Genomic DNA, 125332 nt, shown 5'->3' with positions numbered 1-125332 from the left:
TGAATATTCTAAATTTAGATCATTTATTTAAAAAAGATCAGACATTCTGTTTTCTTGATTTCAGGAAGTGAGAGATTAAAATTATTTTACATTATCTAAATGTTATATCTAACTGTCATTGCATTAATTGACAGCTAAAAATTGCATACAGATGAATCATCAAAACCACTAGCAAAAAAAGGCATAACATATACTAACGTAAAGTATAATTCAGCTTGTCTTTGAAACTATCATTTGTTAAATTGACATTTAGTGATAGTGAATGTTATGTTGTATTTAGATCAGAAAATAGCATTCACGCAGGATCATAAATGACCAGTTAATCTGCACATGTCTGCTTTCTACCAAGAATTATATTTAAAGACCTTGAGAAGGAATTCTGGTTTTGCCTTAGTGAAGCAAACTATACAGAAATATTCAAATAATAAACAAACCAAAACTTGCAAAATGATCACTCAGTGACTTAACTATTTTGTCTGCTTCTGTTACCTCCCTACTATCAGCACTAGTTAAAGTTAGCCTGCTGTGGTTATTCTTCCTTTTTTACTTGCCACATAATGAAATTTGTGATTGGGATTTCCTTTTGCCTTCCTTTCTGGTCATCTTTCTAGCTTGTGCTCTGTACTGTCCATGAATTTGCTTGCTGATTATCTATCTTTTTCTATTCCCTCCACAACTTTTTTTTTTTTTGTAGCTCATACTTGATGATGCTACTTATCCATCTAACTCTTACCTCATTTATCTTCCTGACTCTGTATATGTTATATCTTCTGATACTGCTTCCTTCAAATATCCCTTGACTATCTCCCATGCACCACTAATCAACCTTCTTCCCCTTTAATTCAGATGATTCTTATGCCATGGCACTACTACAAGAGGAGTCCTCAGATTGCTATAATCACCTGTAATGAAACATATATCCCTTTTAAACTGAAAATTCCATGTTTGCAATTTCATGGGTTAAGACTGAATGAAATTGGTCTGTAATTTGCTGCATCTGTTTTAGAGCCCCCCCCCCCTTATACAATGAAACTATAATTACTCTTCCCATTCAAAGGCAATGTGGCTATCTTGGTTATTGACAAGCTCTCCAGTGCCATCATCATAGCCAGCACTGTTGAACTTGATTTCCTTCCTCAGTTACATATGGTCTCAGGTAATTATTTTTTAGCAGCATCTCACTGATAATTCTTCCCAGGTTTTCATCATCAGCAAATATTTGCATTTTTGGAATAATTAACAAGGAAGTTAAACAGTAAACATCAAGTTTTTGATTACACTGCTATCTAATCCTATATGTTACATTGCATATAATGAAAAGTTGCTATATCATTTTTATTCTAGGCGTTTATTAGAACTTTTCAGCCCCCTTCCTATTTGTCAGATGCCTTTGCAGAATCAAAAAAATAATAATAATAAATAATAAAAATATTCTTTATCAGCTTCTGACATTAATGCCAAATGTTAATTTACTAAAACAAGTAACTTCTGTCACTTTGTGACCCAATAATGACTTATGCTTTCATTCATCCAGTCCTAGTTCTAACCAACTTATCCAAAACTTTAATTACTACTCTCAAAATGGCAGCTGGTCTATAATATGATGTTTTACTTATATGCTCTCTTTTGTGTCATTGCACTATTTTTGCCTTTCATTCTTTTCAGCAACAATATATGATGAACTTACTATACACATAAATTACATAAAGAAAACTAAAGCATTTAATATAAACCACTTATGTTTTATGATGAGTATCTCATCACATCATCAAAGTGAACACAGAAAAAGAACGGACAGTTATATGAAGCATGACATTTACATGGAGTTTCTACTAGCCAGGATCCTGAGGACAACACAAATTCTTCACTCAAGTCCTTTCAGATTTGAGTGCCTCTTCAAAGAATGTTATGAAGCTCTTCACATTCAATTACTACTTTAATTACTAAATTGCAATCATGGTCTAAAAATTTCAAAATTCTGGGAAATGGTGATTTGGAACTCTTGCTAATATCAACATTATTCGTAATATCTGTATGCAATTCTTATTCAAACAGTTTTGTTAATATATTTATATACATACTCTTATATGCAGATAGAGATATATACTACAGTAATCTACCATTTATCTGACCTTCAAAACAATTCAATTATCAGACCCTTCAGTTATCCGAACTTGCCATTTTGATAATTGAAGAGTCAGATAAACAGTAGATTACTATATATAACATGTATTCATAGATTGATTTATTCATTTTATTTGTGAATATTTTTATATTCACTTTATATGAATAATCTGTTAACTGTATATTTTCTCATATGCTATTTTTATGCAAATGTTATTTAATTTTTATTTTATTTCTAATTTAATAAGTTTTTCTTTTAAAATTTATCTTAACATATGCTTTTACATCTCTGTAATGCAACGAGCCTTGTGCTCTGTTGCCCATTGACTATGTTTGTTTATAACTGTATAATGACTACATATACAATTTTTCATGAGTTCCTAATGGTATCATATGACTGACTAGAGAGTGGCAGAAAGAAAGTGCTCTGCAGCGTTTGTTGTCATTTCTTTTTAGCTCCATGTAACTGTCCCTTCTTTTTGTGTTTGCTCCATTGTGATGAAATACTGATTACAAAACATGTCATTTATATTATTATATTTTATTGTAACACAGTCTACAAAATTTAATTTATAAAATAACAGTATATGTCTAATTCATATGAAATTCAGAAAGACCTAATTGTGTGTGGCCATCATCCTGCTTAAGCCAGTAATTATACTGAGGAAAATATTTCCTCTTTCAGCAATAGTATATGAGTTCAACAACTCTGCATCTTTCAGATTGCTTAAAATGCATGGTTTTATTAAAATAGGACAGTAAGTTAAATAATCTGGCTTAATTATTTCACCTAATTATATAAGTTAATGAATTGAAAGTATCTCACACTCAATGCAGTATATAAACTTGTAATTTTTTTTCTTGAAAATTGGAAAATACATACTAAAATATGATTACTTGTAATAGCTTATGTTCTGTATTTTGTATGCTCTGCTTATTATATTCAGTAATGAACTGCTTGAGAAGTAGATTCTTTGGGATGTAATTAACGTGTAGTTTTTCAGAATGCCAATACTGTTGTTATCTGGTAAAGGGAAATTTGGGTGTTGCATATAAAAATAATAATCACTTAATTGTATATTACTGTAAATACAGTATGTTGTTAATACAGTAATACCTTGCAGTATGCTATTTTGCAATATAATTATTTTGGTTTTATGCTCACTGTGCATTGATTTTGCTTCAACACATGCTTGTTTTGGTTACATGCTGTTACAAACATGACACCACAAGAACTCATGACAAGAAATTTTAAAATTTGGATGTCATTAAAATGCAATAATAATTATTTAATTAAAGCTGCATATTGTTTCACATATATAATTTTAAATATTAAATGTTTGTTTAGAATATTAATGGAAATTATTTTTAACAGTTTTCCTTAAGATTTACTAAGACCTTATTTTACTGATAGGCAACATACCTATTTTCCCTTGAGAACTTATCATTACATCTTTGTTTCAATCCTCCACAATCTCTTTTTTCCTGTAGGGCAACATAAAACCTTTCTTAACAGCCTTCTTTCTGCCATTCTTTCAACATTTCTTTCTCTCCTCTGTTCTGCTCTTTTAACATTTAGGATATATAAAGCCATTATATAAAGCATTTAGGATATATAGTTGCCAGCCTGGCTGGCCAAGTGGTTAGCATATCCGCTCTCCAGCCAATAGGCTCCAGGCTCGAATCCTGCCATGGGCATGGATGTTTGTGATTGTCTGTGGAAATATTAGTGCTGGTGGTCCGCAGTAGATGGTGTTGGTGTAGTTGTGGTCAGCTGGCAGATTGAGTAGTGGAGACAGAGTTGTAGAGCAGGTGCCCTCCCTCGATGAGTCTTTCGATTCCCTGGAGGTGCCAAATAATAATGATAAATTTATCTCTTTTCTGATATCTTCATTTTTGAAATGTATTCTTTTCCTGCACTTGAGGAATTTTATTTCATGTCATCATCAAGGTCTTTTTTCTCTTGTGCTTCTGATCCAAAAACTAATCTATGGTCATAACTTTATAGCATTCTGTTTGTAATCCTTTTCTGGCTTTACTTTTAAAATTCTTCTTATTGGCTTCATATATGCTAAAATTTGACACCAGCGCATTAAATGTAATGTTGTTCCCTAAATAGTGGTACTTATTTACGTATACAGTTATTAAGAACTATAGTACTCAGATTTAGCTCAGAATTTTCTAATAAAAGCCATTACTTTAGTTTTAGGAATTAAAATTTTTATATTAGTGTTTAGAATTTCTGTATTAATTTCTGTAAAAATAGAAATTCTATGAATAAGGTGAATGTCAGTATTAATTACTTTTTTTTATGATTGATGTCACGTATACATATATATGAAATGGATATATCTGCAGTCCATTTATCCCTGTGAGTAATAGTTATTTCCATAGAATAGTCAAAGCCAAATCCTAAAATGATTTGTGTTACTTGGTTAGTACTTTGAAACCTGCTCAGTTTGATAATTTGCCAAAATAATGCCTTTACATAGTTGATGATTCAGCATGTTCCTAAATTAAATTTCTGCATTTTTCTATAGTTTGTTTTAAAATAAGTACATTATCAATACAAGAGCAGCCACTGAAAGCACTTTGTTTTTTACCTAAATGTTAAATATTTTAGTTTTCTTTTAGTATACTATAAATTTTATACGTGCTGTTGAAAAGGCTTATTCCTTATAATTTCCAGTCACTTAGAGAATTATATCTTTTCGATATTTTTTTCATAAATTTAGAAATCTTTAATCTAATAGATTGTCTCCAAATAAATTCTTGACTTATTCTATCAAAACTTCTAGTCTTCCTTTTGAATTTTTAAGTTTTCAGCATTTTGGAGTTCTTCCATATTACGGACAACTCCAAGGAGTCCTTAGACTCATCGAGGCACTAAACATCATGTCAAGAACTATTCAGCATTCACACAGTACTTATCATACTTTGCTTTGAACTGATTCACAGTCATGGCACCCACATCAGACTCTGGCAGCTTATTCCCCTCATTCACCACTCTCCAAGCAAGAAACCTAGTTCTAACACCCTTTCTAACTAATACACTCTTGCTCAGTTTTCATGGATGGCCCCTAGTTCTCCCATCAACAGACTTGTTCTGAAAAATTTCCTCTGAATTAATTCTGTAAAAACTCCTCAGTAATTTGAATGTCTCAATCATACACCTCTTTTTCACCTATCAACCAATTTCTGCATCCCACAGATCTTCAACCTGTTCTTGAAAGGTTCATTCCATAGACCAGCTATCATCTTGGTCACTTGCCTCTGGATCCTCTCTACCTCCTCCCCCATCAAGAAGAAATCCTGGCACCCAGATCTGGACACAATAGTCAAGATGGGATCTTATCTAGGCTCGATAAAGAGGAACAATAACATGCTTGTCTCTGCTCGTCAAAGTATTCTTCAGTAACCAAGTGATCTGATGAGCTGATTTAGCCACTTTTGCTATATGCCCCTTAAACTTCAACTCCCTATCCACCAACACTTCCAAATCTCTGGCTTCGTCAATTTCCTGAAGTACAGTTCCACCAATGTGGTATACTGTTGCTAATCTTTTCACCCCAAAATGCATAACCTTACACTTTGCCACATTAAACTGACATCCAGTAGAGTCCAGTCTGCCAATCTATCCAAATCATCCTGCAAAATTTTGACATGTGTATTCAACTATTGCTCCACCCAACTTTGCATCATCGGCAAATAAACAAATGAACACTGCTTCTCAGATCCTTTCATATATCATTAATGAACAAATTAAATAGCAATGGTCCAAGAACAGAACCCTGCATCACACCACTAGTCACAGGCCTTCTTTTGGACTCTACTCCTGAGTAAACTACTTTCTGATGTGAGATGTGCTGCTATATACTAATATTCACTTCTAAACTGATTGTTATAGAAACTTCTGGTGTATAAGGATTTATAGTGTTCTATTATTATTCAGGCCTCCAAGGAGTCAAAAGACTCATCGAGGGAGGTCCTTCCTAAGACATAAAGTCTGTCAAGACTCATCGAGGGGAGGTCCCCCCCCTGAGAAACACAAAGTCTATCATACCACTCTTTAAACTCACTGACCGTTCTCGCTCCCACCACTCCATCAGGCAATGCATTCCACGGCTCAACCACCCTCCACACAAAGAAACTACTCCTTACCCTCTTGTTCACAGTTTCCTTTTGTAACTTCCAGGGATGGCCTCTTGTCATCACTCCTTCCTGCTGTTCAACCAAGCGAAAGAACTCCTCAGTGTCAACCCTGTAACCACCTCTCAACAGTTTAAAAGTCTCAATCATATCACCTCTCCTTCTTCTATCCACCAAACTCTGCAGTCTACATTCTCTCAGCCGATCCTCATAACTATCCTTGTACAGTCCTGAAACCATCTTTGTCATCCATCTTTGTATCCTTTCCACAGTTTATTTATCCCCTTCAAATCCTGGGGACCAAATCTGAGAACAATAGTCCAAGTGTGGTCTGATCAGAGACTTATACAACGGAATGATAACCCTCTTATCTCTGCAGGTCAGTGTCCTTCTCATAATAGCAGCAATCCTCTGTGTTACCTTCACCACCTTTGCAATATGTCCCCTAAACTTCAGGTTTCTATCAATCATCAACCCCAGATCTCTTGTCTCCCCTACTTCCTCCAGTATAACTCCTCCCATAGAGTATGCAGCATCCCATCGATGTTTCCCAAACCTCAAGACCTTACATTTTGCTGCATTACTGACACCCCCATTCATTTGCCCATCTATCTAGCTTATTCAAATCCTCTTGCAGGGCTACCACATCTGCACTATTACTAATAATCCTTCTCAGCTTCGCATCATCTGCAAACAACTGAATATCCCCCTGCAATCCACTGGCTATGTCATTGATATAAAGGTTAAACAATATAGGTCCTAGTACTGAGCCCTGTGGGATCCCACTTGTAATCCTCTGCCTCCTGGAAACTGCTCCACCATACACAACTCTCTGATACCTATCAGACAGCCAATCCTGAATCCAGTTGACCAATCTGACATCCAGACCCATGTGCTGCAACTTAAATATCAGCTTATCATGTGGCACCCTGTCAAATGCCTTCGGCAAGTCTAAGAAAATTGCAGTATATGCCGTTTATTTATGACATTTAACTTTGCATTATCTTTTTCATTTTACATACTTCTTCTCGAATGTTTTCTGGTATAAATAATTTAAGTATGCCATTCTCGTTTGAAGCATAGGAGCAGAGTCAATTTTTATTTGGTAAGGATACCATCCACAATGTTCAAACCTCCAGCCCTGATGATTAGAGTTCTCTTCATCTGGTACCTTTCCTTTAACTTCTCCATCTTTGGGAAGACCCTTTTAGTAGCTGTTTTACTCCTAGTTTAGCTTAGTGTATTATTGTTGCATGCACACCTCCTTACCACAGCACTGTTTCCAGAGACATCTTAAGGAAAGTATAACTGGCTGCTTATGTACTGGTTACTAGACAAGTTGATTTGATTTAATGGAAGACAACACTGCCAAGATTAAGATAAACTATGTTTAATTACATCCAGGTTATATGGACATCATCTGGGGGTTCGAACAACACTTATCTAAAATAGAACATACTGTAGATTGTGATGTTAATACTTACGGTTTCAAAGTGTTAACAAAGCATGACCACTTTCCTTCAGACACTAATCAGATACCAATTATTTCCTTGACATTTAAAAGATATAATATATTAATGCCACAATGTGTAGATTGCTCATTTTAAAGAATATTCTTGTTTCTATCCTTGAAGATGTCTATATAACTCAGACAAAATATTAGATGTAATTTAATATAGTTTTTATAGCTGATTTATTAAATATCTAATATTTAATAAATCAGCCTTTGATAAAACACTGATTGTAAGTATAGAGTTCCTGTAACTGTGTTCAAACATTGACTATCATTATTAATCTGCACATTTAGAATACACACGTTTGCCTGGATTTTGATACTCTTTAGAAATCTTTTTATAAATACCATTTTCGTGGGAAAACTCATGTTGCAATATACTATTCAAGAGCTAGAATTTGAAAGGCAAAGTTAGTCAGCAGAGTTTTTCTTCTAATTAAGACCTTTCCTCTATTAAACAGATGAAATAATTTGGATTATATACAACATAACTGACTGACACAGTAATCTGATAATTCATGACCTCAGCAAAATAGCCCAGTTCATTTTGAAGTTAAAAGAATGCAGCTTGAGTATGTGGTGAGGTATTACTGTATATTTTTATAGTTTATCTTCTTGCAGGTATTCAGTTTTACTGATTATATTAAGATATTTTTTTCTTCCTAGTAGTGAACCTCATGCAAATTTGAAAAGAATTGCATATATATATTCCAAGACTTTATGATAATAAAATATATCCCATGTTAGAATATTTTTGAAGGATAATTGTAGTAAAATGAAAAGCCAGTAGAAGTGTCTATGTATATATGTTCATTTTAAAGTACTTTCCAAGAAAAATTTTGCTATAGATATTACTGTATTCAGAACTAAAATTATAAGGAATATCCAGAGATAATCCTAAGGTATAAGTTAGGCTCCACAGAGAATAAAAGCACATTAGAATTGTAAAATGGCACTACACTTTGCACTTGTACAGTCATGTAATTCAAAGAGATGCTAGTCAGAGGTGAAAATAAAAGTTAGTTATACAGATTTGAATGTGTTGTTTAATTATTGTGCTTATCTGAGAGGAGGAAAAAAGTGTTTCATAAGATTACTTTTAATTAAGCATTATAGAACTTGCCTTAAAAGATACACTAAAATATTGATAAGAACCTCAGCATTGTTTTCACATGATCATATCTTTCATACATTATTATAGTTATCATACCCAGTTATTTATAGCAGCTTATGAACCATTTTTGTTTTAATATAATTATCTCATGGTGCATAGATAGTAGAATTATGTGTAGATGAAGGATAGATGGTGGATTGTGTGGAGTGGAGTGTCCTCCCACAGTTAGTCCTTGAAAGTGTCACAACAATAAATAAAATTTCACTAGATTTCAAACCAGCATCTTCAAAGCAATATAGTGTAATTTAACAGCTATACATGCAAGGCATTATAACCAAATAAATAACGAAATTTCAAAATTATAACTGAAACTAAGAACTATAGTCACAGCAAGCATTCCTCTGGGGCTTGGTTGGTTTCTGTGCCTAGTGCATAAACTTATGCACTAGGCACAGCAACCAACTAATAATGCATAAATTTGTAACTGTGCAGCAATTAAGGAGATAATTCTTTGTACTTTGTTCCTCTGGTATAATTTAAATTAGAGGATGGCTAATGGACAGATATCAAAGAGTTATTTAATGAGTTGATTCCAGAAAAAGAAAGTGACTAGTGGTGTACCATAGGGCTCAGGACTTAGTTCTTTATTGTTTCATTTGTATATCAATGATATAGAAAATGATTTCACAAGAAATTATTATTTTTTTTATTATTATTATTATCCAGGCCTCCATGGAATCAAAAACTCATCATGGGAAGTCCTTCCTAAGAAACACAAAAGTCTATCAAGACTCATCGAGGGGAGGTCCCCCCCCCCTAAGAAACACAAAGTCTATCATACCACTCCTTAAACTCATTGATTGTTCTCGCTCTCACCACTCCATCAGGCAATGCATTCCATGTTTCAACCACCCTCCATGCAAAGAAACCACTCCTCATCCTCTTGCTCACGGTTTTTCGTAACTTTCCTTTCGTAACTTCCAAGGATGGCCTCTTGTCATCTCTCCTTTCTGCTGTTCAACCAAGTGAAAGAACTCCCCAGTGTCAACCCTGTAACCACCTTTCAACAGTTCTCAATCATATTACCTCCTTCTATCCATCAAACTCTGCAGTCCACATTCCTTCAGCCGATCCTCATAACTAACATTGTACAGTCCTGAAACCATCTTTGTTATCCACCTTTGTACCCTTTCCACAGTTAATTTATCCCCTTCAAATCCTGGAAACCAAATCTGAGAACAATAGTCTTAAATGTGGCCTGATCAGAGTCTTATACAACGGAATGATAACCCTTTTATCTCTGCAGGTCAGTGTCATTATTGCAGCAATCCTGTGTTACCTTCACCACCTTTGCAATATGTCCCCTAAACTTCAGGTTTCTATCTGGGGAGGCAGGTAGGGAGATGATGCATGGGGAATGTGGGAAATGGGCTGGGGGAGTGACTGGTGTGGTGGGGAAGGCAGGACTAGAATGTGAGGGGAGATTTGGCATTACCAGCAAACAAATATTCAGTTGTTTGCTGATGATGCCAAACTGGGAGGAGCAATGTAAATGAAGGTGATGCAGAGATCCTGCAGGAAGACTTAAACTGACCACCAGTATGGGCAAAGGTAAATGGCTGCCGGCTTAATGGCACATGGGAGGAAGGAATTGGATTTTATGCGGTTATTAAGGGATAACTATCTGCGACAGCATGTAATGGAAAATACTAGGAGAGTGCTTGACCTAGTAATTGCATCTGAGAATTTGGCTGTAACGAATATGACCACATTGCCACCAATTGGCGAGAGTGAACATAGGGTCTTGACTTGGGAGGTGGCTAAAGGTGTGGAATTTACAATTAAGACAGGGTACATGTGGAATTATCAAGCTGGTAAGTATGACAAGCTTAGGAGTTTGATTGGTTCAGTGCCATGGCATGTAAAACTGCAAGGGCTGGATGTTGATAGTGCATGGGAGGCGGTTAGGAAGTGTTTAAATGAGGCAATGGCTGACTGTACACCCAGAGTCCGAATAATAAATCAAGTAAGGGTTAAATGGATGAATAACACCATTAAGCTTGAGCTGCAAAAAAAAAGAAACAACTGTGGAGAGAATTTAAGGAGAAAGGTGACCGGCAGGCACATGAACGGTATAAAGCGCAGGCCAGAAGGGTAACGAGTGTGGTAAGAAAAGCAAAAACGGATTATGAAAGAACATTAGCCATGCAGGCTAAAGAGAATCCCAAACAGTTTTTTTCTATATTTTGCAAGTTAAAGAAAAAACGTATATGGCAGAATAATTTTAAAGAATGCCGATGGTAGGTAGGTAACCGAATCAGTTGATATAGTTGAATTACTGAGCAAGCACTTTGCAAGAATATATCATCCAGGTGGTGACATTGCAGGAACGAATGAACCAATCACTTATACGGGAATTGTGGTGAATGAAGTGGAGGCGAGTAGTCTATTACAAAACCTTAATGTCAATACATCTGTGGGATTGGATGGTATACCAGCTCATGTCGTACGTGAAGCGGCTAAAGAATTGTCAATGCCCTTGACCATTTTGTTTAATTTTGAGTCTCTGGTCTGGGTTAGTCCCAAGGGGGTGGAAAGAAGGGAAAATAGTTCCACTGCATAAAGGAGGTTCCAAGACTGTTGTAAATTACTGACCGATTAGCATATCAGGAATCGTTGTCAAGTCTTGGAGAAATTAGGCGAGAAAAATACAGGATTGGATAGATGAAAATGGGATACTGTATAGGGGACAACATGGTTTTGTGAAGGGTAGATCATGCCTCATTAACTTGCTCACGTTTTATAACACAGTGATGACTGAACTGGATAAGGGTAATGGGTTTACAGTGATTCTACTGGACCTTGCCAAGGTCTTTGACAGGATACCACATGGAATTCTAATCAGTAAACTGCAGCATATGGGGATGGATATAGGGTTGGTGAAATGGATAGGAGGGTGGTTGATGGAGAGATATCAGAGAGTGGTTTATTCAGGCGTAGAGTCCAAAAGACATCTTGTGACTAGTGGTGTGCCATAAGGCTCTGTTCTTGGGCCACTACTTTTCAATTTGCTCATTATCGATATAGGAAAGGATCTGAGAGGAAGTGTTCACTTGTTTGCTGATAATGCAAAGTTGGGTAGAGCAATAGTGAGTGCACAGGATGCCAAAATTTTGCAAGATGATTTGGATAGTTTGGAGGACTGGGCTAAGAAAAATGGATGTCGATTTAATGTAGCAAAGTGTAAGGTTATGCATTTTGGGTGAAACAATTAGCAGCAGTATATCACGTTGGTGGAACCGTACTCCAGGAGATTGATGAGGCCAGTTATTTGGGAGTGTTGGTGGATAGGGAGTTGAAGTTTAGGGGGCACATCGCAAAAGTGGCTAAATCAGCTCATCAAATCACTTGGCTGCTGAAAAATACTTTAACAAGCAGAGACAAACAAGTTATTGTTTCTCTGTATCGAGCCTTGACAAACAAGTTATTGTTTCTCTGTATCGAGCCTTGACAAACAAGTTATTGTTTCTCTGTATCGAGCCATCTAGACTACTGTGCCCAGATATGGCGCCAGAGTTTCTTCTTGAATGGGGAGGAGGTGGAGAGGATCCAGAGACAAGTGACCCAGATGATAGCAGGTCTATGGAATGAACCCTATGAGAATAGGTTGAAGATTTGTGGGTTGCAAAAATTGGTTGATAGGCAGAAAAGGGGTGATATCATTGAGACATTCAAATTACTGAAGTGTTTCTATAAGATTAATTCAGAAGATATTTTTGAGAATAGGACTGGTGGTGGGAGGACTAGAGGCCAAACATGGAAGCTGGGCAAGAATGTGGTTAGCAAGGGTGTTAGAGCTAGGTTTTTTTACTTGGAGAGTGGTGAATGAGTGGAATAAGCTGCCAGAGTCTGTTGTGGGTACTATGACTGTGAATAAGTTCAACGCGAGGGTATGATAGATACTGTGCGAATGTCGAATAGTTGTTCTTGACATGATGTTAGGGCCTCCCTCGATGAGTCTGTCTACTCCTTGGAGTTGCCCGAAATAATAATAATAACCAACACCTAAATCTATCATTATGTATATGAATTATCATGGTGCTCCAAAGATGCTGGTTTAAAACCCAACAAAATGCTAAGTATGCTGACAAATGTCTGTTTTTTTTTCTTATGTCATAATTATATTTAAAAACAATCTAAACATTTTTATACAATGATCTTATCTAGTATCGCCTGATTTCCAAAACTTATTCTTCAAAACATCTTGCCTCATTAGTAAAGTAGGGTGAAAAATATTATTGTATGGGTACTCCCATGGAGTATGAAGAGCTGTCATGAAAGGTCCAATTTAGCCAAGAACATCTATTGTACTTCTTGAACCCATTAAAAGATACAGTACCCACAACTGACTCTAGCAACCCATTCCATTCATTTACCACGCTCCACACAAAAAAAATCTAATCCTCACACCCTTACTAACTAGACTCAGTCAACTTCCAGAGATGACCTCTTAGTTCTGTTCCTCCCTCTTCTCTAGCCAAGTGCTGAAATATTTCATCTGCATCAATCTTATAAAACCTATTAAGTAACTTAAATGTTTCTCTCATATCCCTTCTTTTTCACCTATCAACCAACTTTTTCAACCCACAAACCTTAAAACTATCCTCATAGGAATGTTCCACAGACCACTCACCATCTTGGTCACTTGTCTCTGGATCCTCTCCACTACATCCTCATGAAACCCAGGTGACCAGACCTGAGCACAGTAATCCATATGTGGATGTATTAAAGCCTTATACAGAGGAATGATAGCTTACCTAATCTTTGCTTGTTAGTGTGTTCTTCAATAACCAAGTAATCCTGTAAGCCATCCTGGCTACTTTAGCAATATGCTTGCTAAACTTCGACTCTTGGACTACTAACACCTCCAAATCCCTGGCTTCATCACTTTTCTGGAGTAATATTCCCTCAATATGGTACACAGTTTATAATCTGTTTATCCCCAAATGTATAACTTGACATTTCTCCACATGAAATTGCACCTATTATCTTTTGCCCATACTCTTAATCTATTTAAATCATCCTGCAAGCTCTCCACATCACTATGATTAGCTATCCACCCATCAGTGACTTTTAACAGGCACTTAAACACCCACAGCCTTCCAAGTATCCTTGGACTTCCCAACCGTAATACCAGGATAAGGCAGTTACCCCTATGCCTCTATGTGTCCTATGTCTGTAGATGTGCATGTTCATCACAGGGCTGGTTTGCCTGTTCTGAGGGACAAAAAACCAGAGTTTCTGGGTGAAAAAACTCCTACCTCTGTATGAGACCGTCTAACTCACCTTTCGTCAAAAGAGACCAGAAAGGTTCCTCATGTCACTGATGGGAATCGAACCCAGGTCTTTCCGACCAAAGGGCTTTGTTTATACTGACTGAGCTACAGAGGCTCTATGATTAACTATCACCATACTAAATTTTGCATAATCAGCAAACGAGTCAGTATTTCCCTTCAAATTATAACCAGAGGCACGCCTGTGTGCAAAACTTTAGTTGCTGCTCCTATTCCACCTCCCCCCTCTAATAAAAAAATCACTTTAAAAAAACGTTTTTTTAAGTATTTCCTCCTCTTTGGCACCTTTACTATCCTTGTGCCTGTGCGCATCGCACACATTGCACATATGGTCAGAATGCCCCTGATTATAACCTATATCATTTATCCAAAAAATGAAACAGTAGTGATCGAAACACAGAGCCTTATAGCACTCCACTAATCAAGTGATTTTACCTGGATTTTGCTCCTGTACCACTTTTTTTGGTATCTGTCCATCAGCCACCCTTATATCATATCACCAGTTTCATAACCATCCTATCGGTTCTAATTTGTATAACACAATTCCATGTGGTATTCTGTCAAACACCTTTGTAAAATCCAGCAGTATCATCATGTAGCCATTCTCTTTTACCAAATTAACTGCCATTCTGTTATAAAAAAAAAGGTAATTTTTAAAAGGTAAAAAAGATATGATCTTAGTAATTTACTAAGGTATGACCAACCCCCCCCCCCCTTCACAAAGTCATGATGCCCCTCATAGCATATCATATCATATTCTTATCCACCCATTCCTGAATTCTCTCTCTTTGACTAACTTTTCTATCATTTTACAATCACCTTTGAAATGCTGAGTGGTCTGTAATTTGCTACTTTAGTCTTTGAGCCTCCTTTATGCAAAGGAATTATTTTTCCCTCCTTCCACTACCTCAGGATTTTGCGATAGCTGAGACTTAAATTGAACAACCTAGTCAGACACACTGCCAGCTCCCTTGCACATGCTTGCAAAATGCCAGCCACTATTCCATCTAATCCTGCGGCCATGTTTGCATTCAGATTCTACAGTATCCTAAGTATCTCCAATTCATCAATCTCTGTTCTCACATCAGTATCCTCACTTGGATGATATACCCTTGCAAAGTGGTCACTGTGTGACTCAACTATTTTGTCTGCTCTTTCACCTCACTACCATCAGTACTCACTAACATTATCCTTCCATAGTTATTCTTCCTCTTACTTGCTGAACAGAAGAACTCAAGGATTTCCTTTGCTTTTCTAGGCTAATTTCTTCTCATAATCAGATTTTGCCTTCCTTACCATGCTGTGGTCACCTTTCTTGCCTGACACTTGTACTTCTCATGACTTTGTTGGTCACATTTCTCCTTATATACCCTCCACAACATTTTCTCTTTTTTTGAAGCTCATGCTTAATGATACTACTCATCCATTTAACTATGTATACAGTCTGATATTGCTTCCTTTAGATACTCCTTGACTATCTCCCCATGCACTGTAAATATTCTTCCCTTGCAGATTTTTATGTCATAGCACTTCTTGCTGCCTCTTACACTTGTCATAATCATCTGCCTTGCACTTTTGCATATATCCTTTCTTGACATAACATTCCACATATTTTGCAACTTCCCAAGTCAAGACTGCATGATCACTCTCTCCAGTTGGAGACGATGTGGCCAACTTGGTTGTGGATAGCTCTTCTGATCCTATGACCAGATCCAACACTCATACCCAAGTTCCCTCCATCATATGCTGCCTCAAGTAATTCTCTCTCAGTAAGTCTATAAATTCTATTTCCTTCCTGCAGTATGATCTTTCCTCCTGGTCTAGTTGAAGATCTCATAATAATTACTCAACCTAACCTGCACTTACTGTACTAATTTGTTGATGCATGTCTTCAACATGATTCTTGGATTCCCTTGGCCTATAACAGCGACCAGCTCTATATTTTGTCTGTTGGTTTCAATCTCACCTATGTGGTACTTTTTTTTTTTTTTGGCTGTAATTCATCTACTATCAGCAGATGATAGTAGATGAACCTGAAAAATACTAAAGTCCTCACTTTTTAATTCTTGTAACTACATCATTGCTGTTAGCCAAGTCTCATCAATTCCTATAACTTTTAGCGAAGTTGCACTAATCAATGCCAAAAATCCCTCTTATTCCTAATTAATAATGTAATATCATGTACTGCAGCTGTAATAGTATGAGCTAATATACACATGATTTATGACTCATTATTTTGATTCATCGTTTGACTGTAGCTAATGGTCTATTTCCCTGATGATGTCCACGTAACATTGGATTAAATATTTTGGAGTTTTTTTAGTAAATTCTGTATAATTTAATACCTCTTATTCCTGATACTTGTAGCATTAGCATATAGAAACCATAGCATCCCCTTAGGTCCCGACTACTTTTACATCCTGAATTGACTATCCCATTCAATATCATTGCTTGAGAGACTAGATTCTTCATAGTTTCATCATTCTCACATTCATTTATCTAATGGGTGTCTGCACACAAACTCACCTGCATCCACTCTAATTGCTTTAGTTTACCTTACTTGTACACTCTTGGTGAATAATGCTCTCCCTAGACACCTAACTCTGAATCCATTTAATTGCAGTCCATTAGCATTATATAAATCCTTCCCATCCATCAAATTCAGACCATAGGTTCACAAACTCTAGGTAAATTCTTCAGCACAATTAGCATATTGATTCAGTTGTTATCAGTGCCATCCTCCCCACTTTGCCTCGATTATAGCATGACAGGAAACTTGCAATCTTCAGCCTCTCACTCGTGTTTTCACTTCCAGTAATTTCTTTGTCCTCCCTCACACAATACTTTTCACCTCTCAGGTAATTAGTGCCCGCCAAAACAATCAGGTCTTTTACTTTACCTTTTGGCATCCTGAAAGCATCACTAATATATTAATTTTTACACCAGGGAAACAAGATATTGTCATCCTTTCATTAAGTACTCCTCTGAACCTAGAATCTCCATACAAACTTTTCTCCTAACTTTCTTTCTTGTTTATTCATACAATCTTGTTTTTTACCTCAGACACCTCTTGCTCTTTTAATTCCTCATTATGGCATTATAATTATAAGAAATCCTATGGCATGCACTGACTAATTGTGATACAGCCACACCACTATGTTTACAATTCATCCTCAAATGCTTCTGGCATGCCATTTAGTAGTATTCTCTGTTTATTAGTTTTCTCCATTCATAGTATCTTCTTCCTACATTTATTTGCCAACAATGAAAGGCTCAAATTGTTAGTACCAAGTGCTTCTTCTTTTAACCCTTTTATGGACACTTCTGGCTATAGGTTTCTCCCAATTCTCTCCATCTGTTTCTATCCTGAGCTTGTTTGTGCCAAAGAGTTCCAATTGTTTTTATATCATCTGACCATCTTCTCTCAGGTCTTCCAGCTGATGTTTTACATTCATACGGCTGCCACTCCAGTAAAACATCTGTCCATCTATTGTCCTTGAGTCTTGCGATGTGTCCCGCCATTTCTATTTCTTTTGAAGTGTTTTCTCCAATATCTAAAATTTTTTTTCAAGTGCTTAGTGCTGCTTATCAAGTCAAAACTTCTTTTTTAGGAACATATGCACAAATAGATAAATGAAGCTGACACATTCTTCTGAGATTCTCTTTACAACTTTCATCAATTAGTAATCTTCTCATCTTGCTATCATGACATGAAAATAAAAAAACTCTCAAAACTAAGGAATTATAAATCTGAGCAAATGCCTAACCAAAATAAAGATAAGTAGATTAACATTTTTTAGGAGACATGTAAAGTGATCTCTTGTTGCAAGAATATCATCAGAGAGCGTATAAAAAGGAACTGTAAAACACTCAAAAAGGATATGTGTTTACTTCTTGAGTCTCTCAGTCACAGTTTATGAGAAAAATAACATTATTAGCATTAAAGAGAAAAAAAAATGGACAGTTAAGTTAATCAGAGATATACATAATTAAAAAATTTGGCAAGTAACAGTGATTACTTACTTCCCAGAACTTGGATATGGGGATGCAATCATTGCATTGAAATTTGATGGTGATGTAAAGTTTCACGTGTACAGGAAAATAAAACATCAACAGCATGGAACGTGAAGTGAGATTTATCAGATTCCAAGTGTTGCATGTAATCTTGGCGTACTTGGATTCTGATCCCAGCAGAATGATCAGTTTATCCAAAATGAGATAGCTGGAAAGAACGAGATGCTCTATAAACACTAGATAAGGATAGAGGATGTAATTTTTGTTTGTTGCCTTGTCAGGTGTCCTCTTCCTCTAGGAGATCAACTACCATGTGTCTCCACCATCTCCTATTCTGTGCCTCTTTGCTGCATTCCTCGTATGCATGAATTAAATTGTGATATATTCTTTTAAGGTATAAGAATATCTTATTGTAGTCTGGTTGAGGAATGATATTTACTCAATGGAGGCTTGGACATATCAATAAGCAGTCATTGTGATTTATTTTCTTTAATTCTTCCAGCCAGAGGGATTCAGTAGAGCAAATAGAGTGAACTTGGTGCATAAGAGTTTTGATAACACCTGTCTTCTGTGATGGGTGTATTGGCCTGTAAACTGAATATTGACTGCTGTGTATTCAAAAGATTATTTGATAAATATTTCGCGGTCTCGGGTGGTCGAATTCAGATACTAAATGCACTTCTTGGTTCTTTCCTTAAGTGCGATTTTAGTTTGGCGCAAATTGCGGCTGGAGCAGCTATGAGGTAAGGTGACTATTCGGCCCTAAATTTTATCCACTATTTTATTTATTTATTTATTTCGACTTCTAGATGATATTTGCCATCACAAGCATTAAGTGCTTCTAATGGCAAATATAAAACTGGCTTTTGTGAATTCTATAGATACAAATAAGTGTATCATTTAAAAAAGTGTTTTTCTGAAGTTCCCTCCCTTATGCTTTCAATGTATTTTTCTATTTTATGTCTTCTGGTCGGTTGGCAAAATGCATCACATGCTTATCTTTAACTGATTCTCATTCAGCAACGCTGTTGGGAAAAAAGTTATAAAGACAGCGTTCTGGAAATCTTAGAAGAGGGGAAAATACAATACATGACACTTTCCTAGAGTTTTAGGACTTTTCAGTTCATACGAAGGTGGTTTTTCCTTCTGCAACTCAGTTTTTCGAACTTCAGAAATAACATCAGACAGAAAGCACGCCATTAACAGATATAATTCACGTGCTTGAGTCGCTTTCTGAGAAACTACGCCGTCTCTTCTCCTTCCCTTCCTTCCCAGAGACAAATGCCATACACAATAAATCGAACCCCTCTGTCAGACTTTGAATCCCTTTTCTTGATCTCCTAAGTGGTGGCAGAGTAGCAGACAATTCCTGATTTCTTCATTTCAGATTTTATTTCGTTGCTGTGGGATGTTTGTTAGTTTATGAACTGTACATGAAGAATGTCGGAAGCTTCCTGTATGCTAATCACCGTACACGTCACGTGTCTCTTGACACCAGTTCGCTCAGATCAAGCATAACCATCCAGAAGTTATCGTGCACGGATTTCACACCTTTCCAGGTATGTCTTAGTTTTTTAATGAATGCGTGAAAACTCTGTTGTTCCTTTCAGTTATATGAAGATAACATACAAATCCGACAGAATTCCTGTATGATATGAACAGGATTTACCTGCAGATAGCCAGCCTGGTTGGCCGAGTGGTTATAGCGTATCCGATCTCCAGCAAAAGGCTGCGGGCATGGATGTTTCTGATTGTCTTCGGAAATACTACTGTGGTGGTCGGCGGTAGATAGCGCTGGTGTAGTTGTAGTCGGTTGGTGGATTGAGTGGCAGAGACAGAGTTGTAGAGCAGGCAACCCCCCCCCCCCCCCCTCGATGAGTCTTTGGACTCCCTGGAGGTGTCTAATAATAATAATAATAATAAACCTAACTAGAATAAAACGTTAGCCCCAAAGTCCTAAGTAAAATACACATTAATAAATAAAATTTAAGGAATTTGCGTCCGCACTGTCTTTCTCATTACAAATTATCATTACAACGTTGTGTAACATAAAATGTCACGTGTCATTACTAGGAGATTCTATGAGAAAAAGATTATAAGACTAATTCCATAGTACGTCAATGATGTATGCACTTTGGTACTAAACGGTGAGTAATCTTCTGGAAAAAAATGTAAGTGTAGTCTGCGTGAAACGCGATGTTAAAAGGGATTATAATATTTTAATTTGATGATGGGTGTCCTCTTTATAGAAAGATGAACGTTAATTTCAATCTTATATCGGTTTCCCGTTGCTCGCCCTCTCCCCACCAACAGCAAAGAAAATTTACAATCGGACGTTTCTAATTGGCCACATGTTATATCTGATAAGTACGACATATTACAATGTCAGCTACTGTGATCTTCCATACAATTAAAGTAATCGCGCCACAGGTGAAATTAAAAAACCAATGCAGTTATAATATTATTGAGAGAAACTTCCATGGAATCAGGGACACATCGAGGGAGGCCACATACTACACACACCAGCTATCATACTTATTCTTGAATTCATTCATTGCTTGCACATACCACATCCAAAGGCAATCCATTCCATTCACGCACCACACTTTGAGAGAAAAATTTAGCCTTCACCCCCTCCTCAGCAGTATTCGTTTTCAGCTTCCAAGGATACCTTCTAGGCCTTTCCCCACCCTCCATAAAATGAAAAATTCCATCAACTGAAATCCTGTATGAGCCTCTCAGAAGTTCGTAAGTCTCAATTATGTCACCCCTCTTTCTCCTGCTTGTTATAGTATCTGCAGTCAACAAACTCTCAATCTGTCTTCATAATCAGCATTCCACAATCCTGATCTCATTTTTAACACTCTCCTTTGTACTCACTCCAATATATTAGAATCACAACGGAAACCAGCAGACCAGACCTGCGCACAGTAGTCAAAAGTGAGATCATATCAAGGCTTTGTAAAGAGGCAAAATGACATCCTTATCTTTACATGTGAACATTCGTTTCAGCACTGCAATTATCTTATGAGTTGTATTTGCAATCTTTGCCACATGATCACTGAACTTCAACTTCCTATCTACTAACAGCCCAAGATCCCTAGTCTCATCAGTTTCTTCTAGCCTAATCCCACCAATATAATACGACATTGGATATCTAATCATGCCGAAGTGAATGACTTGACATTTACTGACATTGAATTGACACCCATTTTCCCATTCCCACAATTCCAGCCTATTCAAATCATTCTGCAAGTACTGCATATCAGCAGCATTCCTGATTACCCTGCCTATCTTTGCATCATCAGCAAATAGCTGTATGTCGCCTGTCAGATCCTTCCTAATATCATTAATGCACAGATTGAATAATAGTGGACCAAGGACTGATACTTGTGTTATACTTCTAGTTACCTTAAATCTTGCTGACTCACATCTTCTGTATACCGCTGTTTGATATCTGTCAGTCAGCCATCCTCTTATCCACTCTAATATTTTATAACCCAAACCCATTTTCTTCAATTTATGCAGCAGTCTGTCATGCTGTATTCCATCAAAAGCCTTAGCAAAATCCAAAAGTATCATCGTGTATCCATTCCCCTTGTCTAATTCAATGATAACATTGTTACAGAATGTGAGAAAGTTGCTAAAACATGACCTTCCTGTAGTAAACCCCATGCTTCTTATTGGAAAGTAGAAATTCATCAACCCATTTCTGAATGCGACCAATAACAATTTTTTTCCAAAATATCTACCATCACTTTTGAGATACTGATTGGTCACTAGTTGGATTCATCGGTGTTTGCACTCCCTTGTGCAATGGGATTACCATACATTCTTTCCATTCCTGTGGAATCTTCCCTGTTCTGAGACTCATATTAAACAGCCTGGTCAAAAGAATAGACAAGTCAGCTGAACACTCTTTTAGCACACGTGCAAATATCCCATTAGTCTCTGTTGCTTAATTCTCATTCAGTTTGTGCACCAACACTGATACCTCCTATTCATACACATGAGAGTCATATAGTCAGAAATGTTTTATTTATAAGGTAAGGAGAACTACTGTATGGATTACTTTATATAATTAAGGAGTGATATGTCTATTTGAAATGAACTCTAAATTGTTTACTGAGGATGTTTTCACGTACATTAGAAGGAATTCGTTCACTGGCTGTTTGCAGCAGTGTCATCACTTTCTGTAGCATCAAAATGCTAATATTCATGATAGAAGTATGGGACTCGTTTATAAAGAAACAGTTCTACAATGTACGTATTTTCAATGATGTATATGACGTTTACCAGTGTAACTATTCTGGCAAATGATTCATCAAACTGAATATTTAGATCCCTCCGTGAATCACTCACTCGCATTGGCTGCCAAGATTAATCTCTGTCTATTACAAATGCGTGGCACTTTTAACAATTTGAAAAATTAGAAAAAGCGGAACTTAGTAATATATAGGCAATTCGCCAGAGGACTCACAACTACTATAATCAAAACTATCTGTTATTGGTTTATTTGTTATTCACTGTAGTCCTGTTGTGGAGTGACTGATCTTCAGAGAGTTGAGGCCACCAGTAAAGCAAACAACAGGACTACATGGCGAGGCCTGGTGTGGCACATCACCGAGCATCGGAGTGACCATACGGCATCTGTAGATGCCCAGTGGACATTTAGATAGGCGATACATGGCATTGAATCTTATCTTGGATCCAAAATGCCAAAACCGGTATCCTGGATGCTCCTATAAGCTGGCAACAACAAGTAGCGTGGAGATGACGGCCTCCCGTGTGGAGATGAGTTCTTGTACTGAATAGATCTTAATATAATAACAAGCCTATAACGGAAACGGAATCTAACTTTTGCAATGTGGTGTTCTTTACCTGCATAGTATTTGCATGTATATCGCGTACTTGAATTTTTTTTTTTTTTTCATGCAGTCGCAGAACATAGGCAAGTGGGCATTTCCACGTCATCTCTATCGAAATAAACGATTGCCAAGGACAATGAACTTCCTGTTGGTGTTCAAAGGAAAAGGGTTCCTTAGGTGTTTGTGTGCCAAATATTGATGAAATAACGACTACCACCTTTCACTTAGGATAGAGGATTCTGTTCATTCTGAAGAATTTCGTCACTGACGGATATAGCCTCAACTGATTGGACAGAGCACTCGCAGCTGAGGAAAGGATTACATTTCTTTCGAAACTTAAAATTCTTGAAAACGAAAAAACTTGAAATTCTGTAGAAAGATTGCATCTTTCTGTAGAAAGTTCTTTACTTCAATGCTCTTCGTCTTCAGGATGACAAATGCGATTTCAGTGGCTTGGCGATTTTCCAGATGGCAGAGTAGTCAACAAATAGTGAACCTGTTTTCTTTTACAAAGTTGGTTGTCTTGTGTGGCGCCATCTACTTGCATTCTGGAGAACTACAATCATTTTACCATTTTAGGGTTAAATGTTTTGTCGGATTGGTTTGTTTTCTAAAAATATTTTTAATAAACAAATCTATGATGCAACTAATTTCCTCAGCTTAAGTTCCATCACTTTCTTTCTTCATTTAACCTTTTTTTTTTTTTGCTTTTTATAAAAAAGATTATTGTTCCTCACCGAGAAAAAACTGGAACAGAGGGAAAGAAAATTTCAGGTTATTATTTGATGGTTCTACAACCACGAATATTAGGGGAAAATATCGAAATTTATACTTCAGTATAATTGATGTTTTCTTGCAATATTCTACGGAAATAATCACGACTTTTCCATTGAATACGTATTGTGATAGTGGCAAAATCTTGGCTATCATAATTTGAATTCTTTTTTATGCTTCACCATGAATGAGCAGGGAGACGTCATGAGTGATTTCCTCGGTGGCTCTTGCTGGACTCCGGTAGAAAGCAAGAGAAACCAGGAACTACCCTCTCCCGGGTGGGAATAGTTCCTTGGAAATTTCCTTGAAAGTTCAACGCACCGAAAAACGGTGCATTGAATTTTCAAGGGTAGGTACTTCTCTGACCTCCGTGTGTTCTAAGGTTGGTTTGTCTGGTTGTGAGGGAAAACAGGAACACCCGGCAAAAAACCTCATGTCCACGGCCCGAGACTGACTAACTCGGCACTGAGTGAGTGAAATGAGCCCAGAAAATCCCTGCAGCCTTCGAGCGGTTTCGAACTTGGCCAACTCAGCGAGCGAACACGTTCTTCGCTACGCACAGCCACCGACTGAAACTCCGAGCTACTCTCTTCCACTGCGCGACGCTTCTTGAGGTGTTTTGCATACTTTGTAATCGGATGTCAAGGTTTCTGTAATACACTTAACAGACTTCTGCATAGAATAAGAAAAATACTACAATCATCTGCTTGCTTAATTATTAATTGGATGCCATCTTTTTATTCTGGATATGTTGCACAATGTATCTTATGAATTATTGTTAAATTATTTGGTCACTTAACATTGGTTTATTAGTCGACCATAAATATTAAAAGATCTACACAATTGTCAACAAGTTTCATCAGCTATTCTGTCTAACTTCTTCAAGATAAGAAAGTCGGTACGTTTATTAGTAAAAAAGAAGAATGGAATAGCACAGTCAAATCAATTAAAACTGACGCGCAACATCATAAGCATGGAGCGTGCTGTCTCAGTCATTGTTCGTTGAGCGTGTTGTATAGTTTTTCGTGAAATAAAATTCTGGTAAGCTAAGTGAATCTATTAGGCTTTTCGAGATGTCTTTCAGTACCATACCTTGATTTCTATTTAGATGTTCTCCTGTCCGGAGTAAAACTACAGCTTCTTTGAAGTTTCTACATCTAAAATCTTCTTCTATACTTCTATATAAGGCATGGAGCTGTTATCCCAACCGATGGAGTGATGAGAAATCGAGAAATAATGGGCTAATCCTGAAGTGTCTGGTCTTGTTGTTAACATCTCCTATATGTTCTTGTTTTCGAATTTCCAGGCTTCTTGAAGTTTGGTCTATATAATTTAACCCACAGGAACATGGGAATGTTGTAATACACCTGTGTATCTTTAAAAGGCATTACTGTCCCTAGGAGATCTTAAGATGTGTCGTATAGTTTTGACATGTTGAAAGACCTCATGAGTTTGGCTATTTTTGTTGAAACTGGGCCTGCATAAGGGATGGCGATGGACGATGCATATTGTGTGACAGGAGGTAGTTGCTGTGGGGGTTCCTATGAAGAATCTTTTCGATTATATTTTTTGGATAACCGTTATTAACCAGTGTTTGAGATATGAGAGTGAGTTCATCAAGATCTTTTTCTTCTGAGATAATATTGGTTGCTCTGTTTTTAAACATATGTATAATGCTAAGTTTTTGTGCATAATGGTGGGCTGATTTGAAATGTAGGTAACGTCCAGTGTCTGTAGGTTTTCGCTATATTGTGAGCTGGATTTGCCCATTCTCTTGTTTCTTTATTAGTATATCTAAAAAAAAGTAATTGATTGTTCTTTTCCAGCTCTAGCGTGAACTTTATTTTCGTGGAAGGAATTTATTTTTGTAAGGAAGTCAAATAAGGTGTTTCTGTGTCTTTCCAAATAATGAATATATCATCTACGTATCTCCACTCAATCAACGGCTTTGGATTTACTTTGGAAAAGATATCAGCTTTTAGTTTTAACTGGAAGCTGATATCAGGTGTATGATAATCTCTCGATTTTAATTACTAAATAACCCATTAATGGGACACCTGGTGGTTGGTAATAAAATCGGGTTAGTTCCTTAAACAATAACGCTTCGCTTTTATAAGCCTACAAATGGGGAGCCACTGGAAACTCACGTTTCACGATATTTAAAAGTTACGAATTCTTTTTTTGATGTCTTCTCTGGTCTTGTTAGTTACTCTCGAGATCCATAAGTTGTCGAATATTCAGCATTGGCTATGAAGCCATCGTATTGCTTGTTCCTCGATCTAACTGGTTCAAGCAGAGGTTTTATCACAAAGATCGTACCTTCAAGAGATTTGCGTGTGATTGTGTTGCGCATGCGCAGTAAATGCATTGCAAACAAAAGTATATTCTGGTTTCTTTAATTGTAAGTTATTCTGGTCATCGTTATTATAATTATTACAGTGGGAAAAAGTTTTATTCTTAACGAAATCGGGCTTCTCCTTGAGTCGCAAACCTGTTTATTGTTTTATTGCAATCCATCGTTTTCGCGCATTGTATTTACTATATTATTAAATTTTGATTCCATTTAAATTCATATGTATTAGTTCTGTTATTATTTCGTTCGTTAATTCATTAAAATGTAGTTGATTTAATGAATCACCCCATCCAATTCATTTTAATTTCTTTTGTTTCACATTTCAATTCCTTATGACAAATTATTAGCCGTATAGCTTTCTTAGATCGTAAAACAGATCGGTTTATTTTTTATTTTATTTTCCCTCTTATATTTGTTGCTGTGTAGGACCTTCCGGATCTACAACACTCGCTGTTCATCAGCTACTATTAGAGATTCATTTACACTTTCTTGGAGGAGTTTGTTGCCTTTGGGCTGCTCAAGTACAAGTCAAGTCTAAACGTGTTTTTATGGCTGAGATTACAATTTTGCAGGTTTTTACCTTCCTCCACACTTGCCGCTCCTACGCATTGCATTAGTAGATTACGACGACCCAGTTTCCCATAGACAGAGAAAGGAAAGTTTCTGATACGAAGGTAACACAGCCTCTGAGGAATCTTTCATCTTGGGATATTTAAGAAAATTTTCTAGCAATTTGATAATTTTCATTGGTGCTTTCTTATAATTCCACACACACACATTGGGTTTGAAAGACTACTCAGTGTTCTGCAAGTTGAGCTGTTTGTAGTTGGTTTGCAATTCCTTACGGAATTATGTTACATAAAGCGAGATGCATCCTCAGTAAACGAAAAATTGGTCTTCTTAGTCATCCATACACCGGCCATAGCGAAACCTTTTCCAGCACGTGGTCGTTGAGCCGTACTATTTTGTATCACGAAGACTTTTCGTTGAACGCGGAGCATCAAACTGTAATCTTATCATTTGTTCCAAGGATGCTGGTCAAAGGGCGTTTTTGCCCCTACTTGGAGAAATGTGCTCGTCACCATTGTTTCCATGTGATCACTTGTACTTGACTGTAGTGAAAACCGTAACGTAATGTGGAAGGTTGCTCCATCTGACGGCGAATATGTTTAGCATAAAAAAAAAAAAAAACTCATCTTAATGCAAATTTAGAAAACGCAGTATTCTCTGAACAGATGCATCGGGAGGGGGAACGATCATTCTCCCATTCAATCCAGAAATCTGAACAAAGTAATATTGTTAATTCTTTCTTTTATCAACTGAAACGACCTTTTTAGAATTCGGATGTGAGTTTAAAAAGAAAACTCCCTCTCAACTGCAGCTTGATTCGTCACTGTTAACTCTGCTACCAAAGTTACACACCACTCATAATAACCATTTCCAATTTGAATCTTTTGCAACCTTCGAAAAGACAAGTAAATTCCGTACTGACATGCTTTTGTCTTTTTTTTTCAAGTGGCTTAGAAATTCCAAATCCATCCAAGACCTTAAACCTTTGAATGTAACGTTAGAAATCTATTCATTAGAAGCAGCGTCGGAAGTGGATGTTTTACGCACGGAAAAAGTGCTAATTATGCCTCCCTCTAATTGGAAAACACCTGTGTTTGAAGAAACTACACTCTTTTTTTTCTTTTCTTTTTTTTGTGTGTGTGTGTGTTTCTATATAAATTATTTTCCTACGCCTAGCGCAGATTCCGTGCTCGCACCACTCTCGTTATGAACCGGATTAAAAGGTAACTTGTACAGTAAAAGCATTCACACAATTATTTTCTGTTAAAACCACCCTTAATGTGAGTGGAGTACCAGAAAAAGGCAACATAAAAAAAGCCTATTCATACTAGCAGAGAGTCAGGTCTGGATAGTTAGAGCGGTTTGCCACAATTTAGGATCGAGCCCAGTCTTTGAATATAACGAACTGAAGCAATGGCAATTGCCCCCACAAGTGCTAAAGATAGTATCTATCAGAGGTGAATTCTCCATACTTGCTATTACTTTCTCAATTAATGAGCTTGCTGCGCAAGCTCATTAATTGAGAAAGAAGTACCATTTATTTGTTAATAAATGCATGCATTTATAAGCATTCCATTTAGTCTTTTATTTTTGTAGACAGAAGACGTCTTAAGCTTGCACGTCAATAATTGAGCTTTTCGTTGTGTATCGAAAGCCGATGCTTGCTCGTCTAGTCAAAGCTACTTTGGCTTGCTCGGTTGTGTGAGCTTCCAGGTCCTCGCTGCAGCACTGTGATTTCATGCGCGCGCATAGCCATTTCCGCTCCCTTCACGTCGTCTTAAACACAGGCCATACGCAGTCAAAGTAGCTCTAGCCAGTGAGCTTCAGCCAGCCTTTACAAGTGTGCGTGTTGCTTGGGAAAATTAAGTTACAACCAACTTTTTATGACGATGTTATTGACCAGTTCATAAAAGAAGAACCGTAGGGTAGAATTTGTATTCAAGTAGCTAAATTGAAAAAGACAGAATATCATTTGTAAAATAAATGTTGGATTTGTATGATTAGATGTACATAATTTTCTAAATATATAGTTTTAAATGGTCAGTAATTCCGCTAATCAGACTTCAATCACACCTCTCACTCCCTGAATGATAACAAGAGCAAGCGTGAATTTCAAGACCAGCATTCTCCCCTGGTATTTATACTACACCTGCGCCTCTTAATATCCACATTTTGGCTAAACATGCTATAACGTTGAGTACGTTCATTTCGTTTCACTGAGTTGAGTGCAGTACGTGCAGTGAACGTATTTTTTTGTTAGCAGACGGTTTCAGAGAACTCGAACACCGCATCAATGGATGAAAATCGTCAACTTTGAACTCTGCCTCTCTCAGTAGGGATAGTTGTTCTGCGGACGGGGTGATGATGTGTATAGAGGGTTCTAAGGATCAATTTATTTTTGTAGAGTGAAAACGAAATAAAGAGGGAGGCATTCTTTCATTTGGATACATCACAGTTCGTGGGTAAAAGTCCTTTGCCTTCTTACACCGGATAAAGGTTGCCCTTCTGGAACAAAGCATCATTTTTGGCTCAGTATCGCCGAACTGATCTTAACTCTCAGAGTCAGCTGTTTCGATGTAAAATACGAAGACAGACATTTCTCAAGAGGAAGATTACTCTTGATTATAGTTCGTAATCAGAGGGTTGCGCGTCAGAGGACCATTTCACTTGGACCTCGTACTCGGTCTGGGGGGGGGGAAACCTCTCGTATAATGAAATTACGTAATTCTTATCTTCAACCCTATTGGATCAGTGTTTTTTACACTGCGAAAAATTTATTGAACATGATCATGTCTTTGGGAAAGGGAGAAAGTTCTGGCCAGGGAACTTAAGAATCTCAAGCGACACGGCGCAGTGAGAGCCTCGGGAATTTCTACGGAACATCCCAGTTATTTTTAGCCAGCCAAGCGCGCAGTTGATATCTGCACCTGAATCGAGGTTGGACTGATCAACCTTTTATTTATTCAGTGTGAAATTTCGGACTTCCCATCAGCAGAAATGATGTTGAGATAGGGACAAATATCTTCGGTATGCTTTAAACCAGATAGCGGTGCTTCGGAACAAAAACTTAGCATCAGTTTATCGCATTTCCTTTAACACATAATTAATGGAAAAGACTTTGATCGAAAATGTCCTGATTATATCTTTCTTTTGGATAACCTTTTTCATAGCAATTGTAGTTAATAACAGGTGGATTTAGTGAGCCGATTTCGAAAGTGGTGTCATTTAGAGCTTCCTGAGTCGATTTTAATGAGAGAAAAAGAAGTGTTGTCGATGGGTGAATTTTTTTTATATTAATTGTGGCCAGTGCTATACTTTAATGAGGCAATTGTTAATTTTTAATATCATTAGTTGAATACGAAGTCGTAATGTCTAATAAAAGTTAGATGCGTGATAGTTTTTTTGTTGTTAGCACTACAGGTCATTCTACATAAGAGCTAATAAGTCGGCACTAACTTTTCATTGTTTTCTTCTCAAAAATACCTGCAAATTGTAATCCTCTCACCAATTAGTTTCCAAATTAGTGAGAGGATAAAATTGGTTTTAAACAAAAATTCACTTGACACAAAAAACCGAAAGCACCCCTCATATAATTGTTTAAATGGGATTATTAATTGCTATGAACCCTACGAAACAGAATTGACCTTTTCATCTTTTTTTTTTTTTTTTTTTTTTTTTTGTGACTAGTACGGCAACTCTCACCACACGACAACAGTGTAACAGACGTCTGGATCTGTTCATCTAGCCCCACGTACACTTCGTTTGTTTCTTTTCCCTCGAGCCCCTGATTGGATGCCTTCTTGCACTCACTCCTTCGACAGCATAGCATTGCAGCATACCTGGAATATGTCCTTGTGTCTTGAGACGACTGTCGGTAAGAACGCTCAACATGCCTCTCTACGAACTTCCAACTTGACAGACTGGTCTGTAACGTCTTACAACTCCGAGGCCTTCTTGCCGTTCGAGATACTATAGAACTGGTTCCTCATTGGCCTGGAAAGCGTTGTCATGGCAGCACGTGCCGCCGGGAGATAGGGTCAGTCAAAGCTCAGCCCGTCGAAAGGTGCTGCTGACACCGGACGGTGAGCACTTTTCTTGGTGTTTTCGTGTGTGTTGCTTTCCACGAAATCATTCCACGTTTTTTCCCTCACCAGATGACTAATCACTGCACTTTGGCTACTAAATAGAAAAAGGTTTCTGTTTCTTTTTGTGGTTTATAAATTGGCCATAAAACGAATCTCTGTTGATCATCACTCAATAATAGAACTGAGGTAATTACTAAGATAAATAAATCGTCGCAGGTAATTACTAAGATAAATAAATGGGGAAGACGCATGGTCACCAACTGTGCTCTATCCGGACCTCTGTAGGTGCCTACCATTAACAACAGGATTGATACATCGGAACCCCATTCCCCATCCTAGTCAGCGATTAGAAAGACGTGTCATTCTGTTGCCTAGTGGACAGAATGAAGAGGTGGATATTAGCGCTCATAGCAATTCAAGTGGCATTACTGGTGAGCCAAATAGTCACCTTGGCCACACCATACTGGACATCGTGGGCCCTCCGATTCAATTGGACTGAGACCATAGGCAAAATAGACAAAAGCAAGCGACCCGCTTCTGATGGTAAGTCTGACCTACTTTACTGCACTTCCCTCCTTAAAAATAATATCCATATCCATTTATATATTAAATGCAAAATGAAACTGCTTTAAGACCAATTTTTACCCAGAATGATGCAACATGTTTACTTGTTCCGGATTCAGAAATAAACTTCGTTGTAATAAAATCTTTTACTGAAACGGTGATCTTAGAATGATGTCATTCAAAAATAGATGTTTAAATTTAGTTCTCCTACGTAAAACTCAGGCTACAGTTCGATCTGTAATCACATTTCGACAATAGCGTGCCCCATTAATGAAGTAAAAATTTGGAACTAAATTATGATCTTCTACTTGATCCTCTGTTTAATTGCAGTGAAAGCTTTCCCTGGTATTTGCATTTACGTATTATTATTATTGATTGATTGATTTCGGTCACACCCAGGCTTAATCAACGCCTCTTTGAGCTTCACAAGAAATAAACAAGTCCGAAGTTCCGAGAGAGACAGCGTTATCATCTTTCTTTCTCATCTTTAGACACTTAGCAACAGTTCTTACATGTGCTGTCCATGAAAGTGAGTGACGCAAACCGTGTTTCTCCAGCCATAAGTGATTCTTACTTTATTTTGAATTATCATATAAATGTGAAAAACACAAGTTTGCCACTGACTCTTTTTTTATTTCCGCATTAGTGTTTATTTTTTTACACATGAGCAGCTTACATTTCGACTTAAGTAGAAATGTAAACCCAAACTCAAACAAACCATCATGTCTTTCGCATCACAATTGTGCCCTCTGGTTAGCGACTTTCGATAGGTCACGTATCCGAGTTCCAATGTCGACAATGGGTTCATAACCTTCCTTGAGTGGGATTCAAATAATCAAACACACACACACACACACACACACACACACACACACAAGTGTGTTCTCATATACTTTAGTTTATTTATTAAGCTTTTTAAAAAAAGGAATACGCTGGTCTGATGACTGGTTTAAAATGTTACATCAAAGAAAGGAAACGTTCATAGCAACGAAGTAATGTTTTAAGTCAAAACTTTACGTAATAATTTTACAAAAGAGCACCCAGGCTTCAACAATTGTCATGTATTCGCATATAATTTTATGAAATTCACTCGAACAGTGCTTAAAATAAACAAAAGTGAAGAATTTTTAAGTTACTTTTTCACCCACGTGTCTTATGCGTACCTTGCAGTTCTTATTCCATTGATTCTGCTCATCCTTTTCAACATGCATTGATTACTATTGAGAGTACTGTTCAGCGGGGGATTCTACCCATCATATTCTTGAAGACATTCCTGTATCTAGCGAGTAAGTTTTAACTATAATCTCGCTCTATCAAGGTGGTAAACCTGTCATCATTTAGCCAAAGTTGCCCATCTAACCAGAGCCGTTTCTACATTTTGCAGGGCCCTGTGCTAAATTGAAAAGCCGGGCCCCTGAAAGTTAGTAACATTTATGGAAATTTTAAATGGAAGAATATCTTGTTAAATAATTAATTAAATCAAATATGAAAAATATTTATGCACATAAATAAACAAGTATGCTCTTTAGCATCAATTTAAGTAAAGGAAAAAAATTAGTTAAAAAGCAAATGTGTTTGTATGTACATGTTATATTATTTTATTATGTGAGTACACATTATCATATAAATACGCCAGAACAATGATTTATTTAATAAAATAAATAATAATACAAAAATATTAAAAATATATCCATTTTTACTATAAAGAATGAAATATATGTAGAACAACTTATAAGATTTAAAAGAAATCTTAATATATTAAATTTTATTTAACCTAATGCGCTGATCAATAAAATCATTTATAACGCTATCAAAATTCAAATTTTTTGCAATTTCATGCTCTGTAGATATTATTGCCAGGGACGACAAACGTTCTTGAGACATAGAAGATTGCAAATAGGTTTTTATTAATTTTAATTTGGAAAATGACCTTTCTGCTGATGCGACCGTAACTGGACTGGTCAATAATATTTTAAATGTCGTAGTAATATTTGGATAAATGTCCGACAAATTATTTGCAATTATGAATTTTAAAATATTAATGGGTGTATCCTCTGGAACAACATTTCTAAAAATAATTAATTCATTGTAAAATTCAGATTCATCAATATCTGCATTTAATTTTTGATACAGTTGTTTGCAGCAAAATTTTAATTCATTTTCTGTCATTTTTCTTATTAATTTCATATCATAAAGAAATCCAAATGATTTTTAGTGAATTTCATACAATTCAAATCTTTTTTTGGCAGATTGTAGTGCAGTATCTAAAATTACGAAAAAAAATTTTTTTTCCTAAAATTATCTTTGTTATCACCTATGTGTGATTCATCAGGAGTTTCATAATCGAAAAATACTTTTCGTCGACGTACTCGACTTTCTTTAAATTTAATTTCTATTTCTAATAGATTTGACAGTTCTTTAGCAATCTCAAAACAGCTATCAAATCCTGATATTCTCTGCTATTCAAAGTACTGCACTAACTCTTTAATATGCTTAGTAGCTACGTCTATGGGAATTTTTGCATTTTGTAATACTTTACTTACTAAATTAACTTTTGACAAAAGCTCATACCAAATTACAAGGCTTAGTATAAACTCAAATGAATCTATTTGTTCATATATTGAAACCACTTCCACTTTGATAGTATTATCTGATGCATTTTAAATAATTCTTTTAATGCATTTAAAAATTCTGGAATTTGGAAACGTACAGCTCTAACTGATTCTATTCTACATTCCCATCTTGTATCGCATAACGGTTTTGGAGTTAATTGTTTAACAAATTTCTTTAATATGTCCCAACGTGAAGTTGAGGCAGCAAATAATGTATATATTTTTTGTATAACATTAAAACAATTTATTGCTATAATTGATGATTTTGCGACATCCCCTAAAATCAAATTTAAATTATGACAGGTGCAAGGAGTATAAAATTCCTTTTCGTTTTTATTTAAAATGTAAGCACGGACTCCCTTATATACTCCTTTCATATTCATACCCTTGCCCTCTACAATCTGACAATTTAAGATTTAATTTATTCAAAAGTGATTTTATATTTTCAGATATACCTTTACCAGTAGTGTCATTAGTTGTTAAAAACGTCAAAATGTTCACGAATTTCAATATCTGTTTCAAATATATGTAATAATCTAAAAATTACTGAAATTTGCTCCTGATGACTAACATCAGGAGTACAATCGAGAATTATGGAATAGTACTTTGCCTGTCGTATCATGTTTACAATATTTTGTTGAATTTTTGTTCCCATATCAACGATTAATTCATTTTGCACAATGGGTGATAGATAGGAATTTTGTTTCTTACCTATAATTTTTCCCCCGAACATCTCATTAAATGATCTTTAATAAGTGGATCAAATTCTGCAATTAATTCTATGATTTCAAACAAATTATCATTATGGGCTGTGTACAAAGTATCAAAATTACCTCTAAAAGCTAAATTATGTTCGGATAAATAAAGAATTGCTGCTACTATTCGTCTTAAAACATTTCTAAACCGTTCTGCTTCAAATTTTATGACATTTTGATTTGCCTGATCAATTGTATTGTGATTTTTAAATTTGTGTCCATGAATACATGCATTTCATGTGCGCTGGATTTCGTTCGTGCGACTTTAATCTTTCACTTACATGTCGTCAGTCAGAAAAGCCGTTATTAGATAAAAAAAATTATCATCAGAAGAAAATAATTTGCAACAAAATCAAAAAATAGAGTTGGAAGAGTTTGAATATACGAGCCATCTTCTGTTTTGCTTCTCTCCGTTTGCAATTGTCCTAACATAATGAGCTATGGAAAAACACCTCTTGTTTTCATCTTTTGGAAAACCATTTTCAGTCGGAGGAGACGGTGGACCACATTGTACAATTTGTGTTAGTGTTGCCTTGTTCAAAGGTTTGGGCCATGTTGCTGGATCATCAATTGTAAATAGTTCACCTTCCTCTGGTGTCTCAGTTTTAGAATCTTCAATACTCATTGTTTGACCAAACGCGTCATGTTCTCCGCTTCCTTTGAGTATTTCAGAACTCTCATTATTAATTAATGTTGAAGCCGAAGAACTGTTTGTAGTTATTTCAGAACTCCCGTTATCAACTGATATATCTGAACAAATATACGAGTTCAACTTCATAAATTTAAACAGTGAATTTCTTTGACGATCCTCATTTTTCTTGTTTTCGCTTTCGTTTTTCATGCCCACTTGGGTATTTTCTTCCATAATAATCTCTCTCACGACTCGAGTACTCTAGAATTAAATACGATAGATTTAATTATAAAATAAGTTAATAAATTAAAACAAAATTACTTACCTGATAAATAAAATATATCTGAAATAGATAATATTAGAAAATAAATAAATCTAATATAGATTGAAAACCGCTATTGAAGAAAAATTCTGATGTCAGATAACCTAAAACCAGTTTACAAAATATATATTTTTAAGATGTTTTGCAAGTAATGTCACATAAAAAATTGCCATGACAGTACGTGTATATACTTACTTGTTCATAAAATCATAAACTAAAATATAAAAAAATTCCTTAAAATTATTAAAAACACCTGTTTTAAAATGCACTTTTCCCTATTTAACAGTATGTTGTACGATATTGTTATATATCTTAGAGTAGTTTCAAATACCACCGCTCTAGCGCTACGATCTTATTTCGCTTACTATAACAATAGTTGGTTGTAAAATTATGTACATATATTTTTCTATATAATAATATTTTTATATAGTAATTACAATATTAATTTATATAATAATAAAAAAATTGATTTTCTTTTTTCAATTTTTGAGCTTTGCGGGGCCCTGTGCCACCGCACAGTTCGCACACCAATGAATACGGCCTTATATATAACACTTAGTGCCAAATGGGTAACGTAAAAGTGCTGGAGAAGCAAAACATTTAAGTTTTTGAAGCCACTTTAAGACTCCAATGAGCAGAACGAGGACATCCATCAGTTACCTAAAGACATTCGCAAATAAGTAGAGCAGTGGTTTCGCACTGGGAAACGAAATTCATTTTCCACTTACTTCCATGTTGACTGCGTGATTTGAACCCTGTTAACTGAAGAACGGATGCATTCCCAACCCACCAGGCCTGGAATTACAAATGAAAGAATAACCATCTTTAGATGAAATTAGATCTTATGATTTAATTTTTGTTTCTTCTGTTAACTTCCAAGTCTTAATTTATAATATAGACTATGGATTACGCTACAGCCTGAACATGCTGGTAGTACCCAAGGCAAACAAAGAAATTTTTCATAAATCCTTCGAATACCTAGCGACAAGCAGCTACAATAAACTCCCAAATGAAATCAAATCTATAACCTCAGAATATACATTCAGAAAAAGATTGAGAGACTACCTCATGGGACTAAACAATGTTGACAATTACTTTAAACGTATCGTATAAGAGATCATTGGAACTCATATATCATATCCAATTAACGTACTAATATACTAACTAGTTCATTCACTTAGGAGACTAATATATTAACATGCACATGAAATCAAACTGAGTAAGGTCAGCCCACATAGACACGGCCACTGACTCGCAGTGACTGTTTACAGCCAATTTAATTTTCTAGTAACCAGTATGGCTAAGGCCCTTGGTTACACATAAATACACAAACTAACTTACTTTATCACTAAAACCAGTAACTTCTTATAAACTACGAAAACTACCCGAAATGTATTTTACTCTATTTGTATATATAAGGAAACATTTATTAACTGTAACAAAATAAATAACCCAAAATCGGTGTAATTACCAACAGAAAATTATAGTAATACTTGAACTTGTATAGAATGATAATAAACTGTTAGTACCGAAATGACTTCAAATTGTAAAACAAATAGCATAGCGAGTTTGGCTCCTCTACAATAAATCGCTTTTGTAATTATAGCGAGCTGTATTTATCTGAGTTCATGTGATTTTGAAACTCAGAAGACAATATCATTCACACACAGGTTTGTATTTTATTTTAGTGAAGAATGGGGTAAATAGATACAATCCAGAATGTTTTAGGAGAGACAAAAGCTCGTCCAAAAATGCTGAATCAATATAATCACGTGAGTATTTCTTACAGATGGGGCTTTGAGTGTTGTTGGCTGCATGTGTAATCGCGATGACAATATAAAGTCCTCAGAGTTGGTTCTCTGAAGAGGCCACAATAAATGATGAACTTTATTATGCAATGAAACCTGTGGAAAATAAATGACTAAACAAACACACGTAATAACCACAGTGATATGTTTTAATAAGTAAATAAACCTTCTTCATCCTCGTATCAAATTCACCATAGAAAAAGAATCACCACAGAGTATCTCCTTTCTGAATTTACTCATCCAAAGAAAAGAAGATGCCTCCATCTCCACTTCTGTCTATCGCAAGCCGACTTTTTCAGGTCGTTACATTCACAATTCGTCTGCTCACCATCCATCTCAAAAATCTGGCATCATTAAATCATTGGTCACCAGAGTACACAGATTCTGCTCGTCTGAAGAATCTCTAAACCAAGAATTGGAAATAATCAAAAATACAGCTATACTAAATGAATGCAATCTTAAAACAACTCAAAAAATCATCAGTCACTTCCCCACACATCAACCTAAAAAAGAACAAGCCCATAGGATTCCCATACCTTATGTCAAAGGCATCTCCGAACGTCTTACAAAAAATATGAAGAAATACAAACTTGCTACTATCTACAAACCAATCAACCAGATCTATAACTTGTTACCTTCTCCTAAAGACAAACTCTCACCTCTGATGCTACCTGGCGTGTACGAGGTTCCATGTTCTTGTAAACTGTCTAACTATGGACAGACAGGTAGATCTGTTCATAAACGCATTTCCGAACATCGAGACCATATCCGTCTTATCAAACCGCAGAAATGTGGCCTCGTTCAACACGGAGTCGAAAACCCAAACCATAGGATCCATTGGGAAAGACCAAACTTCTACATAGATCTTTATATAAACATGAACGTTTATATAAAGAAAGTGCTGAAGCCCCACTTCACAGACCAAATCTAAACCGTAATGACGTTCTTGCTATTCCTAAAGTATGGGAAATTGTCATACAAAATTGTGTAAAATAATTTTATATATGTTATCTTATTTTAATGTAATATTTTTTCCCTACAGTTATATTTTAATTAAATTCTATAACATGCTACTGCACGCATATTGGGATTCCATTGTAATCATGCACCCTAACTGTATGTTATTCCTAGTATTGTTTGTATTAATTGTACTGACGATATCCTTTGATACTTAGGATGAAATATTTACGTATTAAAACTTATTACTGTGGTTATTAAGTGTGCTTGTTTAGTCATAAATAATGAACTGTCTGTTTGCAATATCAAGTAATGGGCAACTCACTTTTTCCTGAAATGAGGAAGATCTTTAGTTTCTTTTGTACTTCATAAGCAACGTGACAGTCGCAATCTTTTTCACCGTAAAACGAGCACCGTATGAAGCTATTAACAGCAAAACGTGAACTTCATTTGACCACAAAAAATACCTAAACACCGAGTAATGCGAAATGTTCAAGTTTGTCAAGAGGTGTCTGTCATGAAGCTGGGAGTAGTTTCAGTTATTGAAGGTCTAAAATTTGCAGGTTTGCGTGCTTGTGTGGTGGTAATACTAATGCGACATTTGCTTGTGCGAACAGTAATTTTTTTTTTTTTTTTTTTTTTTTCATCTAGCAAATTATCTTAAACAGGATTTATTCATTTGGAAGTCTCTTCGGCTAAGAATGATGGGAACACTTTATACCAAAGAGACAATTAAGTTTTTTATATGGCAGTTTCAGGGAACGAATCTTTTGCTTGTGCACAAATGGTTGATTGGGGCAACCCCCACATGGAATTCCGAAGCGTAGGTAAGAGTTTAATAATCACGTTTGCACAGGATGGATGGCTCGAGGCATTAGACTGCTAATGGCTCAAGTTGATGTACTGATAGTTACCTTTTTTTTTTCCCCCGTAAGTATTTCTTAAATATATTTAAATCCTATGTTAGTAGGCTTCTTTTTACTTCTATCCAACCTTTGAAAATATAGAACCGATTTAAAAGTTTTAAAAAGATAATTCTGATATCCTTTTCTCAAGCAGTATTTTCGAAATTCCTTGTTTGAAATTAAGTATGCATTTGGCTGCTCAAAGTTAATTTGAAAACTCCTGAAGTACATTACGGACATAATATGAACACATCAGAGAATAAAAAATGAAAAGTTAGAAATAAATTATCAAAATTTTCATTATTTTTAGTTTGGGATGCCACCTAAGGAAGTTGATTTCTGATCCCAAACAGCTTTCGGTGTTATTGTCACTGGTGTTTCTGTAGGATTTTCTTTTAAATGGGATGATCTTGTTTATCAGCGTTGTTTGTTTTCTTTTGATCCTCAGTAGGACCATTTCTTAGCACATTCTTCCTCGATGTAAGCCATAATGTGAATATTGAAATTTTGGATGATTTGAATTAAAAACACTTCACATTTGCTTGTTATACGAGATATTTAGAACAGAACAAATAATATTGCTACAAAAGTAGCCAGTGTTATATTTTTTTAGCTTGCTATTCGTTATCGCTTAAAAATCGACAAAGAAAACAAAACAAAAAAAAATCATAATTCCAGCTGTCATGCCAAAAATGGCATTGTTAGGTAAACTACTTCAGCGATAAAAATATTTGGTCTGTCGACAATGTCCCATTTCTAGAGATGCAGTTATATAAATCAGTTGCACACACAAGAGGTTACTGAATCTACAGCATATATTAGTATCAAGTGTTGGGGCGGGGAGGAGTTAGGAGCCTATTGATATTCTTCTTGAAGTTTGCTTAGACAACTTCAAAAAATAAAATATCAAAATGATTCTTTTTTATTATTTTTTTCTCTTTCTTAGAGTTTAGAGGCATCTTTTTCCCGAGATACTTCTCTAAACCCCGTCCTTCATACCAAGGAGGAGGGGAAGAAGGTAGCTAACACTACAAATACTTTGAGGTCGCATAACCGATATCAACCGGCATTCTCCGACTGGTTTATTTCCTTCGAAAATGAGTAAAATAATCTCCTGAGAAATGGCTTTGGTTTAGTTGTTAAAAATGTAAATTCCTCCTCTGGAATTCCAACAGATACCATTAATGAAATGACATCCAAGTAGGGGCTTCTAAATGGCGAACACTTGTACTGAATAAAGTAGACCTCGTTTTATTTATTATTTTTTAAGCAGCTAGATAAGGTACGTGTGTAATTTAACAGCAAAAAGCCATTAAATGCTTTTCGAGTGCAACAAATGGTTGAAATTGAAATACGGAGATGAATGTCTTTCTGTTTGAGTTCTTAAAATTGTTTAGCGAACTCGAAAACAAAGCACGTCTTAGTAAGTGGTCCAACGTGATGGGTTCGTCTGCTATTAAGGACATATTAAACACGGCACAGTAAAATAACATATAAATCACCAACCCTTGGGATTCTTGTGTTCTGTTTTGCGGAGCGTGTCAGGGAGCTGTTGCCTGGCTTCTAGAACATGCTGGAATACTTTCTTGACACAAAGTTCGTGTTTGCTAGTAGCCATGATCTCTGGGACGTGATGTGTTGTCTGGATAGCTATCGAATTGCCCAGGCGGTGTTAAATTTCATAGAATCATCGTGATTAGATTAAAGTCAGGATGCAAATGACACGTTTTAGCAAATATTCACAATTTGTTGCGTAAGTCGCATTTTAATGGCAAGTTTCGTGCTGCTGGTTTTCTCTGAAAAGATTAATTTCAGGTAATTTAAATTCGATATGACGTAGAATATTTAGTTAATAAGACTTACATCACATGTCTAAAAAGCACTCAATTCCTTGTAAGATTTCCCGCGGTTCTGACAGACAATTACTGCAAAGTAAACTAATCTGTGAATTCTTTATACTGTAAGCATCGTCTTGATACAAAGAATATCGCTAACTCAATGCGTTTTGGAGAAATCTTTTCCCACTGATAAATAGCAATAAATGTATCAAAACAGTGCTTTTTAAAAAAGTTAAATGAGGGTTCTGTTACTGAAGATATGTTTTTTAATCAACTACGTAATTTCAATGATGATATTGTATTCTCATCTGCAGTGGAGAGTGGAGTTACCAAGCTGTTAACCTGATTTATCGAGTACCTTTTCGTTTGGTTATGGGTCAATAGTAAAGCACTGGAGTATCACCGATTCGTGCCGCAAAGTGAGATCATATACAGATCGCCTCTATGGAATCTTTTAAATTAAGATATCGTATGAAATAGCATAAATCTGGTTTTCCACTGTTTCTAGATTTCCCTAACTTTCGAAGGCATGGCGGGCAGTTGTATTTCGATACGTGCATGAGTGCTGCTTTCAACCGAAAGGATTCGTCGTTATCGACCGGGCTTTTACGGAGACTTTTGTCAAAAATGCTAATTAGCAAACTTGCACAGGTGCTTAACACTTTCATTGCCAAGCTGAAAATTGGAATTTCGTGTGGTGGACAACTTTTTTTATTTTTTTATTCAGTTAACGACGTCCACGCGATAACGCGTGATCGGCCGTTTGGTGAGGGCTCGTATCGCGCGATATCGCGTGTTTGTCAATGAACATGTTAAAGCATAAGAATGATTCTTCTTCTTTTTGTGCTATCTTCTATCGAAGGTCAGCGACCATCTTGGCGAACAAACTGCGGTCTTGTGCTAATCTGAGCAGTTGTGCACTGCTCTTTCCTGTCCACGTCTTGATGTTGTCAAACCACGATATTCTTTTTCTTCCTCTAGTTCCTTTACCATCAATTCTTCCTACCAAAATAGTTTGTAGAAGTTGGTATTTGCTGTTTCTCTTGATGTGGCCAAGATATGATGTTTTTCGTTTCTTGATTATTTGTACAAGATGTTTAGCTTTGCCAATGGATTTTAAGACCTCTTCATTGGTAATTTTTTCTGTCCATGATATCTTTAGCATTCTTCTGTATAGCCACATCTCAAAGGCTTCGATTTTCTTGATGGTTGTCGCCTTCAATGTCCATGTCTCAACTCCATAGAGCAGAATAGACCACACGTAACATTTCAGCATTCGGCATCTGACTTCCATGTTTAGGTCTTTATTGCAGAATAGTGTTCTCATTTTCACGAAGGACTGCTGTGCAACTTCAATCCTTGTCTTTATATCTATTTCTGGATCCCACCGTTCATTAAGCCAGCAACCAAGATATTTATATCTTGACACTTGATCAATATTTTTCCCATTGAGTGTCAGTTTCATTGATGAGGCTGATAAGAATGATATTCCGCTAATAACTGAGTCAGATCCATCTTGTTCTGAAGTGTGCATATCGTCCTCCTTTAGTGTAATTTTTTTTATATGATGAGTCTCTTGTGGATCGTAACAAAGTTAGTTTCTGCATATATTGAGCTACAACGCCGTGATAATGGAATTTTGTAGGGATTTCGACAGTTTGAAAAAAAAAAAAAAATAATGTCAAAATATTTAAAGAGACGGAGTAAACACGATAAGCACTACGAACACTTCTACTGGCGCAAACTGCTTCTTCGTTATACCTGTAAATAAATGTGAATTTCTTTTTCCCACTATCTTTTCATTTTTGATGTCTAGTAGACATCGACAGTGTTTTGTATCACATAAGACAATACTGATGTAGGTACTGACCAGGGGCGGCTCGTGCATAGGCACTACGGAACTGCAGCACCCCCAATTTTTCATATATAAATATATTTATTAATTTCATTATATTTGCTTGTAATATTTAATTTTATCATCAACAACCCTATAAATTCTCTTATTTTGTATAAAAAAAAATAAAAGTCCATCTTGTAGCACTTAGGAGGGCGAAGAACGCTAGTAGCACTGTGTTTACCACAGTGTCATATTGCTACGCGCGCAAGCATATGCACGTCATAGTGAGATGCGAGCTATTAGCGTAATGCGGCACTGTCCGTCGCGCAGTTCCACTGTTGTTTATATACAGTTTGCGCCAGTAGTAGAGTGTTCGTAGTGCTTATCGTGTTTACTCCGTCTCTTTAAATATTTGGACATTACAATTAAAGACATAACATTTGTTATAGTTTTTATCTCAGAACATTATTGGGGTTATGATAATGGATTTTATTTTTAAGTGATTTTGAATTATACCAAACTGTATAATTTTATCGATAATAAACAATATTTTTTCATGTTTAATTTTTTTTAATTTTTACCATAATTTTGATATTTTATCCAAACACGTACACACTGTACTTACAGTGTGTATGCATATTTCGAAAGTTGCAGCGCCCCCACGATTTCAAGCCAAGCCGCCACTGGTACTGACAGACATACGATTCATCTTGTAAACAAAACGGCGCAAACTTACGGTATCGATAAATATAGTGCAGTACTGTAAATGTATTTTCACTTCCTTATGATTTTGTTTAATAACATTTTCTTTTCTTTAGCTTACTCGTACTTTATTGTAAGAAATCGACTGTTTATGTTATTGGTAAAGCTTACGGTCAACAGTAGAATATTAGTAATTAAGTTTTGGGGGAGTCAAAAGTTATACATTTTTGAATGACCCGGAACCCTTGCGTTGTTCAAGGGTCAAGATTGAAAAATCCTGCTTCCGAGACTAAATGTGGAACTTTTTTTTTCAAGTTTTCGTTCAACATTTTTTATACATTTTATAAACATCCACATAAAGTTTTTGTGAGAGAAGGTATGCTGTTTATTCTCCAAAACAGGCTGGAAAACCTTCCGTTTTTTTTTAGTTTTTTTTTTTTTTTTTTTAAACCACCTCAGTTTTCGGTCTTATGAAGTTAATACAAAAAATAAGGTATTATTATTCGTGACACCTCCAAGGAGTCCGAAGACTCATCACGGGAAGACACCTATTGTACAACTTCTCCGCCACCACTACTACACCGAATCTCTACTACCAATCATCTACATCAGCGCCATCTACTGCCCACCACCACCACCACCACCACCACAGCTAGAATTTTTTTGTCTGTAAATTGCGTGTGTTCTTAAGGGCCGATTTGTCTGTATGCCGGATGAAAAACCTAAGTTTCCGGGAGGAAAAACCCTACTACCCCGTACGAGATCGGCTAACTCACCTTCGGTTGAAAAAGTCCATATAAAGATTCCTCAACTCATGACGAGAATCGAACTTAGGCCTTTTCCAATTGAAGGGCGCAACGTACTGTCGTTCTTCCAATTGCGCTACGGATGCGCTAAGTTTTGTGTGCTGGTTCGTTTATTAAGTTGAGCAGCTAAATGATACAATCATCGCAGTTATACTTACGAAACGAAAGTGCTACATTTCGGACTCCACGTATGTGTAAATTTGAAACGCAGAAACAAGATGCAAGGACACTCAAGAACAAGAAAATAAATAATTTATTCAATAACTGAACTTAATATTTACTGGCAACTCCCCTCCCCAGACGCTTTCCGATTTTCGACAGCTTCCTAACAATCCCCACTCGAGCGTTCGTTTTCCCCTTGAAATGGAAAAAGAGCCTTCTGGGATACATCCGTTACAAGGCAGTCCGAAGGTTCCCCTCTTTGTGTTCGGTTTGCCGTAAATCCCCGCTTCAGTCAACAACCGATCAGGAAACGAGGAATTTTCAAAACTTCAGCTTCCAGGGCAGAACGAATTGGTTCAGCGTTGCACCTGGCGTAACAGGCCCTGTTACCTTCTTTCGAACAAAGCGGATTAAAAAAAGCCACCAAAAATAAATCCCGACTTAATATCAAAAAGATGCAATAGCTTTTCGAAAATGAGGAAAAAAATCGGACATGATGAGAACAATCCCTAAGGAATATTTCTACTTTTCTGGGACAGATTAACATGTTCATTGTCAATCACGCGATATCGCGTTATGCAAGTTCTCACCTGGTGGCCGATCACGCGTTATCGCGTGGACGTCGCTAACTAAATAAAAAAAAATAAAAAATAGTTGGCCACCACACGAAATTCCAATTTTCAGCTTGGCAATGAAAGTGTTAAAAGATTACCAATATCTCTCACTGCTTTAAAATTCAAACACTGTCTTTGGAAACTGCTCAAGTCCCACAGAACTGACGATTTTGTTTTTTGCCTTCCCTTCATCCCAAAAGCATTGATTATTATGTGACACCTCCAAGGAGTCCGAAGACCCGAGGAATATACAGAACCTTCACGAGAACTGCAATTCTTGTATCGGTCATTTTTCTTGTTGAGTTTGTCTTTGGAGTGCTAAGATGTAAATATGTAGTTTAGTTATTAAATTATTTAAACAATGAAGCCATGTTTGTCAGAAGACCTTCAGCGGTTGGATCAGTGTTGCTGCTAAAAGATGTGATTCTGAATGGGGAGCATCATACATTTCGTTAATTGGTGTAAAAACTGTAAATTAACTGAAAAAAATACTCAACTGCATTGGCTAGGTTTTATTTTAACCATTTGGCAGAGTGAGTTCCACATGGGATCTTCCTTCCACTTTAGCGGTACTTTTATGGGTCAAGTTTACGTAATACACGATTGGCCTACGGTTATGTAGGAAATGGAAGTGAAAATGGGTTTGTGATAACAGAGATGTGATTGGCATGTTTTAATTTTCATGACGACGCTTTATGTCATTAGTTTACAGGAATGTAAAAGGGGTGGGGACTTTTTCCAGTTGTAGGTCTCCTAAGCTCGTTCAGGTAATGAAAAGATGGAGGAATAAATAGTCATACGAGTCTAGAATTTACCGATAGTGCGAAATACTACACTGCCTCGAGTTTCTTCCGGTCAGGCAAGACCTTGGAAGAATCGCAGTTTTGGACTCAACCTGCCTGCAACAACAGAGATTTACTACAATCGCCAACTGTTATTTTTATTGAAAGCAGTCCGCCCATCTTATGGCAGCCGTTGCTGCTTTTATTCTTTAAATAAAAGAGCAATTGAATCAGTGAGACGAAGATGTAGGGTAGCTCTAACAATTGCTTGGAACTATAAGACGGTTACTTCAACTAATCTACTTTCGTTTTCCTACGCACAGCCTCCCCGATCTTTTACTGATCTAAAATGAATCTGCGGACTTGCTTCCACCTCTTATGCAGTCCCATCCTCTTGATTAAGTAATCGTCAACGACCCTTTTGATTATTCTTCAGCGCTTTCTTTAAGAACACGGTGACATTACCAGTCTTATTTCACATCGAGGCGATTTGAAACACCAAACACCTCCTGGTCATTCACAAAAGGATTCTTCAATTTGCGAATTCTACCTTAATGTTTTCTTCAAGAAATTGGTGATGGGGGGGGTGCTAAAAAAGGAAAAAACTGTTCTCTCACTGCGTGTTAGGTAAGAAGGAATGTTCGTAACACAAATTAGCATTAAGGGATTAAAAACCCGAGTTTCTTGTTGGAGAAAAGCCTTAGTTGCCTTCCCCAAAGATTGACTAAATTAGAATCACCTGCAGGAAGAATCTTTTGTGGGTGGGTTTGATTACAATCTGCCTTAACGTATGTTTTGTGGACCGGAAATCACTGGGTTTACCACAAGGTTACGCAGACCTGCAGTTCATTCCAGAAATAACGTGAGGAGTAGAAGATAATTCCGATTGCAGAATCTCGTACAACTTTAGTACGATTTTCACTGCAATACTTGACTATATTGTTCCATGCAGCGCGCACATAATCGTAGCAGCGCTTATTGACATTCGCCGGAAGTTGTTCTCCGAGTACCACGCGTCATACAATATTGCTTTCGATTAGGGTATTTAAGCACGTTTTCCCTTTTAGTGACCGTCCATAAATTACGAAAATAGAGGAAACCGGTTGTTCTTGTTTGGAATTACAACCGACGCAATTAAGCGTATAACGCCAATGTATTGTCGTATGTCTTCGACAGGATTCGAACCCAGATTTTTCCAAACTAAAGGCATGATCTGAATTATGAAGGTCTCCACGAAGGTATTGAACTTTAGGCCATTTCCATTGAACCATGTGGGAAGGTTAGAATGGCCCACATGGTTCAATGGAAATGGCCTAAAGGGGCTCTTATCAAGCGTTCATCTTATAGTTTACCCATGTGCTTGCTTCGTGAATTCCCTCCGTGGTTGCCAAGGAAACTCGTGAACGCAGCGTTGTTCACTCGTTGTAATTTCTGGAAACAGTGATGGAGAAGACAAAAGTTAGTTTGCCAGAGGAAGGGGAAACGATAGTCGCTCCTAAAGTTGCGTCCAAGTCGCAAGAACTACTTCTGCAAGGCAGTGCTTTTATTAACTCTCCCTGAGTCAAAGACTCATCAAGGGAGGGGAGGGAGGTTTATGCCATTAACAATTACATATTGCATTACATTGAGAAAGAAGTATACACATCTATTAAAGTCCAGATACTTATTGCGGTAAATCTCTCCTGCCTGCACACGTCTATTATATGGAAGCTTCAACCCAGTAGCATAGCCAGTATTGCTGAGCTTATTCGCACGTCCAAGTGCGAATAAGCTCAGCAATTGACGAGGTACCTGCTGTAGACGAGGAGACAGTCGACATATTTTTTTCCAACTAAACATGAAGAACCCGGACCGAGATGGTGTGTGGCTTACAAATCGGTGTGTTATGAAGGGAAGGAATATTTCGGTGGTGGCCAAAAAATAAAGTCTTCCTTTCTTGTGAGAATGTTTCGTTTTTAACTCAGGTGTCTGGGCCTTCGTTATGGCTTCAGTAAAATATTTTAAGAACTGGGGGAGGTCATGATCTGACAGGTTAAGTGAGTAAACTTTCTCCCACTAGTCAGTGACGTAATCATTATTAAAATAAACCAGTTTTGTGGGGGGAAAATCATTTCCGTTTTTCATCGTGAGGTGCAGATAGGAGCACGTTGCAGTCGATCAAGCTATTGTAATACGGACTGAGTTCGTCCACGTTCTCAGGAAGCAAGTTTGGTGACTACGTCATCCATGACAGCATTTCGAACAGATGATAATCCCTTGGGATCCCTAAGAAATTGCTTCAAATCGTAGGCGTACTGATCGTCTTAGCAATCCTGTTTCATTCAATGCATGTGTTGACACATTGTGCGTGCGTTGTACAGTGGATTTGAACTTTGAATTTGGGAAGGGTAAAACCGTGCTAACTAAGCCATCTGAAAATTTAGACGCGGTACGAGGAGTCACTGCGCACTTTGAATCTTTTTGTGGTTCCGCCCATATCTTTGCTATTCAACAGATGTACAGCTAGTAACCTGAATTCTTATGTGATGTCTTATTTTGTATTGCATCTCCTGGTGCGTAGTTTGGGAAACTGTTTCCATGATCCCACACATCAATTACTCGGGATTGTTGGACGGGTGCCACGTATGTGTGCGCGCGCGTAGCAGTTCGTTCCTGTTCATAAACTATTCGGAGATTGTGTTATCAGCAGGGGTTTTCCGTAGCCATGGTCAGAGCTTCAAGCAAGTATATAAGAACCCCTCTTGTTATGCATAAATTTGATTTTCAACACTTCCCGTTGGTTACAATAAATCCAGGAAGCTGACCATGTAATTAGATGTGTGTGGAATACGATAAGTGGAATTTGAAAGAGTAAGAAATTGCACTTGATAAAATATTAAGTGTTTATGTGATGCGCTAAATCGGGGTATAATATTAAAATTAAATTAAAAATAATAATAAAAGATAATGTGGCATGATTATAATCATAGTCTTTATAGAAATGCAACTTGACATTTATTCTTGTTTAAGGCAATTTCGGTAACACTTACTGTCATCTTCAGGAGTGTATGCACATAAGAAATCTACTGACAAAGGATGATGCAGTACACAAATGTTGAAGGCCAATAGAAGTGAATCTTTCTCTCTAAGTATAGCCTTCTTATGCTGTCTGTTCCCGAAGTCGGTAAGTATTGACGCAACTGAGAACTCGCTGTGTAATCTCTTAAGATTGAAGATTGTTTTTGATTTAGGGCCGAAGCAACCAAGACTACGAGGCCAGTGTATGGTCTGTAAACTGCTTGTGTTCTTTTGGCCAGTTTGCGAAATAAAAAACCCTGTCACCTCCGTATGAGACAGGATATCTAATCAAAGAATAATTTAAACTCGAGTAACTACGAAGTTATATTCCTCTACAGTTATGTTTTCGAATATTTTTATGGCAACCCCTTCTCTACTAGCGGTGCTAGTACTGTGGCTACATCAAAGGTGACAAGTTGTGGACATCATGAAGTTCACATAAAAATAAAACGTGTTACTTTCGATCTACAGTAAACAAAGTCCGGTCATAACAGCCAACAAAATTCTTCTCCCATCTTTTTAAGAACTAGCATACATTTTCGAGACAAAGGATGTCTTGAAAGTTAATTATCCAGAGGCAGTATTTTTTCAGCCACATTTTCAGCATGGCTGCTGTGAGAGCCTACTTTGATCAGTGAAGAATAAAACTAACAATATTTAAAAGAAGTGTGTAGTGAAGGAAATAAAACTAACATTTTATTTCTTCTGTGAGTGAGAATAGAAATGCAATTTTCCTCGTGTAGGCATCTCTTCAGCTGACATGCAGTTTAGTTGTCTTTTTTTGGTGAATTAGCTACTTTGAATACATGCGTGTATCTTTTGAGCTATGAACCATATTAGTCTTTTTTCAATCAAAAGAAACTGCAGGACAGATTATATATCAACAAGCGTGTACATCTTTTACAGTTCGTATCTTTGCCTTCAAGTTCACCTTATCCTCGTTCTCGGAAGCCAAATTGAAGAATTTGGCTTCTGAATAGAATTCTCAAGAATTTATATATATAAGTAAAAGCGCTTTCTTATGTGTATAATCTTTTCATTGGCGACAATGTAAGCGATAACAAATCGATATACGCTGCTCTACTTCTGTATTATCCTGGAATGCAATGGGGAGAGCGGCCATTCTCATGCTAAGAATGAGCAGAAGAAAAAAAAAAAAAAAAAAAAAAAAAACGAAAGCATGTTAGGAGAGGGGGGGTAAATACTCTTCTAGCGGTTGATTGGCGCCAGTTACGAAGCATTAACCGGTCCGACAGCCCTCTATCGGTTCCCTACAATGCTAAATATGGACCTCCACGTGTTGCGAACACACGATTTTTGGAAGCCGTGGTGTTGTTCGCCACAGACCGAAAGGGGTGATGACCTGCTGCAGTTAGTAAACCTAATAGTCTCGAAATGCCAGTCTCCCCCGCTCGTATCCCCCCCCCCTCTTCATTTTGGACGCCTGTAACAGATCACCGGCGCGCTAAGATCCCTTCGTTGCCATTAAAAAACAACACTGGGAAGGCTACTTGGTAGGATGTTTCTAGGAGATTTTTCAGTCTATTGTTCCTAAGAAGTGCTGGCATATTTTAAAAGAAGATGGAATGTTTTTCGCTACGGAAAAAAAGAGAAAGAAGACTCATAAATTACATGCCGTGTAGTTGGCTTGTCTACACAGATAGCCTGACAGTGCATGTATGAAGCGGACCTCGTGAATTACACCAACTAGAATAACGACTACCTGGAACGAGCTCAGACATAAAGACGGGCAAAGCCTGCTGGTAAATGCTGATGGAACGTCGCAGTACGCAGGTGGGATCTGCCACTCATGAAGCCAACATATTTGGCGATTTGGTGCCGTATACTGGCGAGATGCATTCCTCTGCCAATATGAATCATTTTTGAAATGCTGATCGTATTTTATTATGTCTAAAATTTGTTATGGATGCCATCGTAAAATATAAGCATAAAAGACGTGCGCATACTCGCCAAATTAATGTTTTGAGGACATCCCAAAGGCATCGAATCAATTGTCTGTGCATAGAAGTTTGACTGTATTTTCATTATCATTTTGAGGAACACAACAACAAAGAAAAGGTCAGTTGCAGGGGATTGAAAAAAAAAAAGCTTAAGCAAAACTTGAGGACATCGGGGTTCAAGGAGATTTTGCAATTGGTCTCTACCAAGTAGATAAAGGGATCTGACATAAAAAAAAAAAGAATTGCAATAGATTCAATCGGTCATAACGACTCTCTCCGTATTCTACTTATTCCATAGTACAGGCGACCTAAAAGTTATTCTATTAAATGGTTTTAATATTGTAATATACGAGCCATTTATATCTTCTCTACGCCTTGATTCCAGAATATGCATCGCTTATATTTAACCTGTTGCTTTGCACAAGTTTGAATAAAACTCTTTTAAGCATTTGTTTCATTAAAAATAATTAGGTTAAGGTTTGTTAACATGCGTATTTCTACTGGAACACGTAAGACATGACTGTTTGTCTGAAACATCCTCACCTATCACGTTGCAGGTCATAAGTGTCGGATCTAGTAAGAAATACTTCGTCTTTTCTCCTTACTTTTCTAAAGACTATCAACCCTTCCATACTTGTATGCCTTCATAACTTCCTTTCAGCTTCTAAGAACACACAAAATTAATAGTTGTGAATTTGATCACTTACATCAGAGGTATTGTCACATAAACCAGTGCAAAACGGTTAACCGGCTGCGCTAGCCCATCAGAGTAGAATTTAAATCACATCAAATTATCCAAAGTATAAGCGCGTGCGCACACACATTTATTTAAAAAATCCAATGCTTATTTACTTGCTACCATTAAGATGTATGCATAAAGAGCACATAAGATTATTGTATAGTTCTATGTGACTTTAGAAAAGTGATCTCCCTTAAAAATTCACCGAACTTAGAGTTACAATATCGAAAAGCAGTGGCACCACCGACAAATTAAATTTATAGGGTCATAAGATTTTTTTTCCTTGCTGCCAACAGTATTTAGTGCATGTGGTCAATACCAAAATAGACATTTAGTACTTATTTTGCAATACATCTCTACATTAAACCACAGTGTTTCGAGATCTTGCAAAGATCCCTTCCTCGCTGGTAAAGTCACTGTCTGAAAACTGGATTGTCAAGACATGGTATACCTCCGGATGATGGATTTCTGGATACAAAAGACCAAATACAATGCTAACGTCATTTGCACCGATATAAATTTGAGAGTTAAAACTTTTTTTCTTGCATGAAACTGAGCATATTTAAAACTAGAAACAGAATATTACATCAAAGGCTTGAAATGTGGAAAGGCAGCAGGAGTAGATGATATTCGACCAGAAATGCTGAAGTATGGTGGTATAAGAGTCTTACAGTGGCTGCACTGCATTGTTCAGAAAGCCTGGACAGAGGGACGAATTCCCGATGACTGGAGTAGAGCTCTCATAGTACCCATATATAAAAAGGGAAATAAAACTGAATGTGAGAATTACAGAGGTATTTCCCTACTGAGTGTTCCTGGCAAGATCTATGCAAGTATACTTGAGAAACGGTTGAGAAGAATTGTGGAAGAAAAGCTTGGTGAAGTCAATTGCTTCCCTTGCGGACAAGGGAAGCAATTGATCTCGATAATTATAAAATTTGAAAAGTTCAGGATTGAAAGCATCGGAAAAGAACATAAAATATCATTCAAAAAAGACTTTTCTCTTCATGGTCCCACTGTTAACAGAAAAGACTTGGACTTTCTTGAAGAGTTGAGTTTAATTTTCTAGTATTTTTATGTTCCCATCCACGAAAAGTTGTCAACCTATACTATTTGTAGACGGACTAAGGATTTGTTTTATATAGTCTGAAACCCTGAGTTTTTTTTTTTTAATTTATTTTTTTTAAGGGCCAAGAGACAACGTTGGTAGCGCAAAAGGAAATAATACCAGAAGATGCAATTCCAGCAATGGAGAAAGAACTATAGAAATCATTCAAAACGAGAAATAGCCACACAAAAAAATGCGTGTACAATTTTATCCATATTAATGTAATAATAGTGACTAACTTTTAAATATATACGAAGAAATATGAACTGTAGACATAGATGTGTAAATTAATTAACGATTACTAATAAATATGGATATATTTTTTGTGATTATGTGACTCTAGGTGTCGCAGAATGTGCAAATAATTGTATTAAAATAGTTCTGTTATTAAATTCATTATTTATTGTGATATTGAAATAGTACCGATCACGCGAAAAACGCTTCTCTTCCTCTGCATGTAATTTTAAGCATATTAATGTGTAATCATAAACGTGACTGGCTTTTAAATATATACGTAATCAGAAGTACTCAATTTTGGTTTTAAAATGCGAGCAATTCTTTCAACCATAGTGCATACGTATGTCTGTCCCTAATCAAAATCTCAAGCCAACACAGAGGAAGTACTTCTAAAGAATTTTTTTTATTTTGCTTTCCCTACTTAGAATCTTGTTTTTCCATCGCTTTGTCTCTGAAGAAAAAAACGACGAAGAGGTGTTATTGAAAAGTGCCCGCCTATCTAATTGGTCCATTTAACATCCGGAAGTGGGCATTAGCATAAAAGGAGCGAGTGTCGAAATCGCTCTTAAACTTGTCAGCGTGATGTTTCAAGGATATGGAGGAGGAAGCGTCGCTTGGTGGGAATACATCCCGAATACGAAACGCGGGGGAGGCCTTTCATGTTCAGTGAATGAATGCTGTTCGTCTAAAAAAAGTTTTGTTAAGGTTTAAGTGAACTGATTGCATATCAAAGCGATCGATGTTACAAGTTTCAGAATGGAATTTATTGAACTCTGCTTTTCGTTGGACTTCATACAGGCGAAGGGAAGCATAATCACCGTGTTTATCGGAGAATTTATTCCTCTCCATACGATATCAGTTGCCAGAACCGTCGTAGGATGCAGATTTCTTGCATGAAAAGTTCAAAACAGAGTAAATTCCGTGTGAAATTTAGTGGTCCTTTTACGATGAACTAAGGGTAGCCAAACAGCGCTCGCTCAAGGGTGGCATATACTCTCAAATTCTGCCAGTTGCATTATTTCATCAGTTTCGACCGGTTATTCCTATACCTCCATGTACTTCATCTTAAAACGGATTTCAGTAGCTCGCATGTAGTTTAAAAACGGCTACATTTCTGGATAAGGGTTGGGGATGTAATTAATTTACTTCCCAAAATTTGAGCAATGCCATAACAGCAAAAGTAAGAATGCTACCCATTAAGTATTAATGCAAGTAAAGGACAGCAAGTAAACAATGTTTACTTGCTGTCCTAATAAACTTACGAGGGTGGTTTGAAAAGTTCTCCGCCTAACAATGAAAAAACTAATTTATAATTTCAAAATTATTTTTATTTTCAAAATAATCTCCCTGAAGACTAATATGTTTATTCCAGCAATGCTCCAGCGCCATTATCCTGTCTTTGTAGTGGTTCTTAGTAAGATCAAAATATCCCACTACAGCTGCAATCACCTCTTGATTCGAAGAAAAACGCAGACCAGTGAGGAAGTTTTAGTTTTGGGAAGAGGTAGAAGTCAGAGGGAGCCAAATCTGGGGGATAGGGTGGATGTTCCAACAATTCATAGTGCAGATCCCTTAATTTTCCCATTGCCAAAACACCTTTTTGGGAAGGTGCATTGTCCTGATGAAAGATGATTTTTTTTCTTCTGCAAACCGGGTCTTTTCTCACGAAATTTTTCGTCTAGTCTGGTTAAAAGGTCGGAATAATATTCCCCGATTATTGTTTCAACCTCTTCAACATAATTAGTAAACAAAATGCCTTTAGCATCCCAAAACACCGATGCCATGACCTTGTCTTCTTTGGCGCTGAACAACTGGCTTCTATCCACTGTTTTGACTGATGTTTGGATTCTGGTGTGTAATGGTGAATCCGAGTCTCATCCATACTAATAAATCAACGCAAAAATTCAGTTTTCTTCTTGTTGAAACGCTCCGAGCACTGTTCAGAGATTTTCTTGCGAGTACGTTTTTGATTTGCTGTGAGCAAGCGCGGACTCATCTTGTGCAAATCTTTTTCATTTGCATTTCTTCATGCAAAATATATCCTACACGTTCTTTTGAAATGCCTATAGTCTCGGCAATTTCACGCACTTTGACTCGTCGGTCATCCAATACCATATCGTAGACTTGATCAATGATTTCTGGTGTTGTTACACTTTTTGGAAGTCCTTCAAGTGGATCATCTTCAAAGCTGGTACGGCACGTTGAAACTCGGTAGCCCATCTTAATTATCGAAAACGAAGGAAAAGAGTACCCGTGCACTTTTATGAACTTCGAATGAATTTCTTTTGGCGTTAAATCTTCTTTGAAGAATTTTATAACCGCGATACTCAATTTTATCCATTTCAAGGGATACAGACAACACTTTGGACAGCTGTATAAAACAAACTACTTGATATAATGACTTGCAATTTCACATGGATGCTTATGACAGACGTACCTACTTAGAAAAAAAAATCTTGCGGATAGTGTTGCCATGTATGGTCGAAGTCGATAACTTTTCAGACTACCCTGGTACATATGCTTGTTCTCCACTTTTCTCGTAAGCTGGGGAACAGCATTGGGAAATAGTGAAACAAATAACTTAGTATCGGAGAAAGAGTAAGAAATCCTGCAACTTCCACAAAGATCATATTAAGGTTATCGCATTCTGTTTAGGATTTAAACTCCGGCCACTACAATTTTAAATAACCTCTCTGTTTTCAAGTATTGTATTGGCTACATTTTGCAGATGCTTAAACAGATATGAATGAGTACCGCACTTCAAGTTAGTATTTAAATAAGGGAAATGGAGATAGTGAACTTGTTGAACGACGAATGTTAGCCAGTTATACATTGAAGAACAGTGTTTCAAAGGAGTGAATAGATTAACAAAAGCTTCTTTAGTTTAAATAGAGATATTCAATTGTTGAAATAATCTTCAAAGCTTGGAAAACACCTCCATTGTGGTCTTTTCAAGAGGATTTGAATTGGCTCTTGTTGTTGCTAAATTTAAGGTTGCGGTTGACCTTAAAGCGTAAATCTTTAGTGCTCTGTTGGTGAGACTGCAAGCAATAGAAGTGGGGAGGGTTGAAATTTAAAAGATATGGCAAGAGCAGTTGAGACGATTCTGAAGATAGCAATTTGCTAGCAATTATGTGAAAATGATTCAGGAGGAATAAACGAGACTTTGTTACTTCTATGAAAACGATAGCTCTGAGGATAGAGTGACCAGATGAATTGACCAGAGAGATTTTACACAGGATAGCAGAGACAGAACAACAAAAAAGTTACTGATAGAAATTTTTTAAGAGAGTAGGATGCAGGGTTCTTGCATGAAAAGTTCAAAACAGGTCAAATTCCGTGGGAAATTTAGTAGTGGTCTTATGATGAGTCTGGTGAATCTGGAAAAAAAAATTCTAGTATTTTTTTAAAGAGAGAAAACGAAGTACTTTAATCTGATGTGTTTTTTAACTCTTCTGAATTGTAGTACAGTAGTCGCAGTTTTGCTTTTGTTCGCTACATAAATATCAATGTAGAAACTGGAAGTGATAGCGACTTATATTATCAATATAAGTTCTTGTTAATCAAGAGATCTAATCGGAAATCATCTTCACATGCTGAGATGTCGATTCTTGCTTGAAAAAATGAATCCCCTTTCCAAGAGGTATTAGTCGGAAAGGATTTTCTTTTGCGAAACGAATTCTTCAGGCACGGTCCATCTTTTTTGACCTTGCACGCTACTAATGTTGCGAGTACCGCCCACAAAATGCCGACACCTAAACGGAGCACAAATCCAACCACACCCTCACCTGTTTTTCAAAGTGAGCAGCATACAATTAAACTCACTTAAATATTCCGATCACACCCCCTGTGACCATTTCTAATCGACTATGTATATATTGTCAGTTCTCCCGTTCTTTGTCATGTTTCCACTATAAATTTTTAATGCGCTATTTAAACATCAGACTTATCGGTGTTAATGGTGTTTTTCATGACTATTTATGAGTCCGTCACCCGCTTTTTCTTTTTTTGTGATCCTTGGTGTCTCCGTGCGAATTCCCATTGCGTCACGTCTGACCTTCACATCTCTGAGATTACGAATTCTAAGTTCGGGAAGGACATAAAAGCTCCCCCCCCCCCCGCAGCTCTTCCATGTTGAGCATATATGCATACAAGTTGCACACGTTTTTAAACTGTGTATTGAATAAAACCATTTTATAAACTCATGCACCTTTTTTTTTTTTTTTTTTGTAAGTGTTTTATATACTGATACTGTTTACAGAAGCAACCAGAATATTATGAAATAATCAAAGCACTATTCGCAAATAGAGCTTTGGTAGGCTAAAATATTTCGTTCATGCAGTCAGTCAATATCTGTCGTCGTCATCACGAACCATGGGCTCACTGCCCGTTGATGTCCGATGCCTCCTTCACTAACTTCTTCCACCTTTCTTTGTCCAGTTCACAGTGTCGCAGTTCGTGTACACCCATTCTACACCAGTCCTTTATGTCGTCTATCCATTCTCTTCTGTTTATACCATGCATTATACCAAATATGAATATCTTCCGGTCCTCACTCATTCTACAGATGTGTCCAAATAATTGCAACTTCCGTTTTATAATCTTCTGCATTAGATTCTCTTTTGGTTGTATCTTCGGACAGAGCTCTTCATTTGTGATTTTCTATACCCATCCTATTCTTAGAATCTTCCTGTAGCAAGTTCTTTGAAATGCCAAAATTCTTTTTCTTGATTCCTTATTTATTACCCACGTTTCAGATCCATACAGTACACCGCTAAAGATGCATGTTTCCAGTACTGAGAGTACTGGAAACATGCATCTTTAGCGGTGTACTGTATGGATCTGAAACGTGGGTATTACTTCCCAAATATGTGAATTGTTCTACATTTTATATATAAATTCCATCCTCAGTGTATTATAATTGAAGGTATTGGCAGCATCTCTCTTGCTATTTTTTTTAACTTGACAATGTACACCGTCACATGATGTACGCTAGACGTAAGCAGACCTTGTTGTCTCAATGGAAACATCCATCTTAATTTCATTTATTTATTGAATATTTTATTATTCAGTGAGACAAGGGAACATGGAATATCACCAGCGTTCAGTCTGAATCACGTGAGAAACAGATTTGTCACTTGTTAAGATAATTAAACAGACATAAGGCACTGGCGCCCAAGTTCCTTTTACTATTTTCGAGATTTGGTCAGCAAAAGATCATGGGGGGGAAAGGAATCTAGACGTTTTATATAAAAAATGACATTCTTTTAATACGGCATAGTTAACTTGGGTATTTAATGCCTGAAAAAGCTAAATGTCAGCATGGTTGCTTCTTTTCCACCCACTGTTAACTCAAATCCATTTCCGTCAATGAAATTTGGGAGGATTATTATACGCCTTACAACTTTATCTGTCTCGAACTCGCCTACTTTCTTTCCCAGGTTGAAGAGAGAATGAATGTGTGTGTGGGTGGAGAAAAGAAAAAACTTGTTCCGGAACAAAAACTGAGTTCATCTAATAATGGACTGTAACCTCCACAACTAAACAAGTACCCGGAACTGCCCGATGAATGTATCTTGCGCCATCTTTTATTATCCTGCGTTAAAGGCCATGGAAGAAAGCTCACGTAGCTCAAAAGGGAACAGCCATATGATAAAAAATTTTATTTTGCATTTAAGCTGAACACGAAATTAAGATCCCTTGAGAGGGAAAAAACCGCGATTTTTTATGTTGAATTCATTGTTGAGGGAAGGATTATAACGAACAAAAGCACCCATATACATTTGAAAATTGTAAAAAAAAATATTCAACAGTAAATTAAACTATAACTGGTTGCTTGTGATGAGCTGGGTTTCTATCCAGGATGTTATTGCGTAATTTTGTATTATCACGACTGCTCATTTTGATTCCAAAATAATTTGGATTATTTTGTGGATTCAGCTTATGATGTAAAAAATGTAACGTAATGGGTATTATTCTCCTGTTCGTTAATGGTATAGTATTTTATATAATGTTTCAATAGGCAGGAAATATGACAATCATCTTTCTTTCTAACTTAATCACAGCTGTTAACGTTATCATTTGACACGAGTTTAAAAGGACGGCCGATATAATTCCCCAAATTATAGGATATATGATGTCTTTTTCAAAGGAGGCTCGCATGATTCCCACATTTTTATATAGATACTGATTTTGGCAATAGCATGCATGAACTTTTCAGGTTAATTAATTGCTAGTAATGTCTAAGATTTCCAGGCAACCAGAGTTTTGTCAACATTTATTTTCACCGTTCCTAACCAGGATGAATTTTGTAATGTGCGAATGTATGATGAGCTAATTTTTTTAAATAGTTTGAAAGAAACTAGCCGAAGTTTTCAGGGGTACCTATGTAGTCTTGTGGACCGTTTCTGGTTCCATAATGCTAGATCTCCAGAAGAGAAGACCAATCATTAGTCGAGGATTAGAATCGAACCCATTACAGTATTAGTAACCAATTTCTTTCGTGGAATGCCTGTTATATTTCCATTCTGTAATTAATTCTACAAATATATGAAATTATCGCATCTAATCCGTCCATTAACAGCTCCTGTTGGTTCATCCCCAGCTATCAGTAACGTTCACTGCATAATCGAATTGTCACCAAAGTGTGTCTGCATTTAATTTATGATTAAAGTCTTCACAGTATTAGTCATCCCAACTACTCTCGTTCTTCAGCCCCGTTTGCAAACACTTAAGGGGACGAAAAAGCTTGATATTTTCAATTGACTAAATAACTTCTTATTGCTAACACCAGCGCCATGAATGGTATCTCTGTTAGTTGTGATAATGTTTGCCTCACATATATTTGGCTTTTTTCTTTATCACCTTTCTTGTTGTCAAAATATTTTAGTTTCACTTCCATCCTTTATCTTTCCAGTAGAAGAATTAGTATTCGCTTTCGCACACCCGTAGAGGAGCAACGTATACAAAAATAAGCCTCCAAAGTCTGCGATGACATCGCAACCTTCTTTCCAGGCGTGCGTTGTGCGATTTGTCTCCTTAAACAAGTTTTCAATAAGTTGACAGGGGTGTATCCTTGACTGCCTTCAAAAATAACAAGAAAAATACAGGAAGCGTTCAGGGATGCATTAGTCATTCATTCATTGCTTTCTTTGTTTCTCACACACGCATATTTAAAGATATAACGATGGATTAAGGTGTGTTGCGCTGTTCTAGACTCTGCTCTGCCGTTGGTGCACTTTTTGTGGCATAAAAAAAATTAAAAGATGCGCTGCTATATTTGAGATATTCTGTTATATACAATGGCATGCTAATCTTCAAGATACGTAGTAAACATTATGAAATACGTTAAGCGATTTGTCCAGTTAAGATTTGAAAATGCAAATATCAACGTCTGTCTTTCTGTTGGTCCCCCTTGTATATGTAAATCGACCACAAAGCACACATCGCCTTTCTGCAATGACTCCATTGAAGTGTCAAGTAGTAATTATTTTCCCTGATGAGCAACACACTGTTATTAAATATGTGCAAAGCGTTAACCACTCTTTTTTTTATTATTTGCTAGGTCAGTTGGTTTCTCAGGGACACTCAGGACTCTGGTCCCGATGCTTCAAAGTGTATACAATGGGCAAAGACTCGAATGGCATCCAAAAGTGCATGTATAATTATGATGAAGCTGCACCAGAGGCGGCACCCGAATCTCTCCGGTACAACTGTAAGTCAACGAATATTTTCCACTTTTACTATATCTGTGAAATCAAATGTTTCGATTTTTATCTCGAATTCCAGAGTTAATTGCTGCGAATTTTCATTGCGTTTCTTTGTTGGTTTTTAGATTGACTCCTTTAATTGCATGTATAATTTAAATACCACAAATTCCTAATTATTTTATATTTTAGGCAGTCTACTCTCATTTTAACATTTACATTTGAAATTTTCACAACTAAATCTAAACCAAGACCTATCTGGAATCACACTGCGTGAAACAAATTAATGTCTCGTGAGAAACGACAAGAAGCTATCGCAAATTGAGGTCATAGAATTCTGCAGTTTATCCAGGTGGCGCCGATTTTGAAACTCAGGTTTGTTTCTCTGATGACAGGAACTGTATAACACTGCTATCCAAATAAACAGTGAGGCTTCCACATTTAAACCCTACATACGAAACACTGGCCTAATGCACTGAGAAGTTTTACAACAGACCTCAATGAAGTATATCGACATTGAAAGTCTATTCATCCAGCAACCTGCCGCGTTATGGACAAATGGTCTGCGTATTTTTAATCTTTAGCTGCTAGACAATAAAACTATACAAGTGTTTATTCTACGAACGATTTGTTAACATAACATGTGATGCTTTCTAATTAAAAAGAGAGCATAATAAGTGCCATTCCAAACTAAATGCTAATATTTCTCTGCTTTATTTTACTTGCAGTCGGAAAAGCTTGTAAGAGAGCTACTGCTGGGCTGTGCGTGGGGGAGGCCATCGTCACCTTTAGCTTAATCTTGGTGGTGGCGGCAACAAATTTCTGGCAAAAGGCCTCTCAACACATCCGTCGTCTACAACTACCATTACTACTTCTTCAAGGTAAGAGATATTTTTAGAAAGTACATTTTGCTTGGTTTATGAACTCTTTAAAAGTTTGACAAAAGTCAGTAGTGAGTCTGTGGTGGCACTTCTTTCAGTTGAAAAGAACCCGGGTTGGAATCCCTAATGCGATAATAAGAATCTTTATAACAGCTTTTCGTTGAAGTTGAAGCAGCTGGGTTTTCATTCCTCAAAATAAACAAACCGATCGAATAACACGTGCATCTGCCCACCCACAGTCAGTTCCAATGTACGATAGGTTGCAATTGTCCACGGGTGGAATTCACAGAAGAAATAATAATAATAGCAACAGGCATAAATCTCTTAGGTAGTAGTTCTAGTCAAAAGCGAGTGTATATCTGCGACTTTATATCATTTCACGCATACTTCAAATGTTCATTAATGTAAGAAATATAATTAAAAAAACATGAACTCTCAGAAATTGAAAGAAACAAACACACCTAGAAAGAGTGTTCGTAAGAGATTTGCCAATGCTGTGATCACAAGAAGGGAGACAAATTATGCCAGTGGTGATATGTATATATATATTGTGTGTGTGGTTATTAATTCAGTAGTGGATATTTTCAAATTTTACTGGAAGACCAAAATCCATTTTTCGTGTAGAGCTGCTCTTTGCACGTCCAGTTTGATCGCGTCCAGTGAGTGTAATCTGCACCAATCTTCTTGTTTATTAATTAGCAGTTTAATATCACAAAGTCCCCCAAAATATCAATGTTCTGCACGCACATTTCTAAGTTTTCTAAGTTTCCCATATCCTCCTCTTAAGATTCTAATTAGAGACACTTGCCACCTTAATTGTGCAGATGATAAATCGTACTAAGACTTTAGCTAATGATTTAAATGACCGAGTACTGATTTGGATGGACAGCTTTTGTAAATCCTTATAGAAATGACATGAGGAAGAACCAGATGATCTGTATGAAACCGGATTTAGCTTGTCATCGATTGCTTAATTGTCCTCCTCCTCCTCTGCATTTCATACAGAATTTTTTCGCACCAATCCACAATTTGATAATATTATCCTAAGCATGTGAATTTGAGGATGCTTAGAAAGGTGATTCGCAATGTTCTCCTAGAAAGACTGACTAACTCTCATTCGAAGAAGAAAAATCTGATTTTTGTTTGAGGTTTGGGGTATTAGGAAAGGGATGGGGAGCTTTTCCTTTTGAATAACTTACCAGGAGCTATTCAAAAAGAACAGAAGAAGATGGAACTGAAAGAGGAGTTTGGTAAGGTTGAATCTGGACAGTAAATGGATGTCGTTAAGGAACTGCTGGTATTCGTCCAATATTGGAAGAAAGTGCAGAAATGATGGCCATCTTAGCAGAACAACAACCATGAAAATATCTCACCTAAAGTTTTTTTTTGTTTTTTTGTTTTTTAAATGTGAGAGTGGGTTAGCCTCGTGAGTCATGAGGAGATGGAAGAGGTATTCCCCAAACAGCAAACCGTCTTCAGAAGAAGACAGTTAACAGACATAATGCGGTGGCTATTCATAGCCTCCTCTGGAATTCCAACCAATCCCTCAGTCACTCAGATTGTATTATTCTTAAAATTGAGAACTGAGGTCATTTATTCAAATGACCTCGGTTATCAAAAAAATATTTCCAAGCAAAAAATATAGGGGGGGGGATTTGAAATGACTAGCAGGGTGACGTGGGCCTTCAAAGGTTAACCATGCATTAGCGGCATGGTATGATGTATACGGAAACGCGTTTGTAACATCTCTTGATATTTTCTCTCCTGCTTATTATTCCCACACGACCGTTTACAGCTGGACCTCGATAACTCATCCTAACCAGCCTTCTCCCAACGCATTAGTACCTGTCCTAGAACAAGTTTAGCTGACAACATTTATCGCTCTTGTTTTTTTATTTTATTTTATTTTATTTATTTTTTTCTCCTATCACTTGTTCCGACAATTGCGTGCTTCCACTTCAGGAAGGTAGAGACGAAAAGGGCATGGCCTCTGTGACAGCCGCTCCTTTATTGAATAGAAGACCTCCCGTCGCCAAGACATTCCAGTCATGTTTACTGCTCGGAGGTTCTTATGTAGCGTCCATTAACGCCAAATATCTGGCCGCCGATGCATTCCGATCTAGTAGCTTCCCCTTCACTCTTTTAAACTTACAGTTGAGTCACACCAGATTCAGTAGAAGTTCGGATATGAAGGAATTTTAAAATTAGCGAGTATCTTTAAAAAGACCTTTAAAATATGTAATTACTTAAAGATGCATAGATTATATATATATATATATATATATATATGTATGTATGTATTCAAGATACCAAGTAATTTTATGTAAACTTGGTTTTTAATCATTTTTACCAAGTAAGCAAACAGGCAAGTAAGTCAAGTTTGCGCTTGTACGTAGTGCAAGTCTGAGGCAACTCGTGGTAACGTAGTGCCAGTCTGAGGCAACTCATGGTAAAGGTGGAGTAAGCTTCGATCACTTTCCTTAGTATGCTTCCCTAATGTAAAGCACATCCCCTTGCGGAGATGTATGATGCTATGCATTAAAGGCAAGGGCCACTACCCAGACTGGTTTCGACCTTATTGAGGTCTCGTCAGTGGGAGCCAGATTTAGGTAAAATTCATAAGCTCTGTATTACTTCAACCTTAGCATTTTCAGGTCTGGCTCCCACTGACGAGACCTCAGTAAGGTCGAAACCGGTCTGGGCAGTGGCCCTTGCCTTTAATGCATAGCATCATACATCTCCGCAAGGGGATGTGCTTTACATTAGGGAAGAATACTAATGAAAGTGATCGGATCTTACTCCACCTTTACCACGAGTTGCCTCAGACTGGCACTACGTTACCACAAGTTGCCTCAGACTTGCACTACGTACAGGCGCAAACTTGACTTACTTGTCTGTTTGCTTACTTGGGAAAAAGGATTAAAAACCTAGTTTATATAAAATTACTTGGTATCTTGAATACATAATATACCCAAGTTAAAAAACTTTCTACACACACACACACACACAAGATTCTTTTACGATGCCTTAAGAACTTCTTTTAGGCCACAGAACTTGTGTCCCTAGTTATCTCAATTTGGGAGAGAAAATGGTGAAAAGGAATAACTAGATAGGCGATAAATTAATGTATATATTTCGTTATTATTTTTTATTTATTTTATTCATTTCATCAGTAAAAACGTTATTATTATTATTATTATTATTATTATTATTATTATTATTATTATATGCCTCCATGGAGTCAAAAGACTCATCGTGGAAGACCCAACATTGACATACTAACCGTTATTCACACAATATCTGTCATACTTCCCCTTAAACTCATTCACAGACGACGCATTCATAACCACGTCGGGCAACGCAATCCACCTATTTACAACCCTCCAAGCAAAAAATCTAGTCCTAACACCCTTGTTAACCACACTCTTACATAATCTCCAGGGATGACCCCTCGTTCTCTCCCTTCCTGCGCTGGTCTTAAAAAAGTTATCAGTATCAATCCTATAAAACCCTTTTAATAATTTATATGCCTCTATCATATATCCTCTCATACGTCTATCAACTAGTTTTTGAAGCCCACAGACCTTCAATCTATCCTCGTAGGAAACATCCCACAGACCTGTGACAATCTTTGTAACTTGCCTCTGAATCCTCTCCACCATTTCCTCATCACCAAGAAATCCAGGTGACCAGATCTGTGCACAATAGTCCAAATGAGGTCTTATTAATGCCTTATGAAGTGGGACAATTACTTCCCTATCCCTGCTCGTCAGTGTTTTCTTCAACAACCATGTAATTTGATGTGAATTTGGCAACCTTTGCTATATGCCCTCGAAACTTAAGTTCTCTCTCCACAATAACTCCCAAGTCCCTAGCCTCATCAACTTCTTGCAGTTCAGTTCCATCAATATGGTAAACAGCATGTGATCTCATCCTTCCGAAGTGCATCACCTTACACTTGGTCACATTAAACTGGCAGCCATTTAGTTTAGCCCAAACCATCAGCCTATTTAAGTCATCATGAAAGATATTCACATCATCTGAATTGATTATCGCTTTTCCCAGTTTTGCATCATCAGTAAACAAGTGGATATCTCCTTTTAAAATATTCCCGATATCATTGATGTACAAATTAAATAATAGAGGACCAAGCACGGAGCCCCGAGGCACACCACTAGTCACCTACCTTCTACTGGACTCCGCTCCACCATAAACCACTCTTTGATATCTATCCACTAGCTAGCCTCTAATCCAAATCACTAGCCTCGGATCCATACCCATTTGCTCAAATTTATGCAACAGAGTTCCATGCGGAATCTTGTCAAATGCCTTTGCGAAGTCCAGCAGGATAACTGAAAAAATATTTCCTTTATTCAACTCCATTGTTACTTCATTATGGAAAGTGAGCAATTTGCTAAAGCAAGATCTACTCTTCACAAAACCATGATGCCCCTTATAAAGTATCATATTGCTCTCCACCCAGTCCGAATTCTAATTTTATCAATTTCTCCAGAACCTTAACCACTACTCCCGATATAATACTGATTGGTCTATAATTTGCTACCTCAGTCCTGGAGCCCCCCCCCCCGCTTATGTAATGGAATGATTTTCTCCTCTTTCCACTCAATTGGGACTTTACCAGAACTGAGGCTTAAATTAAACAGCCAAGTTAGAGGAGGTGATAATTCTCTTGCGCATTCCCTTAAAACATGGGCCGATATGCCACCTAACCCAATGGCAGTGTTAGCATTAAGGTTCTGTAATATACTAAGCACCTCAAATTCTTCTATCACTAGACTCTCATCAGTCAATGAATTCGGAACTGCAATATCACAACCAAGATGGCACACGTTTTCAAAATGATTACTAAGCAACTCAACTATTTGATTAGCTTCTGTAATTTCCTTACCATCAACACTTTTTAAAGTCATCCTTCCAAAGTTATTCCTCCTTTTACTTGCCACATAGCGAAAGAACTCCTTAGGATTTTTTTTTGACTCATCAGCTAGCTTCCTCTCATAATTAGCTTTGGCCTTCCTTACCATGCAGGTTAACCTTCTTGCCTGTATCTTACGCCCAAGACCGTCTAACCACAACTTTCTCTTTATCTGCAACTCTCGCTTAATAATATTATTCATCCATCTTACTCCTACCTGATTCCTCCTCCTGACTCTGGGAATGCAGTCGGATACAGCTTTCATTAAATACACCTTGATAATCTCCCATGCACCATCATCATCTCTCCCCTTAAAATTCTCATGCCATAGCACTTTTGAAAGATGACTTCTCGGCTTGTCATAATCACCAGCCTTGTAATTCCACATACAACCCTTCTTAACAGAATATTCAGCACATACTACAATCTCCCAAGTCAAGACCACATGATCACTTTCCCCAAATAGCAACAGTGTATCTAAATTACTTACTGATATGTTCTCCGATGCTATGCCCAGATCTAACATTCTCAAATCTCTTGTCCCTTCCATTACATGCTGTCTCAGGTAGTTATCTCTTAACAATTGTATAAATTCCAATTCCTTTGTTCCTTGAGACCATTCCTTCTCCCAATCTATGTCCAGATAGTTAAAATCGCCTGTAATAATTACAAGTCCTCCACTCTCATTGCGCTAATTTGCCAATACATACCATCTACATTCTCCCTTATCCCCCTTCGATTATAGCAGCAACCAATTACATATTTCATCCTGTTGATTTCTATCTCACACCAAACAGCCTCAAATGAACCACCCTCTACAAGCTTGTCACCTTAAGGCACTTCTACCATTTTTGGCTTTAACACTTCGTCTATCATTAGTAAAACTCCTCCCCCTATTCTGTCCTCCCTATCCTTTCTGAAGATACTATATCCCTTATGTTCAATCCCTGTGACTAAATCATTCTTAGTTAACCAAGTCACACTAATTCCTATAAGTTTTGCCAAATAGAACTAAGTAATGACAAAAATTTATCGCACTTATTCCGAATACTTCGGGCATTAGTATACATAAACTCCAATACTCCTTTTCCCCCATAATCACACCGTGTGCAAATTAGCCCTCTCTGAATACCGTTAAAATTCTGAGTACAATGATTCCCCATATCACAGTTTTTATTGACCTTAGTACTCAAGGGCGGCTCGTGCATAGGCACTGCAGAACTGCAGCACCCCCAATTTTTCTCGATATATAAATATATTTATTAATTTATTTATATTTGCTTGTAATATATAATTTTACCATCAACAATCCTATAGAATTCTCTTATTTTGTATAAAAAATAATAAAAATCCATCTTGTAGCACTTAGGAGGGCGCAGGACGCTAGCAGCACTGTGTTCACCACAGTGTGATATTGCTACGCGCGCAAGCATATGCATGTCATAGGGAGATGCGAGCTATTAGCGTAATGCGGCACTGTCCGTCGCGCAGTTCCACTGTTGTTTATATGCAGTTTGCGCCAGTAGTAGATGTTCGTAGTGCTTATCGTGTTTACTCCGTCTCTTTAAATATTTGGACATTACAATTAAAAGATTTAATTGTAATGTCCAAAAATTGTAAATCCATTCCGTTAATTATAATTAAAGGAATGGATTTTATTTTTAAGTAAATTTGAATTATACTAAACTGTATAATTTTATCGATAATAAACAATATTTTTTCATGTTTAATTTTTTTTTTAATTTTTACCATAATTTTGAATTTTATCCAAACTCGTATACACTGTGCTTACAGTGTGTAGATATATTTCGAAAGTGCAGCACCCCCACGATTTCAAGCCACGAGCCGCCACTGTTAGTACTATTTACAACTAACTATATTTTCCTGTCATTATTTCTGACAACTACCCTCGCACCTTCCCCTTCTAATAACTCTCGTTTCCCTGGTCTAAAACTCCCATATGTTGTTCATTAAACAGTAACTTCTGTAAAAGCTTACTCCCGTACTTATTCAAATACAGACCATCTTGGGCATATAATATAAACACGAGTCGAGTATTTAGAAAGCAGGAGGTGGTTCGCTTGGAAAGCGTGAACTTTAGGGACCTTAATTTGTACTGTACATCCATTTCGAAAAAAGATCGCACGCGTTGAAATGGAAGAAGATTATGTTCAGAAATTAAACAGACTTCAAACTATCGCTAATTATATTTTTATTGCACTAAAGTATGCTTTGGACAGAGCTATCAGAATAGACATTACGTTTGGGAACCGTCCTGCTTATATTTTTATTCTGTTAATTCTCAGCTAAAGCAGGAATTTATATCTTCTTAATTTAGAGGATAAGTAGCATAGGGATTACTTTGTAATACATTACGATTTGCTAATTTATTGTAGAATAATATGAAATAAGAGCAACAAGTTCGAATAATTCAAAACAAGCAACACATTAAAATAATATTACTTATTTGAAATATCGCATTTCCAATAAGCAACATGCGAAAAATCACGATGTTGAGATAGTGAGGTAAACGTATTCAAAGAGCTTGCTTAAATAGTCCCGAAAAAAAAACTTGAACGTATGATTCAACTTGATATTCCTTTCAATACACGAAAAATAGTATTACGTCCACACATGTAACTAAGATTGTGCTGTAAACATCACTGCGCGCCTAAACTAAGTAGAGGTCAGTGTAAGAACTGTCAAATTCGAAGGGAACAGATAGCCTTCTTGAGATTAGGCACCATCTCCACTTGTGTGTTTTTCTTGTAAGGAGAAAATCACCTCTCAGTAAACATGCTGTTGGGTGTTAAAAATCGCCCATTTAAAAGATAGCCAAATTAAAATATAATGACAGCCAACTTTCGAGAAAGTATTTTCGATTGATGTCACCTGCATATCCCAATATAAGGGAAAATGCTCTTTAAAGTCTGCAATCTGAAGGAAAACGATATCAAGGACAAACAGTCATTTGGATCAGGGATCGGCAACTTTTTCTGACTCGCAGGCCACATTCAGCATTTATTTTTAATAATCGGGCCGCAAGCGTTTATTTAAGGGAAAATAGTGAGTGAAAAAAATATTTAAGTTATCAATTTTTATTATATCAATCTTAAAAAAAATTATTATTTTTATGGCTATTTAGCCTTTTTTTTGTTTAGAGGAGTAACATGGGAATTTTCCCAGAAATAGCTACCTTAAAAAACGCAGAAATATTTCGAGTACGAGATATGAAACAAGCATAAAAATGAAACTCAATGAAAAATTATTTATCACGTAAAAACAAAGTTATATACTGTAGCTTATGCATCACAATATGTGTGTCTCCCTGCTTAATGTGATTGTTTTATTTTTTTTAAAAACTCATGGCAGAAAATGCTTGTTCGCAAATGCTTCCAAATGCCACTATCATCTTCTTTGAGAAACTGATCAATCCTTCAAATTTTCTGGTAAGCATCGATAAAAGTTTTGGATATTTTCTAACGAAAATGCGTTCTTTAATGTTTCATTATGTTGTAATTCCAAAACTTCCATCTCTAGTTCATTTGGTACACCATCAGTGTCGACATTAAAAGGGTTCAAAAATATTCGCATTTCGATGCTATTTTTAAGAAAATCCACAAATCTTGTTTAAAATTCATTTTGTAAATCTTCAATAATACCAACAAAAGTTTCCTTTTGTGTTTGCCATCCAACTGTAGATGCAGATTTGCAACACAAAATGATGTAGATTTTCTTCCATCGTAAGTTTCTTCAACAGACATAATTGGCGACTGCAAAAGTGTGCCAAAATCTCGGTTGTCGTCGGATGAAGTCATCTTTGTTATCCCCACTCATGATGACTCACACGGTTGACTCGCGTCAAGCTGAACGGCGATATCACGAAGTATAGGCATAAAAATATTTTTATTAATTTATTATTCATATTATAAAATGTATGATTTAAATAATTCACCATACGGACCACATGCCATGTAAGTACGGTCAACCTTTTATGGACCGCCAAAAATGCACGTTTGGGTCGCCGGTTGCCGACCCCTGATTTAGATTATATGCTTCTGTCTTTGGGGTGCATTTATGATTTTTAAAGGAGAATTCAGTGCTAAACGTTTTCTAGAACTGCAGCAAAAACGTAAGTAGGTAGTTGTTTACATTTTTGTGAGTAGGCTTTTAAAAAAAATGGCGCTTGGAGCTAATGTGTCATTTGCCAACTTCTAACATTGGGCCGCCATTGAAATTGAGATTTGTGCTTCACGTGAGGTAGCTTTAGTATTCTAATTCAATCATCCTTCTTGTATTTCTTAAAAATCATCACATAAACACTAATATCGGTCATTCAAATGTCGATTATAGCCGTGACAGCCTTTTGTGTGATGTCATTATTAAAACGTGCGTATTCAAATGTGGATACTCTTAAAATTGATATTTGAGTAACGTGATCGCATTTCGTCTTAGTGGTTGGCAAGAGTTGAATTAATATGCCGATATTACCTGTGTACCAGCGTCACGGTGTAATATAATACTGTTTAACGCAGCAGGACGCGACTCTGCAGGAAGTAAGTTCGGGATATTTATAAAAGGACTTGCTTTCCCCCGCACCAGAAGAAGATCTTCGGTATAGCAAGCAGCTGGTTAAGATCTTCCCCAGAGGCATACTATAAATCATATAAGTTGCACTCTTGGCAGATTTTAGACTCCCACGTACCTCGGTGAGAAGGAAGGTCAACAGAATGGACGATGCAACCTCATTTCCTGCGGTGTTTTCCAACTCGCCCACTATGCCGAACCTGTGTTGGCGTATGGAATTCTTAACGAACGAATTGTAAGGAGGTCTGCCCAGTGGAAGGTTTGCTGTTATAAACAGCGCAATCGTGAATGCTCTTTTCATATAGAAACTGTAGGATTTGGCTGCAAACTTTAAGCATGAAAGGGGATTTAACTTTCCGGATTCTCTTTGATGTCAAAAGAAACAGAAACTTACGAAAAATTTATTTCGAGGTACTGCACTGTACAGTGCAGAAAAGTAAAACTGATGGGGGCGCCTGTTCAAAGTAAATATTAGAAAATTCTACTTTTGAATGTAGAAGGAAGAATGAAAATTAAGTTACGAATCAAAGCGGCAAGTTAGCGGAACAGGATAATCAACAATTATCCATGGAGTCACTCTGGAAATCGAACATGACAGTGATTAGAAGTATCACCGAATTTATAAAAAATTCTTCGCATTTTATCAAAAGAATTAATCTTAGAAAATACCATGTGTGTCCGGGGGGGGGGGTATTAACACTTCGGGGTCTGGCTTTCTGCGAGGTTTTTCATTGAATTCTGGAGAACTAAAGCCTCCCTCCAATGCATACATCATACTCTTTTATTAACTTTAAAACTATTTTTTACCTGGATAACAAACCACAATTCAGTAAAAACATTGTTTTAGAAATCATTCAAAAAAGTGAGGTGCGATTTTTGAGCCACGTTCTGTTTCGTGACTATTAAAGGAACCGTAAACAGGTATGGCTTAGCCATATCTCTAAGATGTGTGTTGTGCATGATGGACGATCTCAGTTTGTCTTTTCTGATAAAAAAAAAGAAAAAAGAAGTGGGTATTTAGTACGTTCTCTTAAATTATGTCCTATCCGATCCCAATGGCTTTAACAGGCCTTTAAGGCCCACAACCTTCCAAGCATGTTTGGATTTCGTAACCGAAATACGAGGATAGGATGGCCACCCCTATGCCTCGAAGTATTCCTGGCTGTATCCCTGTGTGTTCACGGGGCCGGTTTGCCTGCTTGCGGAATGAAAAACCCCAGGATTAACTGGGGGGAAACCCTACTATCTACTCCCAAGACCGTCTAACTTGGCTATGGCTGAGGAAGATCCTTCAGCTCCTCACGTCTCCGACGGGAATCGAATCCAGGACACTCCTTCCCCAGGCATATGGTTGGGACGTATTCATGACTGTAATCCAAGTGTGTTCAAGTGGGTCGGTTTGCCTGTTGGTTGTGGACGACGAAAACCCCGAGTTTCGGGGTGAAAAAAACCCCTACCTACGTATGAGACCGGCTAACTCACCTTTTGTCGAAAGAGACCAGATAAAGGTTCTTCAAGTCATGGACGATAATCGAACCCGGGTCTTTCAGACCAAAGAGCTTCGTCTATACTGACTAGGCTACGGAGGCTCAGTCAGTATAGCACATCATTTCATAAAAGCAAAAAAAAAAAATTTCACTTGTTTTCATTACCATATTTCTTCTATAACAGCTGCTTCTTCTCCATCTGAATCTCTCTAAATTGCTTATCAAGCAGCTCCTTTATGCTGTGAGTATAACAATACAGAGAACATTACCTGGGATAGACCATGAGCTAATTACTCCTGAATTATCAGGCAGCGTGCAATCTTCTTTAAAAAAAGAAAAGAAAAAAAAGCGTTATTATACTTCTAATGAAGTATCTGGGAATTTTACCACATCATTCAACCAAGTTGCTATACTCTCCCCTCCTTCTATTATTATTGCACTAATCTCATCAGATCCTAGTGATTTAGGACAGTTTAATTTATTTAAGGACAGTTTAGTCTCAGGTGGTGTACGTGGAGTGATATCAAATTAAGAAGTGAAAACAATCTGTATATTAAGGGTAATCGGGCCACAAGACTGACTGTCGTTTAATAGATTATCAAAATGTTCTGCCTACCTTACCGTAATAGAATCTTGCCCCTCAACTGTGTTCTTTTTTTTTTTATCTTTCACCCAGTGGCCGCTCGTACATAAGCACTGCGACACTGCTGCACCCCCAAGGAAAAAATGAAAAAAAATTAAACTTTGTTCGTGTCTATAAATAATAATGCTTTCAACATTACATAAATGCAATACCACATGTTAAAGGTTACAGCTTATGTTTCGACAATGATTGAATAGTTAATAATTGGAATTGTTCCATTAAGACTTTAGATTACAAAACAAATGTTGGAATTATCATTCGGCCAATTTCAGCTCGACTCACTGATATCCGTTTGTGGTTGTCATTGCACGTAACAAGTGAATTCGACACTGCTCGTTTGCGTAGTGTCGCTACAGATAAATTGTATGCATGCGCGCGTTATTTCTGTGAGATACGAGACTTTTATTATTGGTGTTTGTTCGTGGTGAGGGTGAAATATTTTTAATAGAGCAATTTTTTAATATGTAGATTTATTTATTAATAAATTGGTTACTGATTAGGAAAAACAATTTTTTTTTTGTATATGCAGCTCCCCCACTTAAAATTTTCACTGGCCGCCACTGCTTTCATCCCATTTTCTCCTCTCGCTTCCTACATAGGCTTCATGTAGTCTTTTTCAATCATTCTCGCTAGTTTTATTCTCTTTCATGCTGTTATCAAGAAGTTTTTATCAATTTTCAAGTGTGCTTTTACTTGTTTATTAATTATTCTGTATCTTAATTCGCATTATTTGGATGCTGCTCCACCTTTTCTTACATTGTTTCTGTTATATGCTTTTCTATTTACATAGACTGCTTAGTTTCGTGCACAGCCATCTTGAAACTATCTAACGCATTTTCTCACTGATATTGTAAAATAACTCTTTCATAACATCTGAGCAACTCATCCTGGAAAAGTTTGGCAATATCGACATTGATCAATGCTTCAATGCTAATAGTGACCTTAACAGGCCTTAAAAAAGTACTCGGTTATCGGGTACGGTCTCCGACCAAAAGGTCGCGGGTTCGAATCCTCCTGTAGGCATGGATTTTTGTGATCGTCTTACCCTTGTATACTGCTATGACCTTTGATATGGCGCAGCGTGACCTTTGCAGTCCTTGCGCCATCAAAACCATAAATCGTCATCTTCACAGAATTTGCCTATTTACTATTTAGGACGTAAACAATCAGGGTATTCACAAGAACATCAAGTGAGACAGGTGCAATGTAATCTTTATGTCTGCTTATTCTCAGTCCACTTCTTATTATACAGGCATGTCCGTGAAATCAGAAGACTCATCGCGGAAAATCCATTTTTCACCCAATATCTATCAAACCTCTCCTTAAGCTCATTCGTTGATGAAGCACTCACAACCACCTCTGGCAACCCACTAACCATCCTCCAAGCAAAAAATCTACTTCTAACACTCTTGTTAACCACACTCTTACACAATTTCCACTGGTGTGCCCCTTGTTCTTTCCCTTTCTGTCATGTACTGAAAAAAGTCTTCGATGTCAATTCTATAAAACCTTTAACGAAATGTATGCTTCTATCACGTCTCCTGTTTTTCGACTGTCAGCTAGTTTTTGAAGCCAGCAGACCACCAATCTGTTCTCACAGGGAGCATTCCGTAGACCTGCACAATCTTTGTCACTCGCCTCTGAATCCTCCCATCACCACACCATCCTCATAGAATTTATTTTTTCATCGCATATTGTACAGGTGTATGTATACGTGTACCCTCATCGATAGTCATTTAATTTTTTTTAGTGACTGTATTGCCTTCATTTGTATTTTTATAGTAACTAGTATGGCAACGGCCCTTGGTTGTACACACACATTGTACGGGTTATAGTTCTATTTTCCGCTCCTTATTCCTGTTTTTTCTTTAAATTGTCAATACCTTATTACCACTTTAACAGTACTTGCAGGATATTTTTATACATGTAGGATTTATTACTTTTTACTATTCACTTGTATTTTTCTAAATACTTGTCACATCATTATTGCATTATATTTTCATTCACATTACTTCAGTATTCATAAATTTTAAATCAATTTAAAATTTATTTGCGAGTATGGATAAGTGAAAATTATGTACCATCGAAACGAACTTCTTGATATTCCCCAAATGAGTTGACTACAGCGGTGAATCCAGTTAAGCAACAAAAAAAAAAAAAAAAAATACCATTTATGTTTTTTTGAATTAAATGCAAACATTTAAATAAAGACGAAAGAGTGATTTAGAAATATTAACTTTTTAAGATGGGAAAGACCAAACAATTATTAATAACGATGAGTGAAGTAATGTCAGTGTCCAATCTTATCGTATCTTATTTTTTGAAGAATATTACCTACAGTGGCGGCCCTTACATAAGCACTGCGACACTGCAAATCCCCAAGGAAAAAATGAAACAATTAAATTTTGTTCAAATAAATCAGCTAACGCCGATTTGTTCCCGTATAGGGAGTAGGTGGGGCCGTTTACCCTATCTAACTTTTAGAGACTGAGTGGGCAGTTCAATCTCCACTGATAGCCAATCAGAGAGATAGCAGGCCCAAGGCTATCACTGATTCATCGGTACGCAGTGAAGAAGGCGGCAACCAAGTGCCGCCATCTCGTGGTCCCTAACCCTAACACAATATTCTTAATGTCTGAAAATAGTGTAGGTTCGACGGTCGATTTTCTTGAGTTTAGGGGACGAAAAACCCGAGTTTCTGGGAGAAAGAACCCGCTATCCTGTGCCAGAGATCGACTAACTCGGAAACCAGTCAAAAGAAGGCTTAGAAAAATTTCCTCTAGTCAGCGACTAGATTCGAACCACCAAATCCTTTCTTCATGCAGTCAAGCGCTGTAGAGTGCAAACGCCACTTCTAATGAGCTACACAGGCTCTTTAAATTTTGTTCGTGTTTATAAATAATGACAATGCTTACAACATTATATAAATACAATACAACACGTTAAAGGTTACAGCTTATGTTTTGACATCGATTGAATAGTTAATAATTGGAATTGTTCCATTAACGCTTTAGATTCGAAACAAATACACTGCGATCTAACGCAGTGTCGGAATTATCACGTTCGGCCAATTGCAACTAGACTCGCCGATAATCGTTTGCGCTTCTTATTGCACGTTACTAGTGATTTCGACACTGCTCGTTTGGGCAGTGAATCGCATGCTTGCGTGTTATTTCTGTGAGAGACGAAAGTTTCATTATTGGTGCATGTTCGTGGTGAGGGTGAACTTTTTTTTGTAAATCTTATTTTGTTAAAATAACATATAATTATTTATTTATTATAGATCCAAGGCTGAATTATGGCGAGTGTCACTGTTGAAAATATGAAAAGAGTTATATTTTTTTTCAATTATGATTACACGAAACAAATGTCAGAATTATCGCGCCAATAGCAGCTAGACTCGCCGATATTCATTTACGCTTGTGATTGCACGTTGTAAGTGATTGCAACACTGCTCGTTTGGGCAGTGTCGCTTACAGATAAATTTGTATGCATGCGCGCGTTATTTCTGTGAGATACGAAACTTTTATTATTGGTGTTTGTTCGTGGTGAGGGTGAAATATTTTTAATAAAGCAATTTTTTAATATGTAAATTTATTGATTAATAAATTGGTTACTGATTAGGAAAAAAAGATTAAAAAATGTTTTTTTTTATTTTGTATATGCAGCCGCCACTTAAAATTTTCACCGGTCGCCACCTGTCTAATACTAAATGCCTAAAAAATATGGATGACAGCTAGCTCGATCTACAGATGTCCCAGAAGTTATGTGCCAAATTACAGGATTGATTCCTCGAAATTAAATCATGGAAAGTTCTCATGATAATTGCAAATAACATATTGAGGGATTAGTTTGGAATTTGAAGTTACAAAATGTTTTAATATCATCGTAAATTAATCGATGCTTTAGCTTTTGCGTGCTTTTAGGGAGCAAATGCCTTTAAACCCATTATAATGCTTTGTTGGGCCTTCCATTAGGATTTAAATTTCTGTGTTGTGCGTCGTCATGGTGCTTCCATTCTCCCCCCTCTCTGTCGTTAGTTGGTCATTTTAAATGTATTCTGTAGCATTCGCGATTATCTATTACATTGTACGGATCTCATCATCCCTTAACATGATTGATGATCTCCTGAATCAATCCAGTGGGATAACAGATTGAAACAGCTAGAAAAAGTAGTGAATCCCATCAAGGTTTGAAGCGTAACATGATGTTGCTTCAATAACGAAATGTCCTCCAACGGTCTGATTTGGAGAGGGGGAAGGCTTGTTTCCCAACAGGTGAACTCTGTATATTTGTTGAAAATCTATTATTATCACACCTCATCATCATGAGTCAAAAGTTACATCGTGGGAGGTTCCAGTGCCACACACACCCACTGGCCAACTCTCTCTCCTTATACAGTTTCCAGAGGTGACGTCATGTTCTCCCCATTCTATTAATAATAATAAAAAAAAAAATAAAATAAATAAATAAAAAAAACTCATCCATATTAATCTGGTAATAATCCCTTACCAACTGACATGTATAATTACATCAACGTTTCTCCTTCTTTGTTCCACTAGACCAGTGGTGTTCAACCTTTTTTACTACGCGAGCTACTTTTCTATAAAAAAGTTATTCGGCGATCTACTCTCTTATATAGATTATGTTCCCCCAACATGATATCCGATTACGCACAAATAAACAACTAAAAATAAACAACTAAAAAAAAAAACACACAACTGAAAACTTTGTGTATTTCAAAATTTATTTATCACTTTTAATTATTTTAATACAACAAAAAAAAAAATATTGGAATAAAATATTTATTTCTCTATTTTGGAAAAGCAAAGTTAGAAAAAACAACAGATTGATTACAAATTCACAAGTTACAGGAAATGCTGGTTGATTAAAAAAAAAAAAAAGTTAATGTGAAATTTGGCATTGTTTGGCTCTCGCAATATTTTCATAGTCAAGTTGATATGAAGAAGTGGCCAATCGCAGAAAATCATCCAAATGATCATTTGTAATTTGGTTTCTTAATTGACTTTTTATGACGTCATATTTGAAAAAGCGGATTCTGACAAGTATGTCGATCCGAAACACGACAGAATTTTTCGCGCAATATCAGTTAATATTGGGAATTTTTCATGTGCATACTTCCAAATGACTTCATTGTTTATTGATTTTAAATGTAGAGTATTCTGCAGTGCTTATGTACGGACCCCCAAGGAAAAAATTAAAATTAAAATTTTGTTTGTGTTTATAAATAATAACAATGAACATTATATAAATGCAATACAACATGTTAAAGTCTACAGCTTATGTTTCGACATTGATTGAATAGTTAATAAATCGAATTATTTGATTAACACTTAAGATTACGAAACAAATGCACTGCGATCTAACGCCGATATTCGTTCATGTCATTCAAACACTGCCCAAACGGTATTTTTAGTATCCTTACGCACGTTATTTCTGTGAGATATGATTATTTATTTATTATAGATACAAGGCTAAATTATGACAGGTGTCACTGTTGAAAATATGAAAAGAATTATATATTATCAATTATCGTTACATGAAACAAAAGCGCTGTGATCTAACGCCGATATTCGTTGGCGCTGGTCATTGCACATTACGTGAATCGGACACTGCCCAAACGGCAGTCTATTTTTAGTATCCTTACGCACGTTATTTCTGTGAGATATGAGACGTTTATTATTGGTGCCTGTGCGTGGTGAACTATTTTTTGTCAATATTATTTTATTTTGTTAAAATAACATATAATTATTCATTTATTATAGATACAAGGCTGAATTATGACGAGTGTCACTGTGGAAAATATGAAAATAATTACATTTTTTCAATTATCGTTACACGAAACAAATGCACTGTGATCAAACGCCGATATTCGTTTGCGCTTGTCATTGCTATTGATACGAAACTTTTATAATTGGTGTTTGTTCGTGGCGAGGATGAAATATTTTTAATAAAGCAATTTTTAATATGTAAATTTATTTATTAATAAATTCGTTACTGATTCGAATTTTTTTTTTTTTTTTTTTTTTTTTTTTTTGTATATGCAGCACCCCCACTTAAAATTTTCACCAGCTGCCACTGCTATTCTGAATGTTTATTATCTCAAGTTCTACTTCAGCTTGGTTTATATCAAACAGCCGACTTATTTTATTTGAAATTTCTGTGATGTTCAAGTTTTCTTGAAATGGATTATTGATAAAAGATACAATCATTTCAGTTTTATTAAAATCTTTAAATTTTGAATTTATTTCTCCTCAACTAATTCTATTTCACGAATAAATTCTTTTAAATCATAGCGAAGCATTTCTTGATTTTGTTGAAAAATTTTTAATAAATATGGGAGATGTCTAAATTCGCTGTCATTTATATTTTCTTTAATATAATATAAGTAAGTATTGTTGGAAAGTTTTTATTGAACTTAACATGTCAATTAAATTTTTATCTCTACCTTGTAATTCTAAATTTAAATTGCTTAATTTCGTACAGAAATCTACTGAAAATGATAAGTGTAACAACCATCTTTCATCACTCAATTATGGATAAATATCTCCTTTTTCATCAAGAAAATTTTTTATATCGTTAATTAATACAAGAAATCTTTCTAAAAATTGACTTCTGCTGAGCCAGCGAAGATTATTGTACAACATAATTTTCCTATCATCATCTGCCTGTAATTTAAATAACAGCCGTTGCAGGGCTTCTCCTCGAACAGAATTTACAATTTTAAATGTAATATCCAAAACATCTTTTGTGTTTAATCTTTTACTACAGTATTTGTTTGTGAATAATACAGTGGTACGTTCAAAAATCTGGATATTTGTCATCGTTTTTACATAATGAAATGAAGCCTGATTTATTACCTATCATTGCAGGAGCACCATCAGACCGCGCGTTTAGACTAGTGGCTTTGCGCTTCGCAACCATATGCCTGGGGAAGGAGTGTCCCAGGTTCGATTCCCGTTGTAGACGTGAGGAATTTGAGGATCTTCCTCAGGCATAGCCAAGTTGGCCGGTCTTGGGCGCGGTCAGTAGGGTTTTTTCCGCCAGTTTATCTGGCATTTTTCATCCCGCAAACAGGCAAACCGGCCCCGTGAACATACGCCTCTTGAGTCAAAAATATATCCCCCCCTCCTCAGCGGCAGACCAGGCGACGGGTCGGTTGGGAGTAGTACTAACAAGAAGTCGCATCTAAAAAAAGTAACACGCGAACCCTGCATAGGAAGCGGGAATAACGCGTAGAAGAAGAAGATTGCAGGAGCACCATCAGTAGTAATAGACACAAGTTTAAAAAGCAGAAGTTTGTGTTGTTTCACAAATTCATCAAATGCCGAATAAATGTCTTCTCCCCTAGTCCTTCCCATTAATAGTATAATTTTCAAAAGTTCTTCTTTACTTGAATAATCTTGAAATACCATGCGAATAAATACCATTAACTGAGCAATATCAGTGAAGTCGTTTGATTCATCAAATTGTAATGAAAACGCAACACACTGGTGAATGTCTGACATTAACCTGGCCTGTAAACTTTTCTCCGGCAATTGGAACTCTTCCTTTCGCAATTTGAAACCTTGTCTCTCTCTCTAGCGACGTCTCGAACCGAGAAGCTCCTTTCTGGAAGCGGGAAACTCCTCTCTCAAGCAACGCGGATCCGGGCAGTCTCTCTGACGGCGACTCTGGACCTGGCAGCCTCCTCTCTGACAGCAATTCTGGAACCGGAACCCCTTCTGCTTGCTTCAGTCCCTTTTTATTAGGCCTCCTTTGAGACCTCGCATGAAGTTTGGCAACCCCAAAAGAATCGGTATGGGTCTTTCATCTTAAGTTTCAAGTTCGGCATGCCTTTTTGTTCTCCTCCACTTTCTTTTGATTGTAAGTTGCCGGCCATCGGAAAGTTGTTTGAACTCTTTCTGACTGACTTCGGAGATGTTTACACTTATAGCCTGCAAGCCTTTCTCATACATACAAGTTTCAATAACGATCTTTCTAATGTCGCCATGTTCGGCGACAAAAACATTGCCCTTGTTTTTAACACTCTAACATATTCTTATTAAAGCAGTATATACAGTTAGCTTCAAAAGAGTTATTTACAAAAACATCTAATACAAACTATACCGAGACAAACAAAGTTTATTTTTTTACAATATTCACATGGGACTTGACCTAAGTAAAAAATCGGTGTAATGTGCTTTGGAATATTTAATATTTAAGCTACAATCGAGTTTTTACACTTTGCTTATAATCGTATTCACTTGGTTCGCTGTTTGACTTCCACTGATCCAAATTAATTCATTTACCCGGACTTATAAGAAAATTACTGATTTGACAATTTTAACGAAAAATAAATAAACAATAGTAATACACTTAAAGCGAATTAAAAATAATACAAAATAATGATAAATAAAATATTATGTTTTCAGTTTTAATTACATTTGTAAGGAGGAATACACAAGGGATCGACCAAAAATTGCTCCGCGATCGACCCCTGCACTAGACTTTGCAAATTATAATTCCTCGGTCTATCTTTATTCTCAACATTCCAGAGACCAGAAAACACCTCAGCAAACGTCTCTGAGTCCTTTTGAAAACAAGGTGAACAAACCCGTGCACAGTGATCCATATGCAGTCTGATCAATGTGTTATACGATTCAGCCATAACGTACTTCTATACCAGTGTCCTCTGCATCATCGCGGTAATCCGCTGTACTGTTCTGACAATTTTGTGTCCCCAGATATTTCCTCTAAAATACCCCCCCCACACACACACACAATTATATGCTCTGCACGTCATTAATGCTCACAGAATTTTAAAACTTTACTTTGAAACATTGAACTGGTATTCCCACCCACTTATCCATTAATCTGGTCTATTCAAGTCACTTTACAAAGCCACAACATCTGCTCTACTCCTCATTGCAGTTTGATGACATTGAAGTAAGTAGATTGCTAAACAGCGACCTTCCTTTAGCAAATCCATGCCGTGCACCAAATAGAATGCTGAATTTTGACAAACTCTTGATCGCGTTAAGATCGGCCTAATTTGAAACCTTAGTCTAATCACCTCCCTAATGAAGCAGAACAATTCTGACTCCTTTGGAACTTAGCTCAAAGACTCATATTAAAAGAAACGCATCTCAAAATACGTGTTGATATATCATCAAGCCCCGCATTTGCTCACATACCTCCTGCTCACTCACCATTAGGGCCTCTTCCTTCCTTCCCTGTACTTACGTTCTGCAGAATGTTACATTCGTGAGGATGAAATATCCTTATGAGTTACTAATTTAATATCTCAACTATACCTTCTACATGCTGTCATCCATAATCATTCTTATTTCTACTGACCACGAATCGAAATGGAATTTATTTTTGGCCTCATTATCTAACTTCTGCTCATACTGCACTTTTGCTATCCTTCTCAACAGAGTCATCTTCATTGTCTGCTTTTTGTGCTTCTCATGCAGATCATTATTATATTGCACTATCTCCATAATGCCATTTTTATTCATCCATTTAGCTTATTTAATTTCCTGACTTTTGAAATACATTGAGACATCGCCTCTGCCAGATAGTTCTTGAATAGGGCTCAAGAAGCATTGACCTCCATTCCATGATACAACTGTCTCCTAAGTTTATCATAATCACTGCACTTATAGTTCTACACACACGCACACATCTCTTTCTTGCAGAAGTCCTCATATGGCTCCCTCCCCCCCCCAAGATTATGACTTCATGACCCAAACGATTTCGCAGCTCGTTTATAATAACATCAGCTGATGAGATGATGAAATCCAAGACCTTGAACCTCGTGTACCCTCTGTTATGTACTGCCTCTCAGAAACTCCAGTTGCTCTCAAAAACTACAGAAATTCATTCTCTTTTCCACCAAATGATATTTATCATTCCGATCTCTATTGCCATAATTAAAATAAACTTTATCTTACTGCCTATACATTCCGTCTCACTTCCTCAATATCTGTAGCATCCAATTAAATAATTCATCCTGTCCACCTCCACCTCACCGCTTCAAAACACCGCAAATATTTGATCCCTGTATCTCCACTGTTGATGTGTGAACTCCTCTGCTATTCAACAGTACTCCTCCCTTTCTGCCCTGACTCTTCACAAACAATAACATACCCCTCCACTCTATTCCTCTCAGATGTTATTCTCATTCAACCATGTCTCATTTATTTCGAAAATTTTTCCCTAAATAAAATTGATTAACGAAATAATTTCAGTCCCCTTATTTGAATACTCTTGGCATTCGTATAATTGCTCATTTCTGGTTCTATAATAAGTCCCACCGATTCCATTTCTTTGATGTGACACTTGCATACCTCTCCATCATTACCTACCCTCCCCGTTTATGATACTGCTTTCTCATTTCCTTCAGTCAAGCTACTCAAAGACGCAAATAGAAGCAATGAGTGGAAGGAGGGTAATTATTATGGAGATTTCAACTATGGTCACATTGATTGGAAGGAGGAGAGACACATGGGATGAAAGGATTGGATTTTATGCAGTTATTAAGGGATAACTATCTGCGACAGTGTAATGGAAAATACTAGGGGTCAGAGAGTGCTTGACCTAATAATTGTATTTGAGAATTTGGCTGTAACGAATATGACCACGTTGCCACCAATTGGTGAGAGTGATCATATGATTTTGACTTGGGAGGTGGCTAAAGGTGTGGAATTTACAATTAAGACAAGGTACATGTCGAATTATCGGGTTGGTAAGTATGACAAGCTTAGCAGTTTGCTTGGTTCAGTGCCATGGCACGTAAAACTGCAAGGATTGGATGTCGATGGTGCATGGGAAGTGGTTAAGGTGTGTTTGCAGGAGGCAATGGCTGACTGTATACCTAACGTCCGAATAGTAAATCAAGTAGGGGTTAAATGGATGAATAACACCATTAAGCTTGAGCTGCAAAAACAGAAACAACTGTGGAGGGAATTTAAACAAAGAGGTGACCTGCAGGCACATGAACGGTATAAAGCGCAGGCCAGAAGGGTAACGAGTGTGATAAGAAAAGCAAAAGCGGATTATGAAAGAAAATTAGGCATGTAGGCTAAAGAGAATCCCAGTTTTTTCGATATGTTGCAAGTAAAAGAAACAATGTATACGGCAGAATGATTTTAAAGAATGCTGATGGTAGGGAGGTAACCGAATCAGTTGATATATAGTGGAATTACTGAGCGAACACTTTGCAAGAGTATATCATCCAGGTGGTGACATTGCAGGAATGAAGGAACCAACTGCTTATATGGGAATGGTGGTGAATGAAGTGGAGGTGAATAGTCTTCGTTTACAAAACCTCAATGTCAATACATCTGTGGGATTGAATGGTATACCAGCTCGTGTCGTACGTGAAGCGGCTAAAGAATTGTCAGTGCCCTTGACCATTTTGTTTAATTTGAGTCTCGGGTATGGGTTAGTCCCGAGGGAGGTGGAAAGAGGGGAAAATAGTTCCACTGCATAAAAGAGGTTCCAAGACTGGTGTTGTAAATTACCGGCCGATCAGCATATCAGGAATTGTTGTCAAGGTCTTGAAGAAAACAGTCAAGAGCAGAATACAGGAATGGATAGATGAAAATGGAATACTGTATGGGGACAGAATGGTTTTGTGAAGGGTAGATCATGCCTCAGAAACTTGGTCATGTTTTATAACGCAGTGATGGCTGAACTGGATAAGGGTAATGGGTTTACAGTGATCCTACTAGACCTTGCAAAGACCTTTGACAGGATACCATATGGAATTCTAATCAATAAACTGCAGCATATGGAGATGGATATAGGGTTCGTAAGGTGGATAGGAGGGTGGGTAATAGAGAGATATCAGAGAGTGGTTTATTCAGGAGTAGAGCACAAAAGATGGCCTGTTTAATTTGTTCATTACTAATATAGGAAAGGAACTGAGAGGAACTGTTCATTTGTTTGTTTGTTGATGATGCAAAGTTGGGTAGAGCAATAGTGAATGCACAGGATGTCGAAATTTTGCAGGATGATTTGGATAGTTTGGAGGCCTGGGCTAAGTAAAATGGATGTCAATATAATGTGGCAAAGTATAAGGTTATGCATTTTGGGGTGAAAAGATTAGCAGCAGTATACCACATTGGTGGAACTGTACTCCAGGAGATTGATGAAGCCAGGGATTTGGGAGTGTTGGTGGATAGGGAGTTGAAGTTGGGACGGGGACATCGCAAAAGTGGGTAAATCAGCTCATCGAATCACTTGGTTGCTGAAAAAGACTTTGACGAGCAGAGACAAACAGGTTATTGTTCTTTTGTATCGAGCCTTGATAAGACCCCATCTAGACTACTGTGCCAAAATTTGGGCGCCAGGGTTTCTTCTTGATGGGGAGGAGGTGGAGAGGATCCAGAGACGAGTGACCAAGATGATAGCAGGTCTATGGAATGAACTATATGAGAACAGGTTGAATATTCGTGGGTTGCAAAAATTGGTTGATAGGTGGAAAAGGGGTGATATGATTGAAACATTTAAATTACTGAAGGGTTTCAATAAGATTAATTCAGAAGATATTTTTGAGAATAGGATTGGTGGTGGGAGGACTAGGGGCCATCCATGGAAGCTGGGAAAGTGTGTGGTTAGCAAGGGTGTTAGAGCTAGGTTTTTTACTTGGAGAGTGGTGAATGAGTGGAATAAGCTGCCAGAGTCTGCTGTGGGTGCTATGACTGTAAATGAGTTCAAGGCGAGGTATGATAGATACTGTGTGAATGTTGAATAGTTGTTCTTGACATGATGTTAGGGCCTCCCTCGATGAGTCTAAGGACTCCTTGTAGTTTCCCGTACTACTACTAATAATGATCTTACCGCTATTTAATAAATTTCTAAACCACATTGGATTAATTTCAAATATTACATAAGGATTTTCACCATTCCATAAATTCTTATTACCAGAATTCTCCATTCCATCTGGAGTAAATTTCGCTTTGCCAATAAATGAAGTGCCCTGCACACATCATGATTTGTATCTATCCGATGCAAAAGGTCACAGTTCATAGTCATACAGATGCATGAGCACATTAGTTGGTGCATTCATTTTTGGAACTTAAAAAGCAGGTGGATATTTTTGAGTACTGACTTGTCAGAGAAGTGCATTCTACTGTTCAAAGTACAGTATTCTGAACTTGGTTATTAACATTAAGCTCAATGCGACACCGAATGATAGTTTCATGAAGAAATTAGTGGACAGCAGGATGGAAAATCCGACGTTTGTATCCCTCATGCAATAAGATTGCGCATTTGAACTCAGTTCATCCAGAAGAGTTAATCCTCCCGCAAAACAGACAAATGGCCAGAAGAACATATTGGCCTCATAGCCTTAGTTTGGTCGTTCAAATTCAAAACAACCCATTCCAGATGACTTCATAGCACGCCACACGAACACTGATTACTAGCACTGAGGTTGCCGCAAGAATTAGACTATGACATATGCAGTGTGATTTAAATCGAGAAATTGCAGTATCTTTGTATCCTATTGATTTTAGCTTTTTATTTAACTTAAAATCTCACAAGAAATCAATCCCTGAAGTTCGGTTGATTTCTTCTAAGCATTCTGTATATTAGGAATAGTATTTGTGTACTCTTGAAACCAAATCATTTGTTTATCTTTTAGGAATTCTGGCAGTCTCTATCCCAGTGATTTACATCTCAGGCAACATGGCAGATATGGTGAGTCAACTGACCACGGCATACAATTTGCTCCTTGTGGTTCATGTCGATGCATGGTACATCCATGACTGGACCTTCTGGTTACAGGTAGAACTTACAAAAAACGTATAAATTAAAATTTTTAACTAAATATATTAGTGTATGAATGCATTATACTGTATAATAATCGTGTGAATATCAAAAAGCTGCTTATTTTAAAAGTCACACACTACTGTATTTTTGTCATCGTCATCGAATTCCTGATATGTACCCTGATTAACTTCTCATCAACAGTTTTCTTCCAAATTAATCAGTGAGCTGTCAGGACTCCACATAGTCAGAGCTTAGATTTGGTCTGTTAAGGCCATCAAGATCTTGGTTTTTCCCTATTATCTTGGCAATGAAACACTTCTTGGCTATCTTTTCCTCTTACATTCTGTTTAAGTGACCATGTCACCTAAGATTAGCTCTGCTGATACATTTCTAAATTCTTTCATAATATGATTCTGCTCATTGATGCCATCTCTTCAATCTATCTCAGAACTCTCATATCTGTGGTCTCGAGTTTTTGATCAAATGTTTTATTTCTAACCAAGCTCTCATATCCATAACGTGAAATTGGTTTGAACACACTGTTTTGACTAATTTCTCTCTTATTCAATATAAATTTATTCAATTGTCTTCCTACTATACCAGCTTTGCTTAATTTGCTATCTTCACTACAAACAGTGCCAAAATAGCTGAAATATTGTACTTGTTCTGTGGATTTTTCATGTTCCTGCCTATTTTCACAGTGTTTGTCTTTCTTACCAACTTTATTACAGTTATTCAATCCCTCAGATTTGACCTGGATTTATTTAAGAAATATCATCATTGACTAATGTAAAGAGCTAAGATTAACATCTGTAATTCTGATATCAGGTTTAATGCCACTCTTCTTCATAATGTGATTGATTAAATATAGATTATGAGTAACATCATGATAATGTGAGCCCTTCTCTCATAGACAGCAGATTTAACATCAAACCATTTTTCTTCAAAGTCTAACTGCTGACTTACAGCTTAAATAGAGTCAAAGTGCTACTCGATATAATGCCCTTTAACAACATATAACTGTAGCATTTGGACAGCTTTTCCAGATGTAAAACTTAAATAGTTCTTGTTATATTCCGAAGATTTTTCAACTATTTTCTTCAAGCGAAAATCTGATTCTGACGACTTCTATTTGGAAGTTTCTCCTCCAATTTTCTTAGCCTTTCCTCAGATATGCTTTCATAAATTTTACTAAGAACACTCGTAGGAAATTCCTCTATAATTCTCAAATTCAGTTTTGGTTATTGACCAAGAAGATCAATAAAACATAGCAAAGTGATCTTCACACTCCTAGAGCAATTCTCAATCAAGCTGTGTGTTGTGACATGATGGCACGTTATCCTGCTGGAAGTAATTACTACATGAATAAACTGTATGAACATGAAGGACCTTAAAGACAAAAACGTTTAAGTAGAGCATGGTATTCAGATGTTGCCCACACATCTGTAAGAGAATAAACGTATGCCTAACATCCTCGCATTGCTAATCTCACACTGCAGTGTTGGACCTGCACAATTGATCCATGTTGCTGTTAATCGTTATTAACGTGAAACAACTGGAATAGATCAGATCAAAAAGCCTTTTTCACCTCTCTGGCACACGGATGTGATTGTTTCTGTACCCGCTATACATATAAGAAAGACAGAGAGAGAAACAAGAAAGTCTGCTTGAGTTGTGGATTCCAATGATTTTCTTACAAACCACTGTCGAATTGTGCAGTCATTTAAACAATTTTGATCTATCTGTTAAGCTGTGGGATTCTGGCATCTCTCGGTCAGCCTTCTACACTGTTGCTGTCAACGCTACATCAAGGCAGATGTTTCCAGGTTACTTGTAACAGCTTTTGCAATGCACCCAGCTAATTTTAGATGGAAAGCAGTAGTGAAATGTACTATTTTTTAATGTTACATCACACTTAATGTACATTGACTTGAGAAAAAAAAACACATTTAGTCCAGAACAGGACTGCCAATGTATATGCTATGGAAAATCATTTACCAACTAATACATTCATCATCAATAAACACCCCAAAAGAAATTGCCAGTGTGTACTGTGATCTATCTGAACATCAGTTCAGTAGATCAAAGCTCTCCATTTCTTTCTTCATGAAGATTGTTCCAGCTGGTTTCTTTTTTCTGAATTTCCTGTTGGTCTCCCTCCCCCTATTTTCATTTCATATATATTCTTTCTTGTATATGTCCTATTTCAAGCAGGAGTTTGCAAGCATTTCTTCAAGATTTTCATCACAAATAATTCCTTACTTATTCTGTCTTTCCTCAAAAAAACTTTCATTTCCATTATTGGTATTCTCCTTTTTTGTGTGTCTGTGAGTAATGTCTGTGCTGCAGTAAACAAAATGAGTGAAAATTAACTTCTCTTAATCAAAAAAATTCAATAGAAAATCATTGTCCCAAAGCAGACTGCTTAAACTCGGGAAAAATTAGATAACGTTTTTAACTTTTTACAAAGAAAGAAGTCTGTGTAGCGCAGTGGATGTGGCGTTTGCACACCACGGCGCTTAACCACACGAAGGAAGACTTTTTTCGAATCTAGTCGTCGACTAGAAGAAATTTTTCTAAGCCTTTTTTCTACCAGTTCCCGAATTAGTCGATCTCTGACATGGGCAAGTGGGTTTTTTCTCCCGGAAACTGAAGAAAATCGGCCGTAGAACCCACATTATTTCAGGAATTAAATTTATTGTGTTAAGGTTAGGGACCACGAGATGGCGGCACTTGTTGAGCCATCTCTCTTCACTGCGTGCCGCTTAATTAGTGATAGCCTTGGCCCAACTATCTCTGATTGGCTGCTAGTGGAGATTGAACTGCCCATTCAGTCTCCAAAAGTTAGATAGGGCTAAACGGCCTCGCCTACTCCCTATACGGGAATAAAAAGGCGTTAGCTGATTTTTTTTAAATTTAATCAAATATTTGATTATAAAATACTTAACTTTTCTACATACGTTTTATTTACTAATCTTTCTCTATTAATACCTTGTGTACTGCGATAACCTTTGCTTTCCTTGTGCTAAACCAACCAACCAAACAACCAAAAGTCCTCTTTTAATTCCTACTTGTTCTGTCTTTCATTTTCTGCTTTCACCTGTTCTTACGCTCTCACACCTTCTGCTATTCCTACCATTATATCTTGAATTTCTCTTATTCTTCATTTACATTATCTGTGATTAACTCATGGGTCCTGAATCGAGGTCAAATTCTTGCTTTACCTTAGTCCAGTGTTTCTCACCCTTCTTTCATGTGTGCCCCGTTTTTTAATATTAGTTTTTGTGGCGTTCCCCCACCTTGCAATTCCTGTGTTAAGACAGACAAAACCCATATAAGCCAGCAAAAAAAAAAGGAATTAATTAAAATTTTTAAATACGTCATCAAATCTTTCAAAAATGTTATAAATCTGGCATCACTGCACAGACCGTTGAATCGTATCGGCGTTTCGGAAACATTCGCGATTTCATTACCGGAAGTCGCGAATGTTCTGGAAATGTTTCTGTGAGTATAAATAAGGATTGAAATGGCAAGTCGATGTTCGGCGTTATTTTACTCCTTTTCGCAACGACTCTGATACACAGTATAAAAACAATCTTTTCTAGTGTAGAAAAATGGATACATTTTTAATTGGAAGTAAGCGGGTATCTGACGACTGTGGAGCATCGACGTCAACAAATTCAAGTTCACAGAATATCATTCCGAAAGTAAAATCAAGAAAGTATGCAGCAGAATATTTAGACCGAAATCTGTTTTTAAGTTAATAGTTTCTTTTGATTTCCACTTTCTTCGCGCCCATAGGTTGAGAATTACTGCCTCAGTCTGATTTAATATCCACAACGTTCTATATTCTTATTTTTCGCCACATTTATTATCCATACTCACTTTAAAGGTGGCTATAAAGAAACCTACGATCTCCCATGACTTTCCCACTCATTCTTTATCAAGGATGAAAGAGGCTGTTAGCAATTTTTTGCTCACAACTTGATCATGTAATGCTGTGGCTTTGTCTTTTTGCAAAAGAGTAATTTTCAATTTTGAAGTCATTTCTGATGCGAAGAATCTAATAATCTCTTATTAAAACCACACGGTCCAAAACGTTTTCTATTCCTTTTCCATCTTTTCCAATCTGTTTGCAAGCAGTGCAGACAGTTATTAGAAGGAATGCAATATTTGAATTCTTCCTAACATTGATTACTCTTGAAACTGAGAATGTCCTTATCAGTAAAACAAACAAAATCTTGGATTCTTTTGGTGGTCTTTTCCAATAATTCAAAACATTTTATCTTCTGTATTCCTTTCAAAAGTTTCCCATGACTTAGAAAAAAATGTCTGAAAGCTAAAGCATACTCTTAGCTTATAGAAAGTTCCTAAGTTTTTTTAATGCAAATCCTACCATGAAAGGTTAAAGGGGGTTTAATACTCTGCTCTAGAAGACAAACATGAAACTTTTTTCAAGCCTCCAAATAAGTACGATACAAGTGCATAAAATTCACTTTTCACCTAAGATAAAGAATTTGTAACTTCCTGTGTTGTTATGATCTTATCTCTCCTTGACTAGATCAATCAACCTCACAGGTTTGGTTCTTTTAGACTCGAACTAAACCTTAGAGATTCATATTTCCTAATAATTTTCTCAATAACTTCCATGGAGTCGAAGGATCAAAATTAAAGCCATCCCACTAACCATTATTCACACAATACCTATCATACTTCTCCTAGAACTCATTCACTACTCTCTATGCACATAAAACTCTTTAATAACTTGCATGATAGAAACATATTTCCTCTTTTCGATTTGTTCAATTTGATTTAGTCTATCCTCATAGGGAAGCATTCTAGGTTGCTTCTCTTTACCATTCACTTGTCCCTTAATGAACAGAGATGTCCAGATCTGTGTGCAATAATCCAGCATATGTAGCCTTGTAAAGATGAATAATAACCTCCTTATCTCAGCATTTATGTCTAGGTATACTTCCATACTTTTTAGGAAATGACAACTTAAACTAAATTTTTTATAATTAATAACTACCTATATTTTGGCAATATTACATTGCCATCTTCATTGATCACGAAACAGCGAGGCTGAAGTCGGTCCTAAAGGCGCCCTCTAGTGGGCTGACGATCTTAGAATGTGAGCTTCCCAAATTTGGGGTGGTCTCATGCACCCAAGACAACCCAATTTAGCCTGCTAGCGGACTCTTTTAGGATCCATTTCAGTCTCATTATTTTGCGATCCTGAAGATGGCAATTAACATTGCTGAAGTATAGGTAGGTAAAGTTTTTATAATTAATAATTTAGTTTACATCGTCATTTCCTAAAAAATTAGAAGTATGTCTAACCAACATATAAATTTATCTAGAATTATGATAAAGAGCCAAGAGGTTATTTTTCCGGCGACATAAATTAAGTTAGGGGGATAATAAATCCCGTATTATTTTACAACCGAGTACGAAACTCGGAGATCGAAATCTAAGAGTTTCATGCCAAAGAACTATCAGCGAATCCAAGCGTAAGTCATCACTTGGGTAGTACAACATTATGGCTCGCCGATAGTTCTTTGGCATGAAACTCTTAGATTTCGATCTCCGAGTTTCGTACTCGGCCGTAAAATAATACAGGATTTATTCCCTTAACCTATAAGAATTATGTCCAGGTAATCTGATAACTATTTTGCCCACTGTTTATAACATATTCTCTAAGCTTTAATGTAGCAACAGGGAATTAAACTGGAACAAGTCTATTTAAATCATCCTGATTGACTATTGCTTTACCCAGTTTTGCATCAGCAAATAACTGGGTATTAGCTACTGACAAATTCTCTGATACTATCACTAGATCCAACACTCCTAGTCCTGTTATTTGCTGTCTCAAGTAATTATTTCTTAGCAGCTGTATAAATTCAATTTCCTTTCTTCCAGTCTGTCTCTATAATTACTCATCATGCTAATGCATACTATTCGCATTCTTCCCTGGCCTGCAACAGCAACAACCAACTACAGTATATATTTCATCTTGTGCTCTCTTACACATCTCCACCTTTCTTGTTTTGGCTAATGCACGTACGCTGTACCGCTGCTCCTGGTTTTATAGGTTTGAAGTGTTAATTAACTCATGTTTCTAACTTGAAAGTGCTACTATTTAATTCTACTGATCACGCTGAAGACAGGGACGTTCAAATTACCAAAATCGGATAAGCAAGATTCAAATTTTCACTGTTGGAAGTTCATCGAGTGTACTGCAGTCACCAGCCAACGAAGAACAAAGGTCGTCGCCATTTTAAAAGTCGCTAACGGGAAAAAAGGCTAAAGGTCATCGAGACAGCGAAGTTCAAGCAAAATGAGCTGTGTGATTAGTTGAACTGTTGTACTAGTAGTCATAATGGTTAGACCTGAGGGGTTACGTTCAGCAATCATTCTCGCTTACTTCCCTTAACTCCTTAAAAGCTGTTTTTCCGAACTCTGCACTTTCAAACTAAATAACAATTTCTTTCGATTCCAAATCCATTTATCATCATACCCATGGGTCCAATGCTCTTTTGCCATTTCTCTCTAGACAGAGAGAAATGGCAAAAGAGCCAGATGACTCCTTCACATCATCTAGTCATTCTTGTCTGGGCCGTTCTCTTCTGTTTATACCAAACATCAAGATTTTGATCTTTATACTGTTAAACATTCTTCGGATATCTCTAAAAAAAACTTAAGTTTACTTTGCAATACAGTTCTTCACCACCTAGTTTATAGAATCTTCTATAACATGTTCCAATACTCATCTACCAGTCTTTGATCATTCCTCATGTATCACAACTATACAGAATGCTTGTAAATATTCATGTTTCCAGCAGTCTCACTGATTTATCTTTTCATTGGCTCTAGGTTTACTTTCGCTTTTGTTATTCGAGGTCTTACTCTTTATTAGTCTAAATCATGTGTCATGTTGAACCGTAAGTATGTGAAGTTCTTAACATCTCTAGCTCCTTTTGAATTTGCATTTTTCGTCCTCTTCTCTCTGAATATCACTATTTTAGTTTATGTTCATTATCAACCCATATCTCATTCCTACTTCAGCACTTTTCTTTCTAGTCCTTTTGCACTATCTAGTCATTGATTTCATGGCCCTTCTCAACTCACACTGTTCTTTTTCACTTGTTCTAGCAACTCTAAAATTCAATCTTTCATTTTGGTTTTCTACAACTTATTTCAAACCATGCGGAGCTCTTACTGTCTTGGTCATCTTCATGTGCATTCCTTAAATGCTAACAATGGCAACCATCTCTTGGTACCTAACCCTAACAAGATATGTCACTGTCTGAAATAATATCACTAATTATAGCAGCGACCGATGAAGAGGCTGGCAAACAAGTGTTGCCATCTCTTGGTACCTAACCCTAACAAGATATGTCACTGTCTGAAATAATGTGGGTACTAAGATCGATTTTCTCAAGTTTACAGGATGAAAAACCCGCTTGCCTGTGCCAGAGATTGATTAACTCGGGAACCGGTCGAAGAAATGCTTAGAAAAAGTTCCTCCAGTCGGTGACTAGACTTGAACTTAAGTCAAACTTCGAGCGACCAAGTGCCACTTCCACTGAGCTACATATTCCCAAATAAATAAAAGAATTTATTTTGTCTAATATTTTATTACCAATCACTATTTCACTTATTGGGGTTTTCTCTTTTGATTTGATATATTTTCGTATTATATTGTTCTGAAATTTCATTTAATGGTCATCAACAAATTATTATTCGTGACACCTCCAAGGAGTCTGAAGTCATCACAGTACACGTATTGTATTGTACAACTCTCCATCTCCACCACTACCAATCATCATCAGCTTGCCACTACCACAGCTAGTATTTTTTCTGTAAATTGCATGTTCTTTAGGGCCAATTTGTCTGTATGTGGGATGAAAAACCCTGCTATCTCCGTATGAGATCGGCTAACTCACCTTCGATTGAAAAACGTCCATATAAAAATTCCTCCCGCCATGACGAGAATCGGACTTAGGCCTTTTCAAATTGAAGGTCACAACATACTGTCGTTCTTCCAATTGCACTACAGCACTTAAATACACTATCTTTATACTAAATGGATTGTTGTTTCCAGATTATAATTAAAGCAGAGGTGATGATGTACTCCTCTTAATATATCTTTCCATTCTGATATTTGTTCTAAATTTGACTGCAAGAGTGTGGTAAATACTTAAATTTTATTAATACAAACGTTATTTAAAGGCAACATGTTTCGTTCCGATTTTTTTTTTCTTCTAATAGTTTCTCTACAATACCGTTTAATAGCATCTTCACAGTGCTAATTACAGATATAACCCATATTTGGTTTCATTATCCATCTAATAAAGAAGGGAAACAAAGCCGAGGATGTCCTAAAAGAAGGTGAAGTGATGAACGGTCAGAGTTTATCGGGGAAAGTTGGTCAACCATTGCCAAGAACAGAGAAAGGTGGAAAGAACTGGAGGAGGCCTTCGTCCAGCAGTGGACAGAAAATGGCTGAAAAGAAGATCCATCTAATATCCTTTTTTGGTCTACCAGGCCTTTTTCCAATTGATTTATATTTTATTTTACTGTTTATATCTTCATCCTCATTTCACTTGTTTATTGCCCAAATGTTGCTGCCATATAATATAGACACTGCCAAAGTATTGTATATTTTCAAGCATGTTTCTTGTTGTACAATATTTGGATTGAGTGTTCTATTTATCAGGCCTACGATCTGTAAAAGTCTTTTTCTCCTTCAAATATTTCACACCACAATAAATGAAAGCATTTATCTAACTGGAGTTTGTCCACAAAATGCCAGTTTTATCTATGGATAATTTCATTCCAAACTGTTCAAAGAATATTGCCCTATATGATCATCTACAAATAATAGCATATTGTTTTTCTGGGAAATTTTACCTGTATTAATATTAAAATTAAAAAGTGTTGGGGACAGAGGACATCCCTATCTTACACTCATTGGTTTTTATTGTTTTTCAGATATTTTTTCATTATCTTTGTATATTCGGCAAAGGTTGGTCGATTGGTAGCGCCTCTGCTACTATTGGCTCAGTTAAGTAAGTTTGAGTGTGGTTAGTAGTTGAAAGGGGTCAATCGTTCGATGCTGTTGGCACATTCTCCCTCGATGAGTCGTTGGACTCCCTGGAGGTGTCAAATAATAATAATATATATATATATTCAATATTGCATATGGTAAAATATTAGGTATATATTTATTCTTTGTCAAATGCTTTTTTCATAAAGTAAAATCTATAAACAGAAGATGAGTTTCTTTTTGATATTCTAATATTTTGTAGCATGCATTCAATAAACTAATACCTCTGTAATTAGGTTTTGCTTTATCCTCCTTTTTAAATATAGGTATTACTAATTTGTAAATATATTTCGTTTATATGAATCTTTAAAAAATTTAATTTAAACATTTTGTAAGTTTTTGGTGTATTTTTTTGATCAAGTAATTCAATAATTTTTTTAAATCTATACCTGCATTCATGTGCTTTAGTATTTTATACATATTTTCTAGGTATGATACAAATTTTTCCCAGCTACTTAATCTTTTTTATTTCATTGTCCTTAGACTTTCATATGCTACTGATGTAATAATCTTTTATATTATTCCAATATCCATGTATTTTTTCTAACCAATTTGTTGGAAACCTTAATTTTACCTGTGCTAAATAATCTATTTCTAGCCTTCTCCTGCCTTTACTTTAACATTTGCTATAGTCTATTATTGATTTTTATCCTCCTGCACACCCTGTATATTTTTGTTTGTAGAATGCATTAATTATACACAGTATAAAATAATGAGTTGTTTTCCATTTTTGTTTACTGTTGGTTCTCTATATATAATATATTATTTTTTTCATTCCTGTTCTGTCTGGCATTAAGATCTCCAACTATAATTATATATTGTCTGTTTAAATGAAAGTGTTAGATGAAGAATTAAATTTGCTATGTTTCTAATGTTCCATGTAGCATATTTCACAAAAAGAAAAACGTGGTGAAAGATGCTACATGGAACATTTTCTTTTTCCAGTTTTCCCATCTGGTTTAGATTTCTTTAAGACTTGAAAGTAATATGTGTTTCCCTATGTCAAGTTACTAGCATGATGATAGGTATCCTTGTGGTGGGGGTTCCCCCTAAAGATAACTACAAAGCAGAAGCCCAGTCTACAGATATAACATACCTAGTGTATATTGTAGGAAGTAAGATGGGTCTGTACTCACCAATGTGAATTGTTCTGACATAATATTTTATACAACAAAGAATGATCTATTGTTTGTATTTTTACCTTTTCTTTCTCTGTTCATGTATTTTATAGGTTTTTGGTTGTGGCTTAGGTATATCCTTTCCTAGTTGTTACAAAATTGTTCCATCTCTGTTTTTTTCTTACTTCTCATTTTGCAGCTGCAGTTTCCTTTGTATCAATTTCTGCTTCTTACTGTATTGGAATTGAGCCATTTCTAGTAACTTTGGGATTAAAAAAAAAAAAAAGTTTTGTAGTCCTCTTTTTCTATTCAATTTAATCCTAAGCTTTGTTAGGTTCTGTTTCAGAGATTTTTCCCATTCTTCTTATATGCCATTTGATTCATGTATGGTTTGTTCTTTTTAAATCAGTGCATTTCTTATCTTACATTGTTAACTAGTATGGTTATCTTGTATATAGCATAACCAGTGGTTTTCTATAAATTCCATATGGAAAGTGTCCAGGGAAAAATCAACTGCAGTCCCATCCACCTGTTATGTTATTTTTCATGAAAAGAAATATACAGTGTATATAGTAAATTTGAATTATTCAAATGGAAGGGGAGGGTTATAGCGTAAGAAGCTATCCCCTCACCAGTGGTGCAACCAGAGAGGTGGCCAAGGGGCCCTGGTCCCCCACAAAGAAAAAGGGAATTAAAAAAAAGAAAATTTTCTAAAAATCTTTTCCCAATTAAAATTCATTTTTTTTTAATTTATGTTGTGTCATGTCTTCTATTTTTATATTACTTATGAATTAGCAATTATTGCGGATGCTCAGTCATAGATTGTATGCAATGCGTAGTATGTATTCTCAAATCGTCTACTCAACTCAATTTAATCTTGGGATGGGGGGGGAGATTAAATCCTGAGTGTGCTACTGTCCCTCACTCAGTGATTGCTTTCAAGTTATTGCCTTGGGAGGAGGAGGAGCAACAACTTATGTGAGTTAATATTTTTTTAATAATAGTAATGACAAATTGCTATCCCTCACAGAAGCTTGCAAGCCTATAGTATAATGCATTATGGTGGAATAATGCTTATGTTGTTCCATCATAAATGACCTACTCTCAGTCGCCACTAACTACAGCTATGCTGATGATAGTACACTACATTCATCCTACTCCTGTGACAAACCATGCAAGTGCTCAGGCATCCCAACTTCAAGATCACCTACAACCAGTGCTTCCTTAAACACAATCTATACCATTCTTCGACAGAGCAAGGATAACTTGGTCACCTTCAATGTAGTCTTGCCTTTTCTCTCACAAAAGAGATATCAGCTCACCCCCTTATCCTCAGTAATGCTCAAATCATCAGACTGAATGAAATTTCTCTCTCTGATGCCTGTGACATAGAGGTCCAAGTCTTTTCTACAGGTACTTAAAAATGATTCCTCAACTTTCTGATGGGCCTGTCAAATAAGAGTAGCAGCTGCTGAACATTTTTCTGTAAATGCACTGAACCTGCTTCTTCTTTTCCTCTATCTACCTCTGTTCTCTGGAATAGCCTTCCTTATGAAGTTTTGATCTCCAACTCTTCCAGAAAACTTCTATTTCAGCTCTCATTTGCATGGGATCAAAAAACTAAACATAATAATCCAAACACTGATCTAGACACCAAATGTGTGTACTTTTGGTGTCTAGAGTCTCTAGCAATAAGCAGGGTGCTGGAAAGCTATCCAGGCAGCAATCACATATTCTCTTATCGTGAATAAACAAATAATGTTAATCAATCCACATTTGATTAGATTCAAAAACTGGAAATGGTACCCTCTTACTAGGAAGCCTTGCATGAATTCCTGAGCAGGTTTGTTTTACAGAATAAAGAACCCCTGCCTCTTCTATTTGACATTAACTCACTTTCATTTTCACAGCCCTTATATTCTTGAATCTTAGATAGGACTTAAATTTGGGTCTTTCAACCCAAAAGGCAAAATTGTACTACAAAGAGTGAAGGATTGAATGGATGACCAGAAAAAATAGTTATGGCAAAGGGATAAATAGCCAAGTGGAGAGTAGCTACATGAGGAATAAACTAGAGTATAGTAAAGAAGGAGAAATTAGTAATGAGGTACAAGAAAAATCCCAAGGAGTTCTTTTATGTGGGTAGTAGAAGTTCAATTGTAATTCTGAACAATCAAAGCAACAATACACTATTTGCTGGATGAAAAATCCAATAAGAGGAGATAGAGTAATCTTCATCTTCTGAAGGATTAAAAAAAAAAAAAAAACCTGGAAAGGTGAGAAATTGAATGAGATTGTCTATCAGTGGATCTTAAAGTTTAAAGAGTAAAATACACAAATATGTGGATAGGAAGTCAAAATTTGTTGTAAATATATAGGTAGCAAAGAGACCAAGGATTGCTGCACAGTGTGATAATCCTATTTAAAGGCTCTGATCAGAACATTTAACCCACTGTACACAGATTTTCATAACTTGGGTTTCAGGAGAGTACAAAGGGTAGGTAACGAAAATGATATCAGGCTCTGGAATATACTGCAGATTACATATTCAGTTTGGTTGGTGTAAAAAATCTGTGCTTCATTTGTAAGGATTCATGCAAAGAAAAATCCAGTTTATATTCTTACAATCTTTGTTATAACTTTTAAATTATATGATTTGGTAGGTTGTCAATTACTATTGTTCTTAATAGTGTTTCAGTATATTTAACTGCTTTGCTTTACCTCTAGATCTTTAGCATAAGGCTAATGAAACTTCAAACTAAATTTGTTATATATATATATATAATAAATAAATAATAAAAAAAAAAAAAAAAAAAAACTGGCATCAAAACACTCCTGCAGCACACTACTACTGACAATCCTCTTATGGGATACTGCCCCATACACAACTTGATGATACCATCTATCTGATATCCAGTCACCTATCTGCTCCAATTTAGTTACCAACCTAGCAAAATCTAAATGTATACCATTGTATATTCATTTCCTTTGTCCACAGAGTATACTGCTGTTATCAGTGATCTCTTCCAAAATCTTAATCATAACTCCAGATCGGCCTATAATTTGTAGCCTTAGCTTTATCACTACCTTTTGTGAAGTGGGACAATTTTATCTTCTTTCCTCTCCTTTGGGACTTGTGCTGTTCCTAACTCCCTGAAACATTCCCATAAGATATGTCAAGTTGAATTATTTCATTGATGTAAAACTTAACTGCTCATAACCTCTTGTTTGCTCACTACTAAGTCATCTTTCATTTCTACACTTGAGCTTCTCAAGATCATACACACTGATGAAGACGAAACATCCTGTTAAACTGCTCACCTTGATGATGTCCTCTGCAGCAGTTGCCAAATCTACCATTTTCATCCATTAACATCATCTTACCACAATCTTTATAATTGTCCCATATCAGAAAAACTTCGTAAGTTTTCTTGATAAGATTTCCTAATTTCTGCATTTTTTCTTTCCTTGACTGCTCTATACTATTCATGCAACTGATGAATAATAGTAATAATCTCGTGCTGCCCTCCACAGTGATTTCTTCCTTCATTCAGCCCTTTGATTTTCAGAATGTATTCATACATTCATGCTGTTAAATATCTGTTTGCTAGTGCCCAGGCAGCATTTATCCTCATTCTATGATAATCTCCTAAGCTTTTCATAACCAATGGCCTTGTAGTTCCACCTATATCCTTTCCTCACAAGTCCTAATATGATTGGCCACCACCCAAGTGATCACTCTCTCATCAACAGGACAAAAATGTGACACCCCACTCGCATGCCCTCCTTAACAGTGTCTCTTGAGATATACATTATTCACAAATGCTACCTCTTCATTCCAATCTATATTACTATAATAAAATTACTCATTCCTTGTTTACTAACCCAAGTTGCTTATACATTTCTTTATCACCACATTTCATGGCCTACAGTAACTTCAAGCAGCTTCACCAACCCCTGCTTCAAAATCGTTGGTCCTATTTTCCTCCTGCATCTCTGCCTTATGTGAATGCAGTCCCCCACCTCCATCCTTTGATTTCTATTCCTGTCAGGATATCAACCTGAACATTTTCACTTCATTTTGGAGTGAGTAAATTTGAAATGTTTTACTGATCATCTCCCTTATTTCAGATGTTGTTGGCATTCATAAATAAACACGGGAGTTTGCTTTTACGTCTGTAACCAGTTCCTACCCATTGGTTTGTGATTTCCACACCATGCCTGCCAATTTACCACTTATTCCATATATCTCCTCAGATTCAACTACCTGACTTACATCCCAGGTCATTCTATTCCTATGCTGATCATCTCCATATACACACACATCTGCTCTCCTTATGTGTCTCTCAGTTTCCCTGTCCTTCTAACATTCTTGTTCTCTCACTATTTCCATTAAAAGCACTTCTCATCCATTCCACTCTCCAGATATTTCACTTGCATTAACAGTCTTTCCAGTTGACTCACACCAAAAACCATTCAAATGCAATCTGTTAACTTTTGATACAAATCCATACCATACATCTACAAACTGCAATTTCTTCTCCTCACACTTACTAGGATCCACATAGGTTACAGTCATCTTACACATCCTTATTTACTGATGACTCACCTATGTGTGAAGAATGCAACATGCATCTCACTATTTGTCATCTTCTGGAAGAGTATCAGCACTCATTCAGGAAAGGAATGAATTTTTTACTAATCTAGCTGAGCCATATACCCGACTCTGACAAAGCTTTTCATAATCACAAGCCTTGTAGTTCTGTGAGGAAAGGATATATATATATATATATATATATATATACAGAAGTCCTTATATGGCTAACCACCACCCAGCAAGTCATCTTTCTGACTTACTTTGCTTATTGTACGTAACATATTACTTAGTAATTTATTATTACCTTGAGTACTATTGTAACCTTTGCTGTCCTTGCACCAATAAATCCCTAATCTTACACAGTTCTGTCAGCATGTCATTCATTCATGATTTTTGTTCTCTGTCTCAACTCATCAAACCTTGGCAACACATTGAAAAGCGTTCCTACAACCACAACTAATTCTATTGGTCATTTACTTCTCATATCCAAAGCATCAATTAATTATCTTGCTAATTCTCTCTCTCATTAACCACATTTCTATAAAGTAATGTCCATATACTTGTATATGATGAATGACATATACAAGTCATTCATCATAACTTTTTCTCTACTTTCCATCAAACATCTGATATTGCTGCACATTATCAAGGCAGCATAAGATGAGTAGTAATAATCAGTTATATTAGAAGTAAAAAGAGCAAGCTAGGAAGGATAGCAAAAGTACCATACGAGAAGCAATTAACTGGTGAATGCTAAGACAAATTACAGAGAGTTCTTTTGATATGTAGCCAATACAGTGAGAAGTACTGCAGTTGATATAATTGAGATATTAAATGAACAACTCAGCAAAGTATTTCATCCTCTTTGGGATCATAAGTATAACATTATGCAGAGCAGGGTATATACATATACAGGGTGTTCGGGATAAATTTGACATATTTATAATTAATTATATTTTTCCGTAAGTTACATGTATTAACACACACTTCTCTTCATTTAAAAGTTTGGACCCTTCTTCATTCATATACAAGATGTCAGAAAGGATGGATAGCTGGAACCCACCTGAATCATGGAAGAGAATAACTTGTATCATGATGATTCGTGCCCGCCATCAAAATAAGGATATTACGACTGCTGCCCAATGCTCCCTGAATACAGTAAAAACAATCAGGCATGAACTAGAGACTTGCAATGGTGACTACGAGGATGTAGCAAGAAGAAAGATCCCTAGCAGACGATCTGATTGCGTTCGTACAGCAGAATTCCTCGCAAATCTGCAGGAACAGGTGTTGAAGAACCCTGGCATTGGAATTCAGGCTTTGTTCGTGGAGTTGCTAACTGTAGTCAAGCCCTGGATAACAAGGGTAGCCAATGGTAGGCCGTATGTATGGCAGCAGGATTCGGCCCCTTGCCACACCTCTGGGAAAAGTCAAAAATGGTTGTCTGAAAATTTCTACGACTTCACCAGTCCAAATGTTTGGCCTCCAAACTCCCCAGACCTTAACCCCATGGATTATTTTGTATGGGGCGCAGTTGAAAAAGACACCAATCTCACTTCCAGTAATACAAAAGCCCAGTTAATGGATAAAATTAAAACAGTTTTTGCGGCCCTTCCCAGGGAGACTGTAGCATCAGCTTGTTCGAGGTTCCGAAGCAGAATTGAAGCTGTGATCGATGCTAATGGTGGTTATTTTGAGTAAATCTTGTTGATAGTATTGTAATTAACTCTGCCTGTAATGTTTTTTTGTCAATTCATTAAATTTAATAGATACAAAGAAGATTTTCTTTTTCCTTATGAAACTGTCAAATTTATCCCGAACACCCTGTATATGAGGAATTAGCAAACTTGCTGATAAGTATTTGAAGGGAATGTTCCAATAGTTACCAGCCTTGCAATGGGACAGGTCTCAAAGGAATGGAAACAGGACAAAATTGTTCCATTTTATTTAAATGAAGTGGAACAATTTTGAATTATAGAACAATGCAGAAATATCCAGAATTTGGTTGATAACATGCCCTTTGAGTGAATACCCCCCCCCCCTGGAAAACTAACCCAGAGTCGAGAATTAATACTATAGCTGTATTCACACTAAGGTTCTGTAATATGCTATACACTTTCAGTTCATTTACCTCCGTTTCAATATAAGTCTTTGCCTCTCTTGTTACTGCAATATCTCCACTTGGATAATACACTCTTGCAAAGTGTTCACTTAGTAATTCTATTTCGTCTGATTGTTACCTCTCTATCATCAGCATTCATTAAAATCGTTCTTCCTTTTACTTGCAACATGGCAAAAAAACTCTTTGGGATTATCTTTGGTCTGTACAGCTAATTTTCCATACCGTGCTTTTGCCTTTCTTACCACACTGGCTACCCTTCTGGTCTATGCTTTGTACTATTCATGAGCTTGCTGGTCACCTTTCTCCTTTAATTCCCTCCACAGATTTTTCTTTTTTTGTAGCACCTGCTTAATGATGATATCCATCCATTTAACTCCCACTTGATTTATTCTCCTAAATCTAGGTATGCAGTCTATTACTTCCCTCAAACACTCCTTTACTACTATCAACATCCAGCTTGATCCAAGTAATCTCCTAAGTTGTTGTACTTACTAGCCCTGTAATTCCACATATATGATCACTTTCATCAGTTAATAGCAATGTGGTCATATTGGTAATAGACAAATTCCCTGATGCAATTAATAGATCTGATCTAGCACTCTCAAACCCATAGTACATTTCATCACATACTGACTCAAGGAATTATTCCTTATAGCTGCATAAATTTCATTTCCATCCCTCCTGTTTATCCTTTCCTCTTTCCAATCTATGAAGTCCTCCATAATAATTACCCAACTTCCACTCATGGAGCTTATATGTTGATGTATACTATCCCCATGTCTATAAAAGCAACAAACTGTATATTTTGTTATGCTGGCCACTACCTCCCACCAGATGGCCTCAAATGTGTTTCACTCTCTTTGGTTGCAGTTCATCAGCTATCATCAATAATACTCCCCTTCCCAATTATTTTCTCTCCATCCTCCCTGAAAACACTTTACCCTTCACATTTGATCTCACTAACTCAGCTATGTCACTAATGCCAATAACCTTTGGCCAGGATGAACTAACCAATTACAAAAACTCCTCCTGGCATTACTGTATGTAAAGTGCAATAGCTCCTTAAGCTTGCCACTGTCTTTATAATAACTATCCCATTAGTTTGTTATCAGTGGTAAAACTTAGGCAATTTCTGCACAGTCTTACACATAACTGTCTCACTGGTATCTGTTTACTCCAACAGCTTCCTCAATAAAAGTTCTAGTTTCCCTGATTTTGCAGATCTACTTTCACTTCAACACTTCTTCTAGACTCTGCACCCCAAATCCATTCAGATGCAAGCCATCCTTCATCCATCTATAAGTCCCTTTGTCCATCAAACTCACTCCATGTCTTTCCTCTTGCATAACCTACGTATTGACTCATTCACTATTATGGTCCTCCTCCTCAGCTCAACTCTCATACCGTAGCAACAAACTCACTATCTTAATTCTCTCACTGAAAGTAGCAACTCTTGCATGTTCTTCCTCATACCATTCTCTTCTCCTTTCAAATCATTCAACTTTTTCACTTTATCCATTTGCATTCTAATAACCTCATTAATTTTTGCCACTTTCTCATAGTATGGAGAAGCAGTCATCCAGAAAATAACTAGTGGCATGCTCAACACAGTAGTTAATGATATTGGGAAAGACTTGAATGAGGGATATGTTTGCATTTGATGCAAAGTTGGTAAGAACTATGAAGAGTTGAGCAGATGTTCTGGCTCTACAAAGAGGACTTGAATAGACTGGGTGAGTGGGGTTGATAGTTCTGTGCATAAGGTTATAAAACTCAGGAAGCAAAGATGAGATGCAGAGTATGAAGATAACAAATATGTGGTTATGGTGAACAAGCACCTAAACTTTTAGAAGGTAGCGACATGTAGTAACCCAGTAATGTTCTTGCTTGATCAGGCCACATGTATTGTGCCTGGTTTTCAAGGGGATAACAGTACACAGGAAAAGATCTAAAGGCAATTAACAAAGGTGATTTCTGGTCTCAAGAATGCCAAGTATGAAAAAAGAAATGCAATTTACTAAGTCTTGTGAATAGGAGGATGAGGATATGACTGAGACATAAGTGTAGTTACTAGAATAATGTGGAAGAGATGGGTAGTTCAAGAGGCCATTCCTGGAAGCTGATTGTGTGAGAAATGGATGGTGAGTAGAATGCACTGTCTGAGTGCAGAAACAGTGACAAAGTTTAAGGAATAATAATTTAATAGCTATTCTATTTTGTTAGTTTTCATATAACTGCATAAATAAGAACTTCATTTTTGGTAATTTTACAGGTTAGCATCACTTTTTTCTGGATTGCCACAGTAGCATTGTTTGTGATTACTATTAATCAAGCAGGCAAAAGAAAAACCCGAACCCCTCCCTCAAATAAAAATGGCAGACCTATGGAACAGGGAGAAGGAACTGAGCTGGAAAATTTGCAAGGGTCCAATAAATAGTCAGCAGCATATTAAGGTATGTGAAGTTTTTTGTTCAAGAACAATGATAACACTGCAGCAATTATTCATCTGAAACAAAGTTCACTTAATAAACATTTGCAAACTGAATCTTTCTTCACAACTAATTGTTATATATTTAACACTAAAAAAAGCAAGTTACTTCATCATCCTGGTGCAGCTTCCTGGAAGTGCTGATTAATTTTATATGCAGTATTCCATTGGCACGCATAGTGTAGTGTAACTGTTTATGTACCGTGATCAAGGTTTCGTGATCATGTTTGTGTATAATTCAGTGGATTACAAGGTATTACTGCGTGGTAATAGTTAGACATGCTGGTCAGTGGATAATAAAACAACCCTACTTACATGAAATGTAGTTCATCTTTGAAGAATGTCTATGCAATTCAGGGAAAGTTGGGAGAACAATTTTATCCCTATCTGGAAAGCGACAAAAGTAACCTTATTGGCAGTAGATTAACCATTTACAAATCACTGCATAAGATGAAAATGTGAAAACTCTCTTCATATTTTAAGTGGTTATGCTCTACTTCATCTTTAGCAATTAAGTAGGCATCATGTTATTATATACATTTTTCATCTGAATCTCTTCACCACACAAGGAAGTAAATATTGTAAATAGATAGGTTATAAGATTCCAAACAATTTGCATTCCATTAATTTAGTGTTATCTACTAAACTAAGTATTCTACAAGTTTTAATATTCTACAAGTTTTATTATGTAGTCCAAATAGTGGAACACACACACAACCACTGATTCTTTAAATGTCCACTTGCTGAAAAGAGGAAGCACTTTCATAGTGCAGTTGTGAAAACAGTATACCATTTGATTAGGAAGAACTGGGTTTGAATCCTGTCCTGGATGTGAGGAACCTTCCATAAGGACTTTTCAAGTGAACACGAGTTAGCCAGTCTCATAGAGGTGGAAGGGCTTCCTGTGAACTCAGGTTTGTCACCCCACAAAACAAACAAACCAAAGAATACATGAAATTTACATGTTAGACTTAATGGCCTGTCACAGCTAAGGAAAAGATGAGATGAAGATTGCTTTTTTTATATCATCCTCATACATGAGAGGTCAATTTCCTCCAGGTAATATTCCTTTGAATGTTACCTGGAGGAAAAGCAGAGGTATTGACCAGCTGTTTTTTTTTTTCCCAGGAGTAAAGGAAAGCAGAGGAATGAAGGTGGTCAGTGTATGAAAATAGCTATAGACAATATGCATGAGGTGGAAACACAACATCTATGAGAAAGTGACTGGAGTATATCTGTTTAATACATAACCCTGTGTTTAATCCATTGGGTGGCACAAAGGATTTTTGGTGCATCGCCAACTGCAAGAACAGTATTCTGAGTTAGATGGAATTACAGCCTCTAATACTATACAAATCCTATGATGAGAAATAGTGTCTTGAACAGGTCAAGTATTTCTGCCAGAAAGAACCTGAAATGTAAGTCAACTCAAGATGAGAAATCTGATTTGACTAAGGAAAAGAGAAGTGAACTGAGATCTTGCTTATGTAAAGTAAGACAAGAATGTGAATTACAATCAAGCTCACTAGGTTGTCCTTGCACCATTACAGATCTGAGCCTCCATAGCTCGGTTAGGATTCATGATATCCTTTGGTTTGAAAGACAAAGACCTATCTAGGGAATCATGAACATTTTTCAGCTGAAGGTAAGTTAGCTAGTTTCATATGGAAGTGACAGCTTTTTCTTGCACAACAAGCTGGAAAGCAGTTGCAGTGAACCAATATACTATTCTCATATCTTCAGTTGCTTCAGCTGTAATCCCACTGAAACCAAAGAATATCTATCATTTATGTACAGGATTGTTTAATCTTTGATTTTCATATCAGGATTAATGTCACTTTCTTAATAATGAGATCCATGTAGATGACGAATAAGGGGATATTGTGTACACCCTTCACTTAAGTACATTATATCCAATTTATACCATATAACTTGGAACAGTTTTTTCTCTGTGCACCTTATCGCACACCTTTCTCAGATCTCCAAAACTTAAAAAAAAAAACCAAGAAATCATGAAATTAAATACAGATCCTTATAAGGGATGTCAGAATCAGTTTTTACTTTATTTGGTCTGAATCCATTAAGTTTCTCTTCCACAAGTTCCATTACCCTGTTGTCAAACAAGCTTGCATAAATCTTAATGCAATACTCAATATGGAAATTCCTATAATTCAGTTTTATTTCCCTTTTTCCAGATATGTACTATGATAGCTATCCTTCAGTTATCATCTGGAATTTGACACTCTCAATTATACAGTGCAGCCACTGTAAAACCTTTTACACCTCTGTGTTTCAGCATTTTTTGTATAATACCATTTACCACAGTGTTTGACATTCTTGATGACTTTTTTTTCCTACCTCAAGTGTCGATATATATATACTCCTGTATGATCACTTCCTATTTCAGATCTCCTGTATAAACTTGTCCCCTGAACCAGCAAAGTATCACTTCTCCCAAGATGTTATGTATTGGCTCTGTTCTTTCCATGTGCATAAATTCACATTTGATGTTGCACATGGTGTCTTGAAATTTAGAGATACAGTGGTGCCTCGTACTTCGAATGCTTCTAACTTCGACTGTTCCAGAGCTCAAACGCTTGAGAACACAAGAAATTTAATTCGCAGTTAGAACGGTGTTTCTAAGTTCGAACTATAGTCCAGGAACTCAGTCATATAGCATTAGACAGTTTCGGCACACCATTAGGCATGCTTCTTCCCCACTCACTTCCCCGTGCCAGCGCAGTGTGTGTGTCTGTCTTGGTCTGCTGTGCGTTGTCCCTTACTTTACACAGCCTAGTCATTACACGATATGTTTGTGTAGAGAATTTTTAACTGTTTTTGGCATTTTTTATTGCCCATGGCATCCAAGAATGTAGAAAGAAGAAAACCTAAAAGAAAAGTTGTAGTATCGGCAATTGAGATGAGAAAAGAAATTATCATGAAACACGAAAGCGGTACACATTTGACGAATCTGGCGACAATGTTTAAAATATCAAAGTCAATGATAAGCAGCATTCTTAAGAATAAGGAAGCAATAAAAGCAGCAAATGTGGCTAAAGGCGTGACAACATTGACCTCCAGGAGATCACATGTTACTGAAGAGATGGAAAAACTCCTTTTAGCGTGGATAAACGAGAAGCGATTACATCGTGACATTATTACTGAGAGAATTATTTGTGAGAAAGCCAAACATATGCATAGTGAACTTAAGAAACGCACACCTGAGACCAGTACTGAAAATGGGGAGTTTAAAGGAAGTAGAGGCTGGTTCGATAAATTCAAAAAACGAACTGGGATCCATAGTGTTGTCATGCACAGAGAGGCTGCGAGTGCCGATGTAGAAGAGCGGACAAATTTGTAAACACCTGTAAGGAGTACATGGATAGTGAGGGATTTGTATCTCAACAGGTTTTTAATTGCAATGAAACAGGTCTTTTTTGGAAAAAAAAAAAATGCCCAAAAGGACCTATATCACAAAAGAAGGCATCGGGATATAAACCTATGAAAGACAGAATTACTTTGCTGCTTTGTGGTAATGCTAGTGGAGACTGTAAGATAAAGCCTTTGCTCGTTTACCATTCTGAAAATCCACACGTTTTTAAAAAGAACAATGTCATAAAGAGCAAATTCGGGGTTATGTGGAGGGCCAACTCGAAAGCGTGGGTTACCAGAGAGTTTTTCACTGAGTGAATTTATCAAGAATTTGTTCCCACTGTAAAAGTTTATCGTACTGAAAAAAATCTACCATTAAAAGCTCTTCTAGTGATGGACAATGCTCTTGCTCATCCTCCAAATTTAGAGGAGGATTTAGTTGGTGAATTCAGTTTCATCAAGATAAAGTTTTTGCTGCCCAATACCACTTCTATCATATAACTCATGGACCAGCAAGCGATTTGAAATTTCCAAAAAAACTGTATATTAAGGCTATGTTTCAACAATGCTTTGAAATAACCAATGCCACAGAACTGACTCTTGAAGAATTTTGGAAAGAGCATCACAACATTCTTCGTTGCTTAAGGATTGTCGATAAGGCATGGAAAGAAGTTTCTATTAAAACAATGATTTCTGCTTGGAAAAAACTCTGGCCAGGTTGTATTTCAGTCAGTGAAGTAGTAAGCTGTGAAGAAGAATCTGTTGTAAATGAAATTGTGTCTTTGGGTAAAGCTATGGGATTAGAGGTGAGTGATGAGGATGTAGAAGAGTTAATAGATGATCATAAAACCGAACTCAGCACAGAAGAACTTCAACATCTTCACGATCAACAACAAAAAGAAGTGGAAAAAGAAATTTTTATGGAAGAGAAGGATGCATTTCCAACGTTGACCTTCAAGAATTGTTCTCTGTTTGGGTTAGAACGCAAGCTATTGTGGAAAAATGGCACCCTAATAAGACATTAGTGACCAGGAATATCAACTTATTCGATGACAACATGATGGGTTATTTTAAAAATATCAAAGAAAATTGTCAGTGCCAAACAACATTAGATAGATTATTCTCTGCAGAAAAAAGACAATGTGAATCAGCATTCTCAACTCCAGCTAAGAAGCCGCTTAACAAAAGGAGCATTATTTTCGTCTTTGTGATTTCTATATTAAAAAATATTGTTCACTGTTATTTTTATGTTGTAATAATTAAAATTAATAAAATAAATATAAGATTATTTTGTTTAATTTTTTCTAAGTTATTAACATTAAAAAACCTAAAATAGATAAAAAAAATTGAAATTTTGGAACGGATTATTTCACTTTCCATTATTTTTTATGTAAAATCTTGATTCGGACTACGAACGATTCACAGTTCGAACGGATTTCTGGAACGAATTAAATACGAACGATGAGGCACCACTGTACTTACTATTATTAGATTTGCACTTTTCAAATTTCCTGAAGTCATTTCTGTATGTCTAGTATTAATTTCCTATGCTGCTGTTTAGATCTCTAACTAGAACCATTATGGAGGTGGGAAGAATACTATCAGAACTCAGAATAATTGTTGGTATCCCAACTAATCAGAAGAATTTTTAGTCTTTATGGCAAAAGACCAGAGAAGGCATGCAGTCAATCCCCTTTCTCAACACACAGGAGGTCACAAAACTTATAACACATCAATGCCATGGAATTAGAAGTGTTTCTTGAATATATGGAGATTGTAGTCCCTGTGAAAAACATTCAAAAAAGAATGAAAGCAAATGAGAAGTTGGCTTGATTATTTTGTAGCTGAAGTGTATTTGGATAAATTTGCTGCTTGTGTTGGTACATGTTTATAAGAATGGTGAAAATGTGGAGAAAATATATGCAGAGAAAGTGACTGGAGGGGTTATCTCTTAAAACAGATTGCATAAATCTTCAGTGTTGAGCAGTCATGGAAATCTCAATATACCATTACTTCAGCAACCAGAACACTCATGTCGCATCCTCTTGAATCACATTATATTTAATGTATCCAATTCTCATTTTTCTGAGTACACACACTGTCCAGTGTGTGTGTACGTACTCTGATCAGTTTGCCTGTTTTGTGTGCTGAAACACCCTGCCACCTCCATATGAGACTGGCTAACTCAGTTGAAAAGCTCTGGTAAAGGTGCTTCATATCCTAGATGGGATTCAAACCTAGGAGCCTATGTAGATCATCTGAATGAGCTACAGAGGCTCTATCTAATGCAATAACAGTATATTATTAAGATACTCTTATGAAAATAAGGATGAAGAGGAGAAACATCCAAGATGATCAGAAATCCCATGGTTTTAAGTTAGGACTTACAGTCAGTTAACATGTTCAATTTTGTTTAGTTTGAATTACTGTCAAAGAAACTAAGGCTGTGACAGTTTTTTTTTTTTTTTTTTTTTGAATGTTATGCATGATGAAAAACTTCACCACCTCACTTTCAGCTAAAAAAAAAAAAAAAAACCATTCATAAAGAGGTGGGATTCAAACCAAGGTCTTAGATTCCAAGTAAAGAACGAATGTTTTATCTTTCAGTTGCTGAGGAAAATGGAGTACAGACTAATTCTTGTGAAGCAGTTCAAAAAAAATATTTCCTGTCATGGGGAACTCCAAATTTTCTGCAATATGTTGATTCACTGTGGAAAATGACTTAATCACTAAAAACAAGTCACAGCGTGATTTTAGGGTTTCTTGAATATAACACAATTTCTTCAACAATTCTTGGTCAGTCAAGACTTTCAAAACAAAGGATGGATCTACAAAAGAAACTAAACCTAGTTTCTACGAAACTCATGCTGAATATTTGACTTCACACAAACAAAAAGTGTAATATATATATATATATATATAAATAAAACAGAAATTATGCAAAGATAGGGTGGCTATGCTGCAGCTTTCCTACTCTCATTGCAAACTCCTCAAATAATCTTTGGTGGAAGTGTACTCATGAGCTTAATTCAAGCTGCTTTAAGAGCAGCCAGAATATACTCATCATTCAGATCTTTCTGGTGTAAATTTAGATCTGATATTTTAATCAACTTCTCCAACCTGCTGACAATAGATATTCTTCTGTTAACATCATTCTCTGTGGTACTGTCTGCTGCCATATTTAGTCTCAGGCCATTTAAAATTCGTGATGTTGGAGTAGCAGCAGATGTCCTTCATGGATTTTGCATGAAGAGGCCTTCACACAAGTTGTTTGGAATTATGGTTGAAGTGACTAAAACTGATGAGGCAAGAGTGCATTATGTCAGTTAATTGCATGTGTTGTTCTGGTGAAAATTTTAACACAAGCAGGTAGACTATGAGCACTTTCTTGTTCTATGGAATGAACAAGAAAGTCCAAGTGCTTTGATCTATGGAATGAAAGTTGAATCGATACATGCATATAACTAGAGTTTGCTTTTTTTTGAATGATCTAAGGAAGATTATTCCAAAGTGTCATGAGAGAATATTTTAATTTCATGAATGCTGAGGAAGCTATATCTGTGATAGATATTTATGAAAAAACAGATTTCTCCTTGAAATAATTTGTCTGGAACAGTGGCATACAATTTTTTTGTTGATGTACTGTTGGTATTTTACAAACAAAATATATATTGAATCATGTATATAAGGTATGTTTCAGTGAAATGCCTAGATGAGATATTTCTAGCTTTAATGTATTGTCAGTCTGGATAATATCCCTGCTCCAAAATAGCTTATGGGTTTGAATCACTGCACAGAGGTCTTAGAAATCATTATCTGGTCTCTCAAAGTAGAATTCCCAGCGTAGCACTCTCCACAGTACTATAGGTTTTCGAATTTTTGGGGGTGGAACTGCCATTCAAAATACTGAATCTTTTTCACATAAATATGGTTGGTAATAAGTAGATTCACTTATGACAGCATTTTTGTAAGTTATGTCAAATGAACACGGCACATTATCCTGAAATTGGGGACTGGAAAGTCCAAAGCAGAAGCCAGACTATAAGAGATAGTTACTCTGCTGAGGTTAAATAAACAAAACAGTTCAACAAATTAGTTATTCGAAAGGCATATAACTCAGTTTAGTTTGAGGCTTTAAAAAATGATACTGTATTTGACAATTTTTAAGTTAAATTTGTTATGAATATTTTTTTCTCAATTGTTTTGCAATGTACAACTTGTTCCTGTACAGTATACTGTATTTTCAGTAATAAAATTCAAAAGTTCTGAAGATACCAATTAAGAAAGTTGGTATCTCAGATTTAACTAATTCTTATCTGACCACTGGCACTTTCAGGCCAATCTTGCCACTGACAAATTTATTACAGAAAACAAACTACACCATGTCCCAATACAAACTTTGAGATTTTAAGAGGCTATATCTTATTAATCGATAAAGGAAACCAAAAGAGTTTGAGTATTTATTTATTTATTAAACATACCCTAGTATATAGTGAAATCTGTGGAGTATTCATAACTTAAGTACTGTGGTCACATGTTAATGTTATTTATTAAACAGTTACACCCTTAGTAACCCAATTTCTAACCAGACACCACACAAAAGCTCACAAGAAGAAGTAAAGAGATTTTTGGAATAAGATAGCAAGGAGGTGATAAAAACTGAGGCCTCTTTCCACTTCTCAAAGCAGTTAATTCATGAGCATTCTCTCACAACATGCAATAATGGTGAGTGAGCAGAAGTGATATATAATCATTAGTTCTGGCTGGCCACTTCACAGGTTATCACTCTTGCCAACTGAATAACTAAAGAACTTTCCAAGTCACTTTTGGTGGTAATGATTGTTAATGCCCAGTGTGAGATAACTATCATGAAGGCATTCGTGTTATAGTATACTTTTCTGCTCTCGGCCAACCAGAACTGCATATGCCATATTACTAAATCACCACAACTGTGCATGAAATAGTTTGTTGTGCATTCATCAAAATGAGATTTGAACAAGAATCTTTTAGTAACAAACTACACTTCAATAATAAATTACACGATGACCACAGTAACTAACTTTAATGAAATGAAAGTACAGATATTTCGTACTGAAAATAACAGTATATCATCAGTGTGTAGAAACAAGCAAATCAAAGGAACGGGAATACAAAGTACATATAGCAGTAGGTGGCTTACCAATTAAAAACTGTTGTCGCGTGCTAGAAATGAATATTAATAAATAATATTATTAAAATCTATTTTTGATGGTTACATAAGATAAGGATCTCCCAAACTTTTGGGACAGAGAGACAATTGTTCCAATTCACATTTGACCAACGCAACTTTCTTTGAAAAAGTGTTCATATTTAAATCTGCATGTATAGAGAAGATGAGCTTCATCCCACTGCATATATTGTGTTTAGTGTCAATACTATGTTGTGCCAGAACATACTTTGGACAAACATCTGTTTGTCCAAAGTATGTTTAGATTACATTCACACGGTATCTGGTAAACACCAGCTAACGATAGAGTGCCAGTTTGTCTTTTGTAGATGGCAACAGATGAGAAATTTTGTTGATCGGAAAATATGTGGGAATGACATTATACTTCTTCAGAATTCTACCAATCTGTTCTGAGATGGCAGAAATATAAGGGATTGGAACCCTGCAGTCTGTTGAAGAATCCTGATTTGCTTGTTTCTGCACACTGGTGATGTACTGTTATTTTCAGTACAAAATATCTGTATTTTCATTTCATTAAAGTTAATTACTGTGGTTATCATGTAATTTATTATTTATAGTCAAACCACAGGTACCTTTAAAGCAGGAGTGGAGAACCTTTTTAGTATCAAGGGCGAAAATTGCTAATTTAAAAACTTCCGCAGGCGACTGGCAAATTTTAACTCATATATAGTGTATGTAGTGTGCAATATATATCTCAATAAGTAAATGTGCAACATTCTCATCTGATATGGTATCTTTTAATTACAATTGTGTAGACATATAATTATAACAATCAAGCAAAGGCATATTTAATTTATTTAAAAAATATTTATTTTATTTTAACTGAGAGTAACTTTAGTGAGAAGGCTGAAACTGCTTTTTTTTGTGAAAGCTTAGAAATATTAGCCACCCTTGATGAGACGGCTACTCATAGTTCATTGGCGAGATTTTCGTCAGTGAGGCTTGTACGAAGGCGATTTTTTGCCAGACTTAATTTTGAAAAAAATTGCTTGCACTGATAAGTAGTAGAAAACTGAGAAGCTATTTTCAAGGTGTTATTTTTTAAAGAAGGGAATTTCTCAGAATTAATAGATTTGTAAAAGTCCAATATAGGCAGATTACTATATTTTGATCTCAAAGTGTTATCACACAGCAAATCAATCAACTCTAATTGCAAGGAATTGGAAGCTTCCTCAGGGCGTATATCAAAAGAAATGTTCCTGATTTCTTTTTATTTTAATGGCTGGTCTTGCTTTGATGGTTGCCAGACGTATGACGATCATATTTTATGTAAGATAGTTATTTTTGATTTTGTATATTTAATTATTTAAATTTAAATAAATTTAAATTATTATAAAATTTTATTTACATGTACATACGAGTACATCAGCCAAGGGGCGAATTGAAATAGACTCGAGGGCGAGGGTTTCCCCACCCCTGCTTTAAAGATTAGACTTATTATCCTCCACAGAGAAGAATTCACTAAACAAACAGGCAAGTTAGAAAAATTATCAGTTTTACAAGGTAAGTTTCGTGCTCGGATTGCCTTTTTCAAAAAATGCTGCGTTACAAAAAGTTATTCCTACGTTTGCCAGATTTAGAGAAACTATTCAGTTGATTGGAGCTCATGCTTTTCTTTGATATGGAATCAACTTCGAGCTACTAAAAAAAGATTTAGCATCTAATATTCAGTCTATTTTAGATCTTCAAAGAAGGATTTCAGCTACCCTGGATGACGAATTACTGGATATCATTCTTCGCGTTTCTAAACAATCTTTAGCCCATTCTTATGAAAGACATTCCTGCAAACTGATGCAAAAGTATCAATCTTTATACCATAAGCAAAAAATATGAAGTTGCTGCTTCACTTTTTAAAACCAAATTACCTCCATGTAATTTATCTAGTGCTGAAACCTGTGCACTATTTTCATTAAGAGAAAAAAGCAATATATCTATTTTGAAAGCAGATAAAGGAAAAGCGGTGGTGGTAATGGATAAGGCTGACTATAACAGAAAAATAGACTGCCTTTTAGGATACCTCCACCTATCAAGAAATTAATAACCCTACAAAAACGCAAACTAAACAAGATGCTTGTTGAAGTTGTTAATTGGAATCAAAATACTGTGGACAAGTTGCGCACTCATTTTGGAAGAACTAGTTTATATGGCTTCCCAAAAATTCATAAAGAAGGTTATCCAGTAAGATGCATCGTGAATTGTATCGACTCTCCCACCTATAGAATTGCTAAATTTTTGTCACGTTTATTAACTGCCAATACCATTCATTAAGAATTCCACACATTTGGAATTTTCCCAATGGGTGGAATTTATTGTATTTGTTAGTCAGCTTTGACATTGTTTCCCTCTTTACCAACATTCCATTATCTGACACTGTTAATTTACTATATGATGATTACCCTCCTGATATATTGCAAAGATTTTTGAATTTGTTATACAATCGGGATATTTCAGTTTAAAAAACAAGATTTATAGACAAGTTGAAGGTACTGCCATGGGTAGCCCTCTGTCTCCACCTTTGGCAAACTATTTTTTGAACCATCTGGAAGATATCTTGTTCTCATCCATTCATCCCCAACTCTCATTGGTATCTTGATGATGTCTTTGTTATTGGCATCATTCTGAAAATGAACTTACCACTTTCCTACAACAGATTAATAGCCTTCACTCACGCATTCAGTTCACCATGGAAAAAGAAAAGGCCGTAGTTTACCATTCTTGGACATCCTTCTTACATGCAAACCTCCGGTCATTTATCAACCAAACATCCGGTCATTTATTGAAAACCTACCTTTACTGGCAGATACAATCATCAAAAATCTGCTTATCACACCTCCCAAAAAATTGGTGTTATCAAGTCTTTAATTAATAGAGCACATAAGGTGTGCTCCTCTCCCTCAAGTTTACAACAAGAACTTCTCACTACAAAACGTTAATGGAATTTAATGGTTACAACCCTAATTAAATCCAACAGATAATTGACTCCTATTTCCAACACCTCAGGATTCCAATCCCTTATATTTCTGGCATCTCAGAACAGATTGGTAGAATTCTGAAGAAGTATAATGTCATTCCCACATATTTTCTGATCAACAAAATTTCTCATCTGTTGCCATCTACAAAAGACAAACTGGCACTCTATCATTAGCTGGTGTTTACCAGATACCATGTGAATGTAATCTAAACATACTTTGGACAAACATGATGTTCCGTTTGTCCAAAGAATTAATGAAAATCAATATTATATCAAATACATGAAACCTCAAAAGTCTGGTCTGGCACAACATAGTATTGACACTAAACACAATATATGCAATGGGGTGAAGCTCATCTTCTCCATACATGCAGATTTAAATATGAACACTTTTTCGAAGAAAGTTGCGTCGGCCAAATGTGAATTGGAACAATTGTTTCTCTGTCCCAAAAGTTTGGGAGATTCTTATGTAACCATCAAAAATAGTTTTTAATATTATTTATTAATATTAATTTCTAGCACACAACAACAGTTTTTAATTGGTAAGCCACCTACTGCTGTATGTACTTTGTATTCCCGTTCCTTTGATTTGCTTGTTTCTACACACTGATAATGTACTGTTATTTTCAGTACAAAATATCTGTATTTTCATTTCATTAACGTTAATTACTGTGGTTATCATGTAATTTATTATTTATAGTCATGCCAAGGATACCTTTAAAGTTTAAAGTACACTTCAACCAGAAACTTCTGAAAGATGATGCTGAAGTGCAACTTATACTACAAATTAAGAAAAAACAAACTACTATGCCTTAATTTTGCTACCTTTGTTCTGGATCAGCCAAGAGGGAATATAAAGATTATTATACTTAAAAGGAGTGTGTTTTCCCCCCCCCCCCCCCCTCAGGTATCAGACTATTATTTTATTCACTGAGCCTACTGTTAATACTTGAACATTCCCAGGGTTGGAGAAAAGATTTGAAATTTTGAAAATGATGATGACTCAATACAGAGTTTGTTAGACTGGATGGAAAGTTCAAATTTCTTTTGCACAATCCCTACAAATACATGATAATATATAGCATCCATTCTCACAGCCTTATTAACCTTCATACTTGTGATGCCTTCTAGGTGTTGCATTCACTAGCAGGATATATACTAATGAAGTGCTATAATAATAATTCAACTCAAAATCCTTTGCCATGAACATTCTATTATACTATAACCATCCACTAGTCAGTCACCCTTCTGCTTGTGACACAGTAGAAGAAATTACATTATTTTATATTACTCATGCATCTGATCACTACCAACTAACTTTTTCCTTTCTCACTCTACTTACCTAATTTCATACTTTATATTTGCCTAACTTTTGCAATTGTGTCCTGACCAATTCCTATGCTCAATCCTCTTTATCTATTGAAAAAAGTGGAGCTTCCCATAATCACCCATGTTATACACTACTTGGAAAAAAAAAAAGTCAATGGATACCATAGTGTGAGAAACAAACAGCCATGGCACTCACCTTAATAAGATGTAGGACCTCCTTTCACTGCGATGACTGCAGCAATCCTAGAGCATACTTTCCACAAGTGTACGATAGCAATCAATGGGAATTTTGGACTATTCTTCCTACAGGCATGTAATGAGGGTTCTAGACTGTTGTGGAGCAGACATCACCTGACACTCCAGTTGATCCCACAGATGTTCAATAGGGTTGAGATTAGGGGCTCTATGGAGGCCAGTCAAGTGTGGTAATATTCATGTCCACAAACCACATAGTTCCAGCAGCAGCCTTATGACACAGGAGCATTATCTTGCTGAAAGAAACAATGTTCAGTTCAAATGCCACAAAGTAGGAAGCATTGCATTCTCCAGAATATCCACCTCTCAAAGTTCAACATTTGTAGTACCACAAACAGAGATCTGAGGCCAAACTAGGACGTTCTTTGAATAAGGCATTCATATTTAAAACTGCTTCTATGGAGAAGACGAACTTCATCCTGCCGAATGCTGTGTTCAGTGTCTAGTCTATGCTGTGCCAGATCAGACTTTGAGGTTTCATGTATTGAATGCAATATTGATCGTCATTAATTCTTTTTTTTTCCCCTCCATAGAACAGCCTATCTGCCCAAAGTATGTCAAGTTATATTCACAAGGAATCTAATGATAGAGGTTACAGATGAAAAATTTTATTGATAGGAAAATACAGGTGATACTTCAAAATTCTACCAACAGGTTCAGAACCCATAGTCTGTTGAAGAATCCTTAGATGCTGGAACATAGGAGCCAATTATCTGCTGGATTTGATGAGGGTTATAATTCCATTAAAGTTTTAACACTGAGAAGTTCTTGTTGTAAGTTTGAGGGAGAGGAGCATACATTTTTTGAGAAGTGTGATGAGCAGACTTTTGATGAATGTATCTTCCAGTAAAGGTAGGTTTTTGATACACACTGGAGGCTGTATAAGTAAGAAGGATATTCAAGAATGGTAAACTACCAGCATTTTCTTTTTCCATGGTGAATTGAATGCATGGATAAAGGCTACTGATCCATTGTAGGAAAGTGTTCATTTTCAGAACGATGCCAAACAGCAAAAACATCATCAACATAACAAAACCACCAAAGAGAAGGTTGGCAATGAATGGATGGATGAGAACAAGGTATCTTCCAGATGGTTCAAAAAATAGTTTGCCAAAGGTAAAGACTTGTGGCAGTACTTTCAACCTGTCTATAGATCCAGCTGAAATATCCTGATTGCATAACAAATTCAAAAATCGTCACATCAAGAGGGAAATCATCATATAGTAAACTAATAGTATCAGATAACAGAATGTTTGTAAAAAGGGAAACGTCATAAGCTAACAAATCTGACTCTTGTATTTGAATATTCTTGATTTTTTCAAGAAAATGGGTGTTATTCTTGATGATCTGGATTGTCCAATATGGGCAGTTAATAAACGTGAAAGAAATTTAACAATTCCATAGGTGGGAGATTGAATACAATTCATGATGGATCTTACTGGAGAACCTTCTTTATGATTTTTGGGAGATCATATAAATGAGATGTTCTTCCAAAATGGGTGCATTACTTATCCAAAGTCTTTCAATCCGAGCTAACAACTTCATCGAGCAGCTTGTTTAATTTGTGTTTTTGTAGCGTTAAAACTAATTTCTTGACAGGCAGAAGTATCCTCTAAAAGGCAGTCTATCTTCCTCTCATAGTCGGCCTTATCCATTACCACTACAGTTTTTTCCCTTTATCCACTTTTGAAAACAGTGCATGGATTTCAATACTAGATAAATTACATGGAAGTAATTTGCTTTTAAAGAGTAAAGCAGCAACTTCAAAAAAAAGCATAATTTATTAGCATCTTTGTTTGAAAGATCTGACAGACTGTGTTCGATGCTATGAAAAAAAATCAAGATATATGGAACGAATTTAGGTACCAAAGCAAAATCATGGCCTAAGCCAACATACTAGTCTCAGCATGAGACAACAGGTGTCCAGAAATATTCTCAACCATTTATTATTAGGAGTGTTGTCAGAAGTAAATTTTTGCTTGCAGTATATAATGATTCACATTTCTGCATCAGTCTGTAGAATGTCTTCCATAAGAGCAAGCTGAATATTATTTAAAAACATGTAGAACGATATCCAGTAATTTGCCATCCAGAGTAGCTGAAATCCTTCTTTCAAGATCTAAAAATAGACTGAGCAGCTAAAAAAGATTCACATCTAATATTCAAAGTTTGTTCCGTATGAAGGAAAAACTTGTGAGTTTCAGGCAACTGATAGTCTCACTAAATCTAGCAAATGTAGGAATAACTTTTGTATCATGATATTTATCGAGAAAGGCAATCAGAGCACAAAGCTCTTATAAAACCGATGATTTTTCTAACTTGCTTAATTAGTTTAGCGAATTTTTCCCCGTGAAGGATAATAAATCTTTAAAGATACCTGTGGCATAACTATAAACAACAAATTACATAATCACCACAGTAATTAACTTTAATGAGAGTACAGATATTTTGTACTTAAAAAACAGTACATCACCAGTGAGTAGAAACAATTAAAAAACAGTTGCTAAGAGATAGAAATTTATTAAAACTATTCTTGATGTTTACATAAAATGAAAATGTCTCACACTTTTTTTTTGGGGGGGGGGGGGGGAGAGAATCATTCCGATTCAGGTTAGGCCGATGTAAAAGGACTTTCAACTTTCTTTGAAAAGGTGTTCATATTTAAAACTGCTTCTATGGAGAAGAAAAGCTTCATTGGATACTGTGTTTAGTAGCAATACTATACTGTGGAAAAAAGAATTAACGAACATCAGTATTAAATTGAATATGTGAAACCTCAAAAGTCTGGTCTGACAGTAATTAACAATAACAATGGACAAATACTAGCCACTAGAAATGAAATAGCAAATAGGTGGAGAGAGTACATTAATAAACTCCTACATTGTGATGAACCTATGGTGTCTTCCAAACAGAATACTTATCATACTTGTCACCCAGAAATAATTAAACCTTCACCAGCTGAAGTATAAAACTGTTCAAAAACAACAAAGCACCAGGTACTGATAGTAGAACTTGATAAATATGGGGGGGGGGGGTAGTGAATTAACCACTCATATACATAAGCTGGTAAATTTAATATGGGAAAAAGAAGAGATACCCACAGAATGGAAAGAATCGCTAATCATTCAGTAAATGGGAATATTGTTACTGTCAGTAGGCTATAAAATTTTATCTAATATTATACTAAAAAGAATCTTACTTTATGCTGAAGAAAATATTGGTGAATATCAAGTAGGATTCCAAAGAAATAGATCAACAATTGACCAAATGTTTACACTTAGACACATTAGGAAAAAAATGGAGATATGAGCTGCAGGTCCATATTTTATTTATAGACTTTAGAAAAGCATATGATAGCATTCATAGAGAAGGCCTTTGAGGAATATTAGATGAACTAGGAATACCTCATAATATATAATAATACATTTCTTTTTGCACACAAAATTTGCACCACTAACAGCCAAAGCATCGTATTGGCTAATGGAATTAGATCTGAACCTTTTAATATTAAGACAGGATTCAAGCAAGGGATATGCCCTTTCACTCATCCTTTTTAATTTAGCATTGGAAAAATTGTTAAAGATAACATAAACAAAAATACAGTAATATTAGGATATGCAGATAATATATGCCTTGTTGGAGAAAATGCTGAAAATGCAAAACTGCTGCTGAAAACTAGGATTACGAATCAACCAGGATAAAAGTGAATATTTAAATGTATGCAGAAATCACAATCAAGGGGAAAATAACCATTGATAACCTGAAATTTAAAAGTGCCACCTCCTTCAAATATCTTGTAACACTGATTATCCAAGATAATAAAATTAGTACAGGAATAAAAGCTAGAATACATGCCTCCAATAGATCTTATCATTCACTACATCATTTATTATCTTCCAAAATTCTATCAAGCAGAGTTAAAACAGAAATATACAAGACAATCATTAGACCTATTGTTTCATATGGAGCAGAAACCTAGAGCATAACAGACCAAGGTGCAAAAGAGTTGTAGATCTTTGAAAATAAAATCCTTAGAAAAAGTCTATGGAACTGTAAGAAATAACACAACAGGTGAAGAGAAGAACATAACCAAGAACTATGGGGATCTACGAACTCTATAGATCCCCACTTCTAGTAAGCAGATTGAAATTGCTTATACATGTGGAAAGAATGGCTAAACAAGCATTCAAGATGAATGCCTTTTGGAAAGCGACCCAAACGCTTTAGATATTATTCTCCCAATACAGTGAATGCATTGGGAGAATAATATCCAAAAAGCTCAGCTGGATTAAACCAAGAAATTATATTCTTGGTTTAATCCTTTATACAAGCATAAGCAAACAAAGGCTGGGCAACTCGTATATAGAGGCTAATAACTTCACATCACTTGCCTTAGTCCCATAATGTAAAACACATATCCTTATGGACATGTACAATGCTATGCATTATGGGAAGGGTCACTACCCATACCATTTTCGACCTTTACTGAGGTCTTATCAGCGGGAGCCAGACTAGAAGTGATACCAAGGTTGAAGTAATGCAGAAGTCATACTTCCATATAAAAGTAGCCAAAAGGTGTCACACCTTCTGGTCTGGTTCAGCTGGAGGTCAACTGAAGTAAGTCATTGATATATAGCAGGAAGAGGGTTGGTGAGAGGACAGAACCTTGTGAAACCCTGGCATTAGTTGAATAGTGAGAGGATAAGGAACCATCCAAACAGAAGTCCTGAGACTAACCAAACAATGGTAGTTTGCTAAGTAAGCTTTTGTGGCAGATCCAGTCAAAAGCTTTGTAGAAATCAAGTGCAACCACTTGAGATTCACCAAACTTCTCCATGGCATTTGTCCAGAGATGGGCGACATGTGAGCAGATGTTGATCGGCAGTGACAGAATCCCAACTGGTGGTCATTGATCAGGTGGGTGCCTTCAAGGTAGTGTAGAAGTTGGGAATTGATGATTGTTTCCATTACTTTAGACAGGACGGTAGTTAGACAGCAGTGATTTATTGCCCTTCTTGAGAATGGATTGAATATAGGCCAATTTCCAGGCTGTGGAACAGATACCAGTGGAGTAAGAGCGTATATACAGGCAACATAGGATGGGAGTCAGTTCTAGTGCACAAACTTTCAGGACAATTGGAAGAATGCCATCAGGACCAGGAGACTTTTTTTTTTTGTCTAATTTGGACAGATTTCTTTTCTGATTTCTTTCTGGCAAAAGGATATTGGGCATCTGGAATGGTTGGGAGGCATTTACCATTGGCAGTTATGTTGCATTGGAAATAAAGTGTGAAGTCAGGAGAGTGGCTTTTTCTGTAGGTGATGATGCAAGAGCCATCTGGGTATGATAGGTGGTGGGAATAGTGTTGGGCAAAAGTTACGACCAATTGTTTTGGCGATA

The 125332-nt window shown here is 36.4% G+C and overlaps 1 protein-coding gene across 1 annotated transcript; it reads left to right on the top strand.

Moving 5' to 3' along the window:
* The first annotated feature begins 60938 nt into the window (after positions 1 to 60938).
* Positions 60939 to 106726, top strand: LOC150092513 (uncharacterized). The gene is made up of 4 exons (XM_090414222.1): positions 60939 to 61029; positions 61750 to 61902; positions 87213 to 87355; positions 106562 to 106726. The coding sequence occupies exons 1-4, from the start codon at positions 60939 to 60941 to the stop codon at positions 106724 to 106726; spliced, it is 552 nt and encodes a 183-aa protein (XP_090270348.1).
* The last annotated feature ends 18606 nt before the right edge of the window (positions 106727 to 125332 follow it).

Source organism: Typopeltis vanoorti, chromosome 25, assembly GCF_054136105.1.
Source record: "Typopeltis vanoorti isolate ZY-2024b chromosome 25, IOZ_Tvanoo_1.0, whole genome shotgun sequence".
Lineage (NCBI taxonomy): Eukaryota > Metazoa > Arthropoda > Arachnida > Uropygi > Thelyphonidae > Typopeltis > Typopeltis vanoorti.
Note: the sequence above shows the minus strand (reverse complement) of the source record. Positions and strands in the feature narration are given on the sequence as shown.

Coding starts and splice junctions, on each gene's coding strand:
- LOC150092513 (XM_090414222.1), top strand. CDS start 60,939: ATGGGCAAAGACTCGAATGGCATCCAAAAGTGCATGTATAATTATGAT. Junction 61,903..87,212: donor ACCATTACTACTTCTTCAAG/GTAAGAGATATT, acceptor TTTATCTTTTAG/GAATTCTGGCAGTCTCTATC. Junction 87,356..106,561: donor ACTGGACCTTCTGGTTACAG/GTAGAACTTACA, acceptor GTAATTTTACAG/GTTAGCATCACTTTTTTCTG.